Below are 133,750 nucleotides of genomic sequence, written 5' to 3'. Positions count from 1 at the left end.
CCGCTGAGTGAGATTCCTCAGCACGTTAAATAAGCCGGACAGTTTAAACTCCTTTGACTCGACCCGTGAACACTGAGCCTGTCCTACTGAACTAATCGTATCATCACAAGCACGAAATTTCACAGAACACAAAACTGAAATCGTCACTGGGTGAGACTGGAAAAGTTTGTTCAGGTTAAAGACAAGTGTGTGAACCAGACAGATGGTTTGCATTGCAATATTTTCCTGGAGAGTGAAGAGGGGGAAAAAAAACAAAAAAACATACCTCTCCACAAAAGAGTCCAACTTGGCCAGCTCATCTGAGAGTCCGACTAAAACATCTAATGTCCCGACCTGCAGGGGAACCGAGAAGCACAGGCTTTGATCAGAAAGCAGCATGATGGAGCAAAGAAAACGCAGTCAGTCTGTTTGATCAGTCAGAGCTTTGCGAGGCGCCGCCTGCGTTCTCGCTTCGTCGGGTGCAAACAAACTTATTAAGTGGTACAAACTGCGGCTGTGTGGAAGAGAAGCACACAATCTTAAATGGTGTTCAAAATGTTGTGTCTACTGTATGGTGGTGCTCCTTTAACATCATCCCCAAGCCTAGAAAAGGGTGCCAATACTTTATTCTTTAGCAAATGTGCAGATATCTCTGGAATCAATACCAGTCTACTCTATAGTTAACATTTAAAAGGAAGGAATTGTGGTTGAATCCCTACTGCGCCGAGTGGTCCTTTATCTCACTACATCCGATCAAACACCTCAGTCCATGTGAAAGTAGTTTTTTTAACATTGAAACTCTTTAAGAGAAGTATGAAGTTCGATCCACTCACAGCGGTCATACTGTTAAGATCCATGCAAGAGGAACTGAAAGAATTTTTACTCAAATAGAGAAGTCCCGAATTGCCACAGTTGGGAAATACACAAAACGAGCAAACAGTTCCGTCTGACGAATGAATCTGAATACCGTCGATTTGATTCATTTGCGATATTTACACAAATTATGTGACATTAACATGAATAAATAATAGAAATGGCTGAACCTTGAGGTCCGGGATGTTGAACTTGTTGTTGGTGGACAGGTTGTTGGTGCGAGTGGTGGCCACCATCAGCTTGTCCCATGTCTGCTGGCAGGTTTTCTCTCCAGGAGCCGAGATCAACCAGAACTCCGTCATGATTGAACGCTGAGGCAGAAAAACAGCCGAGAGATTGCTTTTTTTTTCGTATTATTTACACAACACTACACACGGGATATGCATGCCGTCTTACTGTATGGAGGTTTTAAAAAACATTACTTTGATTTGTGGATTGTGTCTATCCACAAAATACTGTGTATTTATTTATTATTTTATAATTGCATTTTATTATGTTGAATTAAGCTTCCGTTAGAAGTGCGTTTAAGAGAGAAAAAAAGATGTTTGTTTTTCTTTTAGAACAAGGAATAGAGTTTAGTTTCTGGCAATTTCACATAAGCAACAGCGGTACTCAGCTCTCGCTAGCACAGCAGAGAAAACACCATACTGAAAGACCCAACCCACCCTGTACACCACCTATTTGACCTTCTACCATCTGGCAGAAGCTTCAGGTCCATCATATCGCACACAAACAGACTCAGGAACAGTTTCTCAGGAACAGTTTCCCAAAGCCGTTAGAGAATCACCAAAAAACATCACTGAACGTTCGGAACTATTTGCGCTAGACGCGCTCATTGAGCGCTACCTCATATTTATTTATTCCCAACCACAAATCTGTATGAAAGACATTGAAAGTGCAATAGCTTAATATTATTTAAACTTAACTTTTGTTGATACTATACTTTACTATTCACATGTGCAATATGTTAAGTGCAATAAATGCTGCCTTCTACCTCAACTAAATAGCATTTCATTGGAACTCTTATGTTTATATTCTTTTAATTTTATGCATTTCTTTTTTTACCTTTTTATCTTTTTGTCAGTCCTTGCACCATAAGGACTGACACTTCATTTTGTATTACCCTGTGCAATGACTAAAGAACTTTTCTACTGATCTGTCACACTCACTTCTCGCTCAGCCATGTTAGCTTAAACTCATCTGATCCTCCGTCAGCTCAGGTGATGTGATTAGTTGCCTATATAGATTTTTTTTTTTGCTGAGGTTTGAACCTTTCTACAAAACGATTGACAACTCACGGCACAGTCTGAGCAACAAAGCTAGCTTAAGATTCTTGATAATTGTCATTATTATTCGCCTCGCCGATTTTAAAACTGAACTAAAAAAATGAAAAAGGAATATTTTGCCAATTTGGGTACAAGGAAAATGATGACATTTTCTTTTTGAACATACATTTATCCACCTGTGACAAATCTGTGCTAATTTACAGTAATTCCAGTTAGCAAAACAGCTAGTTTAAATTCTTAGTTTAAATTCCACTAAAACTATTTTTTTGTGGAAAATATTAATATTAAAGAAAAAAATAATTAATTTTTTAGGGAGTTACTTACAGACAATAACGGGACAATCTTTTTGAGAATATTAATTAGAAATTGGTTTGGACTTAATAATAATAATAATAGTATTATAAAGTTTTGCATTAACAATAAAATTAGTGATGTATATTTTAAAATTAAGCACCTAATTTATCCAACAAACCAACAACCACCTTTTTTATTGTATGTACACTAGTTTTTTTTTTTATTGATGTCGAACGTGTTTTTGAATCATTCTGTGGGACAAAAAATTTCATATACAGAAAAAAGATGTTATGATTTTTTTTTTTTTTGTACGAGGAAAGTAAAAATGGTGAAATGTCATCTTTTTATTTTAAATCATTTTATCATTTTTTTATTTGGAAAGTTTCACATCCGTGAATGTAAAGTGGTCTGAATAGAAACCAAACGTTTTATGACTCACGAGCAGAAAAGCTGTCAAAACTATGGACTTTTACAAAGCTGTTCATTTTATTCCTCTTTTCTAAATTAATTTTATTGCTCCATTCCCCTTCTTTGTATTATTTTTTCTTTCATTCATTCATTCATTCGTGTTGTTACAATTTTAAGATTTGAACAAACTGCAAATTGCATTTTATTATGTTATCATTTGCTCATTAAATAAATAAATAAATAAATAAATAAATAAATAAATAAATAAATAAATAGATAGATAAATAGTTTGCTAGCAGTTAGATAACCGGCTAGTTAAATTATCTTACGTTTGTTATTTTGCTAACGGTTTATAGACGTTTGCGTGTCAAAGTACCGTTTATTATGACGTGTGATTCTATGCACGTTATAACGTGTATATGTATATAGAAACTCGTAGATAAATAAAGCTAATGAAGCTAATATGGCTAAATGCTAACATGGCTAAATGCTAACATGCTAAAAGCTACCTGCCGTTTTGTTTCGAAGCACAATGAATGATAAATAAATTCGGTGACAGAAAAACGGCTTACCTTTGTGCTAGACGAGGATACAGGTGATTAAAAAGCAGATAAAATACTTATCGGTGTCTGTAATTGTGTTATTGTTATAGTTTAAAGCGCTAAATCGTACGAATGGATATTCATAATGTCATAACTGTGGTGTTTCCAGAGAGCGTCACAGTCAGCTGAGCTGCCGGAGGAGATAAAGGAGGATATTCACATGCAGCGCCATCTAAAGCAGCGGAGGTGCTACTGCACTCACACATTGCATATACTGTACTTGTATGATAGATACATTTATATTTACATCATTTGGCAGACGCCCTTATGCAGAGCGACTTACATTACCTCATTTTATTTTTTTATACAGCATACCTTTTTTTTAGGGTTAAGTGCCCAATGGGCCCAACAGTGGCAGTTCGGTGGACCTGGGATCAAACTCACAACCTTCGAATTGTTAGCACAACACATTTACATTTACAGCATTTAGCAGACGCCCTTATCCAGAGCGACTTACATTTTTATCTCATTTTTATACAACTGAGCAATTGAGGGTTAAGGGCCTTGCTCAGGGGCCCAGCAGTGGGAACTGGTGGATGTAGGAATCGAACTCACAACCTTCCGATTCTTAGCCCAACACCTTAACCACTAGGCTACCACATGCTCTCAAGATAGATAGATAGATAGATAGATAGATAGATAGATAGATAGATAGATAGATAGATAGATAGATAGATAGATAGATAGATAGATAGATTAGAACGATCTGATTCGATCGAATCAGAATCAGCTTTATTGCCAGACATGTTTTCACATGCGAGGAATTTGTTTTAGTGACATAATCTCCACAGTGTAACAGAATGACATATGTAGTATAGATTAAATTGTATGTACACATATACAGGTGTAAAATGTGCAGTTAAAATAAATATATAAAATATACATATGCAAATAAGTATACAATATATACAATTTGTATGTACACATGTGCAGTTGTGAAATGTGCAGTTGAAGTAAACATAAACATTCAGACAATATGTATGCATGTATGTACAGATTGCAAGTATGAAATGTGCAAATTGAGGTCTACATAGTTCAAATATTATGTGTTGTGTGTTCCATGGTGTTAATTGTTCATCAGGTGGATTTCTTGAGGGAAGAAACTGTTCCTATGTCTGGTCGTTCTGGTGCTCAGGGCTCTGTAGCGCCGACCAGATGGCAACAGTTCAAAGAGGGAGTGTGCTGGATGTGAGGGATCCAGGGTGATTTTCTTTGCTCTTTTGCTCACTCTGGAGGAGTACAGGTCTTGAAGAGTGGGGAGAGTTGTGCGAATGATTCGCTCAGCAGTCCGGACTACACTCTGTAGTCTTCTGAGGTCGAATTTGGTGGCTGAGCTGAACCAAACAGTTACCGAGGTGCAGAGGATGGATTCGATGATGGCAGTGTAAAACTGTTTCAGCAAATCCTGTGGCAGGTTGAACTTCTTCAGCTGACGAAGGAAGTACAACCTCTGCTGAGCCTTTTTCACAATGGAGTCAATGTGAATGTCCCACTTCAGGTCCTGGGAGATTGTGGTTCCCAGGAATCTGAATGACTCCACTGCTGTGACAATGCTGTCCATGATGGTTAGTGGGGGAAGAGCAGGGGGGGTTCTCCAGAAGTCCACTATCAACTCCACTGTCTTGAGCGTGTTCAGCTCCAGGTTGTTAAGGCTGCACCAGACAGACAGCCGCTCCACCTCCAGTCTGTAAGCAGACTCGTCACCGTCCTGGATGAGGCCGATCAGTGTGGTGTCGTCTGCAAACTTCAGGATCTTGACAGATGGGTCATTAGAGGTGCAGTCATTCGTGTACAGGGAGAAGAGTACAGCCCTGGGGGGCGCCAGTGCTGATGGTGCGGGTGCTTGATTTGAGTTTCCCCAGTCACACTAGCTGCTGCCTGTCTGTCAGAAATCTGGTGATCCACTGACAGACAGAGGAGGGCACGGAGAGCTGGGTTAATTTGGGCTGTAGGAGTGATGGGATGATGGTGTTGAAAGCAGAGCTGAAGTCCACAAACTGCAGAACATAATGCAGTCCCATATTAACTGCATCATTCACAGACCTGTTTGCTCTGTAGGCAAACTGCAGGGGTCCAGTAAGGGTCCAGTGATGTCCTTCAGATAAGCCAAAATCAGTCTTTCAAATGATTTCATTCAGATAGATTAAGATTCAGATAGATAGATAGATAGATAGTGCGAGCAACAAAATGCAGTTTGGCATCTACCAGAAGTGCAAAGAGTAGCAATTGTGCAAATAGACAAGTGCAGATAAATATGTAGCATATGTACAGCATGTAATACATATTTAGGTATTATATATGTTTGTATATATATATATATATATATATATATATATATATATATATATATATATATAGATAGAGAGATAGAGAGAGAGAGAGAGAGAGAGAGAGAGAGGGAGAGAGAGAGAGATACACAAATAAAATAGTGAAGATGTATGTAAAGCACAATGTGTGTTAGTATATAAAGTATAAATATGTAATATGTACATTATATGTATAATTGTACAGAAGTTATATACATATATATACATTTTTATGTGAGTGGTCACATGACATGACCTAACATGCCAGGAGATTAACTGGAAAGAAAATAATTCAAGTACTTATATAACTGAAGATTAAATAATTACAGAGTGTGCTGTCATATAAATGTAGTCAGTGATGTGGTGATGTGATGCCATCCAGTACTACTGATTACATATTGACAATTTTAGCTACTAACCTAGGAATGACGACACAGGAAACAATATAACACTAAATTACCGAATTAAAGCAAAAGTAAAAAAAAATTAATATATGGCCTTTTATTTTTACTGTGCTGTAAATATATTTAAAGAAAAATCTTTGTGAAAGAAAAATGACATCTGATGTAAATGTAGTTATCTGTTTAAATGTGAAATAGTCCTCTGAATCCAGACATTTTTTTTTTTAAACTTTGACCAGTGATTTAGGCTCATGGTGTATTAAAGGTGCGGTGCACAATGTTTGAAAGCCAATGTTGACATTTGAAATCACCAAAACAAACATGCCCCTAACCCAAATGGGTGTCACTCCTGTTTTGATAGCTCCGCCCCACACATACATACGTAACCCAGGCAACTATTATGGCGGAACCTGCTGGGGCAGCTGGCCAAGGGGATATTTTTATCAGTAAATGAACTCAATGAGTAATACTATGGTAATACAAATGTGTTTTTGCAGTACTGTGTGTGAAAGGTTTAGCTCCGTTTCACGCGGAAGACAATGTTCAACACCTAGGACCCGAGGCAGACGTAAAGGCAAGTATCCGCCATGACAATGTTTTAATTGCCTTCTGCTAATGTCAGACATGCGCACTGAACACTCTCTCCACCGCATATTGACAAGACACGCCCCTTTCTGCTCATTGGCTACACGTTTGTTTTGTTTGTCGGCCCGACTCAGTTTTCTGAAGCATTTCTCAAACATTGTGCACCCCACCTTTAAGTTTGTAACCTAGTGACCCAGAGTTAATGTATTCAGTGATAGAGAATTAAAAGCAATTTTGTATGTCGTTCTGTATAAAGCCGTCTGCCAAATGCTGTAAATGTAATCGTTTTTGCATAGAAGTTCAAAACTTCAAAAAATTGTGGGAATCTTAAATTATCTGCAAATTAGCAAAGCTTTTAGCAGTTTTAAAGAGCAGAAGTTAGTTTTGGGGTTAGCTTAGTGGTTAAGGTGTTGAACTGCTGATCGGACCACCAATTACCACCAATTACTCAGTTGTATAAAAAGAGATTAAGTGTAAGTCGCTCTGGATAAGGGTGTCTGCTAAATGCTGTAATTTAAATGACTTATTCACACATAATTTAAAGACATATTTCATCTCTGGCAAGAGTAGAACATAGAGCACTATTCACTATTATCAGAGTTTGAGGAATTTTGCAAAGAAAAGTGCGCAATGTGCAAATCTAATAGAGACAGAAGACCTGCAGCTATAACCGCAACTGCAAAAGTGGTTCTACCTGAGGTAAAAAATGTCAGCTTTTTTGCCGAATTAACATTTGTACCACAAAGAAAAAACTTTTCTCCAATAAGTCATATGTCAAACCTGTTGTGTGTACATAAAAATCCCATTTATGTCCAGGCTGGAACCATAAAAAATGTGGGCAAGTTCTGTTTGAAACATTCCAGGTTTTCATGGCTGGCTTCTCCCTGGAGGTTAGATTCAGGAATGCCCAGTCAGCCGCCCCATCCGAGGGAGGCATGGCCTTCTGTATTTGGACTGAAGTCCCACTTCCTGTCCAATGGGTGTCCCCCACCCTGCATTTGAGGAAAAACCCACAAAGGGATCTGTTTGTGGAGTTCAGCAGGTCTGGGTTGCATTGTGTTGGGACACAATGCCGGGACTGACTGGAGCCGAACACTCAGATCAAAAGGCGAGTTCCGCTGCCCAGCGGCTGGCGTCTGTCCAGGCGACGGGGACAATATTTAGGCACGCGTCCCCTAATCAGTCACCCGCATGCATATCAGGGTGGCAGGAGGGGAATATCAGTGGGTGTTTAGTCTCCCGCGACATCCGTGTCGCTAGTGTTGTTACAACAACTCCTTAGTTTCCCAAATGTCATCAGCATGTGTGGGTCATTGCTTCCTAAATATAGACTGAAAAACCAGCATTTCCAGTAAAGAGGTCTCAGAATGATTGTCATGGAGTGATTGTCATGTCAAAAAGGCTTTTAAACATTGGTTAACATCGTTGGAAACCATGATTTTTGCACCAGGTAGAGGAACGTTTTACGTTTTAAAAGCAGTCAGAGTTAGCATGGGTTTTTACCCGGGTTTTGAAACTCTACTCCAATGCAGGATTCACAGCACTGTTGCAGTGTTAACTCTACATGGCAATGCTGAAGGTGTACAGTGTGAAATGATGCAGAGTCAGAAATTCAGAAAATCACATTTAATAAGGTAAAGCCAGGATTTAGCAATGTACAGCATGACACGTCAGATTATGTCATGGGATTCATCAGCACATTAGTTGAAAAGAGCAGTTTCATTTCTATGTTTGTGAGTTTAACAGTTTGTTTCCTTTGTGTTTTGCTTTAGCACCTACATCCAGACAACCAAGAAAATATTCCTTTATGTTGATGTACAGTATCATATTATAGTATAAGAAAGTTCTCGGTTTAAATCCTACTCAAACCTCAAACTTCCACTTAAAAAACTTTCACTTAACTCTCAACTGTTCAGCTTGAAGATTGCCAGTTTGTATCTTGCCTCAAATTTAAGTTGTACCGAATAAAACCATCTGCTAACTGGACTGAATTGGAGTCATTTTATCACAACCGCAGATTTATCACAACCTATTACAGTAGATTATTATGTCATTATTATGTCATAACAGAGGTTACATTAAATACATTTTCTGTTTTTAATCCGGGGGACACGGTGACCTAGTGATTAGCACGTTCGCCTCACACCTCCAGGGTTGGGGGTTCGATTCCCCTCGATACCTACGGGTTTCCTCCCACGGTCCAAAGACATGCATGGTAGGTTGATTGGCATCTCTGAAAAATTGTCCGTAGTGTGTGAGTGAATGAGAGTGTGTGTGTGCCCTGTGATGGGTTGGCACTCCATCCAGGGTGTATCCTGCATTGATGCCCAATGACGCCTGAGATGGGGGCACAGGCTGCACAGGCTCCCCATGACCCGAGAAGTTCGGATAAGCGGTAGAAAATGAATGAATGAATGAACGTTTTTAATCCCTATGTATTTTTTTCTCAGCAGTGCCGACGAGCATTTTTATATTTCCATGTTAAACAGCATTTAATACATCCATTTTCATATACCATATCATTGCATGTTTTTTTGCTCTCACCATTTAAAGATACAAAGTGAGAAATATAATATACGTCTGCACTGATATGCAGTATTTTATTGCTTTAGCCCACTGAACATTAGGTGTGGTAAGTTCAGCCTTTAAAGGGTAAAGGGTTAAGATAATGAGAGAGAACACCCAAGATATGCGCTATTGTTATGGTTAAAGCCTGTCTATTTTTAAGCCAAACTGATATCAGCATCCTTGAGACACGTTGGAATGTGCTAATGGTGAACATTCTTTAATAATGTTAATAAAGATGAGTCGGTTAAAGCGTAGTTTTTTTTTATCCCAGCCCAGGTTTTATCAGGAGTTGTTATCAGTTATAAATATGTTGTTGAGAATACAACGATTTTGTCCAAAAAGTCAAAAAAGATCTTTCCATCATCAATAGAAAAAAAGGGGGAAAAAAACAAAACTGCTTCAATATTAATTTATTCTGTTGGCAGACACTTTTATGCAAAACAACATCCAGAATCCTAACCAGGCATAAATGATTTATGAAATTAAATAATTTAGGATTTTGCTCAGGACCAAACAATGTCCGAGGATTTAACCACACAGCCTTCTGGTCATAAGATTTTTTATATATATTTTGCTACCTACAGGTACATCCAGGTACAGTTAATCTTCAGTCAAGTTCAGTCAAGCAGGTTAATTGTTTACAGAGTTTAATACACTACTACATTTATTCATTCAGTAATCATTGTCTGGGATGCAGGTGATACATGGTGGGTCTTTGGAATGCTGGGTAGCAGGAGGGAATACACCCTGGATTGGGCACATGTCCTGGATGGGGAATACACCCTGGATGGGGTACATGTCCTGGATGGGGGACACCCTGGATGGGGTACCTGTCCTGGATGAGAATACACCCTGGATGGGGTACCTGTCCTGCATGAGAATGCACCCTGGACGGGGTACATATCCTGGTTGGGGCACATGTCCTGGATGGGAATACACCCCGGATAGGGGACATGTCCTAGATGGGAATACACCCTGGATGGGGCACATGTCCTGGATGGGAATACACCCTCTATGGGGTACATCTCCTGGCTGGGGCACATGTCCTGGATGGGAATCCACCCTGAATGGGGCACATGTCCTGGATGGGAATCCACCCTGGATGGGGCACATGTCCCACAGAGCACATACGGATATGCTCTGAGATCCACTGCAAGCACATCAGTTACCGAAAAATAATAAATTAATTAATTTTAACATTAGTTAAACTGCTGCCTCCTTCAATTTGGTTTCTTGTGTAACCATGTCCCTTGTTCCTAAATCTGAAAGTCTATAGTTGCATTAGTTTTGAATAGCCATAACAATTCTGAGTGAGATGCAAATTCCTCTTGCACAATGCAAAGCCATGGGGTGTTACAGCCTGCAGTGGGCAAAACACATGTCCTGCGAACGACAGGCGCCTCAAACTCAGATACTATTCTGATCAGAACAATGGTAATCAAACATCTCGCTATAATGGGAGCCACTTTAGATGCAACACAAGATTAGGAGCCATGCAGGCATTTATAGTCCTGCGGGAGCCGACACAAAACGCGGAACACTTGTTGTATGGTCCAGAGGGACAAAATTTCACTGGCAATGTGACGCTGAAGCTGGTCGAACAAATAGAGGCATTGTGTCACTTCCCCATTCCAGCTGCACTGGTTCATTTGACGTATTCTTTCGATTAGAAGTGTTTATTCTACTTGACAAGCATGCAAGTGGGCAATCCATATACAGTCCCGTACACAAGGTATCCAGTTTACACAAGGTTTAACATTGATGTGTAGTTAAATTTTAGGGACAAGATGGATGTGAGCTCAAATTTTGGGTTGAGAAAAACCCTTTGTCATCCCTGTATATAGGCATCCATCCATTTTCTGAACAGGTTGTCCTACACTGGGACATGGAGACTATACCAGGAGACAGGGCACAAGGCACGGGACACACTGTATGGGGTGCCAAACCATTTGTGCAGTCAGTTTCCCACCCACTCACACACTATGGACAGTTTACAGATGGCAATCAGTCATGCGTTTGGTCTGGAGGAGGAAACTGGAATACCAAGAGTAGAAGCAGAAGCACATGCAAGTGCCAAACACAGGGAAGAGTTGGGAGTCAAACCACCAAACCAAGCGGTGGGAGATTTATATATACCGTGTTATTCATGCACTTATCCTTCAACCAGTCATATAACAGCAGCATGGTTTTAAACTTGTACAGATACAGAACCAGATAGTTTAATGTCTTCAATGACTTTGACTGTAAAAAAAAAGTAACGAAAAATTTAATACTTTAATTTCTTTAATAATATTCAAAAGAATCTCTCCTGAGGACCATTGTAGTGATTAATGAATCTGTATCAATAATAAAAAGTTTTAGAAATTTGGAGTCAGCAATGTTGGAGAATCAGAATTAATTTGGGGTGAATGTATGTTTAAATTTAATTTTATTCATTTATTTTTAGTAAACTAGATTTCGGCCAAACATATTAAAGTCAAAAAAGTCAGAAGAACAGATGATTCACATTTTCATACACGACTACTGTTTATCTGCAGATATTAGAGATTAGAGATAAACCAACCCACATAGTTTTACCAATAAAAACATAAGTTTGCCAATAAAATGTTATCAAAATCATTATTATTATTATTATTATTATTATTATTATTATTATTACTATTTAATATGTAATTTCATGTTTCCCATGTCAGAATATCTAAGATTTTGTACACTAACTATATTAATGCAGACCCTCTATACTAACATTATACATACATATATTTATACCTAGATTTAAAGGTATATACATACATCAGCAAAATCATATACAGTATAACTAGGGTTACAGTGACTTTCAATAATGAGTAATTTAATGGAACCTCCTGCAGAGAATGTAAAATTCACCACAATTCGATTAGACTTATCACATAAAGATCACAAAAACACGAGCCAGTAGAAGCCTCTGTTTGTTTGTTTTTTTCTCTTCAAGAGACCCTTTAGCGGTCATCACTCCTCCCTCAGAGCAGCTCTCAAATAAAGGAGCCGGATCTGTTTAGCTCATACACTAGACACAAAGCCTTGACCTGTGAGATATGCAGAAGAACTTGCAGACTGGACTAGACCATATTTTCATATCATAATCCTACACCTCAGAGTGTAGTGCAAGATATATATATATACAGAGTGTGGAACCCATGCATGTGTGAAAAATGTTATGCTTCAGGTAGGACCATCTATCTATCTATCTATCTATCTATCTATCTATCTATCTATCTATCTATCTATCTATCTATCTATCTATCTATCTATCTATCTATCTATCTATCTGTGTATGCTTATCTATCTATCTATCTATCTATCTATCTATCTATCTATCTATCTATCTATCTATCTATCTATCTATCTATCTATCTATCTATCTATTTGTGTATGCTTATTTATCTATCTATCTATCTATCTGCTTATTTATCTCCCTGTCTGTCTATATATCTTCCCATTTCCCACCTCTAACGTATAAATGCATTACTGTACATTAATATACATTTATAAATATACGATGTATAAATATTAGTAATTAATAACATTTAGTATTTTTTTTGGTAATATATAGATCTCTGTTACAAATCCACAAACATTATTATTATTTATTATTATTATTATTATTATTATTATTATTATTATTATTATTATTATAAAATAAAAAGAGACTTTAAAAATTCATTATCCATGTTTTAACACGACAGTAACGTGAACGCACGTATTTTTATAACGTGTAGTAGACCAGCAGTGTAATAAATAGATGTTTACCTCAGGTACAGTTTATTGCGGTAATTATTTATTTATTTATTTATTCATTCATTTTTAAAACTTAAACCCCGCCCCTTCTCCCTGTCACCTATAACAGCTTTCATACACACGCTCTTGGATTGGTCGACGGAACCGCATCTGGAACGTGCCTCCTATCATCTGATTGGCTTAAACACACGCAAAAAAAACCGAATGGCCCCGCCTACTCATTTTCCTAACGTCAACGTTAAAAGGAAGTAGCCGATTAGCATGCTAGGCGTGTTTCAGCTTCTCCGCCCTTAATAGTGATATTAACTTTCAGGTGCTTTCTAAATGTCCGTGTCCGCCAGACTTCGTCATTTTATCTCTATTAAAGGTGTTCCCACTATTTTGTAAACATTCCGCCGAAAAAGAGAAGACGGTTTAACCCTTTTACTGAGAATTTCTCTCAGGTAAGTAAGCTAAGCTAATCTATGCCAAGCTAAGCTACCAGACAGCTAGCGCTCGCGCGCGCGTAACCGGAAAATTAAAAAAAAACAACAATGTTTAAAATGTATACGGTCTTTTATTTAGTTATATATACATTATATATAAAATTATTTTAATACTATCTTATATATTATTTAAGGTGTGTATCCAGCTGTCTAGCTTAGCGGTCACCGAGTTCTTAGTGAGGGAGGTTATATAGCCACGTAACTAACTAACTAACTAGCTAACTAGGTTAGTTATGTGGCTGGTTAACTAGAATTTGGTTAGTTATGTGGCTGGTTATCTAGAATTTGGATCTAGTCTTTTCTTTCCCCCGGAACATCTCCTTTCCTGTCAAACTCGTACATTTTGGTTGACGGCGTCATATCCGCTCCCCACAGCTGCTCGTGCCCTTGTTCCTATTAAAGTGGCCAGGTTGCATTCAATACTGTTTTACATTGTGACTGCATCTCAACGACAGAATCTTGTGATAGTAAACATAAACATTTAATCGTTCTTATTAGATAAGTTTTCAAGATATCAAGGAAACTTGAATTTCCTTTAAATAACCTTTTTAATAAATGTGAAAAAACAACAACAAAACAACTGTTGATTATTTGTAGATGTTTGTCATGCGATCTCAAATCAAATCTATCTCACTACCATGTCGGTTCAAAGGAGGTGAATACTTTTGCAACTCACTGTGCCAAAGTTAATCTCTTTTTTTTTCTTTTTTTTTTCTTCTTTCTATTATTGCCTCGGTGTGATTGTTTCATTTCTTGCAGCAGCTTGTGACTCTTGAGACCTGTGCGGGAGCGTGTCTGTGCCAGGAGCGGTCGGACTTCAACGCTGAGCCCCCTTGGGACCCTAGCTGATAACAGGAGGGGTCTGGCTTTTGACCTTTCTCTGTAAGTTCAGTAGGCTTAACTGGGATAAACTAGAGTGACAGTGTGAGACTGCATTGTGTGGCATCACACTGACAACCCCGGTGACTCAATTATTGAGATAATAAAACTGGAATGTATCTTCCACCCATGTTATTTCGAACCACCTGCAATAAGAATGCAGACGTAGTCAAGTAATCAGAAGAATGAGCTGAGAATCTTGAGCTGTAGAAAGTAATTGATGCAGTTTTTAGTGGATTTATTTATTATTTGAATTAAGTAAACATCAGTCCATTTCAACTCTTGTGTATTTCAATTTCACATCTAAAAGCTTGTTACTGGTTGGGGAGAACAAGTGGATAATGGCCTTTCTTTAAAAAAAATTTGACTTTCTGTAATTAAAGACATTAGAGCTTGATTTGTGACTCGCACTGACACACAGGCTAAAGTCAGATTAAAATGTCTGATGTGCGTATTTATGCCTAAATGTATTGTTTTGAGGCATGTACTGTAATCCACATCACTGATTTGGTTACACCTCAATTCGGTTGTAATGCTAACAACAGTCTGTTCTGTACACCTGCAGTAGAAGCCTAAAGGCAAAACACACATGCGCGCGCACACACACACACACACACACACAGTTCTCAGAGCTAAGCATGCTGGGATTCCAGCTGCCCTAATAACAGCAGCACAAAACAAACCACAAGTTACAAAACAGTTCACATCACTGTACATCAGTTCACAAGAGAATGACGACGAGGTCTCGGCAAACACTCTGCTTTTACTTAGGCAATATTTCAGTAGCTGGTCTCTATTCATTCTTTCTGTCTGATGGACAAATAAAAACAAAAGCATCCATATGGAGATGCTTCCAGTCTGGGGACATTTATTTAACATTTATGGAATGAGTTTGCCACTCACTTCTATTAAATGGCTTTGTCTCAGAAAGACAGGATAAATTCCTTTTATCAGAGATTCTTGATGTTGAAACTTTGGGATGTGCTGTTGTTACAGGACTAAATATTTAATGACATGGTGGTAAACGACTCTGCTTTGTGTCATGGAGCATCACACCACCACGTCATCGATTATTTTCCTGACGGCACATGGCATCGTGTTTGCATTCCTTAATGTTAAATGCATTTTATCTTTATACTGTTTTGAAAACAGCCCACTAGGATTGTTTGTTCTATTAGTATTGCTGTACGTTGCTGTCTTTTCTATAGTACTGTGTGATGACATGAAATGGGTCTGTAAGTACACATAATGAAAAAGGAAATGCGTAACCGTGATTATAAAGTGGATTATATGTTTGGGGAATAAAATTATTTATTTATTTATTAATTAATCGTTTTCCTTGCAGTGGATATCACTAGGACCCAGGAGCTGTGAGGGCTTTGCTATATAGGTGACCTGCTTTATGACTGCTTTGTCTCGGGCTTGTGGATAAGGATGAAAGCGATGCTGGATGAATTGCTCTGTTCTGTCGAGCTGCTTGAAGGAGACACTGCTATCCTTGATGTGATCAACAAACACATCTCTGACCAAACTCAAGTGAGTACTGAGAGGACAGTCTGATTGTCCGGCATGTCGATGTGTACACGGTGTTAAATGTCTAGAAATTAGTAAAGAATTGCTAAAAGATAAATTGTGTGTTGCAAAACAAAACCAAGCAATTTATTGATGCTTTAAAGCAGATGGTTAACAGAGTGCTCACTTCTCAATTAGGCACAAAAGAGTGCGTTCTTCGTAGCGGATCTGGGTGCCATCCTATGGCAGCAGGTCCGATGGAAATCTCACATGGACCAGGTTCGACCTTTCTACGACGTGAAGTGTAACAGCAGTGCTGTAGTGGTTGAGATCCTGGCTGCACTGGGAACTGGCTTCGTTTGCTCTAACAAGGTAAGCTTGAACTTTTGCCATGTCTCCATTAGGTCACAGGAGTTAGACAATCGCTTTATAACTTGATTTGAGGTAATTAATGATGTCCTATTAGCATGGTGTCTTTTAAGTGAGGCATTTGTAGAGTATTATAGAATATTATCGGACAAATGTGCTTGAAATCAGTGATTTCGACAAAAAGCACATACAAATTGACATGAGCTGTAGCTCGGGTAACTGTTCAGTCACCGTATGATTGCTGATAACTGCGGAATAATAAATTTTTCACAGCACCAGTTGGAGTTGGTAAAGAACTTTGGAGTCCCAGCTCAAGATGTCATCCTGGGTGGAGCCTGTAAGCAACTCTCGCTTATCAAATATGCTGCTAAAAATGGCGTCCAGCTGCTGGTGTGTGACAACGAGGCTGAAATGAGGAAGATCGCTCGTTGCCACCCAAATGCAAAGTAAGAATCCGGGTGCACCTTATCGTCATGTACTGAGAAAAAGAAATGTATACCATTTGTGTGTTAAACGCTGCAAGAATCCCTGTTTTGCACAGAAATTTCTTAACATAATAAAACACTACACGATTTAATTTTTAAGAGGATTAAATCATTTAATAAGGCCATGTTCACACAGCAAGTCTTGATGCTCAATTCGGATATTTTGCTCAGATCTGATTTTTTTTGTTTGGCTGTACACATTACCTTTTAAAATGTGGCCTATATCAGATAAGAGTGTGAACTGTTTGCTGTTTCTGACCCGCATGCGCAAACGAACAATAACGATGACGTCACACGCAGCACGCCGTTGCGCTAAAAAAGTTGGCGAGGTTATAGAGGAAGTATTGTATCATCTGGTGCAAGCAAACATATCATGTAATGCTATAATGTGATGTAGTCAATGCAAACATTATGAGCTGGTTCATGTAACCACTTTATATAACACTCTTAACACACACACGTTAACAGTCACGTTTCTGTAACGTTCTGTAAGCGCATAATTGTGACGAATGTCGATGTAGATCGACGTAAAAGTCGCATCAAATCCGCCTTGGCTGTTCACACTGCGGCCACATTGGAAAAAATCAGATTTGGGTCTGATTCAGGACCACATATGGAAGTGGCCCAGATCTGGTTTCACACTACTCCTGAAGAAGTCTGACCTGGTCACTTGACCCCAAAAAAATCGGATTTGGGCCACTTATACCTGCAGTGTGAACGGGGCCTAAGAGGTTTGGAATGGTAGCAGTAAATCGTTTCATGTCGGGTTGCATCACAAGACAGTCTTAGATTATTTCTCTGTTTCGACGTTCCTCCAAGGGTTTTTATTCAATGAAGGCATCTTGTGGACGGTGAATATATCCCGCATACAGTGTCCTAACACTTGGGTTTTGTTTTTGTTTTGTTCTGAGTTACTATGCTCCCAGCATCCTTAGCTCTGAATACTCTGTTGGCTTTAGGCTGCTGCTGCAGGTGTACACGGCATGCTGCTGTGAGCACGGTGAGACAGCCATGCCCTTCGGCTGCACCCTGAAGGACTGCAGGCACCTACTGGAGTGCGCAAAGGAGCTTGGCATAAACATAACCGGCGTCAAGTGAGTCCCACACGCAGATCTTTTACAATATTGATGCGTATTTAATTGAGTCCGGCTAAAAAACGGTTACTGTTCATGTCATAATTGGTTTAATGACCTATTGTAAATTTATGAGATGTAACAGGATGCATTGTATAAATAATTGTTCCCACATGTCCGTGCATGGTAAGTGACAGATCTGTTTGTTTTCTGTTCTAGGTTTCATATCCCCAGCTGTTGCGCAGATCCTGAGGCTTTTACTCATGCTGTTTCAGACGCACGCTGTGTGTTTGACATGGGGGTATGTTGCACTGTGTTATGTAAAGGATAGGAAATGTCTTGCATTATAAGCTTGCCTTATTCATTTGTTTAGATTGTATTTGTGTGTCTGCGTAATATATATAATATAATTTTCTTATGTTGTTTTTATAAAGGCTGAACTTGGATTCTCTATGAGTATTCTGGACATTGGTGGAGGCTTCGATGGAGTCGAGGCTCAATTAGAAAAGGTAACGTGAGTCTTAAGATTACTCCTTTTAGGTCAACCTAGCGTTTAGGATGCTGAGTAGTTTGAGGTGAATGTGATCGTTTCAAAGGTTTTGTGCAACAGCAGCACCTGCTGGACAAAATGTTATATATGGAACAAAACCTTTAAGGTCATGTTAGGAAAATAATCAACTCCAGGGTAGCGTAATGAATCCACTGTGAGGTCGCTGTTACCATCCTGCAGCTTGTTATTTATAAGAAACTGACTTTTTTTTTATTTATTTATTTATTTATTTATTTTACCGTTTATACTCTGATCTGATGTGGAACTTAAATGAAGTTGCCACGTATAACCCATATAGCATATAAACAGACTTTCCTTTTTACAGCCACTTTTTATTCTTTCTTCATGTTGAATGAATGCATTTATATAAACCTATGATTTCAATTACACTCAGTATTACTGTTATTATGATAATTAAGCAAGTCTTTCTGACCGATCAGATTCAAGAACGACAGAACTGCACGTATAAGATGTGCAATTGTAATTTTCGTTACTTGATTTTTTTTTTCTCCTCCAATGTTACTATCTTAATCCAGGTGAATGATGTAATGTGCATTTGTGTATTTTTATTTTTTTTCTCAATTACAGGTTGTTGTTGTTTTTAGTTGGTTTGAATTGTTCTCCGTTGCAGGTGAACAGAGCGTTGAAGCCCATGCTGGACGCATACTTCCCTCAGTCGACGGGTGTGTCTGTCATCGCCGAACCTGGAGCCTACTATGTGTCTGCTGCTTTCTCACTGGCTGTGAGCGTCATCTCAAAGAAAATGGCAGCTCAGAATGCCAATCATCACGCACAAAGTTAGTGCTTTGCAAAACTTCGAATTTGACTAACTTTAACACGACCTGAAGCTTTTTCTCTGACACACAGATCCAACATCTAGCGATTTATTACGTGTCATTTTTAGAAGAAATTAGTCATTGTTAAAACTGCTAGTCTTAATGAATTAGGTTGCTGTCTCACTCGTGCCTCCACAGACAGGTCAACTAATACGTTTATTTATTTTTTCCTTTTCCCTTCAGATGCACTGTCTGGAAACAATGAGCCGGAGTTCACATACTGTCTGAATGACACTGTGTTTGGCTCCTTTGCCTATAAACTATTAGAAGAGTCTGATCCTGTTCCATCTCTACTCAAGGTGAAGCATTTTCACTTTCAGTTCTGACCCACTGCCAGTACCTAACCATAAGCCCTATTCAGATCAGATTAGTTTACCCAAGGGACGTTTGTACTAATTCTATTTAAACCTCTCCTCGGTGATAAAATTCGCATCTGGACAGCAAAAAAAATGATAAAATGAAAGTGTTGTATTTTCTACGAAACCGTATGTTTGTTTAATGTGGACATGTGATCAGTCCATTCACAGCACAGTTAGTCACTGAAGTAGAAAAGATTTTTTCAGTATTTTCATTGTTTAAATCATCATGGTTGGGTTTGTGTACAATGTTTCAGTCATGTGTTAGGAAACACCAAGATTTGATTCTTTGCGTGTCGTGTCTGAACTGAGTGAAAACGTTGAGTAGAGTTAGTTCATGGATGGTTTGCTGTTTGTCGTCTTGCTGTAGGAAATGTCTGCCGAGGAGCCGCTTTTCACCAGCAGTCTGTGTGGGAGCTCAAATGATGGTCTGGACCAGGTGCTTGAGTCCTGTCTTCTCCCAGAGCTCAGTGTCGGAGACTGGCTGGTGTTTAACCACACCGGAGCCAACAGTCTCGCAGTGATGGGAGAACCGCCGCCGCCCGTACACTTCATCATCTCTGCACAAGACTGGTAAAAGCTTTCAGTAGCAGGCTTTTAAATGCTTAGGTGTAGCCGACTAATGTATCTGTATAAACGTTTACTGAGGTCACTTTTTTGTGGTCACTACCTTTTTTGTAGATAGCATTTATAATTTTAATTAAAAAAAAAGTAATTATTTTTTTTTAACTCTATACAACTTGATTTGTTTACACAGGTACGAGATTCAAAACTACGGCATAATACTGGACACAGCCCTGAAGAACTTTTCTCTGGTCCCATGTTTTCAGAAGCCCAGTCTGAGCGAGAGTGCCATCTCTACTCCAGCTTAGCAGAACCGCTCTGGGGCTACAGCAGCCCTGCTGGCCAATTTAATTAGAAAAAGAACCTTCTGGACTCTATATGGGACCAGAATACAATGAACAAGGTTTCAGAGAGGTTATTGGATGAAGAGGAAAAGCATTTTATGGTCATGTATGTTGTTGGGATTGGGTTTAGTCATTTTGTGCGGGATTGATGGTTAGCGCTGTTTACAAACCTGCTAGAGTATTTAATTCAGTTTTATAAATATACAAACAGGCATATATATGATATTTTCCTCCGAGATAAAGTTGGGTTTTATTTATTGAAATTCAAAGCCTTATAATTTTTTAAGAACCATGTATTTTCTGATGCTGGTGTTCGAGGAGCCAGCAGGTGGCAGTGCAGATATTCTTAAAATTATTTGGGTCCAACTCTATGTTCTGAGTGCTCTTAATGCACAAGTTATGATTCTTTCCCTTTTAGATGATTTTCTTGTCGGCATCGTAAGAAATGTTCAGCCATTAGAAGGCTCCCTGAGGAACACGAGACTGTAAAACACCTAGAAAGCATTAGAGCTGACGAGGCTGACGCAATCCTCTACATATCTCCATCTTCACGAGAAGATTGTTGTAGTTGTCAGAGCAATATTGTAGTGGGTCAAAAGCAATATTGGACCACAGATGGTTCCTATCCATGAAGATTTAGGACCTTGGAGAGTTCCTGAAGATACTGTGAAAATGAATTGCTACAAAGGTTTAATTGTAACGGAACTGCAATATTGAATACAATTGCATGGCTTCGATTTAGCAGGATAACAAAGCAGATAAATGTTTCTCTCATCGTCCTGTTTTTTTATGTGAAGCTTCTAGGCATGTGCTGATGTTCATATCACAATCATCACACAAAACCATATTTGTGTGTAGTGAAGACTCCATTCTTAAATGCAGCTGGACAGAAAAAAAAAGTAAAGTAGGCCTGATGTCCCACGTTTGTTCTTTACGCCCAGATCATATAAAAAAACGTGTCTTTCATTTCTCAAATCTGCAGAACCAACAACATGGGGCACCAGTAGAAATTGAATTATGCAGCTTTCTCACTGTCCCACTGTTTGGTGTTTAAATGGAATTACAGCTGGCACTGAGAAGTTTAAAGAGCTCATGTCCATCAGTGCCTGTGAACCATGAGGGATGGAAATAGTTTTCCTGGGGAAAAAAAAATCGATGTTGCTGTTTCTGCTGGTTGGAATCAGTGTTTATTTATTGCTTATGCTTGCATGTCATGTCCAGTGTTGACTAATTCTTGGTCATTTTATCAAGGTAAATATCGCTACCAAACCCAGACGTGCTTATAGCTGGGCATTTTAAACATGTTATTAAAACTGCACTGCATCAATCTTTGAAAACATAGAGTTTATATTTGTCCAAAGAAGATACTCATTAAGCTGTTCTCATGTAATTAGCTTCTTTAAGAATGAAATGCAGTCAAAGAGACGATATTTTGTGCAGGATAACATGTTTATGCACGTTACATATCGAGACGTGGCTTCTTATCCGCACATGCCTAGAAGCTTTTGGTTGTACGTTGACTATATGTGTATATGCTGTCGGGTGTGCTTAAGAAAGTGCTATATGGTTTCTGTAAGTGCTGTTGGAGCAGGTTGGTCTTGATGGACAAGCTTCCCGGTTTACCAAAACAAAGTCAAGTGTCATTTTGAATGAGATGAATTCAATCCCTCAGACGAAAAATGTTAACCTCTTGTTACTGTATGTTTGGCAAAACGCCATCAATAAATGATTGTGCTTAAGTGTGTGTTCACTTCTTTACACTAACTAGTGTAATGTTGCTTTAGAGCTTGGAACGCAGTTCAAGAACACGAACAGAGCCTAAGAACGTTTCGTCCGAGCCCGATCGAGGTTTATGCTGTGAAGCCGACTACAGCTCGATGAGCGCTGAGAAAAAGATTCAGCTTCCTTGAATAAGAAATTCTAGTGATTATTTGCACATGAATAATTTTAACATAGTATATAAAGGGCATTGTTGGCCACACCAACCTCAAAGAGAAGATGCAGAATGTGCAGTAAATAATCCTAAAATGAGCCTCCATGATCTTTGAGTACTACATTCAGACCTGCGGTTTGATTGCGATGGGCAGGAGAGCTCGAGCTCCTGCCCGGAAGCAGCCGTTCCGGCTGATATGTGCCTGCCAAGCCAGAGCTGTCTTGGCCACGTAATGGCGACGCTTGTGTTTGGCGAGGTGATCGCTGCGTGTAAAGCGAAGGTGACACGTGGAGCAGGTGAAGCGTTTCTCCCCGGTGTGAGTGCGTCTGTGACGGGAGAGTTCATCTGATCGGGAGAATCTCCATTTACATCCTTCCCACTGACAATTAAACGGCTTCTCACCTGTGGGAATGAGACAGGAATTTAAAGAGGGACATTAAGCAGTGATAAATTGATTGTAGTAGATTGCCAGCACCATTAAAGAAGCAGTCCAGAAGATGAATTTAACATTGCCTTGTTTACCAAAGGTGTATTCAGCTGTGTTTGTTTTCTTAGTTACACACAAACTATGAGGCTAAAATAATTGAAATAAACAGTTTTGCATTTAATATAATATCCTTCGATCCTTTAATACTTAATATCTGTAGACTGTTTATGTTTAGCTGACACACTAACAGCCACTTGGGAGATTACGTCTTCCCTCACCTGTGTGTGTACGCAGGTGCACTTTCAGGTGGGAGCTTTTCAGATAAGTTTTACCACAGTCAGCGTGGGGGCAAATGTGGCAACGATGCTGTGGTGGGTTCTTCACTACAGGGTTAATGACAGCGATGTTTGAACCTTTACTTGTGACAACCGGAGCCTGTGTGTGAGATTTTGGAAGCACCACTACCATGCTGGGAACACAAGAGGCCACTAAAACTGGGGGATTAACAGTAGATGGAGCTTGTGTGTTGATCACTGTACATAGAGGTATCTGGAACAGTGCTACAGATGATGCTGTGATGGTGTCAGGAGGGGTTTTGGAGGCAGAGCTGAACCAGACAGAGTTCAGATTTTCAAGATTTACTTCTGAACAGCTGTCAATTGGGCCACCGCAGTGGCTCCGGACGGTGCAGATGGGAAAGGGTTCGGTGACGAATGTCTCTGAGGAAACCTGATGCAGGGGATCAGATGTGTGACGGATCACACTGATGGCATTGAACCGAGGTGTTTCGCTCTGGCTCGGTTCTGCTGATGGAGCACAATGTGGTGCCATCTTGCACTGAAGGGGCTGTTAAAGGAAAAAGGAAAAAGATATAGTTTATCCAAAATTTTACCATCTATAACATCATGGACAAAATGTGTGTGTATATATATATATATATATATATATATATATATATATATATATATATATATATATATATATATACACACACACACACACAGAAGTGGTTTATTTCAATCTGGCAACCCTAACTCTGACGACAAGCATTAAAATATTATTATTATTAATTATGAGTATTATTCTAACCTATTATTTAGTCACAGTCGGTGAAATCTGGATGGAACGAACATATATTTAAGGAATAAAGAAAAAATGAACAATATTAGTCAGAACGTTTTAGTTATTAGACAAAAAAAAAACAGTTTTCCTGGTGAATGCAAACAGGCTACTTACATGATTTAGGACAGATGACACACGAGGGTCAATAAATGTAGCCATGACAGTAAACTCTGAGACTTAAAAGTGTTAAACACTCATTTAACTTGCTGTTCTATTAATCAGACTCATTGAGTCATTTCAAACACATGAGTCGATCACGGATCACATTTTGACCAATCACGATACAGGAATTTCTAGCCGTTTACCAATCAGAATGGACTCGACACGTGATCAGAGGCGTGAAGCCGGCGTGATGCACAGCATACCAATAACAACCCTGTGTTGCCAGATTGTTATATTTCACTCAACGTTTTAACATTTTTTCTGTGCTGCTGTGGATTTACATTAGCTTCCGTCCCAAACATTTAGACGTAATTCAGTTAATCATAATCATAAAGTATGTACAGTTCTCGTGATAAATCATTGTCTGAGGTACCCATTTGACTGGCTGTCATTTGTTCTGCTCGCCATCATGACATGTCATTTTGTAATGTTCTGTCAAGACATACTAACTAATGTTTGGAATTGCTGGTATTTTTATGGTACATTAATATTTTTATATGAACATGCAAGATCAGGTGTGTTCGAGCTTATCTGCAAAGAGCTGGTTTGGGTCCAGGTTTTCATTCCAATTAAGCACAAGCTGAACCTGATTCCACCTGTTTAATCGTTTGATCTTGGCTTTCAGATCAGTACTGTGGCTTCCGGTTGGTTGGAATAAAAATCTGCACCAATGTTGACCCTTTCTAGTCTGGCCACCAGGCATGTATTCAAACGTATCCATTACAGCATGAAGCGATCTTCATTATCAACATTCCCAAAACTAGTTCGCTTTATCTGAAGGCTACATGTGTATTTCTTATGTTCATTGTAATCTAGTGATTGGACTGTGTTAAAAAAATCCATTTACACACGTGATTACAACTCAAGGATTTATACTGACACCTGTCAATGTCGAGTCGAGTCAAGTCGAGTCGAGTCAAGTCAATGTCAAAGTCAAGTCAAGTCAATGTCAATTAGCTTTTATTGTCATTTCAACCATATATAGCTGTTGCAGTACACAGTGAAATGAGGCCCAATGTTAGATTATTTTAAGGAATGTAATCCAACAGTGTGATTCGTTCTGAGGTCTTTCTCATTAAACTATTCTGAATATAAGATCCTGATAGTTCACCCGTAAATAAATAAAGATATATCACTCCAGGACACCGAAGTGAAAATGATCGATGATAGTGTAGTATTCCATACTTCCTGTTACCACTCCTGTTAAAGCAGTTCTTTTTTCAATAACAGGAAATCCTGAAATGTTTTATTCATCTTGTACCACAGCAATCTGTCAACAATTGCGATCACTTTTACTTAGTTATGAATGATAGGTCACAATTTTGCCTCTTTTTTTTTTTTACATCAGTAAGTGGACATTTCTATGTCCTGAAAACTTTCCCACTGACCTGATGACACTGGAGTTTCCTGAACTCCTGACTTTTTTTGTGATTAGTATTAGCCTTAGATTGTCACTGGTGGCACAGCAGCAAGATCCTAAACTCTCAACGAGGTTCAATTCCTGCATGCTGGATAAAATGGGAGGCTTGTGTAAAACCTGAGAAAAATAAAGAATGTACAGATCAGATGATCCGCTTTGTTGACCCTCGAACAGGGAGCAGTCGAAGGACGAATTTAGTCTGAGATTAATGTGGACCTTCCTCCGTAGGAGTCACTTGGAAGGAGAAACTACAGCATATTTGAACAAGCACATAAATACAAACCTACTTCATGTATACACTAGCTACAAAAGTAGTCTTTTCAGACATCTCACTGTAAAGTGTGTATAATTTTCAGGAAATATGACATCAGAATGCTCTGTAGCACAAAGGGGTAAAGATGAGGACACACACACACACACACACACACACACACACACACACACACACACACACACACACACACACACACACACACACACACACACACACACACACACACACACACACACACACACACTCTCTCTGCTTACCTCACACCCACACTTATTTAGATGTTCCACCAGAGGGTGCTTTCATAAAGTGGGGTATAGTGGTTTAGTGGTTAGCATGTCTGCCTCACACCTCCATGGTTAGGGATCACTTCTTGTCTCTGCCCTGTGTGTATGGATTTTCCTCAAGGGTTTCCTCAATGTACTCTGCTTTCCTCCCCCAGTCCAAAGACATACTTCATAGGTTGACTGGAATCTCTGAATTGTCTATAGTGTATGAATTTGTGTGTGTTTCTGAGACCTTGTGCCTTGAGTCCCTTGGGATACACTCCAGGCTCCCTGCAATCATGTGTAGGATAAACAGAACAGCAAATGGATAGATAATTGTAATACTTTTTTTTTTAAATGAATATTAGGTTTTAGTCCTACTAAGACTGAGATGAAGTTTAACTGTCTTATACTGAGATCTGTTTTTTTGCCCTATGCCATTTTTCTGCGTCTAAATATCAATTAGCACACACTTCTTGTCTTGGTGGGTTTCCTCCCAGTTCTCTGGATTCCTCCAACCTCCCAAAATCTGTTAGATTAGTTATTCTAAATTGTCAATAGGTGTGAATGAGTGTGTAAATGTGTGTGTGTGCATGGATCTTTAGGTTCCTGGGCCAGGATAAAGGTGTTACCAAAGACGACGACCGACTGACTGATTGAATAAATCTCCCCGTGTCTTTTTACTTTTGACATAATATCAAATCTAATCAATGACCTGTGGGTTACTGTGATTATATCGTAATGACTAACACCCAAATGACAATGGGTTTTGTGTTTGGTTAAGCAGGTTTGGTTCAGACCTACTTGTTTTAGCCAGGGATTGAAGGCGAGTCCAAACACCTGTATTAAGGATCTGCAAAACAAGCTGGTGCTTCTGATCTACACCTCCGTGTCCATATCGTTCTTCCATCGTTTTTCATTATGTCGATGGGAAAATAGATGTTCGACTGGGTGTATAACCTTTTTAATATGTTCCCAGCTAACAAACACAACACTACTAGGTTTCGAGAAGTTTAGATATGTAACATTATATTATTATAGGAAAATATTCAGCGTAGATGTTGCGTGATATGATCTAACATAACAGCATATATAACAGCGATATTTTTATCTGTTTATTGTTGCATTTAATCTTGTGATAATAGACTTAGACATTATTTGATAAATGTCATGTTATTCTAATTATTCTATTTTTCTTGTTATTACTAGAATGTGTTTTTTTTCCCTTAGCCTGTTCAATATGATGATAAAATATATATATATTTTTTTCATTTTTTAAACACTGTCATTCATTCATTCATTCATTCATTTTCTACCGCTTATCTGAACGTCTCGGGTCACGGGGACCCTGTGCCTATCTCAGGCGTCATCAGGCATCGAGGCAGGATACACCGTGGGCGGAGTGCCAACCCATTGCAGGGCACACACACACTCATTCTCTCACACACTACGGACAATTTTCCAGAGATGCCAAACAACCTACCATGCATGTCTTTGGACCGAGGGAGGAAACCCGAGTACACTTCGAATTCACTAGTGTATGCACACAAAAAAAAAACAACACAGAAAATAATTCACAAATTTTCCTTTTCATCCCAGCTTCATTTTTATCCTTTGTTTAATTTTGTTTAACATTTTATATATATATATATATATATATATATATATATATATATATATATATATATATATATATATATATATATTTTTTTATTGCATAACAAGAACAATAACAATATATAAAATATATACATATATATACATACAGAGGATCACAGTGTGTTCAACTATTATGTATTACATTTATAATAGCATCAAAGGAAACAACAGAAATAAAAACAACAACAATAAAACAAACAAACAACAAACAAAAAAAAACTATACAGTGAAAACAAAACGTACAAAGTGTTCCAAAAAGAAAAGGATTCAAAAATTCTATACATCCGTTGCACTTCTAGGGCCTCAATATAATGCTTAAGTTCAATTTTAAATAATATAATGTTAGGTTTATTATTATTCCATTTATGTTTGTGTATGTGATATTTTCCATACATAACTATTGGGCTTTGGGGCAAGGCGTGGCCTAATGGTTAGAGAGTCTGACTCGTAATCCTAAGGTTGTGGGTTCGAGTCTCGGGCCGGCCATGACTGAGGTGCCCTTGAGCAAGGCACAAACCCCCCAACTGCTCCCCAGGCGCTGCAGCATAAATGGCTGCCCACTGATCCGGGTGTGTGTGTGTTCATTGCTGTGTGTGTGTTCATTGCTGTGTGTGTGTTCACTGCTGTGTGTGTGTTCACTGCTGTGTGTGTGTTCACTGCTGTGTGTGTGTTCACTGCTGTGTGTGTGTTCACTGCTGTGTGTGTGTTCACTGCTGTGTGTGTGTTCACTGCTGTGTGTGTGTTCACTGCTGTGTGTGTGCACTTTGGATGCGTCAAATGCAGAGAACGAATTCTGGGTATGGGTCACCATACTTAGCCGTATGTCACGTCACCTTTTAAAAAAATTAAGTTAATCACCAAATTTTGCTCCAAAATATTATTTTTATATAACAAAATTCTATCTTTACCAGATAGTCGAATCTTTAATTTTGTGAATTTGAATATTAGATATTCAATATCTATCCAAAACGATTGGGTAAATATGCATTTAAAAAAATAAGTGTATTATGGATACTTCTTCTGAATGACAAAAGACGCGTGTAGTCTCCATGTCTCTGAAAAATCTTGAGACTGATTGTCTCTCTGGAGGAATCAAACGAATAACCTTATATCTAATTTCTTAAACTTTTATTGGTGAGGCAGTGTTTACTAGGTAAACACCAGACCTCTTTCCATTCTCTTTCCATCTCAAAAAGGCAGAGATGGGGGACTTGAGTCATATGACTTGACTTGAGTCAGACTTAAGTCGCAAATTTGAGACTTGAGACTTGCTTGACAAATATTAAAAAAAGACTCGACTTGACTTTGACTTGACATTCATGAATTGAGACTTGACTCGGACTTGAGTTAAATGACTCAGAGATGGGGGACTCGACTTGACTCGAGTCAGACTTAAGTCGCAAATTTGAGACTTGCTTGACAAATATGAAAAAAGACTCGACTTGACTTTAACTTGACATTCATGACTTGAGACTTACTTGTGACTTGCATGTGTGACTCCGCCAAAAAGGTTTGCATTGAGGCAATAATGTACTTCGACATAATTTTTTTTCTATAAAAGTTATAACATTTTTTATCTATCATTTTCACACCGTTAATACTTAACTGATCTGTATATAAGGGAATAATCTCAGATTATATATTGCCTGATAAAAGTCACTAAGATCACTAAGAATAAGATCACTAGGAATGGCATCAAATATTACTGCAAACTCCTTTAGCAGTTACAGGGATCTTATAATGATCCAGATATTCACAGTAATTAAAGAGCTGTCTGTTATACAGTGAGGAAAATAAGTATTTGAACACCCTGCCATTTTGCAGGTTCTCTCACTTAGAAATCATGGAGGGGTCTGAAATTGTCATCGCAGGTGCATGTCCACTGTGAGAGACATAATCTAAAAAAAAATCCAGAAATCACAATGTATGATTTTTTAACTATATATTTGTATAATACAGCTGCAAATAAGTATTAGAACACATGTCTATCAGCTAGAATTCTGACCCTCAAAGACCTGTTAGTCTGCCTATAAAATGTCCACCTCCACTCCATTTATTATCCTAAATTAGATGAACCTGTTTGAGGTCGTTAGCTGCATAAAGACACCTGTCCACCCCATACAATCAGTAAGAATCCAACTACTAACATGGCCAAGACCAAAGAGCTGACGAAAAACACTAGAGGCACAATTGTACACCTCCACAAGGCTGGAAAGAGCTATGGGGAAATTGCCAAGCAGCTTGGTGAAAAAAGGTCCACTGTTGGAGCAAGCATTAGAATATGGAAGAAGCTAAACATGACTGTCAATCTCCCTCGGACTGGGGCTCCATGCATGATCTCACCTCGTGGGGTCTCAATGATCCTAAGAAAGGTGAGAAATCAGCCCAGAACTACACAGGAGGAGCTGGTCAATGACCTGAAAAGAGCTGGGACCACCGTTTCCAAGGTTACTGTTGGTAATACACTAAGACATCATGGTTTGAAATCATGCATGTCACAGATGGTTCCCCTGCTTAAACCAGCACATGTCCAGGCCTGTCCTAAGTTTGCCAATGACCATTTGGATGATCCAGAGGAGAAAGGCATGTGGTCAGATGAGACCAAAATAGAACTTTTTGGTCATAATTCCACTAAACGTGTTTGGAAGAAGAAGAATGATGAGTACCATCCCAAGAACACCATCCCTACTGTGACGCATCGGTGTGGTAGCATCATGCTTTGGGGGTGTTTTTCTGCACATGGGACAGGGCGACTGCACTGTATTAAGGAGAGAATGACCGGGGCCATGTATTGCGAGATTTTGGGGAACAACCTCCTTCCCTCAGTTAGAGCATTGAAGATGGGTCGAGGCTGGGTCTTTCAACATGACAATGACCCGAAGCACACAGCCAGGATAACCAAGGAGTGGCTCTGTAAGAAGCATATCAAGGTTCTGGCGTGGCCTAGCCAGTCTCCAGAACTAAACCCAATAGAGAATATTTGGAGGGAGCTCAAACTCCGCGTTTCTCAGCAACAGGCCAGAAATCTGACTGATCTAGAGAAGATCTCTGTGGAGGAGTGGGCCAAAATCCCTCCTGCAGTGTGTGCAAACCTGGTGAAAAACTACAGGAAACGTGTGACCTCTGTAATTGCAAACAAAGTCAACTGTACCAAATATTAACATTGATTTTCTCAGGTGTTCAAATACTTATTTGCAGCTGTATCATACAAATATATAGTTAAAAAAAATCATATTGTGATTTCTGGATTTTTTTTTTAGATTATGTCTCTCACAGTGGACATGCACCTACGATGACATTTTCAGACCCCTCCATTATTTCTAAGTGAGAGAACTTGCAAAATGGCAGGGTGTTCAAATACTTATTTTCCTCACTGTACTTAAATAGCTGCCTCACCAAAATTATACCATTATCCTACTAATTTCTGTAAAATATAGACTTATTATTTTTAAACTTAATATATTTGTTGTTCCACATCACAGAGTTGTGTGGAGAAAAGATAAAATGCTTAAAAAATGAGCATTGTAAACCTTGTTTACATCAAAAATTACATCTGAAGCGTTATAACGTTTTCCCCAAACACGTCCTGATTGGGCGGGACTACATAATATCGACCAATGAAAGCACACCAGTGTCAAATCAAGGCGTACCGGAAACTCGGTGTAGGAGGAAAAAAATAATAACGAAGCAGCTCGGAGTCGGTAGAAGTTAAGATGGCGGTTTGTGGACTGTTGTAGGAGCTTGTTGGATGTTTCGGCTCTGGATTTTTCTTCCGTTTTGAAGCGAGTTTGTGATGAAAAAACCCGAACCAGACTTAGAAAAGTGTTCAAAGACCCACAGAGATAGAGAATTTCTCATATTTCTAGGTTATTTCGGATAAAAATCATGACCTCTATTCACTTCGTTGTGCACCCGTTACCGGGCACCGAGGAGCAGCTCAATGACAGGTAATTTATCCGAACAACTCAATACGTGTAACCAGGGTGTGGTGTTTAAACGGTAACATCAGACATCACACTCTGGTTCTCTTTGTCCGCGTTGTCACTGTATTTTATTTGTGATTTATGATTTGGAGTAAAGCAAGAATATGATGCTAAACGTAGCTAGCAAAAAAAACAACAAAAAACGCGCAGCTATGCTAAGCTATGCTAATATGCTAAGCTAACTGGAACGGTTGGACAATGCGGGTTGGGGGATGGGAAGGGGGAAAAAAAGACGTGAATCCGGATAAAACCGGTTTTTACGGATACATGGATGTTAAATTGATTGTAGAGAATCGATTATTATTATTTTTTACGATTTATGGATCTATTTGGGCGTTGACGTGAACAGCGCGTCTGGAAAGCGGAATAAGAAAATCGCTCGTCGGTTACTTCTGGTCGCCATGCATGCTAACAGGCTAACAAGCTAACAGGCTAATTCTGTCAGCAGCGAGAAAACTAAACTCTCAAGCGTTACTGTTTTTTTTTTAAATTTATTTTTATTTATTTAATAAACGAAATGGAAGGTCTTGACGATTTATCACAATGCGTTTTGTGTTTTTTTTTTTTTAGCAATTCGATATGACCGACGAGATTAGATTGAATCGATTTGAAGCTGGTTAGGTAACTAGTTAGCTTAGCTTAGCATAGGCGAAAACCACAGACATGTAAGTGGCCCTGAGGGTGAGGAGTTTATATTTGGTTCACACTCCACCATGTTATTTTCGTGTCGCTTCTTTTTTGTTTTAATCCCAGCCCTTTTTTTTACTTGCTTCTTCGAGCGTCCGTTTTGCTCGGTGTGTGTGTGTGTGTTTTTTTTTTATCGTTTGTGTCGGGTTTTTTAGTCGGTTTTGTTCGTTTTGACAGGCGTTACAGCCCATAACAAATTAGACGATTGATTTGCATGTTATTTTGATACAAAGTGCACGATTGTATATCAACTACATCTAGACTGTATTGTTTTGTCAGAACATCTGTGTGGTGTTTTAGGACAGTCCGTTTTTGTACGTTTTAACAGCTGAAACGTAGGAAAATTTGTGGACTGTTTTAGTGACCAGTTCCTGTTCTTCCCAAAAGTCATTCCATCACCAGCACTTATTTCTATCTCTTTTTCTCATTCCCTCCTTCAATCTCGAGCCCACCCACAATCTCTCTCTCTCTCTCTCTCTCTCTCTCTCTCTTTTTTTTTGGTCATTTTTACCAATAAACCATATGAAAGATCGATATCCTGTGTCAAACAACTTTGCTGTGTTAATAAACTCTGTAAAGCTTTGTTACAAATTAAAAAAAGCAACGTTTCGACCCTGTTGGGTCTTCTTCATTTGCCTGAAGAAGACCCAACAGGGTCGAAACGTTGCTTTTTTAATCAACTAATAAAGATGGGAGGTTAAGTGTTGCGGACATTACAAATTTTCTACTTTAACAGTTTCTTGTGTCCTGCACCTGCATGAAGGTGGGATGTGCACACATTTACTGATTTAACAAGCTTTGTTACAAAGCCAGACATGTTCTGTAAAACGTTAAATGAATCTCAAATTCGAAAACTTTGAGTTTCATTTTGATAAACAGTTTCTGCATCTGTTCGTCATACATTGTGTAGAGCATCTGCAGTGTAAGTGTGTGTTTGCTGCTGCTATAGAAACAATAATCGGCGATGAAAACGACTCAACGAAACGTAACCACATCTCAACCCTAAGTCATCACTATATTCCAAAAAAATCTGTCATCTTTCTTGTACACCTCCAGGTGCTTTTGCGAAGCATTTTTGCCTGTAGGTTGAGAGAGAGCATGTGATAAACTGGATCTCGTTCCTGTTCTCGCCATCAGCGCCGTACGTTACTGTATGAATGTTTTATGGTGAGCTCAAGTGAATGGATTTAGTCATCCTTTATTTATGACTTTCTGTAAAAAAAATACAAGATTATTTTAGGACCTTGGGGACAAACCTGTTTAGGGTTGCCATGTGAAAAATGTGGATTGTGTGGAATTACTGTTAAATATCACAAAATTGTGACATGATCCTAACTGCTACATATTGAAATCGCGTACTTATTGTCTAGTTTTTGGTAATACGCCTGGCAAATAAGGGAGGAAAATCAACAACCAACAGCATAAACAGTGGCATCAGCGCACACGCAGCATAGAGATGTTTTGTGTTAGTGTATTTAGAAACGATTTCTCTTAAGCATGTTATGCTCGCTGATTAAAAAAAAAAAAAAAAACAGCAAACGAAGCTGATGTGATCTTTGAACCAATCACTTGGAACTAGGGTTGTTATATGGTCGCGGTGTTTTAATCTGACATGTTTCATAGAAGTGATGTGCTTTATCCTTTCCCCGGGATCATTTTTGTCTCGTCCGTATGCCCTTGCCATATTTAGTCTAGTAAGATGTGCATCACTGACACTGCTTCCGATATTAAACAAACGAATTGTTCTTAAATACTTTGTGACCAGTGTTTTATCTTCTTTCTGGAACTTTGGTTCTCTTAGTAATTTGGGGTGAACCAGTGTCTCTTCTGTACTCCTGTGCTCCTTTGACTACTCGAAGGCCATGTTGTGAATGGGGTGTGATCATATGACTACTTGATCTGAGTTTGTAGAAAACACAACCCACTAGAAACTCGCTGCTTCTGTAAGTTTTAATGCTTAACGACGTCCCCACCCATAATCTAATCCAGTCTAAACGTGGTTTAAGAAATAACAACGACGATCTTTCGGCTCGTACAGAATACGGTTTGAGTTTTTTTTTTCCTTGTTCGCTCCGATGCTTTGCTTTACTTTTTCATGCACCCTTCCTCCAGTTTATGGCGCTGATTTACAGTGTTTTGAGTGTGTTTCAGCTCAGGAGCGTGGTGTCCGACTTGGGTTACGTTACAAATCTAATTTTAATCGTTTGAGCAATTAGAATTGTTCAAATTTTCATGTCACAATAACCTGGTCCATAGACAACCCCATAGTTTCTTGCTAGTGTGAACTCTGATAGGTCACTATGCAGCATCGAGTCATGTGACATTTCAGAAAGATTGAGGTCAGACAGAGTTAAGGTTGTTATGCATTTATGCGAACATAAAGATCCTAGAGGTCCTATAGAAAATGGCAGTGTTTTATGCCAAAACCACTTACTTTGGTCCCTGGATGTTACCTTCTGTTCTTCGGAGGGCCTCGTAAGTGTGAACGCCCTCAAATGCGAATGGAAATAATTGTTCTGTCAGTGTGTAATTGCATTTGGCAGGCTGTCCACTCTTCTAGACGAGAGCGAGTCAGGGCCAGCTTGGATTTCTCTTTCCAGTGTCGCAGGAAATGAGGTGTTTTCCAGCATTCGCATGCAGCTGCGAGGTTCGGCGTGACATCCGTATATTACGCCTGCCCACGAGATGCTCGGAGTTGGTTAACCGCACAGGACAGGACAGCTGTTCAGTCTGCGTTTAGGTTTGGTGCCAGCTACTGATTCAGAGCTGATGGAGTGGATAAATATCAGATGCTTGGCTCGGAGGAAGGTTTGCAAAGTGAGCCACTTTTCTCACACCACCTAGCATCTGCAGAACAGTTTGTTAGTTTAGTTTTTTTCCTCTTGCTTAACGGGGGAGGTTATGTATCAGATATCACAAAGCACATCTTCGTGGTGGTACAGAGACGTGCGCTGATACTCACTTACGATACTCAGTATCCACTGTCGCATTTCCACGAGCAACATATTTAATCACACACAACGTGATCTGGCTGTTGGTGCTGTCAATCGAAACGGGGCATTGCTTGGATTTCAGCTCAAAACGGCCCATAGCCTATAAAGAACGCAAACTTTTTATTTAAAGTAGCTATAACTGGACAAAAACAATGTGACATCAACTCCAGACTAACTTTTCTTAAAGAACCTTCCTCAAATTCCTTAGGCTGTTCTTAATATAAAATTTCTTTTCTTTACAATTCTGTTTATTTTCTTGCTTAAATATGATGTATATCGATTTTCTTATCTGAAAATTTCTTATTTTCAAACCACACAATCTAGTTATAATCAGGTGGCATTTCAAATTAGAAGTAAAGAAGAAGCAGGATTTTGATTTAGAATAGTAGATAATATAGAATGCCGTTTTATCACGATTAAAAAAAAAGATAATATATTCAAACTTATTCCATAGCAAAAGAAATACTCTTTGGTCCTGGCCAAACTAAAAAAAAAATGCAGACGTAGTCGTAGGCTCGAGGGAACCGATTACTTCCTTTCGTTACTTGATAATATCTCCAAAAAGAGCTTATAATGAAGTGTAACGGAGGGATTCATGGTAACGAACAGTCAAGTCAAGTCACTTTTATTGTCACATCACCACAGCACATGTGCCTTGGTGAGAGCAAGCTCCTTCTTAGGAGCAAGCTCCAGAAATTGCAGCAACAATTATACAGATAAAGATACAGATAATGAGTTGACATGTGAAAATGTGCAATTTGCTCATACATATAGTCAGTATAGTTATGGATCATTTGAACAGCATCTGCTCAAAAGGTCACGAGGTTGGTTGCTGTGTCGAGGCCAATTATGAGCGAATAGCGGACGAAGGACCTATTCACAAATGGAACAGTTATAACAGCCGTTAACATCGGTTAAACAGGCTAATGTGTAACTAACGATATGTATAAGCATTACTAACCTACTCCTGGAAAAGAGAACTGACCAAAGAGCCTAAAGAGCACTTTGTTCATTTTCAGCTAAGTTACCAAACATCGGTCTCTAATCTAGTTCCTAACCTTGTCACTCGACGCACACCGATGCGATTAATCACAATCCCGTACTGTTGAAAACGGACACGGTGTCAATAGTAGGAACTCGCGGCTCTTACGGAGTTTTTCTTTTTTCGACACGTCGATATCTGCTCCGGCGTTTAGAAATCACACGTTTCTCCTTTTCGTCTTGTACTTGATCTGCGTTATAAAGATCGTTACCTGGATGCGGAAATAAAGCAGCGCGCACGAGAAATGATCCAGACCGCGATGGATGGCCTGTACATTATTATTTAATGTACACGAGTGCATTTAATTTAAACATTTAAGTTTGAATTTTAATTTATTTTCTCCTGTGCCTTGTTGCAATGTGCTATAAATTAATATTTTCATAATTTGTAATTGATTTATTCTTTGAAACTTTAATATTAATTTATGCAATTGAAATGCCTTGATTTTAGTAAGGTTAGTACACGGTCATAGCCATAAATGCAATGTAATGTATTGATTTATTTCGGTGTCTCGGTTTTCGGCCTTGCTTTCCTGGTTTTTGGTTTCGGCCAAGAATTATATATAACAATGAGAGTGTTAGAACTGTTCTCATGTAATTCAGAAACTGTAGAGTCTCCTGTGGTGGTGTTTCCCCCTTATCTAGAAGTTATTTTTGTTGGTAACCGTTCTGTCAGACATATTTTGCAGTCTTGCATTGATACTCTAAAAAGAAATTGAGCTTGCTTGTGGTTCTGCTCTCAGACTGGTCCAGAATAAATAAGTTCCGAAGGTATATGTTTGGTGGAGAGTGCAGCGATTCACATCGAGCGCGTGTCTGATCGTCTCAGCCTAGCGTGTTTGACCGTGTTAGCGTATAGTGTAACCGATTTTGTCTGGGATTTGGTTGGAGAGCAAGATGCCGTCCAAACAAAAAAAAAAACGCAGTGGTTTTTTTTTTAGTTTTTATTTTTATATATAAACGTTTAACAGCATGGCTACTCTTGTGAAATGTCTTTTTGGAACGTTTAAGGTTTCCACAGCAGCTGTTTAAATGTAATCTACACCAAACCAACACGGTGGGCTCATAAAGTGTGTCAGCTCATAACCTCTCAGAACCGTTCCTTATCCCTGAACGTTAGCACCGTTCCTTTGGAGCATACACACAACTGCACGTTGGTTCTTTTATTGTTTAGAGCTTTTGTTAGTGAACGATCTGTCCTCTCTTTCTGTGTGTGTGTGTGAGAGAGACGACGAGGTTGAGCCGCATTGTTACTGGAGCTTGTTCAGGTCCTCAGAGGCTTAATCAGAGGTGTTACTCCAACAGTCTGATCCGTTTCCAAGGAGACTTCTTGCGCTGGGTCTTTTAAGGAGGACTTGGGGAGGTTGATCTTCCCATGTGGTTCTAAAAAGACAATACCAAGTGCTGGGAATTAAACTCTCAGGTTAAAGAGGGCTCATGAGGGAATACCGACTCAAGTTTCTCCCAAATGGTCAATCTGACGATCAAGATTTTTTCTCTGAAATATCACACCGGTGCACAGCCGAGGATGCATCCGTGACCCTTAACGTGAGCCGTTAATGCTCATAAATCATATTTAACGTCTCTTGTCAAAGGGAATCGTTATTAATTAATACATTTTACAAATCTGAGCACGAAAAAACGTGACTTGGTATCGTAAACGTCATAGTGATATAAAAGAACAGATTTGAATAAAGCTCCAAGGCCCTGTTCACACTGCAGGTAAAAGTGGTGCAAATCCGATTTTTTTTGGGGTCAAGTGACCATGTCAGACTTTTTGAGGAGTAGTGTGAACACTCAAATCTGGCCCAGATCTGGGTTTTTTTTTTTTTTTTTCAAAATCAGATCTGGGCCACTTCCATATGTGGTCCTGAATCAGACCCAAATCTGATTTTTCCCAATGTGGCCGCAGTGTGAACAGCCAAGGCGGATTTGATGCAACTTTTACGTCAATCTACATCGACATGCGTCACTATTATTATTATTATTATTTGCGCCGGCGAAAACGTGACACAAATGTGACAGGTAACATGTGTGCGTTAAGAGTGTTATAATAAAGTGTTTACGTGAACCAGCTCATAATGTTTGCATTGACTACATCACATTATAGCATTACATTATATGTTTGCTTGCACCAGATGATACAATACTTCCTCCATAACCTCGCCAACTTTTTAGCGCAACGGCGTGCAGCGTGTGACGTCATTATCATTCGTTTGTGCATGCTGGTCAGTTCGAAACAGCAAACAGTTCACACTGGTATCTGATATAGGCCACATTTTAAAAGGTAATGTGTACAGCCAAACAAAAAAATCAGATCTGAGCAAAATATACGAATTGAGCATCAAGACTTGCAGTGTGAATTTAATATTTCCGTTCAAGAGGGAAATGGGGTTTAGCAACAGTCAGGACACATCCAAGGTTTTTTGTGAGGGGTTCAGGAAAAAGTATTGAGAAGGATTTGTGATGTTACGGCCTTCACTTTAATACAGGAGCAAACTCGGGAAGGTAACCTCGAGTACAGGAAACACTAACGCTGTCCGAATGAGCCGCCTACATTTCTTAAATTTATCGTCTTTCTGGGTAGGTTCGGTCTGAACTAGTTACCCCCGAGAAGCTGTTAGTTATGTTTGTTTCTGTATTTGGCATTTATCGGTGTCAGTTTTATTTTCCTACATCCTGTAGGCTTACTCTACCCTTTGGGATTAAGCCACACCACTGGGAAGAGTCAGGAGATGTCAGAAACGAATCTCTCAGCATGGATGATTCCTGAATCACGATTCTGTTCCAGAAATATACAAGATATATTATTTTACACCAAGGCAAACGTGTTACTTAAATAAAAGGGTGAAATGCTAAATGGATACACAGCGATGTTGTATGTAAATCTCTTCAGTTCAGGTTCACAGCAAACATCAGAACGGGGTCCGACAGAGCGGCCAAGCAGAACTGACCTGGCAGGAAGTCTACAGTCTTTACAATCTCTAAAAGTGTCTCCAAATAAACGACATGCTAACGCTCGAGGCAGATGGGCCACAACAGTAGCAGTCTCATTGTTCCTTTCTGAACAGGAATCCAGGGACTGGGCTCTTTTTTTTTTTTTTTTTTAAAACTAGAATGTCGAAGAGAAGTATTTTCGACTTCAGCTGTCCAGTTTGTCTAGTGACTTCAGCTGTCTAGTTTGTCTAGTCTTGTTCGCTCTGATCTCACAGGGATGTGGTAGCCTAGCGGTTAAGGTGTTGGGCTACCAATCAGAAGTCGCTCTGAATAAGGGCATCTGCTAAATGCTGTAAAAGTAAATCTCAGCGCTCTTCTCCTATCAAAGCTATTTGTGTCTGATGTATTAATGAACCCGGATGCTAAACAAGAGCAGGAACAGATCGTATCTGATGCTGTCAGTGGCTGTAATATGTTCAACACATTCAACTCGACGATACACGTGATGTTAATCGTCGTCGTTTTCATAGAATTTGCATAAAATCGAATGAGGGTGAAAAAGGTTTGAATCTGGTTCAGATAAACTTCCTGTGGATTTTATTATTCTGTGTACATAACCGAACGTCACGCATAAACAGCAATCTCGACGTATTTAACATGAGACGAGACGTAACACACTTTGGGGGAAAATGTGTGCTGCTGTGCCTTTTCTGCCTTGGTCTGAAAAGGTCGGCTATGCTCTAATCCTCGATTGTTAATTCTCCCTACAGACTTCGTGAAGTATCCGAAAAACTCAACAAATACAACTGTAATAGGTGGGATTTTTAGCTTACAACACATACAATACTGAAAAGCAAATGATACGATGTCCGTTTTTCTCCCCCAGTTATCTAATCTCTGTCTTGTTTTTTTGCAGTCACCCACAGCTTAATTTGCTGGAGCAGGCCACGCTTAAGCAGTGTGTCGTCGGACCGAACCATGCCGGGTTCCTGCTCGAGGTAACGTTGTGTTGTTTTTGTGGGTTTATTTATTTATTTTTCTGATTTTTATCCACAAATCCCTTATGATGCTGCAGAAAATGACCCGGCTGTCTGTTTCAGGACGGTCGGATCTGCAGGATAAGTTTCGCCGTGCAGCCGGACCGACTGGAACTGGGCAAGCCAGATGGAAACGACGGGTGAGACCATAATCATGCTTTCTAAACAGACCTAGAGAGCGCAGACGCTTTTATAAGCCGCTTGAGTCGGACGTAATAAACGCCCTTTTATGGGGGAATGTGGCACCGTCCATGTTTTTAGTCGTTGCTTTGTGAATGTTTATTTTATTTATTTTATGCAGAACATGTGCTTAATTTTGACCCATGACTTTGAACCGTGTCCTTGTTTTTCGTTTAAACGCTGCATATTTCTAATACGAATTGGTGATCATCTTATTATTATAATTCTTAACCCCAATATACGTTCCACGTTTTGGGGTCTTGTTCCTTCTTACGTTGTCGATAAATCTGACGGATCGCCAAGCGGTACGTTGCGAGCACGACGATTACCCCGTAATTACTTTTTTACGGCCGTGCCAACGAATAGACTCGATGCTGAACTTCTTTACACTTTATGTCCCAGTGTAACTGCAGTTTTTCTCTGGAATAGGTGTAATAAAAGATTTGTGAGCAGAGAAATTAAATAACTCTGTGTTAAAGCCAATAGATTTAGGGTGGCGATATGAGGGAGAAGAAAATGCCCTTTGAAACATTTTTTTTTTTTTTTTTTTAAAGCACATGGTGTTCTTGCTTTGCTGCTCTGGGTTGAAATGGCATCGCTTTGCTTTGGGTTACAGAATGCTGCTGTTTTTTTTTTTTTTTTAAAGCTAATGTTTTCCAATGAGGCATCCAGGCTACGTCAGCATTTATGTATTTAATTTTTCCCCCAAATGGTTTCCAAATCTAGAATGACCAAAAAAAAAATCATTTACAAAAAATGTGTGTGTGTGTGTGTGTGTGTGTATATATATATATATATATATATATATATATATATATATATATATATATATATATATATATATATATATATATATATATATATATATATATATATATATATATATATATATATATATATATAAATAAAGCACAGATGGCTCTCCCCCGGACTCTGCAATCTTTTTTTTTTTCTACTATGATTAATGACTTGCAGCCAGTTCTGACATATCCAAGGGTGTTGCCATGCTAGTTAGCCTTCAAATTCATCCTGCCCTTGTTATTTCAGACAGAATTGAATCTAACAATGCCTGGCATGACCAGGCTGTACTCAATAGTCCCAAAAGTTGGGGCTGCAATTCTTGTAACCGTAATCTCCGGTCTTTTGTTTCCAGTTCAAAGTTGAGCAGTGGCTCAGGGACAGGAAGGACCTCCAGGCCAGGTCGGACTAGTGATCCACCCTGGTTCCTGTCTGGTTCTGACACTTTGGGCCGACTGGCAGGCAACACCCTTGGGTAAGTGGCTGGCAGGGGGCATTCAAAAGCCTGGCAGAAAAATCCTGAGTTTTTTTTTTTTTTTTTTTGTCATTTCAGACTTTCAAATACTGATTAAATAAATTCTGACATAATTTAGAAAGGAAAAAAAGATAACCGCCCTCTCAGGGTTTGGGGAATTAGAAATAAATCCTGATTCCTAAAGACATGCCGTGCTGGTCCTTTTATAAAAGCTATAAAAATGATTTGAAGCTTGGACAGAAAAATGGAAAATCAGGACTTTGGAATCTTGTTAAAGTAAATTGTTAAGTTAAGATGATCAAACCTCCCCTTTTACCATGAAATTCATTTATGTTTGATATATTTATGCAGGCTTGTGAATCACCTACCTAAAGTTTACTGATCGTTCTAACTACAGAACGAAGCTAGTGGCATACACGTAGGTCTTAAACCTGCATTCGGCAACTATTTAGGCAACGAATCAGCTCCATGACACGGATTAGTAAGAGTAGGAGTAGACATTAAGGTGGAAAGTCATGGCTGGTTGTGGACCTACGGACCCTTAATGCCGTATACATGCCTCTGTACAGGAGCCGCTGGAGTTCAGGAGTGGGTGGAGGAGGTGGAGGCAGCGGGGGCAGTGGCGGTGGAGGGACAGGAGGAGGCGGGGGCAGTGGCGGTGGAGGCGGAGGGGCTAGCGGAGGGGGCGGAGCATCTTCCGGGCGTTCAAGTGCTGCAGCACGTGATTCACGGAGACAGACACGCGTGATCCGTACGGGCAGAGACAGAGGGTCGGGTCTGCTGGGGAGTCAGCCGCAACCAGTCATACCAGCATCAGTCATTCCTGAGGAGCTCATCTCTCAGGTACACCAAACAATAGCATAAACGTCTCTCTTCTTATTTAACCCTAAAAAAAAAAACATTCATGTAATGATATACCATGTGTCTTCTATCGTCCCAGGCCCAGGTGGTCCTGCAAGGCAAATCGAGAAGCGTCATCATCCGTGAACTGCAGCGCACCAACCTGGACGTAAACCTGGCCGTGAACAACCTGCTGAGCCGAGACGACGAGGACGGCGACGACGGCGACGACACGGCCAGCGAGTCCTACCTTCCTGGAGGTGAGGCATCTCAGTATTCACAAACCGCAGTAGACGGGGAATAAAAATGACGTGCTGTTATAGGGAAAATAAATAATCAAAAGGTGGCATGGAATACATACAAACCCATACGTTCGCGTGTAAACGAAATCGAGCTCTCCATCTCGTGTTTAAAGCTTGCGTATATCGGATGGCGTGTTTTTAACAATTTGTAATCAGTGCACTCTTTTGCAGAAGACCTGATGTCTCTGCTGGACGCTGACATCCACTCAGCACACCCCAGCGTCATCATCGACGCCGACGCCATGTTCTCAGAGGACATCAGCTACTTCGGCTACCCGTCTTTCCGTCGCTCGTCGCTGTCGCGTCTCGGCTCTTCACGAGGTAAAGGGCGAAATGCAAACCCGATCAAGATTAGATCGGGGGATTTTACCAAGTCCATGCAATTTAACGGGTAGAAATCGGATCCCACCCAAAAATAACAGCCCCAGAATGTTATATTTGTATATTAATATTAATTATTTTACTATATATATTAATATCCTAGCTGCTTGGCTAAACCTGCGATATAGGGAACCTTTGCTTTAATGTCATTTTAAATTAGGGTTTGTCGTTTTTGTTGCGTGTTGTGTGTGTTTGTGTGTGTGAATATTTCAAGCTACTGCAAATCCAGCTGTATGCATGTGCTGATAAGCGATTTGAATATTGTCAGTTAGTATAATAAGCATCATTACCTTTTATTATTTTTTTTATTATCATGGGAGTATTTGCAGGTGGGTTGTAATGATGTATGATGTATTTTGATTAGATGTAAGAATAAAAGCTTGTAACCAAAATATTCCTATTCCTGTGTGTGGGGATGCGATGATGCGGGTTTAAGAATGAATTGTGGTTCAGTAAGAAATCGAACACTTAAGGACGGGTTATAATGCTATAAGAAACGATGCGGCGCAACCCGAAGCCGTTTAGTTTTTTTGCAGTTCTGTTCCGTTAGTCTTCCACCACCGTGTTTTGTCATTTAACCGTTTATTAACGGCTGCAAACCAAGTTATTTCCTGTTATTGTTTGCATTATACGGAACAAGACTATTAATATAGACCCGCGATGCAAATTACAGCCAGCGCTATTGTCCGAGACGCCGTTATAGAAAATCTATCAACGACTCACAATTCGCGATCGAGAATCATTCAACATCTTAATGATAGGAAGTCAGATGCTGTTTCAAGAATCAAGGGTTTGGTTTTCTTTTTCTTTATCAGCACATGCGTGCATGTGTGTGTGTGAGCGCATGCGTTCCAGCTCGCTGCATGGTCCCAGATGTTTTTCCTTAATGAGCCCTCTGAGAAAGGCCCTGCTGTGTTCGTTAGTCTTCACCGGACACCCAGCCAAGACTGTTCCTACTGTCTGAGTGACTGTTACTAGTACAGGAGAAAGAGCACCAGATATCAGTCCAGCCTTAAGTGTTTTCGACTATTCTTGTGGTAATTGACTATTAAGCATGTTATTGGCTTTGGCTGAAGCGGGCCGGTCAGATATGCGCTGCTTATACCGTGGGGTGTCGAGTGAAAGTTTGGCGAAGAAAGAAAAAATAAATCTTTTTATTTTTTTTTTATTTTTTTTTTGAGAATTGCCGTATTTTCCTGGATTATAAGACATGCACTTTAATGCTGTGCTACTTTTTAACGTCGGCGTGCTACTCCAGAACTTTACAGTTCGCTCGACGTTTACACTGGAAATGTTACACGTTAGTAAAGAGAAACGCACTACAAAATGTGGTACAAAGAAATTCTTTATTTTATTTCTGTAAAATCTGTCTTCTGTAGTAAATTAGTGCTAAGTTTATGAATCTGTTTCATTACAAGGGTCTTTCCCAGAGAGTGGCTTATGTGTATCCCACTGGTGTGACCCTATTGCATACCAGTTCTCCTTCTTCCCTTAGAGCGCGACTCCGAGCTGCTGCGTGAGCGCGAGTCTGTGCTGAGGCTTCGCGAGAGGCGGTGGCTGGACGGAGCTTCCTTCGACACCGAGCGCGGGTCCACCAGCCGAGACGGAGAACCGAGCTTGGACAAGAAGACCGTCCCCCTGCAGAGCCCTGTCTCTCTGGGAGAGGAGCTGCAGTGGTGGCCTGATAAGGTGGGACATGAGTGTGGTGCAGTTCACACGGAAAATGTGTCCGTGCTTTTACAACAGGGGACCGTTTTTATTTTAACGTCATCCTGATATGGATTCACAACGACTGTTTTGTATCATGAAGATGCTGCTTCTCGCGCAGTCCTACTCCTCACCGCTGCTGCAGTGTTGGATAACATTTAAATGGCATTTAACATTTAATGGTTATATTAAATCTAGATTATACAGATATCCACAGTGAGGGAATTGTTGTCCTCTAATGTCTCGTTTTTTGTTTTGTTTCCCCCTGCCCGTACAGGACGGCGTGAGGTTCGTCAGCATCGGGGCGATGTTCTCCGAGCTCGTGGCCGTCAGCTCCAAAGGCGAACTTTACCAGTGGAAGTGGAACGAACCAGAACCTTACAGAAACTCTCAAGTAAGAACCGCACAGCCAGACACCGCATGTGATATTTAATGAGAAATTATTCCTCTTCAGCTTGGGCTGTTGAACAGATGAAGAAACGGTTCTGTGCATTGATGCTTTGGCCGTTGTTTGTTCCAGAATTCTTCCATCCATCACCCTCGCGTGTCCTTCCTTGGCCTGACCAACGAGAAAATCACGCTCTTGTCTGCTAACAGTATCCGGGCCACAGTCGCTACGGAGTCCAACAAGGTCAGAGAAATTCAGACAACGACGAGGCATTTCTCTTTAAAATGTAAAAATACACATGCATTCTATTGTGTGTGTGTGTGGGCGTGCGTAGGTGGCAACGTGGGTGGATGACACTCTGAGTTCAGTAGCATGTAAGCTGGAACACGGGGCTCAGACCTTCCCGGAGCTGCAGGGTGAACGCATTGTGTCTCTGCACTGCTGCTCTCTGTACACATGCGCTCAGCTGGAGACCAGCCTCTACTGGTGGTACGTCTCTCACCACCCTCACACTGAACTGCTACTTTCTCTGTCTTCTCTTTTACGCCGTATCACTTAGGCCACGTTCACACTGCAAGTCTTGATGCTCAGATCTGATTGTTTGGCTGTACACATTACCTTTTAAAATGTGGCCTATATCAGATACCAGTGTGAACTGTTTGCTGTTTCTGACCCGCATGCGCAAACGAACGATAACATTGACGTCACACGCAGCACGCCGTTGCGCTAAAAAGTTGGCGAGGTTATAGAGGAAGTATTGTATCATCTGGTGCAAGCAAACATATCATGTAATGCTATAATGTGATGTAGTCAATGCAAACATTATGAGCACGTAACCACTTTATATAACACTCTTAACACACACACGTTACTGTCACGTTTTTGCCGGCGCAAAAAAAACTTTAAAAAAAAAAAAATCAATTTTATGGCATTTCAAGTTTATTCGATTAGATTAAAAATGGCGTATGAAGTGAAAAGTTTGGGCCTTCTACTCCTGAAGAAGTCTGACCCGGTCACTTGACCCCAAAAAAATCGGATTTGGGCCACTTTTACCTGCAGTGTGAACGGGGCCTTTCTAATGAAATTAATATTTCCTCTATACTTTTTCTTTCTTTCTGTCTTTCTTTCTCTTTCGTTTCCGTCTGTCTTTCTTTCATTTCCGTCCATCCGTTCTTTTGTTTGGTCTTACTTTCGTGCTTTCGTTCTGTTCTTTTCTTTTTGTTCTGCCGCTCGTTCGTCACCGTATCTCGAACCTCAATTGTCCTCCTCATGTCTTCCGTTGCCTTTCTTTCTTCACTTCTCTTTGTGAGTCTGTGTGGTGTTTGTACAGTAGGACAGTGTGGACACTTGTGTGTAACTGCCGTCTCTTTCCTGCAGGGGTGTCGTGCCTTTCAGTCAACGCAAAAAGATGCTTGAAAAGGCAAGGGCCAAGAACAAGAAGCCCAAATCCAGTGCTGGCATTGCGTCCATTCCCAACATTACAGTGGGCACTCAGGTACATCAGCGACACTGCTCACAACATACTGATACTCCACAAAATGGAGCTTGACACTATAGATGCTTGATGCATAGTAATGAGTGACGTTTCTTCCTTCATGCAACAGGTGTGTTTGCGGAACAACCCCCTGTACCACGCAGGTGCCGTGGCCTTCTCCGTGAACGCTGGCGTCCCCAAAGTCGGTGTCCTGCTGGAGTCCGTGTGGAACATGAACGACAGCTGCCGCTTCCAGCTGCGCTCTCCTGAAAGTCTGAAGAGCATGGAGAAGAGCGCCAAGGCCCAGGAGACCAAGTATGACCCTTACTGATAAATGTTTCGCTTCATATGGCATTTTTAATCGAATCGAATAAACTTGAAATGCCATAAAATTGATTTATGAAGCCAAACCTGAGATGATTCATGCAGCAGTTACAACTTCTGATGGTTCTTGATCAACAGGGCAGAGACCAAACCCGAAATGGTCAAAACTGAGATGGGTCCTCCTCCGTCTCCGGCCTCCACGTGCAGCGACACCTCGTCCATCGCCAGCAGTGCCTCTCTGCCTTACAGTATGTACCGCTAGACTCGGATAATATCTTAAGCATTTCCTACAGTGCAATGTGGTGCAGTGCAAACACAAGCGCTAACGCTGAGTACGGCAGGTTCAAACCACTCCGTATCTGTTTGTATAGCGAACACGAAATGCCGTGAACACTATCGATCCCAAGGGGAAATCAGAATAGTTAGCATGAAGCTGTCCTGTCCATGGACACCGTGTCTGTCAGGGGCGTGTGTGTGCTTGTGTTGGGGGCTTTTTTCCTGCCCACTACAATTTCCTTGTCAGTAAATTTATCAGCTCTAAATAACACAAAAGCGGTCATTAATCCCTGCATCCCACTAACACACATTTAGGTAGCATCACACAGGACTACAGACTCGTTATATTCTCTCTGCATTATCATCTTATTGCTTTTGGGTTTGTCAGAATGTTAAGTGTGTCCTGGCCTACTTACGCTGACCCCGACGCTCTGCCAGGCGCCATTAATTTCTCCCCAATTAAGTCTTTGCCCTTTTTGTGTTTGAATGAATTTCATGTTCTTTATAAAGCACTAAATCACAGGACTGAGAATAGTGCAGACAGCGATTTAATGTGTTCCTTGTACTTTTCAAGGTAAGTTCGAAGAGAAAATGTCAGAAATCTATTTAAGAATAAGGAGGGATTTTTTTTCTTTGCCCAAACGACAGAACACTTTACAATGTATTTAGATTGACGGTAGAACTCAGCAGATATTTTAGGTGTCAGCTTGCAGGTTATTTATTCTCTTAACTGTTTAGCTCTTCTTCACATACTGATACACTAGACCAAGTAAATAAAAGCTAAAGAAAGCAGGAAGGAGTTTAGCTGATTTTACTGGAGGATGTTATCTCACATGATTTCTCACATGTCCCTCGCTGTGCTGCAGAGCGGAGGCGCTCAACACCGGCGCCTAAAGAAGAGGAAAAGGTCAACGAAGAGCAGTGGCCTCTGCGTGAGGTCGTATTTGTGGAGGATGTTAAAAATGTCCCCGTAGGGAAGGTAGGTGACCCTGCATGGTCGAGGATGTGGAGAGGAAAAAAAAAATCTATGTAAAATAATTGCTATAAACATGAATATTCTTATATTATCAGTCTCCGTGTACTAGGACATGTATCTATTACAGTGAATTTTAACCATAAATCTCATGCTGACTTTTTTTTTTTTTGTAGTAATCCTGTAGCTTGTAAATAAATGTCTAGCGTTTTAATGAATAAACCGTGTAAATTCAGAATAAACTGCATTTTTAGGCATTTTGTAATTCAGCCTTGTTTATCGTGCACGTAGATCGTAGGCCGCTGTAATTTGTTTCTTGAAATCTTTTGCTGTTCGTCTGTGTGTGTGTTTGTGTTTCCTCTCACGTCGACGCCACGTTTGCAACAAATCTCTCTTTTGAACTCAAGGTGCTAAAAGTCGATGGTGCATATGTTGCTGTGAAATTTCCAGGGACGTCGAGCAGCGTGAGCAGCCAGAGTGCAGCTCCCACTGACTCTGACCCGTCCTCACTCCTGCAGGACTGCAGGCTGCTCCGAATCGATGAGCTACAGGTATACACACACACACACACGCACACAAAAACTGTGTACATTTGTTTGTATTAAATATTCACCCACTAAACTACTTCTTCTTTACCAGGTTGTTAAAACTGGTGGAACTCCTAAAGTTCCAGACTGTTTTCAACGCACACCTAAAAAACTTTGTATTCCAGAAAAGGCTGAAATTTTAGCTGTGAATGTTGACTCCAAAGGCAAGTAAATTATTATTATTATTATTATTTTAAAGTTTCCAATACACAAAGATTACTATGTTAAACAACGTCGAAAGAGTAACAGTTTACGTTTGTGGATCGTTCTTAAAAACAAACAAACAAAGGCATAAATACCATTTTAACATGTATTATACTGATGTGTAAACCCCGATCCCTCTATACCGCTTTCTGCCCTAAGCAGAGCCGTGACCGTGTGAAATATGCAGTAGAAAGACAGACCTGTTCGTTTTGTAAGCTTTAAATCCGTAAATATTCACGAAACGCATAATTTTCGGGTGGTGAAATTTTTATTTTGCGTGGTTTTTTAAAACCGACATGGCCGTATTAAGTGCATATTACCATCTTTCTTCGGTCCGAGACGCGGCTGCTGATCTGTGCGTTTCTCTCCAACGCAGGAGTCCATGCTGTTCTCAAAACAGGAAGTTGGGTTCGGTACTGTATATTTGACTTGGCCACTGGAAAAGCTGAACAAGAGAATCATTTTCCTACCAGTAACCTGGCCTTTCTGGGCCAGAGTGAGCGGAATGTGGCCATATTCACTGCTGGCCAGGTTAGGAACCTTTTAATGAAGGCTTTATTATTTATCTGAATGTGATCAACACTGTGAAAGCAATCAGGAGAAATCAGCATCAGCTGTTGACACCGATCGCGATTCTGTGGAGTTGGACACTAAAACTCTCGTTACTGTAAATTATATAGAATTGTTAATATACGACGTGCTGAAATCGGATCAGATTATTTTTTTTACTGCTTTCTACTTCGAGCCCGTGAAGGATGTTACATTAACCTCGTCGTGTTTTACAGGAGAGCCCTATTATCCTGCGGGACGGCAACGGCACCATTTACCCAATGGCGAAAGACTGCATGGGTGGCATCCGAGACCCTGATTGGCTGGATCTGCCCCCTATCGCTAGTTTGGGAATTGGAGTTCACTCGCTTGTCAACCTGCCCAACAACTCCACAATCAAAAAGAAAGCCGCAGTCATCATCATGGCAGTAGAGGTACACGCTCACCCTTCTTTCAGTACCGTTTCTCAATTTGTTGTGCTTTTGAGGCGTTAAAGATTTTCTTTCAAATCTGATTGGACCCTAATGGGATAAAATCTGTTTTTTGTGATTCAGCTAAATTACAACAATACACCAAATGTCTAAATCCAGCTGCTACGTTTAATTAATTTGCTAGTTACATTTAACATGTAGTAAATAAACTTATTAAATAAAATAAAGTCTATCCAGCTTTATTTGGGGCAAATGGTTAAGGCTCTGGGTTGTTGATCGGAGCATCGGGGTTCAAGGCCCAGCACAGCCAAGCTGCCACTGTTGGGCCCTTGAGCAAGGCCCTCAACCCCTCCCTGCTCCAGGGGTGCTGTATCATAGCTGCCCCTGCACTCTGACCCCAACCTCCTCAGCTGGGGTATGTGAAGAAAAGAATTCCACTGTGCTGTAATGTACATGTGGCGATAATAAAGGCTTCTGTGCCCCCGTTCTATTTTTTTATTTATTTTTATTATTATTATTATTATTTTTAAAACATTTCTACATGAGTTCAAGGCACAGTATTTTTTTTAAGTGGATCATAAGTCATTATTTAGTTTAAATCGATTCCTTTGCGTGATATTGCTACTAGGCTAATTCTCATTTCATCTTAATGTGGTAATGAGAACACGACCAAACGGCAAACTTTCCCAAATGCTGGATAAATAACCCCAGTGTGATGAAACCCCAATAAGCAAAGTTAGGCTAGAAAACCTTCTAACGTTTTTCATCGGCCCACTTTGCTTCCGCACCAGAATGTCCTTAGCAGCACTTGTCTGTCTGTCTGTGCTTCAGAAGCAGACGTTGATGCAGCACGTGTTGCGCTGCGATTACGAAGCGTGTCGGCAGTACCTGGTGGGCTTGGAACAGGCCGTGCTGCTGGAACAGAACCCACACGCTCTTGGCGCTCTGCTCGGTCATCGATGTGACGGAAACAGAAACCTTCTGCATGCGTGCGTCTCTGTCTGCTTCCCCGTCAGCAACAAGGAGACCAAGGAGGAAGAAGGTCAGATTAACCAGTCGATATGTAGGATGTGGTTTTGTGTGACCTATAAAAAATGGATCGGATTCATATTTGAAGCTCTGTGCTGTGTTGCAGAAGCCGAACGTTCAGAAAGGAACACGTTTGCCGAGCGTCTGTCCGCAGTCGAAGCCATCGCTAACGCCATTTCAGTGGTGTCCAGTAATAGCTCGGGAAATCGGACCGGATCATCCAGCAGTCGTGGGTAAGGGTGGAGAAATAGTCTGTACCGTACCAATGGACAGCTATTTTTTTTTTATATATTATTTTTATTTTAAATCTAGTATTATAAATGCAAGCAGTCAGGAAAGTCCTAATAGTTTGTTTATTCAGCTTCAGAGTCGTGTTTGTTTATTTATTTATTTATTTGGATAGCTCTCTTACATTTGTTTGGTCTCTCTCTCTGTAGTCTCCGTCTCAGAGAAATGATGAGGCGCTCACTCAGAGCTGCCACAATGAGCCGCCACGAGTCAGGCCCCTCCTCCAGTGACCACCAGGACCCTGTATCACCACCAATCGCCCCACCTAGCTGGGTACCTGACCCTCCACCCATGGATCCTGGTATGTGCACTGCGTGCGTGTGTGTGCGCGTGTCACACTTAATATTCTGCAATATCATACCTGTAGGTTACAACTGCACTGTCTGTGCATTAGAACGAGGGGGGAAAAACCGCATGCGTCGTTAAGTCTGTAATCGCCCACTAATGCAGCTTCTCTGTTAGATGGTGACATCGACTTCATCTTAGCCCCCGCTGTCGGTTCTCTCACTACGGCATCCTCCGGCCCTAGTCAGGGTCCCAGTACATCCACCATCCCAGGTGAGACCTTTTAGTGTTTATTACATGATCAATTTTTTTTTTTGGTGCAGATGTTTTTGGTATACAGTGAATTAAACCCAGTGCTGTTTTTTAAACCATTTGATTACAACTTCACAGCAGACGAGCGTTTCACTCCTTTACTTGTTCATCCGCTCCACACAGGCCCGTCATCCGAAGCATCCGTGGTGGAGAGCAAAGACCGCAAGGCCAACGCTCACCTGATCCTCAAGCTGATGTGTGACAGCGTCGTCCTGAGACCTCATCTACGAGAACTGCTCTCGGCAAAGTATGCATGTTTTGTGGGGTTTTTTTGTTTTGGTCACATTAAAACATCTGAATACCGGCTGCCACTAAATACCACAAAAGCCCAAAAGGAAAACCCTGCCTACTTCATAACAAGACTCAATCTGAATCTATTAACAATTCATATGCATTTTACAAATTAGACTAAGTCTAGATTAGCATTTGCCCCCTGTTTACTCCTGTCAGCAAGTTTGCCTAACCGAGGCATGTATATGTACGTTTAGAGATGCACGAGGCATGACTCCGTTTATGCTAGCTGTCAGCGGGAGGGCGTACCCAGCAGCCATCACTGTCCTGGAGGCAGCCCAGAAAATAGCCAAGGGTGAGTTTACATAGAAAATGTCATTATTTCTCTTTTTCAGCTTTGAGTCGTCCGACTTAACGCAGCGAATTAAATGAATTATTACAATTTAATCTTCTTTTTTTTTATTTAAATTCATGGTTCATGACTTTCATTTTGTGACCTGCAGGAGAGTCAAGTATCGGGGACAAGGACGACGTGAACTCCGTGTTTATGGAAATGATCTGTCCTGCGGGGACAAACCCAGACGACTCGCCGCTCTACGTGCTGTGTTGTAACGACACCTGCAGCTTCACCTGGACAGGAGCTGAGCACATCAACCAGGTGAACACATCCCGGCACTTTGTGCAGTTGAAAAATAAAGTGGAACAGCCACAAATTGTGTTTTTACTCATACTGTGTGTGTGTGTGTGTGTGTGTGTGTTTAGGACATCTTTGAGTGCAGGACATGTGGTCTGCTGGAGTCTCTGTGTTGCTGCACTGAGTGCGCCAGGGTTTGCCACAAAGGCCACGACTGCAAGTGAGTAGTCTCTTATTCATCTAGACTTTAGCTTGACTTCAGACCTTTATGATCACTTCCTGAAGAACTGAACATTATCTATCTATCTATCTATCTATCTATCTATCTATCTATCTATCTATCTACTTACTTATTTGATATATAATATACACACACACACACACACGTACACATGTATGTATGTATATATAAAATAAGTAAGTATATAGATAGATAAATAAATGACTATATATATAATGTGTATGTGAGAGACTTTTGGGGGGGCAGTGTTTAGTTTTCAATCATCTCTATAAAGAGTTTCTAATAGCTAAATAAATAAAATAATCAGGATCGTAAAGCTTTGCCATTTTAACTTAATACTGCCGTTTTGCAAACTTAAAGTAACGAGGCAACTATTAAAACATCGTAAAACACTGCAGTCGATGCACCGAAATCAGCCGTGAAAAGGAAAACGTATGTATTCTATATTAAAAATACAGAATGTAATGTGTGTGTGTGTGTGTGTGTGTGTGCAGGCTAAAGAGAACCTCTCCCACTGCGTATTGTGACTGCTGGGAGAAGTGTAAGTGCAAAACCCTGATTGCTGGGCAGAAAGCGGCACGTCTGGACCTGCTCTATAGGCTTCTGACCACCACCAACTTAGTGACGAGTCCCAACAGCAGGTGCGTTCAGACACACGGCTAATAACTATCTTTTGTTTCTATAGCGATTCTATTCCTAATGTCTTGTAGACTAGAATAATGCTAGCGATTGTAGCACGTTGAACAGCATGGTTTTCTTCTCTATCGTCGATCTTCACTACTCTGTCCTCCTCAATTTTTTTTGGGTTTTTCTCCCTCGGTCTCTCTGACCCCGCAGGGGTGAGCACATCTTGCTGTTCCTGGTGCAGACCGTTGCACGGCAGAGTGTGGAGCACTGTCAGTACCGGCCGCCCCGTATCAGAGAGGACAGGAACCGCAAGGCCGTTAATGCAGAAGGTACGCAACAGCTCACACCCAGGTTCACTACAGCAGTGCAGATTCTGTTTCTTGCATGAACTAGGGACACAGGGGCTCTTAATGTGCTGCTGGGTTTAGAGATCATCCCCTGGTTTCCATAATTGTTCTCGTATATCCTGCTACTAAATGATTCATCACTGAAAGTGGTAGTTAATGTAATTCTGTGTCAAACTCAAACCATGATTTAGTGAGGAAAGATTAACCGGATTGTTAGCTCAATTGTGATTCAGTTTAATCCAGTGGTATTGTTTCATAATCTCGCTTACTAACTCATTCGCATGCTCTCTCCCTACATCGCTCTCTCTGCATTTGTCTGCTTCTTTCTCTCTCTCTGTGTGCATCTTTCTCTGCATATCTCTCTCTCTCTCTCTCTCTCTCTGCATCTGTCTGCTTCTCTCTTTCTCTCTCTCTCTCTCTCTCTCTCTCTCTCTCTCTCTCTCTCTCTCTCTCTCTCTCTCTCTCTCTCTCTCTCTCTCATATAGACTCAGACATGCCGGATCATGACCTAGAGCCTCCGCGCTTTGCCCAGCTGGCTCTGGAGCGCGTGCTACAGGACTGGAACGCTCTTAAGTGCATGATAATGTTTGGCTCGCAGGAGAACAAAGATCCGTAAGTGTTTCCATCAGAACCTTCATCTCGCGTTAGCAAGTCGACAGCTAATTAGAGCGCTCTTAAAGTCATGCTTGACTCTCGAAATGTGTTGCTTAAATCTAAAGCTAGACAGTAATATTTGAAGCTCAATTCATACTGAAAATTGTATTGTTTAATATTGGACTTATGTACACTTCACTAGTGTGCTTATTTTAATTCCTGTTTATGTCGTAGGCTGAGTGCGAGCAGTCGGATTGCTCATCTCTTGCCAGAGGAGCAGATGTACCTGAATCAGCAGAGTGGTACAATCAGGCTGGACTGCTTCACTCACTGCCTCATTGTCAAGTGTGCTCCAGACCTCACAGTGAGTCAGAGACAGCTGATGTACAAATAAGCAATAATCTGGATTTCTTAATTATCTTGTCGTCTTTACCTCGTCTAGTTCATCGACACCCTACTGGGCACACTGGTGAAGGAACTGCAGAACAAATACACGACAGGCCGCAGAGAGGAGGCCATCTGTGTCACACGCCGCTTCCTGCGATCTGTCGCCAGGGTTTTTGTCATCCTAAGCGTAGAAATGGCTTCATCCAAGAAGAAAAAGTACGTAGATCAATTTTGGCTAATATTTGCTGAACATTTAGATTAATGTCTGTTGGTGTAATTGAAGCATCCTTTCTTTCCACTCATCTCTAAAAACATTAAAGCACTAACCCTTTGCTCCTCTTTGTCCTGCAGTAACTTTGTTCCGCAGCCAATAGGGAAGTGCAGGCGTGTGTTCCAGGCACTGCTGCCATACGCGGTCGAGGAGTTGTGTAATGTAGCCGAGTCTCTGATTGTGCCAGTGCGCATGGGCATCGCCAGGCCAACGGCACCGTTTACGCTGGCTAGCACCAGCATCGATGCCGTGCAGGGCAGCGAGGAGCTTTTCTCTGTGGAGCCGCTGCCCCCAAGGCCCTCACCTGATCAGTCCAACAAGTGAGAACACGCGCGCGCGGACACACACACGAAATGATGGGAACAGTAACTCCTTGTTCAGAACCTTGTTGGAAAAGTACTTCGAATATAAAAAGCTAGATTTATTCACCTGTTTGACACTTCGTATGTGACTCTGTAACTGTTTGTCTTTGTGTCCTTCAGTTCCAGCCAGTCATCCTCCTCTTACATCATCAGGAACCCTCAGCCACGCCGCAGCAGCCAATCACAGACCGCACGTGGACGAGACGAGGAGCAGGACGACATCGTGTCCGCCGACGTCGAGGAGGTCAGGAACCCATCTGCAAACGGCACTTTTTTTGTTTTTTGATGTCACTTAAAACAAACACCAGACACAATGTCTTCTCTCTGGGTGTGTCCAGGTGGAGGTGGTTGAGGGGGTGGCTGGGGAGGAAGATCATCACGACGACCAGGAGGAGCAGGGGGAAGAGCCTGCAGAAGCTGAGGGCCAACACGATGAACATGATGAAGATGGTAAAGAGACAATATTTGGTTTTAGATCCGTAACTTTTTTTTTTTGCTGCATTTAATCCCTTCGTTCGTTCTTCGCTACACGATTTTCCAGGAAGCGACATGGAGCTCGATCTCTTAGCCGCCGCCGAGACGGAGAGCGACAGCGAAAGTAACCATAGCAACCAGGACAACGCAAGCGGGCGCCGCAGTGTCGTCACGGCGGCGACGGCAGGTTCCGAAGCAGGTACCAACTTTGACAAAACAAATGAGCTGCTTTAAAATATTAACCTTAGACCTTGAATGCACATTTTGTGAGAGCGGGGTGACGCCCGTATAATGGCTCTGTTTCCTTGTTTTTATATTTATTTATATTTAACGCCGCTTTTGCTCATCAAGACGCCTTTGCACAAACGTGTCCTGATATGAACCACTAGCTTTCCTTTTAGTGTTAAGTTCAACAGACACTTTTTCACTTTACAGGAAGTAGGGTGTCCCTGGCATTTCCTTTGTTTGGTATGAGCTCCTCTTTCCTCTGTTGCTTATTTGTCGGGTCCGGTATGGAGTGTGAACCGTCGTACAGTATAAGGCAACGTACACGTTGCTTCGTCTTTGTCTCTGTCAAAAAGACGGCTTAGTGTTATTTTGAATTCTAGTTTGTGTTTACGACGTGTTTTCATTTTAATTGTCGATTTTACAAACAGCACCTTAACAAAACAGTTGCGTACGAGTTCTTTTTGCTGTTGTTGGTGTGTGTATTGGTTTTGGTATGATTGCTAACATACTGTAGGATGCACACTTGTCTGAAATCACCTTCTCCTTTGCTGTGCATTGTGTGTTTATTAGTGCTTTGGATATGTACTTTGGACTGCACTTTGCATTGTGTTCCATGTATGGGGGGGATTTTGAGAGATTTTTCTTCCGCTTTACGTCCCGAAGGTGCCAGCAGCGTGCCTGCTTTCTTCTCCGAGGACGATTCCCAGTCGAATGACTCGAGTGACTCAGACAGCAGCAGCAGTCAGAGCGATGACGCCGATCAGGAGACTTACCTGCTGGATGAACCGCTCGAGAGGACCACAGGCTCTGCTCATGCCAACAGCGCCGCTCAGGCCCCACGCTCCATGCAGTGGGCCGTGCGCACTACTCCGAGCCAGCGCACATCAGGAGGGGCCCCTGCCAGCTCCTCCACTCCTGCAGGTAGGCCAAGTTTACACTCCTCCTGTGTTCAGCGCTCACATTATAAGTGATGAAGTTTCGTGTGTTCAGTCTGGAAGCTCACAGCTTCTAAGGGGATCGGCACGAGTACCTGGACGTTTTCGACACAGTACCGAAAAGTAATTTATATTCGTGTGTAAATCCTTTCACACGAATTTGAGCCTGGGGTTTGGTTTATTCTACAGTACTTTGTCTTAACTCCTATTCAGCTTTCAGAGACTTCGTTACTAAGAGCTTTAAATACCGAGAGAATGATTTTAATACATTGTAAATGAAGCGTGCAGCAATTTTTATATCTGATCGTTCCTGTCCTGTCTCATAGCGAGTTCCGCAGGCCTCATTTACATCGACCCGTCTAACCTGCGCCGCAGCAGCGCCATCAGCACCAGCGCGGCGGCGGCAGCCGCGGCCCTGGAAGCCAGCAACTCCAGCAGCTACCTGACGTCTGCCAGCAGCCTGGCAAGAGCCTACAGTATCGTCATCCGCCAAATTTCTGACCTTATGAGCCTCATCCCTAAATACAACCACCTGGTTTACTCCCAGTATCCCGCTGCAGTGAAACTCACCTATCAGGACGCAGTCAACCTACAGGTAAGGAGACAAAAGGGAAAGGAAACTAGACACTAAAACTAAAGTCGAACAAGAAAATGGCGAGGCAGCAAACAAATACCAGCACTATCGGTGTCCGATCTGCGGTCGAGAATGAAAAGGTTTATATCTGATCCTCTAGAACTATGTGGAGGAGAAGCTGGTGCCAACGTGGAACTGGATGGTGTCAATCATGGACTCAACGGAGGCTCAGTTGCGCTACGGCTCAGCCCTGTCCTCTGCAGGAGACCCTGGACATCCGAGCCACCCGCTGCACGCGTCGCAGCACTCCGGACGCAGGGAGCGCATGACTGCACGTGAGGAGGCCAGCCTGCGAACACTGGAAGGACGCAGGTCAGTGAACATTGGGAAATATCAGGAGCAGCAGAAAATAAATGCTTACAGTGATTTAGATTTGTAACTGGAATCGTAAGTGGAAACTAAAGTGTCCTTGGAAACCTTTTGAGAGTTGCTAAAGATTCATTCTGGGTACAAGTTTTTATTTGAAGTCGGAAAACGAGTAACATTTAACCGATTTTGACTCTTATGTCCTCTAGGCGTGCGGCTACTTTGTTGACCGCTCGTCAGGGCATGATGTCAGCACGTGGAGACTTCCTGAACTACGCGCTCTCCCTGATGCGCTCCCATAACGACGAGCACTCTGACGTGTTGCCCGTGCTGGACGTGTGCTCGCTGAAACACGTGGCCTACGTCTTCCAGGCCCTCATTTACTGGATAAAAGCCATGAACCTACAGACCACACTAGACACTTCACAGATGGACAGGAAGAGGTCAGACGCTCAATTCTTTTTTTTTTTTTTTTTTGGGCAAAACACTTCACATGTTGTAAAGACTTTAGTTTGCACTTAGTCTCTCACGAACCACCTATTTTTTTCCCCCCACTGTTAGGAACCGTGACCCCCTGGAACTTGCGTTGGACAACGAGGACTCTGAGCATGAGAATGATGAGGACACCAATCAGAGTGAGTTCTTCACACTGGAGCTTATTTACTTATGTACATACAGAACATCTTTGTCTAGAACATCGAGGATTTTAAACATAAATATTATTAGATGTTTGTATATTATATTTGATAGTATGTATTATACAGTATTGTGTGTGTGTGTGTGTGTGTGTGTATCTATATATATCTGGCTGTACAATATTATGCAGTGTGATTAGCATTTATGTTCCCTAATGGTGACAGATGATGGACAACAAGACAGCGTTCCTTACAGGAGTAATAATGTAGCTGAACTTGTGTGTTTATCTTTTATAGGCTCCACCCTTCAGGATAAGGAGGAGGAGCCTGTTCCCGCAGAAACGGGTCAACACCACCCGTTCTTCCGTCGCTCCGACTCCATGACCTTCCTCGGCTGCATTCCACCAAACCCCTTCGAAGTCCCCGTGGCCGAGGCCATCCCTCTGGCCGACCAGCCTCACCTGCTGCAGGTTGGCGCTCTCGTTTTCTTTCTCCAAACCAGTTGTGTCTAACCAGCACCTAATGATTTACACAGTACTTGGTTTAACGATGTTTTGAGAGTTTCCTAAAATACACGCGTCTTCTCCTCGTTATAGCCAAACGCTAGAAAGGAGGATCTGTTCGGACGGCCGAGTCAAGGCCTCTACTCTTCCTCCTACATAGCGAGCAAAGGTCTCTCAGAGCTCACTGTGGACATGAACTGCTTACAGGTAGAACCACTGGTACAGTAATATAATTTATACTATCTCATTTTAATCATTTCAAGATTTTTCAGATCACCGAGCTTGACTTGTAAACTTTCTCTCCAGATTCTGCCCACAAAGATGTCCTATTCAGCCAACATGAAAAACGTTATGAGTATGGAGTCTCGGCAGAGGGGTGGAGAAGAGCAGCAGACCAACAGCCAGGATATGGACGTCTCCAAGCCCGGCCCATCACCTCATGATCTTGCTGCCCAGTTAAAGAGCAGCCTGCTCGCAGAAATCGGGCTGACCGAGAGTGAAGGTCCTCCCCTTCCCACGTTCATGTAAGAATCAACTTTTTGTCGTGGTTTTTTTCACCTCTATTAACTTTCACGCCCTAAAGATTTACTTCATCAAGCTTCTTAAGAGCTAAATAAAATCGGATGAAAAACAAAATGCTGTAACTTGCAAAATTTGCTTTCATGCCCTTTTGAATTGGGTTGTGCTTCCAGTCCACACTGCAGCTTCATGGGCATGGTGATCTCTCACGACATGCTGCTGGGACGATGGCGTCTCTCCCTCGAGCTCTTCGGCCGTGTCTTTATGGAGGACGTCGGGGCTGAACCTGGATCTGTAAGTCCCGGGATGTGAAGGCACAATTCTTTGATCGCTAGTCCAGAGCTGTCACGGTCATATGCTTACTCAAACTCTTCCAACGTGGTCTGTTTTGCAGATCCTGACTGAGCTGGGTGGCTTTGAGGTGAAGGAGTCAAAGTTTCGGCGTGAAATGGAGAAGCTGCGGAACCTGCAGTCTCGCGATCTGGCCTTGGAGGTCGATCGTGACCGTGACCAGCTCATCCAGCAGACCATGCGTCAGCTCAACACACACTTTGGCCGGCGCTGCACTAGCACACCTATGGCTGTGCATCGCGTCAAGGTCACGTTCAAGGACGAGCCTGGAGAGGGAAGCGGCGTGGCACGCAGCTTCTACACGGCCATCGCTCAGGCCTTTCTGTCCAACGACAAACTGCCCAACCTGGACTGTGTACAGAGTGTCAGCAAGGGCATGCAGGCCAGCAGTAAGCTTCAGCTCTTAACGTCATCATAGTTATTAAGCGGTCCTAACACATTTCCTGCTTCACCAAGCTTTTTTCATGCTCCCATGACAGCTGTTGTTGGAAAAAAAAAATTATTCTTATTAGCACAACACTGAAAGGTTCCATGAGCTCGATAGAAGCGGCTGTAGAGATCGCGACTGATTTTGTGTGTGTACGTGCAGATTTGATGCAGCGCTTGAGAAACCGTGACCGTGAGAGGGAGAGGAGGAGCGGTGGCCTGAGGGCAGGATCCCGTAGAGACCGCGACCGGTGAGGCTGAGCTGCATCTGATGCAGCCTGACAAACCTTGTTACTCACAAAGTTATTAGTCCCTGGCGTTCTGCTCAAAATTGTCGTCTTGCTTGACGATAATTTGATGATTTTTTTTTTTTGTTTATTCCGACTTAAAACCCTTCAGCTTGCTAATCGTGTTCCGTACGCTCGTATGCTCCAGGGACTCTCGGAGACAGCTGTCCATCGACACCAGGCCGTTCCGTCCCGCGTCAGAGGGGAACCCCAGTGACGAGCCGGACCCGCTGCCCGCTCACAGGCAGGCTTTAGGGGAGCGTCTGTACCCCCGTGTCCATGCCATGCAGCCGGTAGGTATCCGCTCAGCAGACTCAGGAAAGTTGTTCTGAAACATTCAGCATGGTGTCATGATACAACTCCTGTTCTGTTGGGATGTCAGCTGAATGTTTCAAGTTCTTATGACTGCAGAATGGAACAAAGTCTAGATCTCATCCTTAAGGGGTTACAGCAAAGCTCGGTGTGAACAGATGAGATGGGCAAGCATGAAAAAAGATCCATGACAATGTCAGATAATGTAAAACTACCCCACACTTTTGCTTAATGACTACTTGTGATGTTCACACTAGTGCTCTCTCTCTCTCTCGTGCTCTCTCTCTTTTTCTGTCTCTCTCTCTCTCTCTCTCTCTCTGTGTCACTCTGTCTTTTTCTGTCTCTGTGTGTCTCTCTGTCTTTCTCTTTCTGTCTCTCTCTCTCTCTCTCTCTCTCTCTCTCTCTCTCTCTCTTTCTGTCTCTCTCTCTCTCTCCAGGCGTTTGCCAGTAAAATCACAGGCATGTTGCTGGAGCTCTCACCTGCTCAGCTGTTACTGCTGTTGGCCAGTGAGGATTCTCTCCGTGCTCGTGTAGAAGAGGCCATGGAGCTCCTCATCACTCATGGAAGGTACTGGCTTCCTTGTCATGAGATGGGCAAGCATGAAAAAAGATCCAAGACAATGTCAGATAATGTAAAACTACCCCACACTTTTATTTAATGACTTTTGTGATGTTCACACGAGTGCGCTTCCCCCCCCCCATCTCTGACTGTCGTGGCGTTTGTCTAGTAATACCTCTGACTCTTTCTCGTCCTTTTTTTGTTTGTTTGAAGGGAAAATGGTGCCGATAGCATTCTGGATCTCGGTCTCCTTGACACTCCGGAGAAAGCACAGGTACCTGACCACATGCTTGTATGTAGTTCTAGTACTTGGTATGAGGAGTCATGGCTGAAACAGTCGTCGTAGGATTTTGACGGTGTGTATTTGTGCAGCAGGAGAACAGGAAGAGACACGCCTCCACCCGCAGCGTGGTGGACATGGAGTTGGACGATACGGATGACGGCGATGATAACGCTCCTCTGTTTTACCAACCTGGAAAGAGGGGCTTCTATTCACCCCGGCCTGGCAAAAACTCAGAGGCCAGGCTGAACTGCTTCCGTAACATCGGCAGGTAGGAACCTGGAAACCGAAGATGTTCCTTTTGAGAGCTTTCGAGTGCGGTTGACCTCACGAACGTTTTTCTGCTCTTTACTTCAGAATACTCGGCCTGTGTCTTCTGCAGAATGAACTGTGCCCAATCACCCTCAATAGGCACGTCATCAAAGTGTTGCTAGGGAGAAAGGTGGGTATTGTGTGAAGTCATTTTATAGCATGTCCCAGTGCTTGAGGGTTCTGATTTGGGGCACTAAACTGAATAGGACCTGATTTTTTAAATTAGACAATTTTAGCAACTGATTTGTCCGGCGTGTGTGTGTTTGTGAGACGCAGGTGAACTGGCACGACTTTGCGTTCTTCGACCCGGTAATGTACGAGAGTTTGCGCCAGCTGATTCGCCACTCGCAGGCCAGCGAGGCCGAGGCGGTGTTTTCTGCCATGGACCTCGCCTTTGCCATCGACCTATGCAAGGAGGAAGGATCTGGACAGGTAACGCCGTAGAGGTTTAGATAGCAGTGTTATTTTTGTTACTTAACACTTCAACACAACCATTATGGACTAATTCTAGCTAACAAGGTATATATGTTGTCCACATGATGCTACTGTTCTGTCGTGATCACTTTAACCTTTTACATGTCTACGTCTCGGTACCGAGCCACGACCGCTAGGAGGCGAAAATGCATCAAATTCATTGTAACTTCATTGTAACTTTTAAGCATTAAATCCTCTAAATACACGGTTAAATTATATATTGTTTGAAAGCTTAGACTCTCAGGATTTTATTAAGCGCACACACAAAGCATAATATGATTTATAGTAATTTAACCATTTGATAGAAAATTGAACTAGGTGGCGCTAGTTCGATCTGTTTACTCACCTTTAAACGCTGGTCTTTAAATTTCCCTTTCTTCACATTGTCACTAATGTTAATGTATTTTCCAAAACAAATGCTTGTAAAAATCCCCGAGAGTCCAAAAAACTTGAAAATGTAATCCTTTTAATCCAAAACGCTTTGCTCGCTTCACAAGAATTATGTGTTTGACCGGAAACTGAACACGAAGCTTCACTTCCGCCCTTTGTTGGACTCCTACGTCTCATTGGACACATACCAAAATTTCAAAACGCGTCAGATTTGTAGTCGAGGATGTGACGAATCAAACAAGCCCTCGCATGAGCCAACCAGTGCCTGTGCGGCCGAGATAGGCAGCTAAGAAGCCAATGAGGTCTCTCCATGCTATGTGGGTGACCCTCCCTTTGACTGACATTTGCTCCGTCCAGTAGCGATTTGATGTTTCGCGAGCATCATAGCTCTTTAGCCAATAAGGAGACGATTCCAACGAGATGCAACATGATACATCTGGTGAGGACGGGCTGTGCAATAAGCGTGCGCATATTAATTTTTTTCAGCTTTATTGCGCAATTCTCGAACGTTTCACACTCTCACGCCTCAGGGTGTCAGTTTACAGGCATTTTTTCAAAACAGAGTTATAGGCAGAGGGGTTCTCTTTGTTATAGGACTTTTGAACTAAGCATGCAGTCCTTTTATACAAAGTTATACAGTAAAAAAAATAAACAAGAAAAACCTGAACAGACGGACATGTCCATAGAAAAATATTCATATAAAATCCATTTTTGAGTCTTTTGACTTCATTTTTTTTTTGGTGAAAGCCAAGACATGTGGCTATGGCCCTCAGTTGTTGTTTACCAACCAGCATTAAATACAGCAATGTATGTAATCAGTTTATCAGGTAAACAACTCAGACGGAAATAAACACCCTCCATTCTAGCCTCTATAACTCTGTGTCAGTAAGGCTTAGAATCAAGCTGACACTTGTGAGACTCTCTTCTTTCCAATGAGACCAAGCTCACCTCTGTGTGTCAAAGTATATGGGAGCTGTACCACTTTTTATGTGGGTATGTCATCTAGGCGAAAATCATGAAAAAGGGGGGCGACAGGTAAGAGGTACATCGTTGACGGTTGAATTTTGTGATTGTGTATTTATCAGGTTGAGCTCCTGGCTGGCGGAGGCAGCATACCTGTGACCCCTCAGAACGTGTACGAGTACGTGAGGAAATACGCTGAACACAGGATGCTGGTTGTAGCCGAGCAGCCTCTGCACGTGAGTACAGGTTTATAGAACCCAATCACATTCTGCGTCTCAGGTTATAAGTCTATAGCCATGTTTTGTAGCTACTGTAGTAGCTTTTAGAGGACATCATTGATCCACGTTGTAGCAGATTCTTATTGTTGGATGAGCTGACATACTACACATCTTTTTATCGGTTGTAACCAAGAGCTTTTCTACCTGCTTTAAGTACACTAAGTAAATGTAATGTTATTAGGCCATGAGGAAGGGCCTCCTGGACGTGCTCCCTAAGAACGCCCTGGAGGATCTCACGGCCGAGGACTTCCGACTGCTGGTCAACGGCTGCGGCGAGGTCAACGTGCAGATGCTCATCAGCTTCACCTCCTTCAACGACGAATCTGGTACAGAACCTGATTTTTGTCCATCTGATTTCAGCACCGTAGTGTCCTATTAATCCCCAGCTGTTTCCTCAGATTTCATAGCAGCTCTTAATTCAGTTTCAGGTCACGTTTTATAGCTTTATGGGAATATAGAAATGCTGGATTTCCGGAGATCAACCGAAGGTTCGCGTCTCATCTCACAGGGTTGTTCATGCACCTATTTGTTCTGGTTTGATCCCCAGGTGAGAACGCAGAGAAGCTGTTGCAGTTTAAACGCTGGTTTTGGTCCATTGTGGAGAAAATGAGTATGACCGAGAGGCAGGATCTGGTAAGACTCGTCCTTTTAGTCTCACGTACTCGCCTGCAACTTGAATAAGAACACAAGCACACCTGCTCACTCGTGCAGTTATCCATCCATTTAGCCATTTAAAAAAAAAAAAAAAAACTCATAAAACTTTAGATCCTGTGCTTCAGGTAACGTTCATGTGAAATATCAAATCATCTGTTGGTTTTCTCTGTGCTCTTACTGGTGCAGCTCATCTGCCTCAAGGTTTGTGTTGTACATTCAGCTGCTTTAGTAACCGTCTGCTCCACATTTGTGTATTATCCGGATGTCGTTACCGTTTATGAAATATTCGAACTACACATCGGGTCAACGAGATCACCTTTTTTCCCCGTTCTGATGATTTGTGTGTGTGTGTGTGTATAATGTGCACACACTATACACTACTAATAGAGTGCGGTTACACACTGAATAACACCCATGTAAGTGTATTTAATAGGCTCAGGATGTTTAATTGAGCGTTTCAGTAGCACTTAGTCATTTATTCTCATGTCATCTCAGGCTTTTATTTAAATTGCCCTGATGTATAATTTAAAGTCGATTTCCTGCATTAACGTTTAAACAGTAGATTTATTTCTTCGTCGTGCTTTTACCGTGCGTGACGTCGGCACCTCCGTATATACGGACAAGATGACAGGAACACGTCTCTGTGCCACAGGTGTATTTCTGGACGTCCAGCCCGTCCCTGCCTGCCAGCGAGGAAGGTTTTCAGCCGATGCCATCCATCACCATCAGGCCTCCAGACGACCAACACCTTCCCACGGCCAACACGTGCATCTCACGCCTCTACGTGCCGCTTTACTCCTCCAAACAGATCCTCAAGCAGAAGCTCCTCCTCGCCATCAAGACCAAGAACTTCGGCTTTGTGTAGAGGTCGACGAGTGTTGACTTACATGTTGTGTAATATTACTAGTTCCATTTTTGTAGATTTTTTTTTGTCTATACAGTTTTATGAAATTTAAAAGAAAGTGCTGTCCCATCCTAGGCGGTAAAAAATTTTTTTTTCCTCCCCCCCTGCTTTTTTTTTTTTTTTGCACTCTGGATTGTGAACACCACCACACGTTCTCATTTGTTTTCCGAGTAAACGTACATTCCTGCATTGGCTCCATTGGCTTGAACTGTAACTCCCCCAGGAAAAAAAAAAAAAACGGCCCGACAGCAAACTGTCTGCCGAACTGCAGCCAAAGATGACAGCAGATGTATTTAAAGAAAAAGAAAGATTTCACTGTGATTATGAATTTGTTTTCCCCTTTCTTCATTGCCCTGAACATAAACATTACGACTGAGAGTTTCACTGCTGCCTTTGTGGAAAAAAGTCAGTTTTCTTGTATAGGGGGCGTAGGGAATTTCAAAATAAACTTGGATGCAAACCATTAATTCATCTTTTGATCACTTTATGTACTTAAATACGGACTTGAACAGGTTCTTTGAGAGATTTGGGTGTTTTATTGACATTGAATATATTGAAATCAGAATGGAGTGAAAATGCATGTAAATTTTTACACGGTAACTTCGTCTGTTCTGAATTTTTCGTTTTCAGGCTCATGCGCTTTAATCACAGCATTTATTGCACTTTTTTTTTTTTTTTAAACCAAGAGCTAGATTTCACTTTAACACCCAAGCAGAATAAAACTTGCTTGAATGAACATGCAAATGCTTAAGTTACTGTATATATTAAATAAGCTGTCTATCACACACCTGCCTGTGGCCATGGTGGAGATTTACAGACCTTTGGCTGGAGAATATGGTTGATTTGGGACAAGTGGATATTGTGTCCTGGCTCTTAAGACACTAAGCAGAGAATGAAAATCCTTATATCAGAATCAGGAACATCAGGTACATGCAGCAAAGATGTCCGAATTAATTTGCTTCATTAAAAATAGGAAATTCAGTCAGAGCTTTCCAAAACGTAGTATGTTTTTCTTCACTTCCACAGAAGAAGCTAGCTAATAAATTTTTTTCCCAACCCAAACATTGTGTGAAAACATCTAGGCGCATGTCAGTAAAGAGAAGTTCTAGGTTCAACTCCAGATGAATCAACAGTCAGGGTTTGTGATGACATTCAGTAAATAAGGTGAATCTCGCACGTGTCTCTTTCTCCCTGCAGTCTGTGTACATTCATATTTTAAATGCTTGTTATACATCAGTATGAATATTTGAGGACAGATGAAGACCATCAGCTCAGAATACAGCATTAATATATAAATGACCGGTTGGTAATCGACTAATCAGTCACACAAACCGTTTTAAACAACAAAAGGGTATGTTTTTATTCACATACAGGAGCTCTCTCTCCTCTGATCCATCTTTAGCATGAAGAGTAAAACGTTGCTGTAAGATCAGCAACAGGATAGAACAAGGAAAACAAGAACACATTTACCAAACATTTGTAAAAAAAAAAAAAAAAAGTGGTGGCATTAATGTGTAATCTCCTGGAAGACAACAGTTTCTACGAGAGCTTTAATGTATGTTGGAGAAGATGATGGATTAAAATCAGATCTGTACAAACCGAAACCGTTCGTTATCCGTTACAGGAAATAAAACACTGAAAATACTGCACTCTACAATGATTCTGCTGCTAACTAGATGTCTAAACAAAATACGAGCATTAATTCACCTGCACCTTTTTTGATCAAAAGGCATGTACCACCAGCCTTTTAGCTAAATCACAAAAAATGAAAACAAAACAAGCAATTAAAAAAAAAATCCCACTGCTTTACATTTGATTAATAATCAGTAATACCAATGCAGGGTGGTGTTTATCAAATCACAAACATCCACTGATCCTGAAATCTACTGCTGAGCAGGAGACAAGAATCATGTTTTTCCCAAGCAAACCTGCAAAAATGTAAACTAACCAAAAAATATGGCCTTTACATGATCAGTTTGCCAGGGAGCTGCATAAGTTACAGTATTAAACAACTCCTCACACAGACAGTCCTAATGGCCTCCGGATTTGTGTCCGGCCCAGGATCTGGAGCGTGAACGCGAGCGTGACCGAGAACGTGAGGCTGAGCGAGAGCAGGAGCGAGAAGCTGATCTTGGGCGAGCGTCCTCGTCCTCTTGTGCACCACTGGATTGTGGCGGTTCCTTGCCTGCAGCTGGATGAGGCGAACGGGACGCGGAACGGGACTTCCGACTTTTCATCTTGATCCTGGAGTCAGGGGAGGGGGAACGTGAACCCGAGCGGCTGCGAGAAGGAGCGCCACGGTGCCCTCGACCGTGATCTCGTCTCTGCCTTGACCTGGAATGGGCAAAATGGCATTTACACTGGAACGCAAACAAACTGGCTTTTAGCTACAGAGATTTTTGAAGAAAGGAGAAAAACAAAGAATATGATGAGTATTTCTCAAAAAAAAAAAAAAATCACAATACCTCTCGCACTAAATGGAAATTAAATACCACATAATGAAGGAACGATCAAACCACACAGGACCAAAAACAAAGTGCTAAACTTCAGCTCGTCAGCATGATGCATCAAGGGGTGGGTGAGGAAGTGCATTTCAGTGTGGACTCTACTCAGACTCAACAAAAAAAGGACACCCCACCTGTCATTGTCACGGCTTCGGCTTCGCCTGTGTCTGCCATAAGAGCGGGAGCTAATTTAAAAATAAAAAAAAAAAGGTAAATCACCTTTAGAATAACTACAGCAGGGGAGTCCAGACTTATCCACAAAGCTGGCGTGTATGCAGGTTTTCAGTCCAAAAAGAGCGGCATGTGGTGTGGGAGCACGTTAAGATTATACAAGGTATTTCTTACACAAGCAGCCGTTAACATCACATATCTGAGTAACTGTGAACACTGAATAAAGTATGAATGAACCAAACAGAGGCCTGTAAAGGCATGACTCACTCTCTGGGACTATCGGAGCGACGAGGTCTGCGCTCGTATGATTGGCTGCGAGAGCGACGTCGGTCATAGCTGCGACTCCGAGAGCGCCGGCCACGGCCATCGCGCTCATAATCGTCGTATCTGGAGAAGCTGCGAGGAGATCGCCTTTCTTTGGACCTCATCTGAGTTGGGGCTGAGAGACAAAGTAACAGTGGGCACATGGACACAGCATTCAAAATGAAAACAGACTCATCTGAGGCCGAGGAGTTTCGACGACTCAGAATGCAAAGTAAGAACAGAACAGAGAAAGACTCCTGGTGTTTCGAGAGCAAGAAACACTGGTATCGTCAGTGCTGCTTAAAGACTCACGACCAGACACTGGTATAATTAGAGACAAATGACCAGACTCCTACTTTTCCTGTCTCCTTGGGCGAACTGGATCTCAATCTGCCGTCCGCAGACCCATTTCCGGTCCAGGTTGTGAAGCGCGTCTTCTGCATCACGGACATCCTCGAATGTGCTAATGCTGTTAAGGCTTTCCGTTTTAACACACACTGATACAGAGGCTAATCAAATGGACACAGTCATGTTCACCAGACAGCATCTCGGACGACACGACGTTGTTTTAGCAGTAAAACGTAACATTGTTAATGAAAGAGAAAGCAACATGAGCTCAATATGGAGAAGTCAGAATGCACAGGGGAGGGGTAATTACTGAATCAAACGGCAATTTCATTTTTTTAAGCGTTCATAAATTCGTCTTAATTGATATTGTTCGGCAAGCAGAATTACGAAATTAACATGGATCAACTCTGAAGAGTTCATGACACAGGTAAGATTAGAAAACTGACTTGGGGGAGGAAAAGGGGACAATGAAAAGACTACAGCAAAGGTAGGATACAAAAGTTAATACTCGTTACCTTTAACATGCTTGACCTTGAGCTTGACCTTTATTCTCTTTAAGTGCTTCCCAGAAGGCCTTGAGAGGTTTCCTGCTTGTCTTTGCCCCATTATCTTTTGCTCTTTTCCTCTCTCTGTTTGGAACAGGTGCCCTCTTTTTCTCCACTTTGAATCTTCGAGCTTTAACTTTTCTCTTTCTCTCCCCTCTATCGCTTGGCGCCTGAATCCTTACGGGCTCTTTGGCTTCAATCTACTCTACTTCGGTCTTTACTCTTAAATACTCTTTGGAGGGACGGTCTCCAGAACTGTATGTCTTTACATTTTCTGAGACAACAGAAGAAATAGCAGTTAGGAGACATAATGGCCAGAATACAAATCAAATTAGATCTCACATTTTCACTTTCAGATTTTTCCTTTTGGAATACCACATTAGGATTTCTTGTTACCCCTCCAAAAAACAAAAACAAACAAAAAAACAACAAAAACTTGCTTGATTGCTTACAAAGGATATTGAATGTATGCAAATCCTCTTGGCCGACGGGAATAGAAGTCAACGGGAATGTAGACATCTACAATAGGGCCGTAACGACCGAACTCACGACGCAAATCCTCTGGCCTAAAGCATCATGAAATCATAGTTCACTCATTTGTCTGAAGGAAGTTTAGCGTGAAAAAAAAAAAAACCCTTTTCTTCATATTGTGGTTCTTTCCCTGCTTTAACTTAACACTCCTGTTTCAAATATTTATCAGAGTTCACATGGGTGTGTTAGAGCAGGGAAGTAAAAGGTCTTAAAAAAAAAAATGCACAGGACAGGAGGTTCTCCAGGGAACCTGTGGCATAAAGGAACACTGAAACAAGCTGAACATTACCAATAAAGTGAGAAAAAAAAATCTGATTCTTTTATATTTATATACATATAAATACCATCATCTTCAGTTTAGCCATGCAAGCACATTTTATTTCAAATAATACCCAATTTATATTACAAACCAGTTTGTGCACCCTTCAAAACTCCATTCAATATTTTATTAGTCAGTCTCACACACACACACACACTTATTCTATAAACCTTTCAAGAATAAGTAACATTTCACACAGACACACAGGTTTATTATGCAAAACACACTAGCACGTTATACACAAATTAGGTAAAGGCTGAGAAGGTTTTGTCTTCATTTTGTTAGATCTGGAGTTAACAGTGATATCTAACGAGTAAAATTATATTTATTTTCAGCAGGCCACGTGGTAAAGGCAACTCGAACAGAACAGGCCATTAAAGCTCGTTAGCTAATTTCCATGACTAATATTATTTGTTTTAGGGCAACTTTAAAAATAAAATAAACCCCGAACTAACATTTGGTTCTAAATTTAAAATGCACAGTAGCTTCTATTTAGTCTCCCAGATCTCCTTCACATTTCTTAACCTATTTTTAGATGCCTACTTAAAAGGCTAAGCTAGTTAGCCTTCTTAGCATGCTAAGCTAGTTAGCCTACTTAGCATGCTAGATGAGCCGCTTTTAGCCTTATACCCTTTTTTGGTAGCTGTTTTAAACGTATCTATATTTTACACAACCGAATGTTTTTTTTTTTGTTTTATATTATGCAAAATTCCTAACAAACGCATTTTAACGCATACACATAAGCATCGCTGTGGCCGTGCTAGTCGTTATTAGCTCTAAGGAACCGAATACTTTACAAACGAGTCCATACTAGCACACTAAGTAGTACGCAGGAATATTGGACCCGTCAAGCCACCGTATTCGCCTCACATACTATTTCTACATACTATTTAGTACGCTAGTGTGTGCGTCAGTCCCTGTGACGTAGGCACGCCGCCGAACGCATACGCTACATTCAGCCGCTCGTTTTTGATTTCTTGTCCGTTTAAAACTGTCCTGAGGCTAAATTAGCTTTATTTGGCTCTTGTGAAAACTTACCTGCTTTCATCAGAAATATTCCTGATGAAAAGAGAAGTGTTTGGAGGTCTCAAATACCGCGCCATGTCGCACAAAACCGACTACAAACTGTCGAGACACACAGTACAACCTTTCTGTAGGCCGCCAACGTCGGGAATTTGAGTTCTGGGCATGCGCGTTAGTGACTCGTCGTATTCGACGTCATATTCATGATAGTGCGCATGCGCTAAATAGTACTCATTATTATTATTATTATTATTATTATTATTATTATTATTATTATTATTATTATTATAATAAAACAACAACAAATTTACTAATAATAATTTATGTTTATTTTTTATTTATATTTATATATTTTTTTAATTAGAATTCTTTAACACTACAGCAGGAGTTACTTATTTCCTGAGGGTCTTTTCAGTCATCATTTTGAATTAGTTATCCCACATCAATAACATGTTCATTAGGAAGCTGTAAATATGCCCCAGATTACATATTACTGAAAAATATGTAATGTGTTTTATTCCTCCTGTTTATTCGATGTAGCCTAAATCTTATCTCTTACAACATAAAATATAAATAGCCAGATCATTCTGGTCATCTAATAACCAAACACATTAAAATAAACAGTGCAGGGGAAATAATATTAAAATAAAATTCATATAGTAATGATATAAATAAAGTAAGATGTTAAGAAGTAAGTATGTAATGTTTAATTAGCTACTATAAAAAAAATGACCGTACTCGATATTTTGACAAATGAGTTTTATTTAAATAGTCACATCACAACTTTTTACTCTTCCTGACCATGGTGGTTCCTTCCAGAGTCAAAGTCTGAGAGAGAGAGAGAGAGAGAGAGAGAGAGAGAGAGAGAGAGAGAGAGAGAGAGAGAGAGATGTGAGATGAATCAGAATATTTGAAAGCTCAAATATTGCTATTATACAATAATTAAAATGCAGAATTGTCATTTTGCACAGTGTTAAAGGTGCTGTTTGTAATGTTAGAAATGTTTCTATTCCTGATTTAATAATGTAGTCTTTAAAAGTAGCAGAATAAGTTTGATTCACGATTTTTGCATGGAATGCGTCTGACCAGTTTCTTCACTCTAGACCTCTGTTTGTATTCATTTCTGGCCCAGAAATTAGCTTTTCCCCAAACCAAAGCATATCCGTTCATATCTTTTCACCCTTTTCTTTGTGGTCTTATGAGATACAAAGAGGGTAGGATTGGTGAAGTGGAAATGGGAAGGATGGTCAGTATTTTTTTTACAATTTAAGTTCAAAGGGCTCTAAAAGACACACTCCTCCTTTAATATGTGAGCGTACAGATTTGTGTGTTTGTAGGGCTCCTTATAGATACACACCTCAATCATCTCTCCATCCTTGATCTCCTGCTTGTGTGAGAACCTGTCTGAGTCACAGATGAGCTTTCCTCCCTCCAGCTTTACAACACACTGAATGGAACAAAGATGAGAGATGTGTTCAGATTCACATCTAGGTTACAGAATCCGGACACACTGTCTTGCAAACGTTGGTCTACCATAAACACATAAATCCACTTATGGCGAATTAGCAAAGCTTGTAGGAGATTAATTATGTGTGTTCAGTAGTGGCGTTTATAAATCTGGGGATGGTGGATTCAAACAACAAAGTAATTGGGGGAAATAGCTACATTTACCTCACATTTTACTTCAGAAAGTCTAACTAAACCCCAGTTCTACAAGATGAAGTGTGATAGATGTAAGTAGCTATCATGCTAGTCAGCTTGCCTACCAGATAATAGGCTAGTATACTTGAAAACTTCTTACAACTTCTGCTACAACCCTGCTACACTGAAAATATATGCAAAATAATATGCTAACTAGCCAGTATGACAGCCTACGGATAACTAGCTAGAAAGGGAGATATCTTAGCAAAATTAGCTATCAATCCAGCTTAGAAAATATAATATCCTGAGGAAAGACAGCAGATCAGGCCATCTCAAAGATGGTGGGAAAAGGGACAGCAGTTTTACAACAAGGATAGGATTTGTTGTAATTGCTAGCGTTGCTGCACAAATGAGCAAATCTATTTTTCTAAAAACAAAGGTTGTGTTAAAGGTTTCTTTAGTGACACTCCTAAGATTTAGGATCATAACCTTATGGTCACAATCACTACTTTGGCCACTTAACTACCACTTAGATAGCACTGCCCTAGATCTTGATTGTATGTTGTATGATTTGTTGTATGGTGATTAACCAACTAGCCCATTCAACCAAACAATACCTGATAACACTAGTATTAAACAATAAAGGATATTTAAAGGATTGGAAATACATTGAGCTTCTTTCCATCCATGGTGGTGATGTCAGCTTCCTTGCCGATGGTGAAGGAGTTAGTGACCGATTTTCCAGGGGTCTTGGAAGTGATAACAAAGTCGTTGCCTGTCTGTTTTATCTCTGTCACAGGTTTGATGTCTTTGGCCAGCTTGATGATATCCTCAGGTAGTGCTGAATAACAATTTAGAGTAGAACTATATTATGAATGTTGTGTTAAATTAGTGGCTAATTCTCATTGTGTAGTTATACGAATATACATATCTAACTATTTCAATGGCATTATATCGTTAATTTAGCTTTTGCTTTATATTGCAGTGTGGCATATTAAGTGGCTTACTCACGTATGGCCCTGAGAAACTCCTCGTAGTTTTCCTGAGCATAAACCTGCCACGTTCCGTTGAAGGCCATTTCTTACGATCCTGTCTGGTGTCTCCTTCACCACAAGACAGATTTCTGAAGCTATGTTCAGCACGTAGAGCCGCACACTGTGCCTCAGCTACATATATTAGGGGGAAATGGGCACTCCTGCATATTTTAATTATTAACATCCCTCTGTTTAGATAACCCAGAGTTCAGTTACATTTTAGGGTTGGTAACCTTACTGACATTCAGATATGATACAATCCCAAAGTAAAGAGCCATGGACCAATTATATACATTATCAATATAGTTCTGATTGATATCGAGACAAAATGAAAATATGTTAATATAACATCATTTTCTCCTTTAAAAGCAGAATCCGATCAAGCACATGTCTGAAATTAAACAACAAAAAATCAATCTTCAGTAACTCTTTATACTGATCGTGGATCTGATCTGTCTATCCATATCTTGGGGTTGAGGCAGAAATACACCATGGATTGGGCACCATTCCACAGAAGAGAACCATACACATACACGTTCGCACATTGTTCACACCTCAGGGCAAATGATCATTTACGGTCTATGTACCAGCATGTTTTTATTTGGAGACAGGAGGAAAACCGAGAATCTGGAAAGAAAATCCACACAGGGAGAACATTCGAAACTTGAGTTCAGGATCAAATCAGGCAACCTGTATCTGCAAGGTAGAAACACTCCCTACACATGTGGTGCACCTATGGATTCCCAGAATGTACTGCAAAGGGTTGGTGTCCAAATGGTGAACTCTGTCTTCTACAGGAAGCCCTGAATGCACTCAAAATCGGTTTCTACTAACTTACTTGAAAATAGTGCAGGCTTGTTATAGGGAGATCAGAGAGAGCTACTCTACAAATACCCAGTAATAACAATGAATCAACAGGTCTGTGCAAATCCAAGTGTATTCTTAGGGATAGAGTCCTGACCTAGATAGAGCAGTTAATAAAGATATTAAAGATGATGTTCTTTTGCACTAGTCAGTGACACAGACTGTAGACCATCTATTGCAAAGCACAGTTTGTTAATCAATGGAAAGGGACTGAGCAGATATGATGTGGTTGGGTGTTGAGTGCCTTAGCAGTGCAGTAACCACTTACACACCACTATTATACTGATATCACTGCTGTTTGTAGAACTACAGTGAACTATCGGTTCAGTGAACCTGATATACCGGTCAATGTATGTAACCGCCAAATGCAGATCACGGCAAACAGCGAGGCAAAACACAACACAGGCTGCGGCTGTACTGATGTTCTCCTGGTAAAGTTTCACTCTTTACTCACTGCTTACATTTCTGGTCAGTTATATTTATATTAAAAGTAGACAAATCCAACAACTTAGTGCATAATATTTGCAGCTCATTGCTGGAATAATGTAATGTAATATAATTAAAGTAGATGGTAGTGGTATGGTGGCTTGGTGGTAAACACATTTGACTCTGCATGGTGCCTTCACCATGTGTGTGGAGTTTTGCTCCCTGTGCCTCTCCTCTGGGAACTCATGTTCAAACCCCAGTCCAAAGGCACGTTTTGTAGGCTGATTATGTCCTGAGTTTCCTGGGATAGTTTCCCTATGACCCAGTAGAATAAGTGGTGCAGAGAATATATGGATGGAAAAGCAAATCTCAGGTTGCCATTTTTTTTCCTCAGGTAAAAAAATGAACAAACAAACAAACAAACAAATAAATAAATAAAGCATGTTCTTGATGTACAGATCACCTACATCTATTTTGATGCTAACTGTCTTACATCCACAGCATTTTACTATAGCACTTTATTTCTTACAAGACTTTGTACTGGTCAGAGTTGCACTGTCCCTTGTCAATTATTGTGTTGTACTCTCTTACCCAGACTTACACAGTCTTACACTTTATGTTGTACTTTGGAGTGTATTTATTTCTGTATTTTATGTAGCAGCATTGACCTGCAGGAACACTGTGTCATTACTGTGTACTGCACCAGATGTTACTGTATATGGTTGAAATGACAATAAAAGCTTCTTGGCTTGGCTTGAACACAACACTGACACCCCAATGTTTGAGGATGATAGAGCCAAAATCTGCAAAATAAATAAGTTTTTCAAGAATGTCCAAGTCACTCAAGCAGGATTTTATGCTTAGATTTGAGCTTTGGCCTAAAAATTCTCCAGTGTTCAGCTGAGCAAAAGGTGAAAGACACTGAGGACGTTTCAGAAAAAGGTCATTTATAGTACATGCACACACACACACACACACACACACACACACGCACACACACACACACACACGCACACACTCACACACACACGCGCGCACACACACACGCACACACACACACTCATACACACAGACAGACACGCTCGCTCACACACACACACACACACACGCTCGCACCCCCCCCCACACACACACATGCACAGAGACACATGCACACACACACACACACATGCACAGAGACACATGCACACACACACACACACACACGCACACACACACACACACACTCACACACACACACACACTCACACACACACGCGCGCACACACACACACACACACACACACACACACACACACACACACACACACACACACACACACACTCATACACACAGACAGACATGCTCACTCACACACACACACACGCTCGCACCCCCCCCCCCACACACACATGCACAGAGACACATGCACACACACACACATGCACACAGAGACACACAGAGAGAGACACACACACACGCACACGTTGTCTGTCCCTGTCACTGGATTTTAGTTAGAAAATAAACTGATCTTCCAAGTGCTTGGAATAATAAAGTTTTATCTTGATTAAAGTGATTGAAAAAAAAAATCCACAAATTTTCATTTATAACATTTCATTACACTCTTGTTGTAAAGCCAGACCACTCGCATACAGTATATTCAGCATCTTTCTGTGCAAACACACAGATAGAAGTGTATAATAAAGAGGTCTTATGGCTTGTCCTGTAATAAATGACAAGACAAAAAAATACACCAGACTCATTTAATTCACACAAAACACAAAAACATAGAAGTGTATAATAAAGAGGTCTTATGGCTTGTCCTGTAATAAATGACAAGACAAAAAATACACCAGACTCATTTAATTCACACAAAAACAAAAACTCCTCAAACATGATCAAAATGCATCAACTTCTAACTTTACATTATAGTAAAGTAACCACAGGACTCAGGTTAATACTAAACCAACAGTGTCAGGAGACTAACACGGGGTTAACCGGATTAAATATGTTTGATTTATCAATAATTTTACTTTTTATAGTCACATTTAAAATCTGCAGATCAAATTATTTCCTCTTATCACTTATGTTGTAGCAGCTATAATCAGTGATCCGGTCCATTTGTTAAAAATCCAAATCTATTTCATTATCATCTCCATTCGACTCCAAATTTGTACTTTGAACAGTAAAGATTTCTAATACTACTGCAGCATGGCATCCTCCTTGTCTCTCCCTCTCTACATCTTCACCGCGTCGGCCCGTGGCTTCTCTCCGTGTTTATACACGCTCACGGTCACGTTTACCGTCTGCGAGCCGTATGTATTGCGTACAAACATGCTGTAGTTGCCTGAATCCTCCATACAGACAGAGTTGATGGTGAGAGTCGTGCAATTGTTGTCTATGTTTACATTAAAGCGACCTACAGAGACGATCTCCCTGTCGTTCTTCAGCCAGAACATCTCTGGGGCGGGATCACCTTCAGCAAAACAGGTCAGACACAGAGACTGTGTGTGTGTGTGTGTGTGTGTGTGTGTGTGTGTGTGTGTGTGTGTGTGTGTGTGTGTGAGAGAGAGAGAGAGAGAGCAAGAGAGAGTGAGACAGGATCTAAAAGTTTAAGATATAACTTAAATCTTTTCATAATTTTGGTGGAAAATACCTTGTCTTCCATGATGGCCACCACATCCGGTAATCCTTTTGTGACCTTGGCACGATCTTGAAAAATAAACAGGGTGCAGATTTTAATAGTCCAACCAAAATGAAATGAACTCAAATTTGATCAAATATGCCTAATAATTATGTTAGAATTTCATTAAACACGTTATGACGAGCTTCTTCAACTGTATACTTACTTTTCTCAGCAATTTCAACCTGCCTGTTATAAATGGAATAAAAAAAATGCAGTAAATCCATAATCGTTATTTACCACAAAGACGTTCAACTAATATTATTGTTTCTCCAAGCGTAGTTATATTAAAAGGTATCAGGTGGATGAATGCGTAAAAAAATATTGCAAAAACCTCACTTACTTCAGTCTCTGGTGTTCCAGCAGAGCATCAGCAAAGGCTTTATTGTGGAAAAAACAGAGAGGTTCATAAAAAAAAACAACATAAAAAAACAGCTTCATTAATGTTTATTGATTTTCTAATACCAGGACTCAATTAAAATATCTAATATAACTGATATTCCACTGTGATATCACTTGATTAGTGGTGATGTTGTTATTGCCATTTTTCTAGACGCTTGACCAATAATATCTTCAGGATTTTTATCCTCTAGTATGTTTAAGCACATGCCCCATGGTATATATTAAAAATGAGAAATTTAGTGCATTATTTTATGATATATATACATTTAATGGGTTTAGCAATATAGTATTTTTATACCTTTGCCTAATGGCATTGATTAAATATCTAAAAGTTTGTTCAGCATAAACAATAAGCACGTACGTTCCCTAATAAACACAGGCCACAGTGGTTGCCAGATTGTGGTTTGAATCCCCACAATGACACCATCCTTGGCTGTGAGCCAAAATAGTCTGTGTTGTCTGGTTAGGAGCGGTGGGATGCTACTTTTTCCCTGTCAATCTCAGGAACACTAGTCAATCGTGAGCATCTATGCATCCGTATAACAATGGAGAGCAGGCTTACACAAATGGGACAAAAAACCTGAAGTTGGCAACCTCTGAAATAGACAAATACATAGATCACCATTATGTTACTGTGATTGGTAGCACCTAAAAACCATAAATATGGCCTCATCACCATTAGGGAAACATTTATACATTTATAATTTATATCAAGAATTTTATATATCTGTGAAGCTGTTTTGTGGCAATGTTAAAGTGAACTGAATTAATACAGGATTTCTCCCTCTGCTATTGTGCATGTTGGATTTCTCTATAGATGTCATGGACTAAGTAATAGAATATCCTATCTGAGTTTAGATAAAATGCCACACAGAAATTATATATTTCTCTGATTACAATGCGTCTGTGAAGCTTAAATTATTATGTGCCTGTCAGGTCCTGACACAGTGAAAACTCTTTCCCTCGTCTGATGCCGTAATCTCCACCAGGATGACTTATCTGTGTAAATATAAACCGCTGTACCTTGTCCAGACAAATCCAGAGAGCGTTTGTGTGTTTCCTGCCCATCAAACATCTCCAGGGTGTATTTTCCTTTGTCGTTTTCGGTGGGGTTGAAGATCTCGATCCAGAGTTTCTGCATGCTGCTTCCAGGTTTGGTTTTCTCGTCCTGATCGATCCTCCTTTCTCTAAAAATCATTTTTAAGTGTTTATACAGTGAAATATCTCAGCACAGATGATTTCTTTAACCTGATTGGTCAGAATTTTCATGGCATTGATTATAAAATCACAGGTTTATATATTAACGTTCATTCATTTATTCATTCATTCATTCATTCATTCATTCATTCATTCATTCATTTTCTATCGCTTATCCGAACTTCTCGGGTCACGTGGAGCCTGTGCCTATCTCAGGCGTTATCGGGCATCGAGGCAGGATACACCCTGAACGGAGTGCCAACCCATCACAGGGCACACACACACTCTCATTCAGTCACACACTCACACACTATGGACAATTTTCCAGAGATGCCAATCAACCTACCATGCATGTCTTTGGACCGGGGGAGGAAACCGGAGTACCCGGAGGAAACCCCCGAGGCACGGGGAGAACATGCAAACTCCACACACACAAGGCGGAGACGGGAATCGAACCCCCAACCCTGGAGGTGTGAGGTGAACGTACTAACCACTAAGCCACCGTGCCCCCCATATATTAACGTGCTTGTCATAATTTATGTTTTCCAGCAAGGAAAATTCTTCAAGGGGGTACGGTGGCTTAGTGGTTAGCACGTTCGCCTCACACCTCCAGGGTCGGGGTTCGATTCCAGCCTCCGCCTTGTGTGTGCGAAGTTCGCATGTTCTCCTCCGTGCCTCGGGGGTTTCCTCCGGGTACTCCGGTTTCCTCCCCCAGTCCAAAGACATGCATGGTAGGTTAATTGGCATCTCTGGAAAATTGTCCGTAGTGTGTGAATGCGTGAGTGAATGAGAGTGTGTGTGTGCCCTGCGATGGGTTGGCACTCCGTCCAGGGTGTATCCTGCCTTGATGCCCGATGACGCCTGAGATAGGCACAGGCTCCCCGTGACCCGAGAAGTTCGGATAAAGCGGTAGAAAATGAATGAATGAAAATTCTTCAGGATTTAGAGCTGTAAGATGTTTAGCCTCACGCTGTCCTCTTCAGTCATAAGCTGAGTGTCCTGCTTGTACCTCTGGGTTAAGGTCAAATAAATGCCATCGCTATTATCTAGTCGTTATCCTTTTCTTCAGCTTTAGCTTGGCTTATCATTGTTTAAACCCAAACCAAACACTATTAGCTAATATTAATATCACTTATCTTATAGGGATCTGACATACTTTAGCTACCCAAGTTTGCCATCAAGCTAGTTTGTGTTACTAAACTAACAATAGGCTACAGGCTACTTTTACAACCAGTAGGTTGAGCTAACATTAGGTTAACTCTTGTGTTAGCTAAAAGACTAAAAGACAAATTTCTAGCAATCTAGCAAATACTGTTAGATTCTGCAAGATAATTTGTTAGCTGCTAACAAGCAAATTAGCAAAGTAGTTCAGGTTAGCTAAATAGGATTATGTTGTGAATTTAAATCCAATGACAAGATAATTCTATTTGAATACTTGATGATTATACAGATAGTAAGTTAATTGGTGTGTTATGTGATTAAAAGAAGCGATCATGTTAAATAAAATTGCTAGTAGTCTTTTTCAACCAGAATCGTCTGTCTCCTGCTGTGCAAAATCAGTGCAGATCTACATTAAGCTTTCATGCTGAACTTGCATCTTTTTTTTTTTTTTTAACCAAGTTGCTTTGTGTACTGGGGCTTGAAATGAAAGCGAGAGCTTTATGAAAGCACACAACCCAGAGGCTCACTTGAAGTGCCAGCTGGTCTTCATGTAGCTTAGATAGTACTTCAGAGAACAGTAGAGCTTAAAGCCGGCCGCCGTGCACTGGATCCTCATGGGACTGGCAGAGAGAGCTGTAGATCAGACAGAAGAACAGACAGAGGGGTTGAGTGATGCTAAGATTTATAATAAAAAATCCTCACATAATCATTCTGTTATTGTCAGTATGTGTGACTCTGCAGGTCCCTGTGGACTTACCACAATTTCTGCTCAGGCGGCGCGTCAACTGTTCAAACTCTGAGAAGAGAAGTGAAAAGAAACATCTGAAATGACTATTTTTGCTGCATAACTCTCAGTCTGTCGTCATTTAGAGCAACGGTTCAGTCAAAGATAAAATGTGCACAATGTATACAATAGTGATGTGTTCACTCCTCCAAATACTCCACGCATAAATACCTCAAAGACGATATTTTACTTTGTAATGTTATTTGTAATAAGAGTTTAAGCCCAAAAGCAAATTGTTCAGAATATCGTTCAGTAATTGCACAAGCGATAAAACAGACGAAGTTGTACTGTATTACCACAACGACGTGGTAAAGCAATGCAAATCGTTAGAGTTATAACTCTAAAGTTGATTATTGCCTGTATTTATTTCAATTAAACAAAGATATTTGTCCAGATTTTGCATTTATTGTTAACAAAAAAACACATCATGATTTAGTCTTGCCGAATGTCCATAAAACGAACGTTATGGTAAACGAACCCTTAGAGAACCCGTTCTCTTGAACCTAACAAGCTGATGCTTATTACAGAGAAATAATAAAGCATAAAGTTCTCCGTTTCTGAGACTTTCAAGTGGGTGACACGGTGACTTAGTGGTTAGCACGTACGCCTCACACCTCCAGGGTTGGGAGTTCGATTCCCCCAATACTTATATAGTATTGTTCTTTCCGTGCCTCGGGGGTTTCCTCCGGGTACTCCGGTTTCCTCCCCCGGTCCAAAGACATGCATGGTAGGTTGATTGGCATCTCTGGAAAATTGTCTGTAGTGTGTGAGTGAATGAGAGTGTGTGTGTGCCCTGTGATGGGTTGGCACTCCGTCCAGGGTGTATCCTGCCTTGATGCCCGATGATGAATGAATGAATCTAGGCTTTATTTTCTCACCTTTGTCTGTTAACTCGAGAATGCTCTCATCCTCTCCTCTAGCATCAGCCACCACGGCTCTGTACACGCCGGCTTCCTTCTTAGTCACCTGGGTTACGATTTCAAAAGCGTTATCAGGAATTCATTATCCAAAATTAGCTAAGTAAAGCTAAACAAAACTAGCGCACGAGGAAGCACAGACCTGAGGGACTGTGAACGTGCCCACTCCAGACGGCTCGTACACCACCTGTGTGATCTCTACACCGTCCTTATACCACTTCATCTTCGTGTCCTTGTTCATGTTCGTCACCTGCAGCAGTCGACGAAACGAACCCGAAAAACGTCGGCAATTCATAAACAGAATTTCACAAGCGGGTTATAATGATTTCAAACGTTTCTAATATCCGTTGACTTACAATAGTAACGTCTTTCCGTCTACTGTATTTTGAAAATTGACCTTAATACATCAGCCTTAGTTTCGTTATAAATGTTGTGTCTAATTCAGCAGCCTGACCTTGCATTTCATAATCAGCTCACAGTCTTCTGTCACAGTCCATGACAAAAACTCCTCAAAGTATGGTCCTAATAAAAAAAAAAAAATTGAGAGAGAGAGCACATCGTACAAGTGTGTCGAAAACAACAGCACTTTCATTCACTTCTAAAATGTAAACTAGATTTGTAAAGTTCATTGCGACAAACTTTGATGTTGGCTTTGACGATGCAAGTATTCTCAAAGGCCGGTGCTTTTTGGAGGCGAGTGGACATAAGGGTCAGTGTTACTTTTGGAAGCAAGTAGACAGAAAGCTAGGGTGCCAAAACATTTGGAAGTAAGTGGAGACAAGCATGTGACGTCATCCGAATACTCTGGAAGAAGTTCCCCATATTGGGCAGAGTGTTTTGATATGTCACCTGTCCATGTTGTGCTAATTATTTTTTTCATGTGACGTCACGTGACATCATCAGAATACCCGTGAGGAAGTTCCCCTCAGTGTTCTGAGTGTTTTGATATGTCACATGTCCATGCTGTAAAACGTTTTTTGATTTTGCATATTTTGGGGGCGGGGCTGCGGGACAACCGAAAGGCCAGTCGGTACACCAATTTAAAACTTTGTTCAGAGTATCACCCTAAAGGAGTTTGGTGTAGATAGTTCGAAAGCTTGCTGAGTTATAAACCTCCAAAATTTATAATGGGAGTCTATGAGAAAAAAGGCCAATTTGAGACCCGGTACCAGAAGTACCGGAACTCGGATCGCTTAGAAAAGTAAAAGCAACAAACTTCAGACCAGCGTCTACAACATACTCGAATTTGGTGCATGTGGCTCGAAAGCCCTTGGAGGAGTTACTCTTGATAAATTTTTGTCTAAGCTTAAATAGGAAAACAGAATGTTGGCTTCTACAAAGCAACATAATAAAAGATATTTCTGTACAAATAAAACAAATAAATGTTTTTGTTGTGACTCATTTCAAGTCATCTGTTGGAATATACACAGACAAGAAGCTGCAGTAGTTTAGCTATCAAAGAAGAAAAAAAGAAATGAAAAAGTAATGAATGAATGACACATTTAAGGAATAGAGTTTCACTGACAGCTAACGAGGAATGAATCGCCTGGAACGGATTATTTTTATCTAACAGCTTCACGTACATATAAAGTGACATAGTGATGCTTTGACAGCTCTATATGCGGCTTTTCGACGCTCTGAAACTATTTAACAACATTATTTAACCCTTCTGCAGACCTCGTCTGCATTCCTATGCAAATTAGGAGTCATCTGTTTTGACTGCTTATAAAAAATGAAGTATATATGATAACCTTTTTTTTCACCTTTTTAGTCTAACTTGTTTCCAACATATTAACATATATTTTGCAAAGATTTTTGCAATATTTAGTATAATAAACCTCATTGATATGCAAAAATGCCTCATTTTCTAGTAAAAAAAAAACAGAAATTTTGAATTATTTTCATCATAGAGGCACAAAAGTTGATGCACAATTACAGGCTGGTGTATTTCAAAGCCAGGGGATTGTTCTGAAACCATTTTGACCATTTTTAATGTCAGCAAATAATAAAACCTGTTTTTTCCAGGCCAAATTGACTTGAATGCTTATAAATCAAAATGCAATGTCCAATGCTTGTGTGTGTGTGTGTGTGTGTGTGTGTGTAGCATCATTTCGGTAGATCATATTTTGCCCTCTGCTTGGCAAAGGCATATCAAAAGTGTGAAATATTTACAAATATGTATTTTTTTCTGGAGGCCTAATGAAATGCAATGCCCAATTTGTGTGTGTTTGTGTGTGTGGTGTGTGAGTGTGTGTTTTGGGTGCGTGTGTTAGTGGATATTTTATGTGTGAATTTTTGTGTCTGTATGTATGTTTATTGCACTGAAAAGGGCAAACGTGTGACCTATTGCCCCACTAAATGTGGCCGGGTCAAGTTGGCCCTGGATGACTTGAGGAGTTTTACAAACACAGAAGTTCAACATAAGAAAATAGACAAGATAAATTTTACTTGCAAAGTTCATAATTTGGAACAATCCTGGAAAATTTCAGGCAAATATGTGGAAGGAAACCCAAGTTATGACACATTAAACTTTCCAACTGGGTCAGATTGACCCCAGGTGTGCAGAAGGGTTAAACACATACCACTCAAATTCAACCGAAGAATATTTAAAAACCTGACAAATTGAACAAGGCACAGATTTTTTTTCCCTGACCCAGTGGACTCTCACCTGAGCGTCTCTTCCAGTCCCGCCGCTTGGCCTGGGACTTGGCCAGGGTTTGCCTGAACTCTGATTCAATCAGATAAGAAAAAGTCAGGGATAAAGATTTAACCATGGTACATGAGCGTGAAATATCAACCTAGTAATTGTTGCCATGTGCTGTATATAAAGTGATACTGAAATAGAATAATATTAATGCTCACTTATTAAAAAAAAAAGAAAAAAAGAAGAAGAATCAGGTGCTTTATAAACATTAAGAAATGTTCAGTAAAGTTGTAAAAGTTTTTACGCCTTATTGTTATTTCCTAACAATAAAATGAACAACAATACAGTATAACGATTAATATTCCCTGATTAAAGTATAACACTGCGAATGAAGTGCTGTCAATTATTAATTTAGGGCTCTGAACTTTTTTACAAAGCAAAACAAAATCACAAGAAATCGTACTCTCATCCACAAGGACGAGGGTGAACTGGTTCTTGGCTCTTCCGTCCTTAAGCTGTGCCGTGTACGAGCCCTCGTCTTCCTTCGACAGCTCTTCGAACAGAATCTCCACCAGACCGTTTGCTTTGTCAAAGTTGATCTTTCGTGCCTGTGGATCAGCCATAAACACACACTTGTGTATCTTTGTGTTTCAGTAACTATTATTTATTATCAGTAACTACTTAATGAAATTAATTCCTCAGACAAATTTGCATATATTGTTACTATAGGATTTATTCCTGATCACATTGATCATGAATAACACACACACACACACACACACACACACCGGTGTTGAAGAGATCTCTCGGTCATTGAGGATCATGTGCAGTTCTGCAGCGTTGGACAGGGGCTCCGTCTGTAGCCACAGTCTCACTTTCCCCTGCTCCGACACGTCCACCTGCCAGCCCTCGGAGCGCAGTGCAATCACTGCACACACACACACACACACACACACACACACACACACACACACACACACACACACACACACACACACACACACACACACACACACACACACACAAATGGGAACATGCTGATAATCCTTCCCTTGGTGGCCTGATAGAGCTAGCAACCTGAAGGTGATTCCTATACCAGCACCTCTTGGGGTGTTTTACTTCTTTTACACCAGAACAATTATTATTTTTTGTAAAAGAAATGTTTGTGAAACTAGTCAGCTTGTTATTGCTTATGTTGTAGCAGCTATGATCAGTTGCTTCTGACAAGACAGAAATGACATTTTGACCAATCAGATTAGAGTATTAATCAGCACTGTGGCATAACTCAACACAACATGCTTTTATTTTTTATTATTATAATATATATGTTTATTTTTTTTTAATACAAATTATTAATCTTACTTTCATCCTTCACCTGTTTGGTTTTCCAACATCCATCCATCCATCCATCCATCCATCCATCCATCCATCCATCCATCCATCTCTCCATCCATTTGTCTGTCTGGTTCTCTTTCTATCTGTCTGCATTATCGTCTGTCTCAGTATTTGCCCGTTTATCTGTCTTTTTATTTGTCTCTGTCATTTTTCTGTCTGCCAGATTGTTGCCTGTCAGACTTTGGGTTTGTTTTCCTATCCAATCTAATGTCTGCCTTCTGTCTGTCTGACCATCTGTCTGTCTGTCTGTCTTATTCATATGCAATACTTCAGGGTTACTTTATCACTTGACTCTGACAATCTGTCAGTATACATGTGTGCTTTCATGTGTCTCCCCTTCTGTTTTAAGACCCTTTTGGCAATTCGTGCATGATCTTACGTGGGTTCCTTATGTGCCAGCTCAAGTCCATAAGCTTCTCCAGATCTGTGATATAAAAAGAGATCTGACATAAAAACTCCATCCTTCTCCATTCTCCACACGTTGTTTTTAGTGTTAGCATGCTACACCCGGCCGAGTCTGCTCTAGCAGAAATAAGGATATGCTATTAAAGGTACCTTATAATTTTGCCCAAACGATCAAAATAAATGTAGTCTAGACATTTTGTTTTAGCTACTTTGTGATATTGCCAGACCTTAGATCTTCAGAAAGATAGAAATTGTACCATCAGCAGTGAAATTAAAGCTAGAGGAGATGTCAGGCCTGTCTATCGCTTCAGCAATGTAAAGGCCCAGATCGTCCTCTGCAGCTGCACTGAAGGTGAGAACAGATCTGCAACACAAACGCAAGATATCGTGACCACAGTAAATATGTAAATGATTCTTTTTTTACAAGGCATTTACCAAAGAATTCTGCATCTTTAATTGTTACTAATTTCATCCATCAAGGGATCCATCCATCCATACATCCAAACGATCAAAAATCACCAGGTTTTACTGTCTATCAGTTCAAGTTTCAATTTTCATTTAAACAATCTAGGGGGGTCACGGTGGCTTAGCACGTTCGCCTCACACCTCCAGGGTTGGGGGTTCGATTCCCGCCTCCGCCTTGTGTGTGTGGAGTTTGCATGTTCTCCCCGTGCCTCGGGGGTTTCCTCCGGGTACTCCGGTTTCCTCCCCCGGTCCAAAGACATGCATGGTAGGTTGATTGGCAGCTCTGGAAAATTGTCCGTAGTGTGTGAGTGTGTGAATGAATGAGTGTGTGTGTGTGCCCTGTGATGGGTTGGCACTCCGTCCAGGGTGTATCCTGCCTCGATGCCCGATGACGCCTGAGATAAGCACACTCTCCCCGTGACCCGAGGTAGTTCGGATAAGCGGTAGACAATGAATGAATGAATGAAGCTGTTAAGTCACAAACTAATCCAAAACAGATCCATCCAATTAAGAGATCCAATCACCAATCAACCATCCTCCATTCATCCAGCCAACCTAAATGCATCCATCCATCCATCCATCCATCCTACCAAACAAACGACCAATCAATCTTTACACCTTTCACTTTAGTTCAGTTTTTGCTACTGTGTTTGTATGAATTATTTTGGATAACTTTACATCTAGTCTACAACTGTTACTAACATTTTTTTAGAGATCTGCAATTAATCACACACTTATTTTCCTTGGTCTCCAAACGTGCTCGTCCTGCATCGATGGCTTGTCTGTAGTTCTTCTTCCAATCGAACTGAAGTTGGCCTTGGGTCTCAGGTGCTTCAAAGCTCAGGAAGATGAAGCCATCATTATCAACCCCGATCTCAATGTCTCTGGTTGCTGTAGAGTAAAGAAATGGCTATGCACGTCAGTCTGTTGTGAGTAAGACATACTAAAAAGTGTTTATTCATCTAAAGCAACTAAAAGCATTAAAAAGCATTAAAGAAGACACATCGGATCAGCAGAATAAAGCTCTCCGAGCTGTGCTAAGGGAACTGACCTGGGTCAGTGTGGGCTGTGATGGGATCTGTGGGGATGGAAGGTCTTCCCACTCCAGCACTGTTGATGGCACACACACGGAGACGATATGTCTGACCTGCCTGCAGCCCAGAAACCTGACAGCAAAGTCAATATGGTTTCTCCTAAACCACTGGTCACTTTTCAAATCCTTTAGAATGCGAACTACAAAAAATGCACCATTTAAACAAGATTTAAAGGTAAATACTGACCTTTAGGTAAGTCTCTGTGATTGGTTCCTGGGTCACCGAGGTCCAGTCCTCTGACTCCTCCCCCTCACTGATCTCCACAACATAACCAGTGATTTGTGACTGACCTTGGTACAAAGGCTCCGCCCACAACAGAACTACAGATTCCCGACGCACCTCTCTCAACTCCAGGTCATATGGACAGCCTAAGAACATCATCATGACCATGTATAATAAAAAACACAGATTTTTTGTTGGATCTAACTGGCTTGTAAAAAAAGAGTAACAGTTATCCAACCATCCACTCATTCAGTTCATTCATCCATCTGTTTATTCAGTCAAACATCCGAACTACATTATCATTAGGTGCATCCATCTGTCCATCCATCCATCCATCCATCCATAAATCCATCCATCCATTCATAGGTCAGCTAATTTGTCCACCCATAAGTCAATCTATACAAAACAAACCAGTGAAACAGTCATTCTCATCAATTCATCCATCTGTCCATCCATGCATGCATCCATCCATCCATCCATCCATCCATCCATCCATCCAATCAGTTAAACAAACAAACAAACAAAAATCAACAATCTATCCACCCATCCATCCATCACAACCTATCACTAGCTATTAAATCCATTTATTATCCCCACTAACTGTCCATTAGTCCATATAGCCCATCAAACAGTGAACCAGCTCATTTATCCATCAATCAGTTCATACATTACTTCATCCACCCATCCACCCATTAATCCATCCATCCATGCAACATATCAAAAAGAATGATCAAAATTAATTTATTAAAAAATCTAACATGTCTGTTAATTCACAAACTAATTAATTCATCCAATCAACAGATCCAGGAAAACAATCAATGGATCCATTCAACCATTTTCCTTTTATACAACCAACATATCAGTACATTCATACATTTATTACATTACTCTCACTCACTCACTCATTTTCTACCGCTTATCCAAACTTCTCGGGTCACGGGGAGCCTGTGTCTATCTCAGGCGTCATTGGGCATCAAGGCAGGATACACCCTGGACGGAGTGTCAACCCATCACAGGGCACACACACTCTCATTCACTCACACACACACTCACACACTACGGACAATTTTCCAGAGATGCCAATCAACCTACCATGCATGTCTTTGGACCAGGGGAGGAAACTGAGTACCCGGAGGAAACCCCCGAGGCACGGGGAGAACTTGCAAACTCCACACACACAAGGCGGAGGCGGGAATCGAACCCCCCAACCCTGGAGGTGTGAGGCGAACGTGCTAACCACTAAGCCACCGTGCCCCCTGTTATTACATTACACTCTATCTATCTATCTATCTATCTATCTATCTATCTATCTATCTATCTATCTATCTATCTATCTATCTATCTATCTATCTATCTATCTATCTATCTATCTATCTATTTATTTTAATGTCATTTCAATGTTATGTTTGAAAAGCCACTCCCTGCAGTCATTAGTAACATGTACTATGCTTATGGGATCATTATGGTGCATTACAGGTAATAAACCTATAGAATTATCAGTCTCACACTGTATGAATTTTTGCTAACCCTGACATGCCATTCTATCCATCTATCCTTCCATGGATTCCGACTATATTGCATTCTCAAAACACCATGAACCCAACATGGAGGACAAATCAAGGAAAAATAATAGTCCTTATTGATCCTGTACTGTATTCTACAGGGGCTTTTTTTTAGGAATAAAATCCATACAGACACAATGACTTTGGCAGGATAATAATATAGTAATAAAGTACTACAGAGCTTTGACTCTGTTATAATGAATACAGTGTTGTCCGTTTGAACGCGGTTAATTAATTCTCAGTCACATAAAAAATGATTTGAAGAACGTAGGGAGAGATTGTTCTGTGGATATAATACACAAAACAAATTTCTCTGTCTATTAATCATAAAACAAGCACGGCAGAAGAACTTAAGCACTGAAGTGAGAGACAGCTGTACAGTTTGGATTACGTTGTTTTTTTTCATGCCAGGGATTTCGTAGATATTTTAGAAATAATAAATTCATTCAGTTTTCAGTCATCTGTATTCTGGTCAGGACAACAGCGGCCCTGGAGTCTATGCCGGGAGCGTTGGTTAAGAGGCAGGAAGACACCCTGGAGGAACGCCAGTCCATTGCAGTGTACTATGACCATACACTATTTTTAACTAGGGGTGACCTAGCACAGCCATTCCATCTTTTTTTAGTATCAGTGTGTTTTTTTATGAGGACGGAGGAAACCGGAGAACCTGGAGGGACACGACATGGACATGAAAAGAGCATTTAAAGCTCCACATTGACAGTCACATTCAACATTGAAGGGTTGAATGTGGAAACTTGGAGCCGTTAACCGGTAACACCACCCGATGCATCACCAGATAACACCTCACAACACGAGAAAATTGTTAAATACTAATAGCAAATTTTGACTTGCTGGACATACTGTATATCAGACTCCTGGTGGAGTTGCTCTGCACTTGAACTGTCTCATTTATAAATCAATATTTCAAATGAAGTAACGTAAATGTCGATGTTAGACTCTCACCAGGTTCAGCCATCGTCCACTTCTCACACAGAAAAGCTTCACTAGGCCCAGATGGTTTGCTGACTCCGACCATGTTGGCTGCGATGACACGGAACTGATAATAACACCCTTCTTGAAGACCAGGAACCTATGTAATAAGGCATAAATAAAAAGAAAAAACAAGATGCACAGTCAGACAGGAAAAGCTGATTAAACAGAAGACTCTATTTTTATTACTGTACATGCAGGATCATTTTGACCAAAGTGTAAAAAAAAAAAAGACCAGATTTGGTGGTTCAACCAGTAGTGTTGAAGTTAAACCACATCTACTCCAAATAATCCATTCATAAACACATTTATAGAAGCATTACGGAGATCATTCAATCGGACATAATACATAATTCAAAAGCAGGGATATACCACTAATCTGCTAAAATCTACAGAATGTCAAATCGTATTAATAAGAATGCTGATCAGTTGTTCGCATCACATTTACACAATCTCTCTGGTTTAACTCAATAACATGTTTGCCTTGTAAGCAGACTGAGTGAATTCATTCCAAAGTAGTGTTTTTTCTGAATTTGATTATAAATAATAAAGTGAGTTGCAGTACTGTTTGAGAGTCAGCAGAGGGCAGTGTGTGCTTATGCACGCCTATGGCTTCCACTCATATGTTCAATCAAAACGCTAATAAATAAACTCCATAGAAGCCATTCCAGCTCCTGCTGCTCCCATAGAAACCACCCCAGCACCCAGTGCTTCCATAGTAACCATCCCAACCATCAGTGCTTCCACAGAAACCACCCAAGCAACTGGCAATTCCTTAGAAACCACTACAAATCTCACTCCTTAAACAGAATATACCCAGACAAACCCATAGAAACCACTCCAGCTTCCACTGCTAACATAGAAACCATCCCAACCCTCAGTGCATCCACAGAAACCACTCCAGCATCCAGTGTTTCCATAGAAACCCAACTCCCAATGGTTCCATGGAAACCATCCCAATACTCAGTGGTTTCGTAGAACTCACCTCAGCTTCCACTGCTCTCAGGACACCACCCCAACACTCAGTGCTTCCATAAAAACCATCCCAACTTTGAACCCTTTCATAGAAATCATCTCGATTCTCAAACTTTCCACAGAAACCATCTCAGCTTTTAAAACCTCCTTAAAATACCATCCCAGCTTTCATTAAAAAAAAACTAACCCAGCTTTCATAACACAAAGTAGTTCCACAGAATCTCTCTATCCTATTATAGAAACCATGTGAACTCTCAATGCTTCCACAGTACCACTATATGCTGGTAAAGTATACATAGATGCTCTGTAAACTCCTCTTAGCAGAAGTGCACTGTTATCACACACCACTGGAGTAAAGGCAGCCCAGATGTGGAATGACTCACCGTGTACACTCTCTCTTTAACAGGCTTAATGTTGACCTCGTGCCACAAGCCCTGGGATTTTTTCTGCTGATCCAGGAAGTAACCATTCACCGGATCTCCACCGTTATTTGCCGGAGCTCGCCAGCCTATTACCATTTCAGTGCCCGTGCAGTGAAGTATTGAAATGGCAGATGGGGAAGATGGAGCATCTGGAAAGAGGGAAAAGAGGCCATGGCTTTTATAGCGAATACAAATATAAATTGCTTATTACATAATGAATAAAACCACTTTGGAAAGAGCTGTTTAGCAAAGAAATAAACAACATGATGCAGGCCAGATAAACACCATCATGTTAGCCAGCTATCATTAATAATTCTAAGCTGTACTTGAAGCAATGTCACACAGCAAAAACTAATCATTAGCAAAAGCTTATACAGTATAACTATGAGGTTTTAATATTTCTCCACTAAACTAGCATAACAGGTGAAGCAAACACTTCCTGATTTTCTGATTCCATGCTTTCCACTCATCTTTTCTACATTGCAACTTTGCGGGACAGAAATCAAACCATCTGAATGCGATGCGCCGACATGAACGGCTAACATCGCAGTAAAAGAGAAACAGGCCACGGCTAAGCAGATCGTCTACGTGTTCATCCATCTATTCATTGTGAAGCGTGCTGAGATTTGTTGGGCTGGAAGGACAGAATGTCAGCCCTATCATTGTTTGATCGGCCATGGGTGTGTTTGTAAATTGCTTGAGCGTGAGTGACAGCAGAAATGAGTGCCCATTACACCAAGCAGGATGGCGAGAGCGCCTTATCCTGAAGCTTATTACAGACCACAGCTGTGCCACACGAACGCCAGTCTATCTCTATCTGTTTCTGTTATATGAGGACTGCCAGAGGAAATAAACACATCAGATATCTTGCTGTTATACAACTCGAAACAAGAACATGTAATTTAGATTAAACTGTACAAAAGCTTGAACACTACAATACTAGAAGTTTATTCATACATGAATAATGAAATCCTGGAGCTGATAGGGAAAAACAAAAATCTGAGTAATTGCCCCCTTTAAATGCTATAACTCATCATAGAAATATCATAGAAACTGTCAAAGACATTCTCTGTGTGCTAGCACTTCAAAATAGAACGTGTCAATTATTAAATTCATTAGCATAGATAGTTGTTGCCATTTCAACATAATAATTCTGTCCGTTGTTTTTGTAAAAACGTGTATGAAATAATATTTTTGTAGTTTAAAACAATAGTTTGTAACCAAATGTAGTTGAAGAGCCAGGATATGTTTGGCTACCTAAGTTTGTTTGTTGCTAGCTACAAGGTTAATTTAGTTAAAGAAAAAAACTTGAAACCTCACGTTGAGTGTTAACCTCTCAGTGGCTGGGTTGGTTCTATTGCCATTGTGAACCCTGGCCACTAAGATATATCTTATCTTTGATATATAACTCATTACACACACAAACCTAATGAAATCAAACACTGTCATCATTCATCAATCATGTCTATGCGGATTAATGAAATTTGTGATGATGGGATATTGTGTACAAGTTCAAAGCCTGCAGTCAGCATGCTAGATTTCTTACATTTAGCTGCCTGTACCAGGATGGGTTCGGACGCCTCTGAGTAGCGACTGTTTCCTGCTCGGCCAACTGATTTCACTCTGAACACGTACTGCTTATTGGTCTTGAGGCCATGCACCGAGAACCTGAGAGAGAACAACATAACTATTAAAGCAGGTTAAATCATTAAAGCGTAATATTACTGGGTATTCACTTCACTTTTAATAACCTCCTCTTTTAAATTCTTTCCTGTTTTGAGTGGTAATTAATTGCACATTAGCATGTTTGCATGTTTGACAATTCCAATCTCAAAAATGAGTATTTTTACTGTTGCTCCTAATACTACGTTCCTAATACCAGTACTAGGGTTTTCAGGGATCATTTTTCTAGTCAAAGAGTCAAATCTCTTTATTAAACTCCCTCACTTCTTGTGATCCCACTATCTGGTGTTAAATGGAGGACACAGATTCATCTTGCTAACACTTAGGTTCTTCTGAAAGTTTTTGGCTCTCTTATTAGGAACTTTCTGGAACATTAAGATAGAGGTCTTCACGGGTCCAAAAAAGATAGGTGGCTCACCGACCTATACACTGCCCACAATAACCCATCCAAAAAAGTAGATCAAAAAACCCGAGGTCCGACCTGAGATAATAATAATAGAGGCATCGGGTCTTGGGTAATTTAAAATGAATGTGTTTTTACCGAACGGACCCGAGAATACCCGAACTACTCGTGTGTGAGCCCTTTTCCAACCTCTCCTCTGTTTGCCAAGACCACTTGTGACATGTGGCTGGCGACATGTGGCTGACGGTAAGCAAATTTTCGTTGTAACAGACCTGTCAAGCAATTTTGAATCCACGCGGTTACTTTAGTGTAGAGTTTTGCAACATTCGGGTCCAGTCGGGTTAAAAAAAATTGCCAACGGGTCGGGTCGGACTCGGGTCTATTTTTTTGGGTTTGTCTCGGGTCGGGTCTTTCTTTAAAAAAAAAATTGTGCACCGGTTCGGGTAAAAAGTGATTCGGGTCACTTCGGGTCGGGTACATTTCTTTAGACCCGAGAAGACCTCTACATTAAGGCTCTGCATTGATCGACTGCAATGCTATTTTATTAATAAGTCTAAATTTAATAATTAGGTCAGATAATGCTTGAAATTCTTAAAATGAAGTTTGTATAGCATACCGTATAACGATTAATGATCATGATCATGGAGTTCATACAGTAAACTAAACTGCTTACAAACACAATACTGACTCTAATGCAGGTCATGTGAGTAAAACATTAATCTGGTACATTATTTAACATGCTTCCCTGCTTTTACCTGGTGCCTGTGACTGGTTTGTTGTTAATGGTTCTCCACTCAGAGCTCCCCAGCTCATTGCAGTACAGGTAATATCCCAGAACTCCCTCTGTGTTCTTGGGCTCTTTCCATGTTAGAAGGATTGACCTGTCTGTGTCCTTAATGGCTTGAACACAGTAGGGTGCTTCAGGGACACCTAAAAACCAGACGCAAGCAGTTTTAAATGCATTTTTTTTTTCTAGAAATAAAAATACTTAGAAATATTTTGGTGAATTTGTGCAATTCATGCAATTTTATTGCTTGAAAAAGTGGGAGAAAATACAAGTAAAGCTGAGCTGAATTTGATAGTTTTATGAAGTTCAGATTTCTCTTCACACATTAACTTGCTGCATTTAATATATACGGAGTGAAATTTTATTGCTTTTGTTAAGAAACAAATTCAAATGCCGTTCTTCGCAGAAAATGGAAAATAAAAGTTGTTCCGTCAATTATCTTGGAAATAAACTAAATAAAATAGTGTACCCGTTAGCAATAAACCCTGTATCTTATTTAGTCTATAATATAGATATTTTATATCATTTTTTCATCATGATCTTGTCATCATCTTAGAGAATTCTTTGTTGCTTTCTTGTATTGTGTTTAAAAATGAATGAAACGTTAATCTAGATGGCAATAAAGACCCATTTATCAGGAAAATATAAAGAAAAACAAATGTTAAGGTGTTTTTCTGGAGCCAGTTTTTCTGTTTTCTATATTGCATTACGAATTAATAGTTTTAATAATTTTTTTACACAACTAATAAATATTTTATCTCCTTTTATTGATCATTTTCCATTGATAGAGTTCTACCATTTGATTTACTGTAATGATCGTATTCTACAGTGAAGTTTGTTAGACCTGCGGAAGTCAACATTGTTTCAGGTAAAAAAGAACATACTAAGAAAACAATGAAATCTGTGCAAAAGCAGTAAACAAATAGCAGGTACTGTAGATAGCCCTGTGATAAATAAAAATATTACGTAACAGTGGGAAGTTAGACTGTTGTTCTTTCCTCTAAGCTTACTTCCTCCTCTTGTGTTTCAAATGAATGCTGATGGGATGATGGTGTTAAACTTGTCGGATTGTAGTATATAGTTCCATTTTGCATCCACCCACTTTTAACTGCCCCTTCATCTCTATAAGATGTCATACTCACCGAGAGCTTCTCCTAGCGAGATGGGTTGGCTCGGCTCTGAAGGTTCGCTAACGCCATACTTGTTCACAGAGCGCACACGGAAACAGTAGGTCATCCCTTTCTGCAAGTCAAATGCTGCAAACCTTGTAGCATTGATCGTCATGTCCAGGCTGGCCAAGCTCCAGCTCTCCTTACCAGCTAGGGTCTGGAAGATTCATCAGATCATCAAATTCTAACAGATTTAAAATTAAAATTTTTATCAAACCGTATTCAATCGGTTCTTTGGCGTACATCTTTCATTATGCCAAATGCAAAAAAAAAAGATCTCTTTGAAAAGGTGCCAAACGGAGACAAAAAGCTTCCCTCAGCTTTCATTTTGTCTCATGTGTTAGATCACTAGAATCATTTTTCATTCTTTTTGTTATGGTTTTTGGTCTAATGCATGCACTTGCCCACATCTGTCATCTTATGTTTCATGTAAATTACATTAAAAATAAAAAGCCCAATTCCACAAGTATTTTCCATATCATTCAAACAGAGCAAGATGATTTTCACAGGTTTCATCTGCTCTTGATGTATTAGAAGGTTTTATTTCAGAGCTTTTTCTATAAAAGTCCAATAAAACATCGATGTCCTGTGGCAGTTCACAGCCTCACTGGCTCATTACGAGCTGCTCGTCTTCCACTATCCTGAATGATACTGGAAATTTTCTTCCTTTTCTTTGTGCATATGAAACCGTAACTTCTGGCAGTTTAAGACTGGCCCAGACCCTATTAAATGATAAAGTTTCAAAACAGCTTATGAACTTTAAAAACAAAGAGCGAAATGGGATCTTGTTTCAACTTAATTATGTCCCAAAATTGAAACACCTCCCACTGTGTTGACTGGAAGGCTCCACCAAATGCAGAGCAAATTATGAAAGTTGGCTGAGGAGTAGGGAAAGTAAATAAAAAAGAGAACTGTTGATTGTTTTACATGTTTGCACCATCTCTTATCTCTTTTTGTATCTTTGCAGTCGTAAAACACAGAACAGACACTGCAGAAAGATCGGATGAACAGCTTCAAAGCGACTGTAGTATAGAATTATTCGTATAACTGTGTATTTAATTTCATTGTAGCTCTGCTGTGTATCTTACTAGCATATTATTCAATAACAATCTCTAAATCTCTTGAAGGTATCTCCAGTTAGGGCCACTACTAGCAGAACTATAAGTCTATTTACATTTAATGTTTATAGTTATACTGCTAAAATATCTGTATTTCTTACTAGATTATCTGTATGGCTAACTAGCATAACTGTTTCTTTATTACCATTTCTCTGGCCAGCATAACTGTGTCTTTAAATAGAATAAATTTATCTGGCATGCATAACTGTTTTTGACTGTCATAAGTGTATCTCTGATTAGCATAACTGTATATCTAACTAGCATAAATGCATTTGTAACTAGCATTCCTGCATTTCTGACTAGCATATCTGTTTCTTTATTACCATTTCTCTGGCCAGCATAACTGTGTCTTTAAATAGTATGAATTTATCTGGCATGCATAACTGTTTTGACTGCCATAAGTGTATCTCTGATTAGCATAACTGTATCTATAACTAGAATTTCTGTCTCCTTACCACCATTTCTATGACCTGCATACAGTAATTGTATTTTTAGAAATTATAATTCTATCTGATTAGCATAACTGTATATCTAACTAGTATAAACGCATTTGTACAATAACTAGTATTCCTGTATTTCTGACTAGCATAACTGCATTTCTGATTAGCATAACTGTATCTCTAAACTAGGATAATTGCATTTCTGACTAGCATATTTTTTCTCTCTCTACCTAGCATAACTGTACCTATGATAACTTTGGGTGAGTCTGAACGAAGTCATTAATTATAATGACTATGTTAATGATCTAGATGGGTACATTGCATATGTAGGCTTATGTGTATGATGTGTCTGTTGAGAATGCATTTGTGGCTAGCATAATAGTATCCCTGACTAGCATAACCATATTTCACACTAGTACAACTGTATTTCTGGTTATTTATTAAAGTCTAGTGTTTGAAGACAGGAGGTAAGTGTTTACCCTCTCCACAAAGTAGCTGAGTGGCTCTTTGCCCCGAGGATCTGGCTCGGTCCAGCACATCACGACATAAGTGTCACTTAACTCACATAAACGCACATCAGTTGGGGAAAAAGGGACTCGGATCTGACCTACAGGAGGAGAAAAAGAGAATGATGAGATGGAAAAGACAGATGTGATAGTTGGAGAAGAGCAGAAAAATGAAGGTTTATGAAAAGGAGGAGAAGGGAAAGAAAAAAAGACAAATTAGAATAAGGAGGAAGAGAAGAAGTGAAGGAGTATGAAAAGGATAATAAAGGGCAGTAGAAGAAACGAAGGGGCATAGAAGAGGAAGAACAAAATGACAAAACAAAAATGGTAGAGAGAAAGAAAGGGAGGACAATGTGCAAGCAGAGGAAAAATATGAGAGGAGGCAATTAATGAACGGGACAGGAAAGAATCTGACTAACAGGAATATTTATGACTATAACTAGCATATCACAGACTAGCATTATTGTGTCTGTCTAACCAAACTATCACTGACATTATTGTGTCTAACATAACTGTATATCTGACTAGCATTACTGTGTCTGTTTAACATGTATACATGTGACTAGCATTAATAACTCTGACTAGCAATAACTATGTCTGTCAAACATAACTCTATATCTGACTAGCGTAACTGTATCTCTGACTAGCATTACATATCTCTGACTAGCATAACTGTGTCTGTCAAACATAACTCTATATCTGACTAGCATAACTGTATCTCTGACTAGCATTACATATCTCTGACTAGCATAACTGTGTCTGTCTAACAAAACTCTATATCTGACTAGCGTAACTGTATCTCTGACTAGCATTACATATCTCTGACTAGCATAACTGTGTCTGTCTAACAAAACTCTATATCTGACTAGCGTAACTGTATCTCTGACTAGCATGTTTATATGTACCTAGCATAATTACATTTTCACTAACTTTTTCTTTGTGTGATTTTGAAAGAAGACATTAGCTATAATTATGTTAATGATGTGGTTGATGTTGGATATGTGTGAAATGTGTGTGTTAAGAGTTTGAACTCTGAGAAATCATGAGGAGTGACTGCAGGAGCTCAGCCTTGAGAAACTCTCTGTTTGTGCTCTTATAATTGGCAGTGTTTATCAAACCATTAATGATTTGTATTCCCAGCTGGTTTGTGGTAATATTGCAACACTTTGTGTAAGTAGAAAAAAAATACCACTAGAATAACTTTATCTTGTATAGTGTTTCTTTGTCAATCATAACTGTCTCTCTAAACGATACTGTATATATTTACTTACCTCTCTATCTCTGACTAGCATAACTGTATTTTCACTACCAAATCTAATCTTTAATTAATTAGCATAATTAGCTGTTTCTTTAAGTGATTTACCTCTGTATACCGATGACTTTACTTGCTAACTATTAGCATAACTATTTCTGTAGCTAGCACAACTGTATCTTTGGCTAACATAATTTCATTTCTAGCTAGCACAAATTACCTTCTAGCTTAAATTCTTCTCTAGCTAGCAATTTACCCGTCTCTGTATTAGCAGAAATAAAGAACTAGCAGAAATAAAGAACTAAAGAATTGTGAGAAAAAATTAATATTTAAAATAACTTGAATGTGGGCGTCATGAATAGTATTAGCTTTATACATTCAATTAACTGACACATTTGCTCACATGAAGGACGAGATTAATGTTGCATTTCTTACTTTCCAGCTGGTCCTTAGTGATCACGATCTCTCTTCCTCTATCCACCTTGACCACTTACACACAGGGAGGACAAAAGAAATAGATTTAGGGACAAATAGAGACTGCCAGTGGCAGCAATAATGTAGGAGGTGAGAGGGAAAAAAAGATGTAATAAGTGGGAAGAGATGGCATTGTGGTTGAAGGCACAGAGTTGTCTGAGATATAAAAGGCCTCCAAGCAGATATAATCATAAGTGCCGTATCCAAGGATGAGGAAAAGTCTGAGAGAATCTTGAAATGTCTTTTTAGGATGAAATGTAAGGCAGGCAGCTAAAAGCTGGTAATCTGATGGTGTAATATTAGCTTGTCAAGGTGTTTCTTTTACATCTCCTACATGAATGGATTAAAAGATGATTTTTTTCTTCTTCTTACAATACAACAAATGGAGATAGATCTACGTTTTAGACTAATATTGAAGAGTTACCCATAGTCCTGCTAGGCTCCATGGGGTCAGAGGTGACGATCGGGTTGGAGACTTTAGACGAACGTCCCATGCCGGCCTGGTTCACTGCACACACTCTGAACTGGTACACGGTGTTTTCCTTTAAACCCATAACTGGATAATGACACAGCTTTGAAACAAGCTCGTTACAGCGCTCCCACTTCCCAATGCTCACTTCACACCTGGAAAGAGACCCAGAGAGCAAGAATTTCTAAGCAAACCACAAGGTGAATGATTCAGGGTGGCATCTTTTGGTGTATTTTTTTTTTTTTTTTTGCATGTATAAGACACTTAAGACATTTCTCTACGCATCACGGTTTTTGATTTCTCCAGCTCGCATTATTTCTCTTTTTGAGCACTCGATCATTTGAAAACAGAATCCATTCTGAAAAACACTTCAGAGCAACATTCATCATTCCAATCTTCACATCTGTATAATCTTTATACTCAAATCTGTATGTAAGGCAGAAAAAGCTAAAAAAAAAAAAAAAATTATTTGTAGCAAATGTAAAATAAAATTCTCATTTAATTTTTAACATACAGTTATCAGAGACATGCTTCTTCTGTAGCTGAATCTGAATATTTTTATTAAAGACATTACTTTTTTCTTTTTTTCTTTTTCTTTTTTTACCCTGTGGATCCCATCTCAACATTAAAATCTTAAATAAATAAAATAGAAAAAAAGGGAGAAGTAAAAGGGGGTCACTGCGGCCTACAAACACTTTTTACTACTTTTATAATATGCAGCAATATTTTTTCCGAATTAAAGAATTTTAATGGATATAAATAAATAATGACAAAAACATAAATACATCACTATGTTTAGGTCTATTAACTATTCATTATCATTAAATTCATCTCCTAAAAGCCAGTACCTTAAATGCTGGACGAGGAACTGAAGTGAGTCAGCAGTAAGGCACCAAGATCGCTATCTCTTACATGTGCTTTAAATATATACCACTAATACATCCGGGCAAAGTTTTTAATTCAGTGTGATATAGAATCCACTCCACACACAGAGCAACCTTTTAAGCAACCTTGGGATTTAAACCCACAGCCATCTGGTCATATGTGACCCAAACCACTGCTTCAAGGTTTTATTTATTAAGTTCGAGTCTACTTGCATGGATTTTTACCCCACATGAGTGTGTGTGACTCAGTCAGCGTGATAAAAAAGCTCTTCATGCAAAAAAGATTGAAAACAACAATTTCAACAGCCCACCCTCGAAATAAGCACCTACCCAGTATACCACAGGAGGGATCAAAATAACAGTTCCTGAAATCGAGGCTAATTCTCAAAGTGCCCTGTGCAATGGTAAGATACACCATTACCTGCAAAATTAAGCAGTAGAAAACACAACTTCTCCAGAAGCCTGTGCGTGTTGCTAGGAAACAGGAGGCTGCGAAGGAGATGACATTTTATCCAGCTGGAAGGAGACACAACCTCATCCTTCTCTGTCTGTTGGAATCGCCGCCTCTTTCTTTCTACTCTTTTTTGTTTTTCTTACTGGTTCCTTCCTTCCTGTTTCTCTCATGATCTGTCTTCACCTTCTAAACTGTCTTTTTTTTCGACAAGCACATTGTCTCAGAGGAAGACTTAATAAATTACATCTCATCGTTAATAAATTACATTTTATTTTGTTAAATGGTTTTGAGCAGTCAGGTAAACGATATGCAACAGTAAAGTTTTAAGTAAAGTTATATATGTATCTCTGTAGGTGTGGGTGAACTGATAAAAAAAATTATATCATAAAAACTGAAGAATGTGATCTGATCTGGTTACATATGATCAGATCTAATTTGATAAGATCTGATCCGATCTAATAAGATCGGATCTGATTCGATATGATTTGATCTGATCCGATATGTAACAATATGATTACACACCCTCGGTATGGAACAATATCACCTGACTTTTTGAAAAGAACCTGTGGTAAATATCAGAATTATAGGCTAATCACTTTACAATTTTATTCACACAAAAGTTAAAAACAGGAAATAATTGATTACACAGTAGTGTTGTCTGACCGTTTTTTTTTTTATCGTAATTGACTTATGGATAATAATCCATTTTTCCAATTGGATTCATTTCAGTCATTGAATTATTCAGTCATATTCATGGCTCCAGATCATCTGACAATTTACTCTGTAGTTCTTAGCAGTTGTGTTATTACTGAGGGATTAACTAAGAGCTCGTACTGATTTTGTAGACCTTGACACTGACCTCTCGATGATGTAGCCCTGCACCGGACTCGCTCCCTCGGCGCTGGGAGGTTCCCACGAGAGAAAGACGTAATCTCTGTTCACATCAGAGCACTCGAGGAGGAGTGGAGAACCTGGAGCTCCGAGCACTGCTGCAGGACCATCTGAGACACAGAGAGAGGAGCATGAGGACCATGAGATCTCTGTAACAAGACACTGACAACAATCTGCATTTCATTTTGTTTCCTGTTGATCTCAGACTAGGAAAACAAGTGTAAAAGAGAATATAATAAAATGAAGAGAACATATCACCATTTTTATTATCTTTATTATTATTTTAAGAGAAGAGAAGAGAAGAAAAGAGTAAAACAGAGAAGAGAAAAGAAGAAGAGAAAAGAGAAGAAGTAAGAAGAAGAGAAGAGAAAAGAGGAGAGGATGAGTTATCTCTGTGTTTTACTGTATTGTTTCTAAGTAAAACCAGACTAAATAACTATTATATAATATAAACAGTACGTTTAAGCAAATTTCAACAAACTAAAAAAACTAAATGATTTAAATTCCAGCCTTAATGTTTATCTGTTGTCTACAAAAATTTAACTCTGCGGATGGATCTTTTTTATATTAACGTCTTATTAACTAGGAATTTGGAAGAATCCAGCTCACAACTTCATGTTTCCAAAGAAAATGATATGAAACGTCAGACAAAACTCCAGGAACTGCACATTATATAACTATTCAGTTATTCCATTATTATTAAAGCAGACTTCTTTTCAAAAATCCTGATTTTAAGCTCTTTATGAAGTAGACCGTTCCGTTTCAGTTTGTCCTTCTGTGAACTCCTGCACTGACCTGTAGTGACCTCAGAAGTTTTTGAGTCTGTATATGATTAAATCTAACGTGTCTGACCTTTGACATAAACGTAGGCGCTGTGTTCGGTGATGCCGTCTCGGGTGCGCAGGCGGACACTGTAAAGACCCTCGTGCTCTTTGTGTGTTCCCTTCAGGCTGAGGGTGGAGGAGCGTAAGGCCGTGTGAATGTCCAGCTGGGTTGATGCACGGAGAGGAACTCCTACACACGGTTGTTGATTAGTTTAAAAGCTCTAATAGTCAACTTCAACTTAAACTCATATCAGATGCATGCACTCATTTACATGATCAAATCTTCTAAAAGTGTACATTAAAAAATCTATCCATTAATTAATTAATTAATTAATTAATTAATTAATTAATCAATCAATCGATTAATTAATTACGTTTTTCTAAGGACTCTTCGTTTGTGTGTCAGTCAGTAGAAAAGCTGGGGTTGTAATTCTAACTCTGTATGCATCACACCACACTGTTGATGATTTTACTTTGACAGCATGTCCTTAAATGTTTTATTCCTTACAAATGTCCTACAAATACAAATATTTCTCACAGAACAGTCAGATATCGATGTCTGATATTTGAGTGTATATGTGTTAATGTGTATTAATAACAAATGTCAGTAGGACTGGATGGAATTGAACTGAATCAGATTGACTTAAACGACACGTAGGAACTATTTGTAAGCATTTCATTAACCTTTTGTAACTATTACATACTTGTGATATATTTATAGCATTTTAAAGATGACCTTGACATTAACCCTCATAGATTTTCAGTGTGTTTTTTATTTGTGTTTCAAAAAGATTCGGAACTAATGTGTAAGGTGTTTGTACCGTCTCTGAACCAGGAAATGTCTTGCTGGAAGGGGAGGAGAGGGAACGTAAAACGGCAGCTCAGAGTCAGAGTGTCTCCTTCTTTGATAAAAGATGGATGGAAGGTGGTGTCGAAAGAAGCCTCGTCCTCCGTTACAGAAACTGGATATGCGAAAGAGAGGAGAAAGAAGAGCTTCGGATAAGTTCCAGCATTATGGAATAAGGGTTAAGAGAGAGGAGAGAGGAGGTTTATAAGAGATGAAAAGAGGAAAAAAGAAGAGAAGGCAGGTCGACACGATGCAGGGACAAGGAAAAATTAGAGGTAGTGAAAAACAAGGATAAGAGAAAAGAAGAAAAGGAATGGAAAGAGAAGTACAGGGCAGAGAGTGGAAATAACAGGAGCGAAAAGACAGAAAACAAAAAACAGGAAGAGAAGAGAAGAGAAGAGAAGAGAAGAGAAGAGAAGAGAAGAGGAGAGGAGAGGAGAGAAGAGGAGAGAAGAGGAGAGAAATCGCTAATGGAAAGAAAAGTGATGAGACAAAAAAGAAAATGATGGGGAGGGAAGATAAGAGGAGAAATGCAAGGTGCAGAGCAGGAAGCAAGAAAAGAGTAGAGAAACAAGAAGAGCAAAGAAGAGAAGAGAAATAGTGGAGATGAGGAGAAAAAAAGAGGAGAAAATTACGACCGTCAGAGATGGGAAAGAGGAATAGAGAAGATGGGAGAGATAAACTGGAGAGAATAGAAATAAGAAGAGTATTAGGGATTAAAGGAGTGGAGGAGAAGAAAGAAGAGAAGAGGAACGGAGGGAAGAGGTGAGGATGAAGATGAGATGATGAGATAATAAGACAGTTCAAATGACCAGTTTGGAGGCAACAACATCTATTATTAGTGAGAAAATGAATAGTCTATAAATGTATAAATAATCACACTATTCACTCGGCGATTAAATTTCTATAGAAATGGAAATGTGCATGTTGTCACTGAAGCACATCTAATTATCTGTATGAAGTGAGGGGAAGAAAAGAAAAGCTGTCTCACCTCATCACACGCTGTGATGACGAACAATGAACTAAAATACTTAATTAAGATGCTCGGAGCAGAGTTGCATAAAAGTCACTCGAGTGGGAAATATAAGCTTTCAGAAATTAGGCATGTTTTTCATTTTCCCTGGAATTTCATGTGGCTTTGAACAGCATGGAAGAAAATCTCTTGAAGGAATATTACAGTAATGAGGCATAATGACAGGTACGGGCTGTGCTCGGGCTGGAACAAGCGAAAACAGATTTTTTATCACGCCTCATGCAGGATTCAAGACCAAAAACGGATCAGAATATATGCAGAAAGATAACCATCCAAACACAGAATAAGCCAGGTTTTGAGCTATGATAGGATAGATATAACATTACAATATTAGTATTTGAATAAATGATGAAGTGATTAAGCGTCATCAGGTGGTTGCTCACCATATTAGTACTGTTGAGGACAAAGAAATGAAAGTTAAGTAAAATGTTAAGGACAACAGTATTATGTGGATGTTTCACAATGGTATGCATGTCATGTAACTATAAAGGGATATATATATAGTATTAGAAGTATTAGAGGGATCTGTGGTATAAGAGGGAGCTGTGGTGTAATTGGGATCTGAGGTATAAGAGGGATCTTTATTATAAGAGGGATTTGTAGCAAAAGATGGGTCTGTGGTGTAAGAGAGATCTACAGTATAAGAAAGATCTGTGGTGTAAGAGTGATCTGTGGTAGAACAGATATGTGGTATAAGAGAGCTCTGTGGTTTAAGAGGGATCTGTTGTTTAAGTGGGATCTGTGGTATAAGTGGGATCTGTGGTAAAAGAGGGATCTGTGGCATAGGAGGGATATGTGGCATAAGAGGGATCTGTGGTATAAGAGGGATCTGTTGTGTAAGCAAAATCTGTGGTATAAGAGGGATCTGTGGCATAGGAGGGATCTGTGGTATAAGAGGGATCTGTGGTATAAGAGGGATCTGTGGCATAGGAGGGATCTGTGGTATAAGAGGGATCTGTGGCATAGGAGGGATCTGTGGTATAAGAGGGATCTGTGGTATAAGAGGGATCTGTGGCATAGGAGGGATATGTGGCATAAGAGGGATCTGTGGTATAAGAGGGATCTGTTGTGTAAGCAAAATCTGTGGTATAAGAGGGATCTGTGGCATAGGAGGGATCTGTGGTATAAGAGGGATCTGTGGCATAGGAGGGATCTGTGGTATAAGAGGGATCTGTGGTATAAGAGGGATCTGTGGCATAGGAGGGATCTGTGGTATAAGAGGGATCTGTGGCATAGGAGGGATCTGTGGCATAGGAGGGATCTGTGGTATAAGAGGGATCTGTGGTATAAGAGGGATCTGTGGTATAAGAGGGATCTGTGGTATAAGAGGGATCTGTTGTGTAAGCAAAATCTGTGGTATAAGAGGGATCTGTGGCTCAAAGGGGATCTCTGCTGTAATTGGGATCTATTGTATAAGAGGGTTCTGTGGTTCAAGAGGGCTCTATGGTGTAATAGGGATCTGTTGTATAAGAGGGTTCTGTGGTGTAAGAGGGGTCAAGCACTTCAGGATGTGCTGTTAAAGGACTTCAAGATAAAGTCAATTAAACACTTAAGTAGGACATCAAAATACGACATGAATGCAATGAAGAAGTTACAAAACACACAGCCAAACACATGTATATACGCTAGTTAAACAGACAACACTGAGACCTGGAGACAGACACAACACACAGACACACACACACACGCACACACACACACACACACACACACACACACACACACACACACACACACACACACACACACACACACACACACACACACACACACACACACACACACACACACACACACACACGTTCAAAATCCCTGTAGTGATGAATAATAAACCATTTATAAGCCTCCAATCTCTTCATCAAAAGGGCAGATGGAAGGAAGAGAGGACGTGTCTCATTACGCCACTTACCCACAGCCTGGGTGTGTTTCATTCCCGCCTCAAGTCCTCGCCTCGCTGATTTGGAAAGGAAAGAAAGTGGGTAAAGAGAGAGAGAGAGAAAATGAGAAATCAGTCTTCTCCCTCACCCACACCCACACCCACCCATACACACTAGGAGCTCCATTAAGCATTCCTTTTAATAAATTCTGGACGTTGGTCTAAAATATGAAACAGTCTGTGAAATATGTACAATAAAGGACAAATTGTGCTTGGAGTGTCTTGTTCTTTAGAGAGTGAATACATTGAGACACATACAATATGTGCTGTTCAAAATATCTGGGAGAAAAATCCAGAAAAGTCTAAGCTGTAGTCCAATCTTCTCAATCACTGTGTCAGTGAAGTGGGCTAAAAAATATCTGCCCAAATGGTGCTCAAACCCAGGGGGTGTTTGAGTCACATGTGACATGATTGTCAGTGACAAGAACATGAATCTACACTGTATACTACAGTCTGGGCTAGAAAAGAGATAAGCCTAAATTCTTCATACCTTTCGGTGAATTTTTCTTATGACCTTTGATGGTGCTGTTGTGCCTTGTTCAATTGTAATATTACAATTATATGTATTAATCCACTTTTAATGTGATATAGATCAAAACTAATCTTTGAATGACAAGGGAAAGCCTGAGTTAGCTAGCTGATGAGAATGAGAGTGTCAGTGAATGCTTTAATGTAAGCCGATCGAAAAAGCTAGCTTGATTTTTTTTTTTTTTACTAGAAAGTTTAAAAATTCTGAATTGTAAGAGCAACGATGCCATTTATTCACAGGAAACATTACAAGAGTAAGGATTTTTAAGAAAAAAAAATTGTTTTGGAAGCTAATTTATAAAATTTCTGTGATATTTTCCCTCATCAGCATCAAGCCACAGAACCAAACACAACAATTCAACGCGTCTTTTCAATTATTCAACACCCATTCACTACAATTCCAGATTCACAAATTTGTCTATGACATTAGCAGAAAGCGGTTTTAACATTGACATGGAGGATAAAAACAAAGAAAGAAAGAGAAGAAAGGCTTATGATAAGGCAAGAAGTAGGACGTGTTAATATAGGATCAGCTTTCCAGCGCTGGAGAGAACTGAAGGAGCAGGAAGTTGGCCAAATATTCACAGGTTGGAGTTTCCCGAGTCAATAACTCCTGAGCTAAACGCTGTTACTACACAAATAACACCTCTTTTCTATCGTAGTAATGTAGAGAGGCAGCTACAACCGTGTTTTGTGTAGTAACAGCGTTTAGCTCAGGAGTTATTGACTCAGGAAGTTCAACTTTACTTAAGACGCCGAGGCGTTTTTTTCCTTCTGGATAGGTGAGTAACGTTGGTTTTGTTTTGTTACACAGAACTAATATATGCCTTTGTCCTTTAGATGATTATGCTTGTGTGTCATTTTTGCTTGTTTGTTTATCTGCAATCGTATTGTTCTTCCCTTCCGCTATGATAAAGACACATTTCTTTCCATTATTTGCCTGGGTTACGTATGTATGTGTGGGCGGAGCTATCAATACAGGGGTGGGACCCGTTTGGGTTAGGGTGTAGCGTATTTGTTTTGGTGATTTCAAATGTCAACATTGGCTTTCAAAAATGAGAGACCCTGCCTTTAAGTCGCAAATTTGAGACTTGAGACTTTCTTGACAAATATTAAAAAAAGACTCCACTTGACTTGACATTCATGACTTGAGACTTACTTGTGACTCGCACGTGTGTGACTTACTCCCGCCTCTGCTAAAATCTGAATTCTGACATGCTACAAATCAAGATAACTCCAAAACTACATTAAAACTGACCAATATTATTTGTCAAACAGGAACCTAAATGTCAAAAATGAGTCAAGAGCTAAAATTCCATCTAAACTTTAAATCAGCCATCTAAAAAAATCAATAACGTAGATCACTCACAGTTCACTATAAGTGTGGCGTAGGTTGTTGCCTCGCCTAAGGAGCTTTTGGCCACCACTTTGTATTCTCCAGCATCAGCAGCACTACACCTGAGTAATAATTCACACACACACATATGTAAGACATTCTAGGTCACAATCGTAGTCCCATTTATTTTAAGAGTATGATCACCTTCGAATCTCCAAAGTGTTGAGGCCAAATTTCTGTAGCAGTTTGTAGTTCCAGGGTTGTGAGGACCCTGTCAGAGAAATGCCATCTTTATACCTGACATGAGAAGAAGCATATCATAAACACGACTTATATAGATTCATAAGTAAGACAAATATACTGGATATTCATATCTCATGTTTATAAAATTGAGGTGTGAAAGTTGTTAGAAGTCATTTGTACCAACATATGACAGGTTTTTCCAGACTGCCAAACCTAACACGAAAGAAGCAAACTCCAAAGACTGGCTGAACTATTTCACCAAGTAAAGTTGATGAACCTTTCTTATTTTTTTTGGTTAAGAAAAGCGAACATGCTTTACAACTCCTCACCAGGTGACATGTGGTGATGGACAACCCTCGACAGTGCAGGAAAGTTTGACAGCCATTCCCTCCCAGACGGTGTGGGGACGAAGAGGAATCGAAAAATCCGGAGTCTTCATGCTCAAATCATCCAGAAACTTCAGGTGTGTTGAAATCTTCCTTTCTGCCTGAGGGTGAAGATGAAAATTTGATCAAAGTCATGGCCTGTGAGAATCACAGAGAGACAGGAGGATGGAGGACGGAGGAAGAATGCTTAGTGAAGAGTACCTCTATCACTGAACTATGGGAAATGGGATTAAGCAAGATCTCATTTTAATTAATCTAAATAATAAATATAATATAATAAATCATTATTAAAATGGTATAACTTAAGTTTGGGCTGCGAGTACAGCGTTTCATCTAAAAGTTGAAGACTTGAGGGATTTTCCTGTAAGCATCACCTTATATGAACAATGCAGGCTGATTTCATCTTATTTGAATTGGTTATTAGCAATGGTAATTTTACACATTAAATATTCTTTTAGCTTTTATAGCACTGGGATTTAAACCAAGTCCTGAGGTCCCACCATGCTGGTTTAACTCATTAGCAAATCATTAAACTATTCATGAGCTCCTCAGCGTGGAAACATTTGAAGCGGCAGGCTCTCTACAGGACTGTAAACCACCAATTATTGAGTTTCCTCTATCTGGGCTTCACCTCTTTACGCAGCACCATGTGGTCCATGCGCTGCCGGACCATGTGCTGGTTCCTGATCACCTCGATCTCCACCTTTTCTGCCTCATTACCGAACATGGTCCATTGGTCCCTCTCCTGCAGCTCATCTTTATCCATGGTTTCCCTCAGGACCTCCCTGAGGAGCACAAACACATTTGTGCCTCAGAATTTCATTGTTATTGGAAGAATAACAGTGAAGCATACTAAAAAAAAGGTCTGACATGTTTCATATATAAACACCTAAAAGCAAACTAAACACCAAGTGACCCAAGTGTTTGAATTAAAATTTTGCAAATGCAAAATATCATCTCTAATTTTTACTTGGGCTTGAACCACTATGTTTGGAGACACAAACCTGTTCTGAAGATGCATTAATTGCCAAAGACAAATCTAAAGTGCTATAATTAATTGCAAGAATGTGATGATAGTGAATGTTTCTGAATGACAAGTTGCTTAAAACCGCTTAAATTGACAGTCTGCTTAAACTGACAGTCATATTTAGCATTTAAGCCTAGGCTGTAATTATGTCGGAATGGCAAATTACTGCTGAAGGAGTTGAAGAAGCACTGTAGCGTCCTGTGAAATGAGAAAAGACAGGAAACAAAGGATCAGACATAACAACGCATAATAAGTCATTGCTACATTTCACAGACGCAACAGCGTATAATAAACAAACTGATTGTGAACCGACACAAAACAGGTGCACACAGTGTGGTAATTCATCAATGACAGGAGGTCAGGAGGTCTTGAGACACAACAGAAACAAACACAAACGTAAACGCATGGAGCTTGTCGCTATGGGAACTATCATGGGACGTTCCTTTTTTCTTATTTCTAACATGCTTCTGTTGAAATATTTCTTATGTATTTAGGGATTCCGGTGCTAATTTGTTGGTTGCTGTGGCATTTAAGTTATATATATTTCTGTGAAATATTTTTTCAGCGCTGATGTCACATTGCAAGGCATTTTTTAAATAATCGCAAACATACAGTAAAGAATAATGATTAGGTTTCTCTATGAGCTCCATATAAACCAAGAAATATCTTAGTCGCTATTTTCTAGCTAAGTTCTACATTGTTGTTAAAAAATCCAGCATAGAACACTGGAGTTGTAGTAAACATTGGGACTCAAAGTTCCAGATTACATTGCAGCTATACAACACAATTGTACGGGGTTACAGTTAGTTAGCTGCGGAAACTAAGATTTGATCATTTGAATGAATTATTAAGATTCATATGTATAGAAATCAGGATACATTTTTTTCTTTACTGTGGATGAAGATTTCAGCAAATCCACCACCATGATACTACATTATATTTGTTAATAATACTAACATTTTTAGGAGGTATCACAGCCCATAGCATAATATCTAAAATCATAAAAAAATAAAAAACATGACACTATAAGGGGGGGCACGGTGGCTTAGTGGTTAACACGTTCACCTCACACCTCCAGGGTTGGGGGTTCGATTCCCGTCTCCGCCTTGTGTGTGTGGAGTTTGCATGTTCTCCCCGTGCCTCGGGGGTTTCCTCTGGGTACTCCGGTTTCCTCCCCCGGTCCAAAGACATGCATGGTAGTTTGATTGGCATCTCTGGAAAATTGTCCGTAGTGTGTGTGTGAGTGAATGAGAGTGTGTGTGTGCCCTGTGATGGGTTGGCACTACGTCTAGTGTGTATCCTGCCTTGATGCCCGATGACGCCTGAGATAGGCACAGGCTCCCCGTGACCCGAGAAGTTCGGATAAGCGGTAGAAAATGAGTGAGTGAGTGAATGAATGAATGACACTATAAGATTGCTATCTCAAGAAGTATCTCAAGTCAGGGCTTGCACATATCTATCCACATCTTTCTGTCTGACTGTATTAAAAAGACTATGAGGATGATTTGAGCTGCTTGAACTTTTCTGTTCTGAGACGAGTGCTGTGTGACATTTTTCCGCCTGTCACTGAAGAGCTCAAAAGGAGGTCTTCAAGTGCACGCTGCCGAATCCGGATTGGTCCGGCTTTTCCTTGAAAGGCCAAGGAGAAGTGGAGAAAAGCTTCCTGAAATGATGGCAGTAGGAGTTCTTTTGGAGGAGGCTTCATATGGTTTTAGCAGAAGTGCACACTTCAACACACTCGTTTCAGAGTGCTTTGATTTCCCGTGTCTTCTATAATATTAGTTATTCTTCTGTCAAATCTGCTTAAGAATGTTTAAATATAGATCTTTTTTCTGCCCCACTGAATCAACATGTCAGAGCTTGTTAGACTTTTCTATTCAGTTTTTTAAGTAATCACTGTCACTGTAATAAAAACACCTATAGATGAGTTTCTTCTTGAGATGATAAAATTATGAGGCAGTAGGTGCATGCAGACACGGGTCAAGAGCTTCGTTTAATGTGAAATTATCTCACGGACTTTGACCGTAGGACGGATTTTAGTTCCAGATGAGTTGGTTTGAGTATTTCAGACTACTGAGGCTATTAATAATGGACATAAGATGGTAAGAGATGAGGTGACACTTTTCCATTTTCTTAGCTCTCGGGTTTTGGTGAAGATTCCTGTTTGGGTCATTAACAGACAGACACCAGACACCTCTGACTCAGTCATTCATTCATTCATTCATTCATTCATTTCCTACCGCTTTATCCGAGCTTCTCCGGTCACGGGGAGTCTGTGCCTATCTCAGGCATCATAGGGCATCGAGGCAGGATACACCCGGGACGGAGTGCCAACCCATCACAGGGCACACACCTCTGACTCAGTCATTGCTAATTTTTTTTGTCACTGAATGTTTATAGCTGGTTCATGCAAATACATGTTCATTTCTGAATGCGGTTATTTGATTTTAGCTTACATATACATGAATACATTTGAACTGTACCGAGCACAACATACACACACATCATCAGTATGGACTGCACAGACCCACACAAAACACACACACTGACACATCAAACTGTTTACATGCTGCTTACAATCCAGCAAACTGTTAACATGCCGTTTTTGCTGTTTTGCACAAACTGTCCAACATTGCAGCTGTTCTTGCACATATTGTACAATATCTCAGCCATTTTGCACATACAATGCAATATTTCAGTCATTTGCTGTTTTTTGCACAATTCTATTTATTATCCCAAGGATCTGCTGCTAAGAAACTGTGTTCATCCTAATGTTACTGCATGAAATATTGTTTGAACATACAGTATTTACATACAGTATTTACACCGGTTGTTCGGCGCTGATTCTGTTTACTGTTTATTTTCCTTTGTGTATTGTATTTTTTGTACTTTTTGTATTGTCTTGTAACTTTTTGTTTGAACTGTCTCTTGTCCTAGACTGTCTGGTCTGTCTTGTCCTGCACTGTCTGGTCTGTCTTGTCCTGCACTGTCTGGTCTGTCTTGTCCTGCACTGTCTGGTCTGTCTTGTCCTGCACTGTCTGGTCTGTCTTGTCCTTCACTGTCTGGTCTGTCTTGTTTGTCTTGTCCTGCACTGTTTGCACCGGGTTGCACAGTTGCACTTTATATAGCGTTCAGCGTCAGTTCAGGCAGGCCACATAGACGAGCTCGGCTATCAGCTGACTGGCAAGAAAAAAACAAAAAAAACAAAAACAAAAACATTTTCTAACCCAGCCATCAGCTGATCTGATACCTAAGCTGGTCCCTTTCAAACAGGGTGTCCTATTTAAATGCATTTTCAGTCTGTCTGCTTGGCTGTTTCCTTTGCATTGTGCCAACCCACCTCCTCCCATAGCTCCTCCTTGAAACTTTGTGTTTAACTTAATCAGTGTCATTCTGTTGTCACTGACGCAGGCTCTGTTCCAAACGGGGGGATTTTATCTTGCTGCTTTCCCAGTTTTACTGTAAATGGGAGATTGTCCCCAGAAGCTCCTGCTGTTCCCTGACTAGCTTTCATGGAGCTCATGATAAGGATGGGGAATTCAGAACAGAGCCATACCGCCAAAAGTAAATTTAACAAGCTTGCAAATAAAAATTTAAATATATGTCGAAAGAATTGTCTTTATTTTGACTCAAGTCGTCGTGACTGAAATGTATCTAAGACTACTTACAAGTCCTTAGCCCTGTCTTTGTTTTATGTAGCACCACGATCCTGGAGAAACGTTGTCTCATTTCGCTATGTACAGTACTGCAACAGCTATATATGGTTGAAATGACAATAAAGCTTCTTGACTTGACATGACTTGATGTATTATTTGAGGATAACGCAGTCTTTATGTATCCTGTAACATTTTCTAATATACCTACATTATCTACATTGCATAGCTAGCTGTACATTCATTTTTGAAGAAATAAATTGAAGGCTTGGGAATTTCAGATACATTTTTTCTCTCGCTTTTTTATTTTCTGACGAAATAGTACCAGTTCTTGCCAGTGGATGAGTCTCTGGAAATATAGACATATTTTATTTTTTTACTTTATTATTTCTGTCATGTGTGCTGATACCGTTAAATATTGTGATTGATTTCCCGAATTTCAGATTTAACGCCCTATTCTGGATTTGCCTCTGAAGGTAACAGTGCTAAAACGCGTGTTATTATAAGGAAAGGAAGGCTAGAGAGATTTCAGGTGAGCTTGTGCGTGTCGCACACACAGAGTCACGGTTCTTTGAGGTATGAGATCTGGCTGCTGCTTATAGGATACTGCTGAAGTGATTGAATATTCACTTTGATTTGAACATATTTCTCCCTCAAGTCTCTCTCCAGTAGCTTGGTCTGTCTTTCATCACAAGCATGCTCTCAACAGTCACAACCTTCCCCTTTCACTCTCTCACACAGGAAAATCTATGCGTTCTCTAATATTTCAGCATGATATTCTATATTAAGTCACGATAGAAAACTGCATATGAAAATTATATTCACATGAGAAGTTGGACAAGAGATGAGAGAGCCTCGGCTAAACAATAAAACACGTGAACATTCAGCCTCACATCTTCTGGATTTATTCAGTCTCGTTTCCTTTTTATCCTCACATCCTCCCTACAGGCTTTAAATTCATCCTCACATCACATTTAAAGACTCCCCATTTATCCTCAAATCCTCCATATGGACTCATCATTCATCCTCATTTTCTTGTTTTAGACTTCTCATTCATCCTTTAAAGATTCCTCATTCATCCTTATTTTCTCTTTGTAGACTCCTTATTCATTCTCACATCCTCCAGTTACAGACTCCTCATTCATCCTCACATCCTCCTTATCGAATCCTCATTTATCCTTTTTTTACAGACTCCTTATTTATCCTCACATCCTACATTTACAGACTCTTCATTCATCCTCCATTCAGACTCCTTATTCATCCTCATTTTCTTTTTACAAACTCCTTATTCATTCTCACATCCCATTTACAGACTCCTCTTTAATCTAATAAACCTAAAATCCTCCATACGTTCTCTTCATTTATCCATCCATCTTGCATCCAGACTCCTCTTTCATCCTCACATCCCATTTACAGACTCCACATTCATCTTCAGAGTTCTCGTCTCAGCTCCCTACAGACTCGTCGGTCCTAGCCTCCTCCAGACAGCTTTATTCATCCTCACATCCTCCAAAGAAACTCATCATTCATCCTCACATCTTCTCTACGATCTCCTCTTCCATTTGTAAACGTTTTTCTGGGCATCCTCACTAAAGCCTCCTAATTTAGTCACAACTTTTCATCTACGCAAAGACCGTGTTTCAATTTTTCTTATTCTGTTGTGTTGATCTGAGTTGCAGGTGTTTTGTCAGGCTTTTTGAAACAATTCAGTTAGAAAGTGAGACACTCAGGGAAACATGTTGTATACTATGAAACATATTTCCCAGGAATCTAGTTTTTCATGTATTGCTCTTCTCTATTGTGTTCGTATTCAGTTCTGCTTTGAATCCTCCAGGATTGCGGTGTGGTTGTGCCAGTGTTAACTGACCCCATGCAAATACTGTATGGTCATAAATCTCCTAAAAGATTTTTATCTATGGCAAGTGTAGACCGACAATAAATCAAATCAGTCAAGTAGAGCAAAAGATGCAAATGTGAGTAGTGTAAGAAGAGAAGTGCCTTGGAACTGAATGATGTGGATTATAATAGGATCAAATCAGTCAGTGATCCTTTGGCTTGTGACTTTGCTCTAACTGAAGTATTTCAGTCAGAAATATTTCCATTTATTTCATTTTGCTTAAACTTTTTAATGCCATAACAGCAGACAGTAATTGTCTTTGCGTATATATTTTCATATATTTGATGGAAATTTGGTAATGAATGCTGGAACTATCTTAAGCGACATACTGTATAAGGTTTTTCATTTTCTTTACTGTGTACAAAAAAATATGGGGTCCAGTAAAATTTTGGAAACTGCGTTTCTCTGCTTGTGCCAATTAGCTATGCTAGAATAATACATAACAATAGGGGGAAGTCATGGCCTAATGGTTCGAGAGTTTGTCTCCTAACCCTAAGGTTGTGGGATCGAGTCTCGGGCCGGCCACGACTGAGTGACTCACTCACTCACTCACTCATATGAAGTTAAGCATGAATATTCAAATTGTAACAGATGGGATGCTTGATTGAATAGATTCTTTATTCATTATAGGTTACCCTACTATTAATTAATTCTAATGCACCGGTTAATACAAACCTGTGATTTGGCTTACAGTTGGAATATTCTCAGAGCTGCTGTTTTGAGTAAATTAACCGACACCACCTGATCTAATCAAATCGAGGTAATCGTGCCAAAGAGACAGTAGAAATTAAATAAAAATTTGCCATTAGGCAGAACAACAAGAACAGCATATTTGGATGCTGTTCAACAGAGTAATGTTAATGGAATGAATGTAATTCTTGCTGAGGTCGGTTTGGATATCTCAGTGTGTTGAGGTGTAACAGTACCATGTCCTGTGCCGTGGGAACTTTGGCTCCGTCAGAATCTCTTTGACAGACATGATGTCACCGGGGATGATGGGATAGAACTCAGACAGGGAGGCCTCTTCATCACTAGGGGACAATAAAACGAAACAAAATTATAACTAGAAAGGAGCTCCCGAGTGTGTACTGTTGTGCCCTGTAATAGACTGGTGCCCTGTCCATTGTGTTCCCCATACAGAGACTCCAGGTTGTATGAAACCCTTGAGAGAGAAAAGCATATCATTCTAACGTACAGTTTACAAAGCATAACTCTAAAACTGAAATGGAAGGCTTTATATATTTCACATGATAATGCATCATTGCACAATTAAAAATGTAATAACGTCTCGAAATCACACAATATTTTTTTAATAAGAAGTAGGTTTTTTCTCTCAGAATGCTGAGATGATTTTCTAATAATCCTGAGATTTCCTAATACCATTAATGAATTAATTATCCTGTAATAATGAGATACCGATGGAGGTATATTTTTTTCTTGAGTGGCAGCAATGTGCTTCTGTCATTTGGTACCTACTGCAGGGCAGAAAGTGTAACTGCACCCAGCATCGATCACCTCGCACAAATAACATCACAGCAAAAAAGGATACAGATAGATGTACAAAAGCAGATACACAGACATACAGTATATATATATACACACACACACCCACACACACACACACTCATTTGGATTAAGGAGTTTCAGTATCGATATTCAAGTGTTCTCGGAAGAGCCGAATCAACAAAGCCTTCAGCACCATCATTAGTAAAATCTGGGCCACGTTTGTCATGATTTGGCTTTGTACCCTCAGAGAGTACGAACCTGAATAGAATAGACTTACTTAAATAGACTCATCTCATTAAATAAGTTCTATTCGTGTTGGTTCTCCCTGCAGGCCTGGCTCGGAATATTCCACTTCGTTCCAGGAGAGGGAGCTGGGATCTTCTAGTCGACGTGCCACGTTAAAGTGAACTCTTATTGCCGATTACACCAGAGCTTTGAGGTTTTATTGCTGTTGCCTAAAAGACTGAAAGCATTCTTAATGGAATCTGAAGGTGTGTAAACCAGTTACATGGTCTGAAACGCAGAGAGCAGGCAGAACGCTTCTTCTTCTGTAATTAATCAAGTAATTCATCTTCATGTTGTTGTTACAAAAGCTTATGGCCGAGGCACTGGGCAGGCTCCAGCCATATTAATGTGCCCTGGGGTAGAACACATGGGGTGTGTGTGTGTGTGTGTGTGTGTGTGTGTGTGTGTGTGTGTGTGTGTAAGAGAGAGAGAGAGAGAGAGAGAGAGAGAGAGAGAGAGAGAGAGAGAGAGAGAGAGAGAGAGAGAGAGAGATAGTAAGAGACAGGACAGAGAGATAAAGACACAAACAGAAAGACAAACAGAGAGAGAACAGGTAAGCAAGAAAGATAGAAAGAGAGTAAGAGAGACAGACTCAAATTAGATGGAGTAAGACAGACAGAGAAAGAGAAAGGTAGATAGAGAAATAGACAGAAAGAAAGGAAGATTGACAGACATCTGGAGAATATGAAGGTAGATAGATAGATAGATAGATAGATAGATAGATAGATAGATAGATAGATAGATAGATAGATAGATAGATAGATAGATAGATAGATAGATAGAGATTTACAAACAGTAGACTGATAGACATACAGACAGACAGACAGACAGATAGATAGATCCTAGGATAAAGGATAAATGTGTTTTTGGGATGTTTTCTGTTTCTTCTTCTTCTTCTTCTTCTTCTTCTTCTTCTTCTTATTATTATTATTATTATTATTATTATTATTATTATTATTATTATTATTTTAATTAAAAGTCACTTCACTCCTTCAGCCCACGTGAAGCTCCACACAGTAATAAGGCCAGAGTTTCTGATTAACAGATGTCAGTCTACTACTCCTGAGTCACATGATAAACACTCAGATTAACAAGCTGTAGCTCAGAAGGACATCTGACACAGTCACACAACACACACACACACACACACACACACACACACACACACACACACACACACACACACACACACACACACACACACACACACACACACACACACACACTTTAAAGGTCACTTGTCACACAAGACCTACAAACCGAGCTTGAACATTACTGAATATGAATCCTTGGACTACATTCAAGTCATAATATGAGACATAGACGATCCTCTTAGACTAATAAATAATTTTACTTTCACTATATCTATTCAATTAATCACAAAGACTTATCAGTCACAGTACAGGCTGGAAGAAATATGTGAACTTGTTATAACTTGTAGCAGCTGATCAGATTTGGACTGCAGGAAAGAGAAATTTTGGACTATTTTTCTCTATAAAGGTTTTGTATTTCATTAAAATTTCTAGGACTTCTTGCATGGACCGTCCTATTCAGGTCACGTCACACCGTCTCACCTGTGACATGTGGCATTTAACTTTTTTTTGCTGACATACTTACATCTATTTGTGTGGATGAAGAAGCCTAGCGGTTAAGGTAATGGTTTACCGATTGGATGGTTGTGAGTTTGAATCCCAGGTCGAAAGATAAAAGTAATTTTTACCACAATGCTACACCTGGAAGTAAAACGCCCTGGACATCAATAACAAATCTTCCCCGTAAGGCATGTTGGTTGGAGTATTATGTTTTTTTGGGAACAAATAATTGAGCTAACAATGAATTCAACATGATATCAGTTTTATAGATGATACGTGAAATAGATTTAGCAGACGCCCTTTTCCAGAGCGACTTAGATTTTGATCTCATTTTATACAACTGAGCAATAGAGGGACCTGTTCAGGGGCCCAGCAGTGGTAGATTGGTGGACTTGGGATTCAAACTCACAACCATCCAATCGGTAATGGATTAATAGTTGAATAAAATGAGATCAAAATCTAAGTCGCTTTGGAAAAGAGTGTCTGCTAAATCTATTTCACATATCATCTATAAAACTGATTTAATGTTGAATTCATTGTTCGCGCAATTATTTGTTCTATACACTGCAGACCCAAAAAACACAATACTCCCACCAACATGCCTTATGGGGAAGATTTGTTATTGATGTCCAGGGAGTTTTTCTTCCAGGTTTAGCATTGTGGTAAAAATGACTTTTATCTTTTGTCTTAACGGTGCACAGAATAACGTTCCAGATGCTTTGTTAACCCGTGTATAGTGTTCAGGTTTGTGGGACCCATATTCATAAACATCAATAGTTTTGAAAAACTTTGCTTCCTTGTAAATTTGTTGATTTTTTTCAACTCATAACTTCATTAAATTTGATTTTCTTTTTTATAATTATTACATTTTATTAAAAAACAACAAAAAAAAAAACGGGTAGCACTTTAATTAAAAAATGTGATGTAATAAAGGTAAAGGGCAAATATTAACCCTATATGCTGTTTATATTGCTTGTAATTGGGATAAAGTAAACATCTGTAGAGTATTTTAACATAAAATTTTTGATTGTGTTGAATTAAAAACCAAAAAATCATCAGACCCACGAACACTGGCTGAGTAACAAAAATACAAACAATATACAAGGGTTAATGATCTAGTTTAGATCTATTTTGTTTGTTTTGGAGCAGGATTTTTGTCGGTTATTTCATTAACAACAGAGAAAACTCATGGTTTGGGGCTGTATTGCTGCCTTGGAAAGCTTGCAAAATTACTGAAGTAAACATCATCCACTAAATCAGTGATGGTGATATTTCATAATTTTTGTCTAAAAGCCATCAACACAAGGAAGGCATAAGATGATGTAAAACTCACAAGAGGTTTACAAATCCAGCAGCGGCATTGGCGGAATTTAAACATAGAGAAAAATATGCAAATAAAAAGATATCCTTATTTACGTGACCCCAAGAACAGACAGATTTATGACATAGGTGGAACATAGTAATCTTCTTTAGCAGAGCTCTATCATTACACGACCTTCCGCATAATTGAATGAAGACATGGAGGACACACTTTATCACACAGTCGGTCACAGAATCTGAAGAATCAGAATCTTAATATTACACAGTGATAAACCTTCTAATCTCGTACTGCTAACAAACAAACAAACAGATTCATAAAAGACAACATACTGTACGTGGGCTAGAACACACCTAGACATGTGTCCGTTTTACACAAAACACAGCTTGTCAAAGATAATGAAGAAGGAACCACCTTCCCCTATCAACTTGTTTTTGCTTGTTATTATGGATACGGTTATGCACTCAGTGAAAACTTGGCCTGTGGCATGATATCGACTTTATAGCAACAGAGGAACAGGTGAGCAGAAAAGCAGAAGTCCATGCACTTGGCTTAGAAGCACAGAGAAGTTGAGGTAGGCAGAAAAATGGGGAAAAAAGAGGAAGTTCTCGAGGCTTGGTTTTGTAACGTGAGATTGTAGTGTAAGTAGAGCAGATGTAAGAGACACTATAGATAGCTTGGTCAGTTTATTATCCACTCTGAAAGCCCAATCTTACTTTAGAGAGGAAGCACGTTGCTTTGAACAATAGCAGGTATCATGTGTTTTGAAGTGTGTTATTTTGTGGCTTTGGAACTGTAACATGTTTGTTATTCCTATGAACAGATGAGAGCAATGATATCCTGACTCCACGAATGATGAGTTGGCTACGAAGCAACTATCTAATGACATTATTGTTGAAGTGAAACATGACTGTGTAAACAAATCCTAACGTTTTACAATGTTGACTTAAATAACCTAATCACACGTTCAATAGAACTTCATCCTGGCTGCTCGTTCTCCGATAAAACAGACGTCGTCTATAAATACTGTACATCCCTGTACAAGTGTGATACATCCCAGAATCAAGCCTGCACAACGGTCCTTTTTTTTTTTGGTATTTTGTGGCAAATTGCTATTAAAACAAACTTAAAAACCCCTGAAAAAACAAAGAACATATCCAGATAAGTCATGTGACACAGAACAGCCTATAAGACTCACGGCATCTGTGCCAAAGTGGTGATACTTTATCTTGCGTTGCTTTGTGATGATGATGATGATGATGATGATGATGATGATGAAATCAATGCCATACCTTGATTTAAATGTTTTCTTTTTGATCTGTGAGGACAGCTCCATGCTCTGAGACATCTGCGCCTTTTCCTCCTCCTGGCACCGGTATGTCACCATTTTAGTCGCCATGTTAATCCTGTAAAAGTGAAGAACTGTTAAATAAATTGTGTTGGCTACTATACGGCTAGCATAATCACCATTCGCACCACCTTCCTCAATCAAAATCGTTACCAACTTAGTGAGACTTTATGATAATCAGCTTGTTATTATTATTATTATTATTATAATACGCTTACCTGCCAATTTAATATAAACAACTGGACATTTACAGCATGTGGCAAATGCCCTTGAGGTTCAAGTGCCTTGCTCAAGGGCTCAGGAGCGGCAGCTTGATAATGTTGTGATTTGAACTTAACCACCGCTTTTGTTCCCCTTTACACCTGGCCATTCATGTAAGTACAGTATATTCAGCTTTGCAACACTGGCAGAAGCGCAGTACTTAAAATCGTACATTCACAGACCAAGACCTTCAGGAAATTTTCACATCAGCAATCAGAATGGGAGAAAACAGGCTGGTTTAAATATTTCAGAAACTCCTGGGATTTTCACACACAGCAGTCTATATAGACTATATAGGGTTTATATGGTCATGGTGTGAAAAACTAAAAACATCCAGTCTGTTTGGTGTCTAATGAGCGAGATCAGAGGAGAATGTCCAGACTTGTTCAAACTGGCGGGAACTGAAATAAACACCCGATACAACCGAGATAAGCAGAAAAGCATCAACTATGAATGCACAAGAATGCAAGAATGAAGAATGCACAACTTTGATGTGGATGAGCAACGAGAGCAGAAGATCGAGTAAGGTTCTGCTCCTGTCATCCAGGTCCCGTATTACATATTGTAACTGGACAGATGAAGATTGGAAGAAGACTAGCTGATGCTATTAATAGGTTGAACAGGTGTTCCTGTGTTCAGCGAGTGTACAGTAGAGTGTGTGTGTGTGTGTGTGTGTGTGTGTGTGTGTGTGTGTGTGTGTGTGTGTGTGTACAAATTCTGTTGTACTTTTGCCAAAAGTTCAGATTGGCATCTGCTCAAGTAAATGATTTCTGTAATTTTTCTATATCTTTTTTTTAAAGCGATCATAATTCCAACTATCAGAATGCTCAAGCTAGCATTTTTACTTTTTCACATATACACCATTTTCGCACAGCATTTTAGTTTCCTCTTAATTTTAAATACTGCTTTTATATCTATCACCTTTTTCAACACCTGTCAAAGCTATTAGCAAGAATTAGTTAGTAGACTAAGATGATTTAGTTATTAGCCAGTAGCTGCTGTGCTGCTTTCACTGTGTTAGTAGAGACAGCGAGCATAGTGAAGCTTATTTTTAAACCCGAAGTAGACAGAACAGGAAGCGGAAGCAATCAAATGAGCATAAACCGCAATTTCACACGCGCATCTTATTTGCTAGGAGCATCGTGCTCCTTTGTAAAAATGTTCTCACAATGTTCATCCATTAAGACCCTACTGCTAATTATGTGATCAGGCAGTTGTAGTTGAAGGCATCAATTGATTTCCTTTCTTTTCCTTTCTTTTCTTTTCCAACTAATACCTTTGTTTTATAACTTAATTTGAACATTTTAAATTTTTTTAATAAGATCAAACCTCTTGTCATGTTCATAAAGTGTGGATAATTGCACGGCTCTAGAAGACAAAGGGTTCAAGTGAAGTTTAACGCATGCTCCAAAGCTGAGTTAATGCTACACATGCGGCGCTGATCTCGTTCGCCACGAACACAGGATGATTAAACATCTCGGGTTTATAGCTACTCAGAGTAAGTTGTTTGCAGAGATTTTGAGATTTTTGGGGGTTTAAACGTTTTGTTTTGACAGGGATGCTGTAGCGTTAATGCTATTGGGAATCAGCATGGCATTGTCATGACCCAACAATGTGCTGGATAAACATAATCAATTACAGAAAGCAGCTGAGGCTGAAATGGGAAATGTTTTTCACCTTCCTGAAAACTCAGACATCAGCATAGTCAGCATAGACATCACAACCAATACATCAGCTAGTATTGGTTGTGTGCCAGCAGAGGCTAACATGAGGAAAATAAAGATTCGGGATAAATTTCAGGGATTTATTTTTGCTTAAATTGCAAGTACTAAGAAGAATTAGCTTCCAAAAAAACTAATTCTGATAGGAAAACAATTTGTTGTAAGATTATAAATAAGGACACCAAAGAATCTACATTGTTAAATGTGGAAACATTAATTAAATTCACTGGTAATGTTGTTTAGTGTTAAATGCAGAAATGCAGAATTGGCCACGTGAACATCATACGCTAGCATGATGCTATGTTAAGTCGTCAAGTCAGTACATTGTTTTCTATACATTTCGTCTGTAGACTTATTTTTTAAATGTTTTCCCGGTTGTTTTGAGAACATTTAATGTTTTTTTTAATTTGTTTTAATCAACATTCTTACAACATTGTAGTATTTGGTCCATTGATGCTAGCTATTGGGTAACCGGGTAATTAGAACATTCGCAGACTTTATTTAAAATGAATAAATATAAAAAAAGGACAATGTGATGTACTGAAAAAAAGTCATGATTTTTAGGAGGTTATTTTAATACTTTGTTATAAATTTGCTCAGATGAGGATGAATCAGGAACTCGGAGAGACACCCGAAACAAAGACAAAAAGTTGAATCAGAATCTCACTTCTTTAATGATTTCGCAGGGACTATATATGCAGGGGCTCTCATACAAGGTTAGAGGAAAAAAGAGAGAAAGGGAAAGTAGAAACAAAGGAACAGTCATGAGTCGACCTTCCAAAGTCGGAATGAACAAGAACTCAAGTGAAAGTAAATAAGAACTCAACAATTAACAGGAGACTTCTTTGAAGGTCACACGGTATGATCACGAATACCAAATCGAGGCCTGTTAGAATAAGAGGACTCTTTTTAACACCTTTTTCTCAGAATGGAAATCTGTGACTGTTTTCTTGTGTCCATGTTCAGCTAAACGTCTTTGTCATGTCCCGATCCTCAGTGGTGATTATATGATATAAAGCTCATATAAAATTAGACACTTAGGGCTTTTTGCATTTGTAGTTTATAATAAGGATTTCTGTTTTAATTCACAGAAAAGTTCCAAAGAAACAAAAACTAGATCTTCTAAGTAAATGGCGATATCAAACCAATTTCTGCTCTCTGAGATGCCCCAAGTGCTTTTTCTTTAAATACTTTCAAATTTGAAGGTGTTATCTTCACCCACTAAAATTATTTGCAGAGGTAAAGCTGTACAAAAAAAGCATATCTATGAAGTTAAAATGCATTCTAGTTTAGTTTGATTTTCGGTGTCCTCCAGGGTTGGAGTCTGGGTCGACTGTTGTTCATTCTGTTGTTCACATAATTGACAGATATGAGTGACTTACAAGCAAGATTTTGAGCCCTCAAGAAAGCCCCCAGAAGGTTTATACTGCTAGTATTTCCATATCAGCAACTATTACAAGGGATGTGACAGAGAAAAGAGAGAGTCCTAGGAGCCAGAGAGATAAAAACTCCCCTTAAAGACCCCTTTGTGGCCTGTTGAGTGAATAATACTTCATTAGTCCGGGTCTGCGTTGCTGCCCACTGTGCTCTCACAATCATTAATCACATGAGGCACTTGGGAAAAACACACACATACATACACACATACACACATGCATACACCCAGCAGAACTAGGCCACTTTTGAAAGATGACTTCATTTACAGCGAACTTGCAGCCACCACCTGTCTTACGATCACATAAAGAGTGCATTGTGTTTTTTCCCCCCTCTTTCTATTGTCCTATTGGCTTTCTTTATATTGTCCAATCGAGTAATGCTGTGTGACTACAGGGACAGGAACGAGGAAATGAGTCTACACAACGCTAGAAGAAACAGGGATAATTCAGCCCTGTTTCAGTGGAAGATTTATGACTGAAGTTCTGAAAAATAAACCACTTCAGAAAGAAAAAAGCATAATTTGTTTTGTAAAGCTAGAGATATCGAGACATGGACTTGAATCCTATGCTGTGTGGAGTCTCTTAGATTATTCTGATCTTTGTTGAGATTAAGAGAGATTTCAATTGAAAAAAAAAAGTAGACTGAGGTGTGGCTAAAGAACACCTGCCTTTAAAAAAAGAAATCATTGGATAACTTACGGATATCAACGATCGATTAATTTGCTTAATTACCGACCTTTAGCCTCTCATATCAATAGACTACCATGAACCGTTGTTGTTATGCTCAGCAAGATAAAATATCTCATAGGATACCACAGTGCTGTTAATTCTCAAATCTGATTGGTCAGAATCTTTTGATTCATTTTGAAAGTGTTTTCAAATGCAAGGCAACTTACAGTTTAAGTTTTATAAAAAATTTACAGTGTAATTGTTTTTTTTGTTTTTTTTTTTAATTTTAGTTAATTTAGTATTTTTGGAAAGTCCAGTGAAAGAAAAAAAAATCGAGGCTGGTAATGGAATAGCTGTTTATGTAACTAGAAGTAGATGATAAATGAAAGATTTGTCAAAGGTACAAGAGGAATAAGATGTGCTGTTACTGGAAAATAATCAACAGTAACTCTGCTTTACATCAGGCTGCATCAAACAATCTGTGATTGATTATTTATTTCTGATTTATTCGGTTCAACATACGTAATATTACTGTATCACATTGCCTTCAGAATAGTGTTATTTTATATGTGAGTATTTGAACTGACAGTTTTAATGCTTTTTATTACTAGACACAAGTCTGATCTAAAATGAGTCAGGACTCTGTTGGCTTTCAGTTTAGACTTTAGAAAGAAAGAGATTCAATGCTGAACTTTGACACAATTCAATTTTTTCACCTCTGGTACTTTTCTTATATCTTTATTTATATGTAATTGATGTAAATCCAGTCACATCACATTGCTTTTTTGAAATTTTTTCCCTTTTTGATGGGATCACCTTTGTTTGAACAAGCTTGCTTTCCTGTTATCATATTTTGTCAATGTGACTGTTTAAAAAAAAAAAAATAAAAAAAATAAAACTAATATTACAAGATTTATTTATCTTATTTACTGTTTTATCGATCATTTTATTTAAGTATTGATTGTAAGATTCTGTAATAAGACAATGACAAAGTTTACACCAATTAGTAAAGACAAGCAATATATATGTTCATGTCTGTCATTACAGAAGGTTAATAATTTCAGGGTCACTCATACAGTACGTGTCTGGGAAGGAGAAGGACCAATTAAAATGTAACTCACGTTTGTCAGAAGCAAATCTGCAGGACTATTAGATCCGCAATGTGTCCTTCGTTTTCTCCTCTATTTTACTTCCAGTTTTTTTCCCCCTCAAATCTCTCTCTCTCTCTCTCTGTTCCTGTATCACCCTGTGCAAATATGTGTGTGTGTGTGTGTGTGTGTGTGTGTGTGTGTGTGTGTGTGTGTGTGTGTGTGTGTGTGTGTGTGTGTGTATGTGTGCGTCTGAGAAGGACGGAAAGAGGGTGACCCCCTAGACAGACAGTGTCCTTCACTGGCAGAATGCAGTCTGAACAAAGCAGCCTCCACCTCATGGTAGTAAATATAGACCAAGGTCTAACACACACTGGTCAATTCAACCCATCCGTATATACTTACAGATGACACAATGGGACAATACAGTGAGGACTTCTGAAAGCACCGGGGATTTAAAGCCAACACCAGCTCAGGGTCTGTCTGACTGGCGATACAGCTGTGCATCGGGATTAAGAAAGGATTACGCTGCGTAGCATATGGTGTGTGATGAATAATGTTCGGGTTTTCCTGTCTAGATTTAGTCAATCGTTTCTTTTCCTCAGATGTAGCTTACAGCTAAATCATGTTTTCTGTCCTAATGTCCATTTATCAGATTTCCACTTATACATAAAAACTGCATTCGGATATCTTCAGACGCTTACCTGGCTAAGTAACCTCGTTAAGTACAAAGGACTTGACGTAAAAATCTAAAGCAATGAAATAAATAATGAAACTGGTTAACATAAGCGATTCAAAATAGTTGCCACTACCGCTATCATCTGAGCAAAGTCATTTTTACAGAGTGGCTTATATATAGTTACAATGAATTTGAGATTTGTGAACAACAATTTGAAGCATGTGATTGCTTCAGAATGCAGTTAGCAGGATGCTAGTAGTGAAGAAATAGTCACTTTTTAGATGTAGCATTTTTGATGTCCCTTATATTAGCTTTGCCCTGGTGATACATGTTAACGCTGATAACGAGGATGGTTCAGAATTACTAGCAAATTGAATTAGAAATATCAGATGTTCATTATTATTTAAGGTACAGTGGAACCTTAGCATTCATTCATTCATTCATTAATTCATTCATTCATTCATTCATTCATTCATTCATTCATTCATTTTCTACCGCTTATCCAAACTATTCTCAGGTCACGGGGAGCCTGTGCCTATCTCAGGTGTCATCGGGCATCGAGGCAGGATACACCCTGGACGGAGTGCCAACCCATCGCAGGGCACACACACACTCTCATTCACTCACGCAATCACACACTACGGACAATTTTCCAGAGATGCCAATCAACCTACCATGCATGTCTTTGGACCGGGGAGGAAACCGGAGTACCCGGAGGAAACCCCCGAGGCACGGGGAGAACATGCAAACTCCACACACAAGGCGGAGGCGGGAATCGAACCCCCAACCCTGGAGGTTAACGTGCTAACCACTAAGCCACCGTGCCCCCCCGGAACCTTAGCATATGAATTTAATTCGTTCTTAAGGTCAAATTTTGTATCACAAAACAAATTTTTTCTATAGGATTTAATTTAAATGCGGATTATCTTCAGATTATAGCAACTTCATTCGTACTGTATGCTGATGCAAATTCCAATTTATCCTGCCCTTTGTGGATAAGATTGGACACCGCTGGACTACACTCTCTGAGTAAAAAGATGTTCAGTAGTTTTTCACAAGTGTTACTTCTCTGAATAGGAAACTTTTTGTTCTATATAAAACTTTGCGCTTTCCTCTATAGGGGAAAAATTAATCCTTTAGGGGGCTGGATAAAGCTTTTTTCCCCTCCCTGGAATGCACTTGTATATGCTAACAATAAAACTGTGATGTGATAAACAATTTGAATAATTGTTTTAAGGGGACCTAAGTATCTTAAAAATATTCTTTATTTATCTCTCTGTGGACTCTTTCCTACGATCCCGTTCTCTTCATTTAAAGGAGCCGTTAATCATTTGAAGGGTTTATTAAGGAGCTGCAGCTCCGCACTGTCTTATTAATATAAGATATAAAAACAGCATCACACCAGACAAGGCCATGTGTGTGAGTGTGTGTTATTTATAAGTCTTTACTGACCACACCTGGCCCTGTAAACAATGCAGTGGAGGTGCCAGAATTTTTTTTTTCTGTTCTCATACATCGTTCACCACATTCAGACTAAGAATAACTCAGCCACTGTTGTTGGGACAAAGCTACTTCAAGTATCTATTTTTACAAATTACTGTCACAGCTTGTGTGCTAATACACTCCACCGAATGCAACCCTTCAGGCTGTGCTGGTGCTGCACTCACAAATTCCAGATTAATTTCTTGGAGGATGATCAACACAAATTATGTATATGGAGTAATGTACAGTGTACAGTATAAGTGTGCACCTTTGTTATTAATATGGTAATACATTCAATAGCAAAACAATTTTCTGAACATAGAAATATGTTAGTACTAATGTTTATAGGCAGTAATTGGTTGCCATTGTGTTTGGTATTGGATCTGACAATTTTTTTATTTATTTAAGGTAATGTTGGCACAGCTGTTACGTTTTTTTTAAAGCGACTGGGTGGAAATCGATTGCACTCACATTCTCTAGAGATAATTATTATAAATCTAATGTGATTCGGTTCTAATGAAAACGTTTCGAAAATCATTTCAATGGAAACCGATTTATCGTATTGTTTTTAACACACTTTGTTGAAGTATGGTTTTAACACAGAACGAATTCCTGTTCCTCCAATATACACGTTCACAAAGCCTACCTATGTAATATATTGCACGAGCATGAAGATGATGCATCGTAATAGACGATCGCAGCTGTAATAATATTCATCAGAACACACATTACGAGAGTGATATTGCTCAAAGAAGTCATAATGAACAGGTGACATATTTCAGACCAATGTCCAAATATTCAGTACATGTCAACAAGCTAGCTAGCTCACGTTGATTTGTACGTGGGTCCATCGAAATTGTTATCCAACATTGTTTTACCTCTTCATCTTACGTATTTTAGTATCATATACAGTGATGTTCCTCTGATGATGTCACTAACGCTACTGTAGGAACCATTTTGAACTAAGGAGTGGATCACAGACAAGACGATAGTATTGATACACCTAGTGCTTATGAGTACTCTCGGTACACTGCTCATCCAAAATCAGATTAGTGGACTGGAACTAACTGGTGTATAATTAAATATATATTAAATACGGAAAAGGATAAATATAAATTGAAACAACATACCTGAGGCCTTCTGCATATAATTCAAGTAGATGATTATCATATTTAGGTTTTTCACGAGGGGTGCACATAAAAAGTTGTTGTGTAACTTGTTATTGTTATTGAATTTGATTAGTAATGAAAACCCAGTCAGTAACATGCAGTAACAAACAGCCCAAAGCAGCGCATTTGTATTGAACTGTTAAAACACCATCAAATAGACAAATTACTATAATCACACACACACACACACACACACACACACACACACACACACACACACACACACACACACACACACACACACACACACACATTGTGTGTCATCACAGTGGCAAATAAAGGGAAAAAAATAGCAATTCACACCAAATCCAAATGAGCCAAAAGCCAATATGAGTACGTAGTGACATTCAAGTTTGAAAAGGAATTTTGTTCTGGTTGTGTGTAATTTATTTTGCACTACTTACAATTTGAACTCTTGAGCTGTGGAAACATTAGTGAAATTGTAAACAACAGGCTGTGGATCTCTTCTTTCTGGCAAACAAAATCTAAACGGAGGAATGCTAATTGTAAGCTTCTGCCTCGCTATTTTCTTGTCACTGACATTTGGAAAACAACAAATTAGCCTCCTTAGCAGATAATCTTACCTGTTAGTCACTACATTCCCTACACTTCCTTGATGTTCGACTCACCCTGGTAAAGTAAATAGTGTGATAGTATAGAGTTAAGACTATGCTTCTCTGTCATTATTAATTATAATAATTACTATTTTTTTAAATGAAAAACACTTGAGGCAAACTTGAGGCTCTGAAGCTCTATTTTGTGTCCATTAAATACTTCATTTGTAGGATCTATTGTATTTTATACATGACAGTTCTGATACACTAATTTAACAAGCATTCTTAGAGAGCTCATATTTTCTATAACCACACAGGGATGGTTTACGAGTGTATTACACTGTGGATATTTACCATTACCCCAAGATATATTAAGCGAATTATTAAATCCTCGAATTGGATCGAAGTGACGGCCATATTTTAAACATTAAATACGCGCCACCACATGTTGACACAATTTACACACTTCATGGGCATGATTTTTAGTTTCTCAGCCATAAAATACTTAATTTGTGGTCTTCAAATAGTAATTTGTGATTTCAGTATATGATCTTGTTATAAAAGTAACCACCGTGTCCTCTTTGAGACTTTGTACAAAAATGCTAGGCAATATTCAAAGTGACAAACAGGCAATGGTTCAAGTGCAGGCGCAAACTAGACAACGCAAACAATATAATAAACAAGCAGGGGACAAAACAAAGAGGCACAAGTGTAAATAAGATCCAGGTGTTCACTTGATATAGTGACTGCTGGTCATGTGACCAGGAAGTGACCTGGGAATCATAAGAACTGGAATAACTGTCTATTTATCAGTGAATCCTAGTTCTTAAATCATAACTGTACTAACAATCATAACAATACCTTCATATTTAAATTCAAAAACTAAATAACATTTCCGGGGGGGTCAAGGTGGCTTAGTGGTTAGCACGTTCACCTCACACCTCCAGGGTCGGGGTTCGATTCCCGCCTCGGTCTTGTGTGTGTTGGAGTTTGCATGTTCACCC

At 39.9% G+C, this 133,750-nt stretch overlaps 7 protein-coding genes across 17 annotated transcripts in view; 2 read left to right on the top strand and 5 right to left on the bottom strand.

Annotated features, from left to right (window-relative positions):
* The window catches only part of atp6v1c1a (ATPase H+ transporting V1 subunit C1a), a 9,872-nt gene extending 6,300 nt beyond the window's left edge, over nucleotides 1-3,572 (bottom strand). Inside the window, exons 1-3 of the mRNA XM_027170910.2 lie at nucleotides 3,413-3,572; nucleotides 1,023-1,163; nucleotides 266-333 (exon numbers count right to left, since the gene is read on the bottom strand). Coding sequence (XP_027026711.1) covers nucleotides 266-333; nucleotides 1,023-1,154 — 200 coding nt within the window. The 5' untranslated portion in view covers nucleotides 1,155-1,163; nucleotides 3,413-3,572. The remainder of the gene's footprint in view (nucleotides 1-265; nucleotides 334-1,022; nucleotides 1,164-3,412) is intronic.
* An 8,786-nt stretch (nucleotides 3,573-12,358) lies between these two features.
* azin1a (antizyme inhibitor 1a) lies at nucleotides 12,359-22,271 on the top strand. Of its 4 annotated transcripts, none has more exons than XM_047808632.1 (12): nucleotides 12,359-12,507; nucleotides 14,327-14,446; nucleotides 15,789-15,979; nucleotides 16,154-16,327; nucleotides 16,598-16,770; nucleotides 17,769-17,903; nucleotides 18,102-18,183; nucleotides 18,317-18,391; nucleotides 19,064-19,229; nucleotides 19,452-19,567; nucleotides 19,995-20,197; nucleotides 20,382-22,271. In XM_047808632.1, exons 3-12 carry the CDS (start codon nucleotides 15,878-15,880, stop codon nucleotides 20,494-20,496), a joined length of 1,341 nt encoding a protein of 446 aa, XP_047664588.1. In that variant the 5' UTR covers nucleotides 12,359-12,507; nucleotides 14,327-14,446; nucleotides 15,789-15,877; the 3' UTR covers nucleotides 20,497-22,271. The 4 variants fall into 4 exon arrangements, with proteins under 4 accessions (XP_047664588.1, XP_047664589.1, XP_047664587.1 ...); XM_047808633.1 differs by having other exon boundaries at nucleotides 12,364-12,507; nucleotides 14,324-14,446; XM_047808631.1 differs by lacking the exon at nucleotides 12,359-12,507 and adding an exon at nucleotides 13,289-13,522.
* Nucleotides 22,115-24,288, bottom strand: klf10 (Kruppel-like factor 10). Of its 2 annotated transcripts, XM_027174016.2 has the most exons (4): nucleotides 24,129-24,250; nucleotides 23,982-24,008; nucleotides 23,171-23,738; nucleotides 22,115-22,867 (listed from the first exon to the last, which is right to left on the bottom strand). In XM_027174016.2, exons 3-4 carry the CDS (start codon nucleotides 23,721-23,723, stop codon nucleotides 22,590-22,592), a joined length of 831 nt encoding a protein of 276 aa, XP_027029817.2. In that variant the 5' UTR covers nucleotides 23,724-23,738; nucleotides 23,982-24,008; nucleotides 24,129-24,250; the 3' UTR covers nucleotides 22,115-22,589. The 2 variants fall into 2 exon arrangements, with proteins under 2 accessions (XP_027029817.2, XP_027029809.2); XM_027174008.2 differs by lacking the exon at nucleotides 23,982-24,008 and having other exon boundaries at nucleotides 24,129-24,288.
* A 7,179-nt stretch (nucleotides 24,289-31,467) lies between these two features.
* On the top strand, nucleotides 31,468-67,870 carry ubr5 (ubiquitin protein ligase E3 component n-recognin 5). 6 transcript variants are annotated; one of them, XM_047808753.1, is made up of 58 exons: nucleotides 31,468-31,739; nucleotides 40,204-40,248; nucleotides 40,350-40,431; nucleotides 40,534-40,610; nucleotides 41,804-41,923; nucleotides 42,493-42,766; nucleotides 42,864-43,023; nucleotides 43,237-43,386; nucleotides 44,924-45,135; nucleotides 45,431-45,547; nucleotides 45,674-45,784; nucleotides 45,876-46,030; nucleotides 46,919-47,036; nucleotides 47,146-47,330; nucleotides 47,478-47,587; nucleotides 48,482-48,594; nucleotides 48,996-49,139; nucleotides 49,228-49,339; nucleotides 49,756-49,910; nucleotides 50,165-50,362; nucleotides 51,191-51,401; nucleotides 51,495-51,621; nucleotides 51,826-51,977; nucleotides 52,139-52,234; nucleotides 52,397-52,520; nucleotides 52,762-52,859; nucleotides 53,008-53,162; nucleotides 53,267-53,358; nucleotides 53,874-54,020; nucleotides 54,217-54,335; nucleotides 54,839-54,965; nucleotides 55,182-55,311; nucleotides 55,390-55,550; nucleotides 55,686-55,925; nucleotides 56,088-56,211; nucleotides 56,306-56,417; nucleotides 56,509-56,640; nucleotides 57,333-57,590; nucleotides 57,931-58,199; nucleotides 58,339-58,550; nucleotides 58,754-58,987; nucleotides 59,106-59,179; nucleotides 59,477-59,649; nucleotides 59,776-59,889; nucleotides 59,989-60,206; nucleotides 60,375-60,495; nucleotides 60,596-60,941; nucleotides 61,142-61,229; nucleotides 61,378-61,558; nucleotides 62,015-62,145; nucleotides 62,350-62,428; nucleotides 62,512-62,687; nucleotides 62,774-62,858; nucleotides 63,005-63,160; nucleotides 64,678-64,791; nucleotides 65,015-65,159; nucleotides 65,381-65,466; nucleotides 66,140-67,870. In XM_047808753.1, exons 1-58 carry the CDS (start codon nucleotides 31,678-31,680, stop codon nucleotides 66,350-66,352), a joined length of 8,520 nt encoding a protein of 2,839 aa, XP_047664709.1. In that variant the 5' UTR covers nucleotides 31,468-31,677; the 3' UTR covers nucleotides 66,353-67,870. The 6 variants fall into 6 exon arrangements, with proteins under 6 accessions (XP_047664709.1, XP_047664708.1, XP_047664710.1 ...); XM_047808752.1 differs by having other exon boundaries at nucleotides 59,776-59,901; XM_047808754.1 differs by having other exon boundaries at nucleotides 31,469-31,739; nucleotides 44,942-45,135; nucleotides 61,414-61,558; nucleotides 62,350-62,410; nucleotides 62,509-62,687.
* On the bottom strand, nucleotides 66,549-72,306 carry srsf10a (serine and arginine rich splicing factor 10a). Of its 2 annotated transcripts, XM_027170824.2 has the most exons (6): nucleotides 72,151-72,306; nucleotides 70,724-70,828; nucleotides 69,726-69,829; nucleotides 69,334-69,505; nucleotides 69,030-69,080; nucleotides 66,549-68,725 (listed from the first exon to the last, which is right to left on the bottom strand). In XM_027170824.2, exons 1-6 carry the CDS (start codon nucleotides 72,213-72,215, stop codon nucleotides 68,422-68,424), a joined length of 801 nt encoding a protein of 266 aa, XP_027026625.1. In that variant the 5' UTR covers nucleotides 72,216-72,306; the 3' UTR covers nucleotides 66,549-68,421. The 2 variants fall into 2 exon arrangements, with proteins under 2 accessions (XP_027026625.1, XP_027026632.1); XM_027170831.2 differs by lacking the exon at nucleotides 69,030-69,080.
* Nucleotides 72,307-72,879: 573 nt separating this feature from the next.
* On the bottom strand, nucleotides 72,880-74,962 carry fabp10a (fatty acid binding protein 10a, liver basic). Its single transcript, XM_027170676.1, has 4 exons — nucleotides 74,788-74,962; nucleotides 74,445-74,617; nucleotides 73,493-73,582; nucleotides 72,880-72,963 (listed from the first exon to the last, which is right to left on the bottom strand). The coding sequence occupies exons 1-4, from the start codon at nucleotides 74,852-74,854 to the stop codon at nucleotides 72,913-72,915; spliced, it is 381 nt and encodes a 126-aa protein (XP_027026477.1). The 5' UTR covers nucleotides 74,855-74,962; the 3' UTR covers nucleotides 72,880-72,912.
* Nucleotides 74,963-77,829: 2,867 nt separating this feature from the next.
* Nucleotides 77,830-129,114, bottom strand: myom3 (myomesin 3). Its single transcript, XM_027170165.2, has 37 exons — nucleotides 128,896-129,114; nucleotides 123,632-123,745; nucleotides 118,565-118,669; nucleotides 111,693-111,846; nucleotides 111,005-111,162; nucleotides 110,637-110,729; nucleotides 110,466-110,554; nucleotides 108,542-108,586; nucleotides 105,574-105,714; nucleotides 104,781-104,942; nucleotides 103,897-104,038; nucleotides 101,655-101,854; nucleotides 101,192-101,245; nucleotides 99,478-99,605; nucleotides 97,414-97,597; nucleotides 96,240-96,414; nucleotides 94,945-95,066; nucleotides 93,360-93,547; nucleotides 91,975-92,101; nucleotides 89,414-89,595; nucleotides 89,185-89,299; nucleotides 88,868-89,024; nucleotides 87,926-88,032; nucleotides 87,643-87,687; nucleotides 86,657-86,796; nucleotides 86,332-86,476; nucleotides 85,893-85,952; nucleotides 83,679-83,746; nucleotides 83,367-83,474; nucleotides 83,186-83,273; nucleotides 82,281-82,319; nucleotides 82,051-82,156; nucleotides 80,189-80,352; nucleotides 79,107-79,143; nucleotides 78,930-78,952; nucleotides 78,737-78,792; nucleotides 77,830-78,584 (listed from the first exon to the last, which is right to left on the bottom strand). The coding sequence occupies exons 2-37, from the start codon at nucleotides 123,736-123,738 to the stop codon at nucleotides 78,318-78,320; spliced, it is 4,281 nt and encodes a 1,426-aa protein (XP_027025966.2). The 5' UTR covers nucleotides 123,739-123,745; nucleotides 128,896-129,114; the 3' UTR covers nucleotides 77,830-78,317.
* Between the last annotated feature and the right edge of the window lie 4,636 nt (nucleotides 129,115-133,750).

The sequence above is a fragment of the Tachysurus fulvidraco genome, chromosome 25, assembly GCF_022655615.1.
Source record: "Tachysurus fulvidraco isolate hzauxx_2018 chromosome 25, HZAU_PFXX_2.0, whole genome shotgun sequence".
Lineage (NCBI taxonomy): Eukaryota > Metazoa > Chordata > Actinopteri > Siluriformes > Bagridae > Tachysurus > Tachysurus fulvidraco.
This window is presented reverse-complemented; position numbering and strand designations above follow the sequence as displayed.

What these genes read in the sequence shown, in the direction of transcription:
- azin1a (XM_047808632.1), top strand. Translation starts at nt 15,878, where the DNA reads ATGAAAGCGATGCTGGATGAATTGCTCTGTTCTGTCGAGCTGCTTGAA. An exon ending in ACATCTCTGACCAAACTCAA is followed by an intron (nt 15,980 to 16,153) that starts GTGAGTACTGAG and finishes CTTCTCAATTAG; the next exon opens with GCACAAAAGAGTGCGTTCTT. An exon ending in GCTGTGTGTTTGACATGGGG is followed by an intron (nt 18,184 to 18,316) that starts GTATGTTGCACT and finishes GTTTTTATAAAG; the next exon opens with GCTGAACTTGGATTCTCTAT.
- klf10 (XM_027174008.2), bottom strand. Translation starts at nt 24,173, where the DNA reads ATGGCTACATTTATTGACCCTCGTGTGTCATCTGTCCTAAATCAT. An exon ending in TGTCATCTGTCCTAAATCAT is followed by an intron (nt 23,739 to 24,128) that starts GTAAGTAGCCTG and finishes TTCCTTTAACAG; the next exon opens with CCCCTTCAGTGCAAGATGGC. An exon ending in GCACCTGCGTACACACACAG is followed by an intron (nt 22,868 to 23,170) that starts GTGAGGGAAGAC and finishes TCATTCCCACAG; the next exon opens with GTGAGAAGCCGTTTAATTGT.
- ubr5 (XM_047808752.1), top strand. Translation starts at nt 31,678, where the DNA reads ATGACCTCTATTCACTTCGTTGTGCACCCGTTACCGGGCACCGAGGAG. An exon ending in ATGCCGGGTTCCTGCTCGAG is followed by an intron (nt 40,432 to 40,533) that starts GTAACGTTGTGT and finishes TGTCTGTTTCAG; the next exon opens with GACGGTCGGATCTGCAGGAT. An exon ending in ACATTACAGTGGGCACTCAG is followed by an intron (nt 47,037 to 47,145) that starts GTACATCAGCGA and finishes TTCATGCAACAG; the next exon opens with GTGTGTTTGCGGAACAACCC.
- srsf10a (XM_027170824.2), bottom strand. Translation starts at nt 72,215, where the DNA reads ATGGCGCGGTATTTGAGACCTCCAAACACTTCTCTTTTCATCAGGAAT. An exon ending in CGCCCAAGGAGACAGGAAAA is followed by an intron (nt 69,506 to 69,725) that starts GTAGGAGTCTGG and finishes TTTGTCTCTCAG; the next exon opens with CCCCAACTCAGATGAGGTCC. An exon ending in CGCTCCGATAGTCCCAGAGA is followed by an intron (nt 69,081 to 69,333) that starts GTGAGTCATGCC and finishes TTTTTAAATTAG; the next exon opens with CTCCCGCTCTTATGGCAGAC.
- fabp10a (XM_027170676.1), bottom strand. Translation starts at nt 74,854, where the DNA reads ATGGCCTTCAACGGAACGTGGCAGGTTTATGCTCAGGAAAACTACGAG. An exon ending in GGAGTTTCTCAGGGCCATAC is followed by an intron (nt 74,618 to 74,787) that starts GTGAGTAAGCCA and finishes ATTGTTATTCAG; the next exon opens with CACTACCTGAGGATATCATC. An exon ending in AGGATGGAGAGATGATTGAG is followed by an intron (nt 72,964 to 73,492) that starts GTGTGTATCTAT and finishes TCTCTCTCTCAG; the next exon opens with ACTTTGACTCTGGAAGGAAC.
- myom3 (XM_027170165.2), bottom strand. Translation starts at nt 123,738, where the DNA reads ATGGCGACTAAAATGGTGACATACCGGTGCCAGGAGGAGGAAAAGGCG. An exon ending in ACATGGTGCTGCGTAAAGAG is followed by an intron (nt 111,163 to 111,692) that starts GTGAAGCCCAGA and finishes CTTCACCCTCAG; the next exon opens with GCAGAAAGGAAGATTTCAAC. An exon ending in GGACTGGAAGAGACGCTCAG is followed by an intron (nt 83,747 to 85,892) that starts GTGAGAGTCCAC and finishes TTTTTTTATTAG; the next exon opens with GACCATACTTTGAGGAGTTT.